The 123,912-nt window shown below is 32.3% G+C and overlaps 2 protein-coding genes across 3 annotated transcripts; one reads left to right on the forward strand and one right to left on the reverse strand.

Annotated features, from left to right (window-relative positions):
- The first annotated feature begins 53,819 nt into the window (after positions 1-53,819).
- Positions 53,820-90,457, forward strand: LOC137921735 (glutamine synthetase 2 cytoplasmic-like). 2 transcript variants are annotated; one of them, XM_068764561.1, is made up of 8 exons: positions 53,820-54,010; positions 71,612-71,667; positions 74,085-74,282; positions 80,172-80,333; positions 81,280-81,493; positions 82,497-82,754; positions 83,543-83,682; positions 88,790-90,457. In XM_068764561.1, exons 2-8 carry the CDS (start codon positions 71,637-71,639, stop codon positions 88,936-88,938), a joined length of 1,152 nt encoding a protein of 383 aa, XP_068620662.1. In that variant the 5' UTR covers positions 53,820-54,010; positions 71,612-71,636; the 3' UTR covers positions 88,939-90,457. The 2 variants fall into 2 exon arrangements, with proteins under 2 accessions (XP_068620662.1, XP_068620654.1); XM_068764553.1 differs by lacking the exon at positions 88,790-90,457 and adding an exon at positions 85,200-86,702 and having other exon boundaries at positions 53,829-54,010.
- Positions 90,458-94,157: 3,700 nt separating this feature from the next.
- On the reverse strand, positions 94,158-115,610 carry LOC137933152 (protein zer-1 homolog). The gene is made up of 9 exons (XM_068776964.1): positions 115,560-115,610; positions 113,965-115,077; positions 113,102-113,304; positions 112,719-112,890; positions 111,962-112,123; positions 101,927-102,088; positions 99,739-99,888; positions 98,972-99,224; positions 94,158-98,365 (listed from the first exon to the last, which is right to left on the reverse strand). Exons 2-9 carry the CDS (start codon positions 114,976-114,978, stop codon positions 98,184-98,186), a joined length of 2,298 nt encoding a protein of 765 aa, XP_068633065.1. The 5' UTR covers positions 114,979-115,077; positions 115,560-115,610; the 3' UTR covers positions 94,158-98,183.
- Positions 115,611-123,912: the final 8,302 nt, after the last annotated feature.

Genomic DNA, 123,912 nt, shown 5'->3' on the forward strand with positions numbered 1-123,912 from the left:
AATATGGCTCATAGAGCTACTGCGAACAAAGTTCGAAATGAAATACCTCGTTTCAGTCTTACGGCACGCCATCAGTGGTAAACGATGGTCGTGGACCTACAATTTGGGACACTGAGTAATATTAGGCGCGAAGTTATTTCCTTGCCGTATTTCAATACGTAAGAACATTTTTTATTTCATTTTGAATAACCTGATCATCGGAAGAATATTTTAAAATTATAAAAAGTCTTTCTAAAAGATGAAAATGCAAATTTATTATTGTTTGTATCGACTGGTGTACTACATTTATGATATTCTTTTTATACTAAATTCTCGATTAGATTACGTTAGTTACAAGATTAAGATAGTACAATAATTTAATTTATTTAAAGTGTGCGATAAGACCGCTCTTTGTTATTATTATTTCAACTTTATTTTTAAGTCCGTAACCGTGTAAAAATTAATTTGTGTAAAAAATTACACAATAGTTAAGTATTTCTTTATGAAACAAATTAACAAGCGCATTTGAAAAATCAAAAATGAATTTAAAAACATTTTTGGTGGCGTAGCCTTGCTTTTTATTATTGGGAAAATAACCAATTGAGTTGTTTCATTTGCTTTTAAAAGATAATACTTCCGTCGACATAGAAGTGTGGTTTGCAGGGTTATACTATTTTAGAAAGAGTTAATCCAGCTTGTTCGGAACGAACACATTGACTAGTAAATGGATAATTGGAGGGGAGAGGGACCAGGTGACCTCGCGTCTGACATTAGTAACTGTTGAGGAACGGTGTCTTCCGCTGATGGGGGACCATAGATTTGTTACAATCATCCATTTTACATTAAATGCCACTCGTGACACATTACGTTTATATATCGTGTCTGTATCTATGTTGCTACACGAATAAACTATTTGAAATATATATGGCTTTACAAAGTAAATAATAATTAATTTTAATATTTAGTAATCCGAATTACGCAAATAAGTTTTCTGACTATGTAATTATAAGGTTCTTTATAATTTTTGAAAGCATTTATATTCGGTTAGCGTATCTTACATTAATTAACAAAACAAGGTATATATTCACTTCTTAAAAGCTTTTATACGTACAAACAATTACCCTGTAAGATAATTCAAAAAATATTGTATATGTTGTTGAGTAGGTGTTTAAAACATATAGTTTGTAGTGATTAGTTATCTTGAAAAGTTGTTTATAATTAGATTTATCGCAGCGATAGTAAATTTATACAAATAACTTTATCTTGTATGTGTAAAATTTACCTACATTTGTTACTATAGGGACAATACATTATATATATTATTATTTTGATAGGGATAAAAAAAATTTATCACAAAAGTTTATAGATTCAACCATACGAAAAATCGTCTCTTTCTTAGTAGTGAATAAAATGTTTCGTGAATAAAGACAATAAAGGTTGACGATAACAATTTTGTATACCATACACACGATACATAGGATATTTTGCGAGGGTGCTCCTTACATTTTCAATAAAAATAGTTGAGAAGTTTTAAATGTCTAATCATCACGTCAACGGGTCTATCCGTCAATTATTACTATTCGAAATAGTAAATTTTATACAATTCAGGATATTTTTTCTATTACTATGATTAGAAACCTCTTACACTCTTTTTCACTTTCACGTTAGTAACGCTTTTGTAAACATCATACTACCATGGTATAATTTTCGAAGATAATATAGCAGTTTTTAATGAACCATGTACTGTTAAATATACTACCTACCTTACCATCAGATTCCGGATTGACGTTAATTTTTATGCCAGCTCCTTATATGAGTAATATAATCATCATGTCAGTTGACGCCCACTGCAAGGTAGGGCCCTTCTCTGAAGAAAGCCACGATGACTTGTCTAGCATTATTCACACCCAGCAACTCTCCGTGATCTTGACTATGTAGTCGGTCCAACTATTGGGAAGTATAGTAACCATATAGTAACTATTGGGAAGTAAGTATATTGGGAATATAAGTCTATTTACGCCGCGTTTTTCGACTCCTGATTTCCACTCCAGAATCTTTCGTCCACAACAGCCGACGTTTGAGCGATGTAACACACCCACTGCTGCTTTAAACGAGAAATTTTTCAAACTACGTCGGTAACCTTAGTTCTTCCGCGAATATCATTATTTGTTCCTATGTCCCCAAGATGGGGCAGAGGGCGTCCACAGTACGTCGCCATCCCGAGCGTTCTAGAGCCTGGCGCTTTACTTCGTTTCACTGCTTTCACTTCTGTAGTGATAGTCCGCCACCAGGTTTGCTTTGGACGGCCAGGTCTTCACTTTCCTTGAGGATTCTATTCTAGGGCTTGCCTCGGTATGTGATCAGGGTCCCTTCGGAGCTCTCGTCAATTTGGTAATGATTTAATTATCTAAAGTAGAAAAAAACTAAGAGGTAATATAATTACGACTTAAGAATCATTTGTTACAATTTCGACATTTAGAAGGAAATTGTTGGTCAAATAATTTCTTTACGTGACTAGTAACAAGTAGAAAGATTTCTATCTACATTAATTAATGGCTAAGTGGCTTGTTTCGTCATTTTTTGAATCAAATAAATAACGTGAATTTTATGTACCGAAATAGTGATTGTTTGATTTTTTAAGTCATCAAGAAATTTTGGCATTTTTTAACGATCATCGTCATCGTCTCACCCATTAGGCGTCCACTGCTGGAGGGAAGTCCCCATACAAATTTCTACGTCTAGTGATTACCGACGACATTGACAAGGTCGTCTGTTCTCCTTGTAGGATGTCGCCTTACGCTGCGTTTGCCGGTCTATATTCTCTCATTCCAGAGCCTAAAGGCCTCAATGACTATCTTTTCTGTTTTCTACCAGTAATTTATTCTGTTATACGTCAAGAGCGCAGTGTTTGTTTACTTATCAAATATTTTGAAATTTTTATAATCATACAACTCACAAAAATATTAGAGAAAAATTAAACAAACATTCTTAATCACTGTCCTTCCCAAGGCTTTTTAGTAATTTATGTGGCGTGCATTGACAACGTTATAAATACAAATGTACCGAGACTGGCGAGCATCAGTAATTTGTATGCAGGTTTGGTACGTTCGTGTATTGCGTGATGAACTGTTTACAATTGTAATTAGGGGAAAATTTATGTATCCCTGGTACATAGGAGTTGTTTGTTGACAATTTGTCCTTCAATTACATAACTTTTAATATTACCGATATGAAATTTATTTTATTTTCATAATATTGCTGATAATTGTTTATTATGAATGATTTAAATGTTTGTTATACTTTTTGTTGTTGTTATACTTTGTTTGTTTTCAGTCTCTTGCGGGTGTTTTTTTCATATAATCTATTCTCGTTAATTTTAGCATGACCAAAAAGTATTCTGACTAAGTTATATTCTTTCCAAATTTAAAGTTTATAAGCTTTATGTTTTCAAATACATTGTGATAAAATAGATATAAACACAGTACGTTCAAACGTATTTATTCTATATAGGTATAGACGATGTATATAATATGTATGTACATGGGTAGTGAATAAATGTTACCCATGCACGCCCAACTCATTATGTGTGACTACTCAAGTCGGGATGCCCTCTCTGAGGCCCTTACTTCACGAGTTAAAGGGAGCAGGGCGAAGAGGGCGATTAGCCTAAAACCTTTCTTAAGGTTGCGTAGTTTGAGGGTGCAATAGGGAATTCGGCTGCCCAGCTCTTAGATTGATAGAGATAATCGAATTATTAGTTCTATTATGGGAGGAATATATATTACACGGTATGGTTTAAAATAATTATCATTTCAGCCATAAGACGTCTATTGGTCTATGTAGGTCTTCTTCTATAGGCTATCAAAAGGACCTGCTCGCGGTAATCAGGTCATCTGTCTAACTTGGCGGTCGTTCTACGTTGTATATGCCGGGAGGAAGTCTCAACTTCAGAACCTTAAAGGCCTAGCGGCTGTTCTGCTATGTCGACGTGTTTACTGCCACTTCAACTTGTCAATCCACTGGGTTCCTATTTAAACGAGTACATTCAATCTGAATAAATAATGTCTCTTGCCGAAGTTCTTGAAAGTAACATTGAGATTTATATCTCTAAAGAGGAGCAGGCTAAATGCCATGGAGGCATTTAGCCTGCTCTGGCACCTCAAATCAAGTTAAGCTATAAATGTTAACGGGTAAACAGTATATCTACATAACAAAAATGAAGTACGCGTTTAAGAATAGACTTTGTGAGCGTTCGTTAAACGCTATAATTAGTTTATTTCAAACGATTCATAGTTTCATGTAAATTTAACACAATAGTCGGCTACAGTAATTATAGTGGATTATGGTTTCGTTACTGCGCATGTTAACTACGCTTTTCATTTACCTTTAATATTAGCTTTCGGCTCTCAAAAAAATTTGCATAAAAAACTTGAGGGACAAGTCATAAGAATAATAATTATCTTTAGCTTTATATACTTGAAGGTAATGTTCGTAGTTAATAATTTTAAGTACAAGCAATTTGTCGCTATGAGGTATGGGTTTTGGTTGTATTTTTATTTTAGCTTCATTAGAGTCATGAGGTTTTTTCGAGAGTTTTCGTTTAGTTTTCAACATTATCAACCATTAAATCTTTTTATATTTAATTCATCTGTGCAATACTTTTAAACATTTTTGATTTTTAAGCTATTTTTAAACACATTTTTATATTTATACTATCGGATTGAATGTATATTAAAAATTAAACTGCCTAGTATGCAGTTATCCCTTTCATAGTAAATTATATTCGAATACAAAAGAATGGACATACACATTTTAAAATAACATTTCTTGGTACAACAATGTAATTATTTTTATAGATACTTTCATGGGATGTAACCTAAAGAAGACAGTTTGATCATATATCGAAAGGTTTTATTTTTTTTTAATTTATTTCCTATGCCAAATAAAGAGCAAAATAAAAATCCTTTCCCTTCGTGGTCTTCCAAGTTTACTCTAATCTCACAAACATAAAATCAAAAAATTATTCACAGATTAGTTAAATTTGGTGACTTACAGACTTCTTATTAAAACCATTTTATTTAAAATTTACAAAGATTTTAAGTACTACACTAAATCGAGGTGCGATACTCCTATAGCCGATTTTTGTGCTCTTTTGGTTTAGAGAGTAATTACCCATTAGTCGATTTTGGGACTGTATTTGTAAGGTGCATTTCACCGTGAGCCGAAACAGAATTCTCCTAGTGAGGAGGTGAATCCCCGCAAATCACGTTAATAATTTAGTATAAGTCACCTTCATCGGACAGTTATAGACTTCGAGGACATCGAATGTTCTATTCATCGGATATAATTCTTAATATTGCTCATTCAATACGCCGACGTCTAAGAAAGGCACTTTATCTGTTATTTAGTTTATGCATTCACTTTTAGCAACCGATCTGTTACATTTATTACTAATGATACAACAAGGAAAAAAATGTTTACTTAATAAACTACCTCTCAAAATTTTCCGATTCTTTCTGTTTCTATCCTTATTTACAGTTTCATTTCTCTAAGAGCGGAATTGTATCTTTGTAGATGCGTTTGAAAACTTCTCTTGCAACGAGAAATGTGCTCGTTCTTGTTGTTAGCGTACGTGAAAAGAAACTGTGAAGTATTTTTATTGAAACGAGCTACAATAGCACGAGTCTTGTTTCAAAGTGAAAATTAATTAAAATAATTTTCAATCCCGACTAAGTATTTATTACATACATCGCCATAAAATAATTTCAATAGCCAATTCCAATACCTTCCTGAAGGAAAGCAAAGGCGTGGCCGCCCAAAGCAAACCTGGCGGCGAACGATCACTGAAGAAGTGAAAGCAGTTGGAATAACGTGGAACGAAGTAAAGCGCGAGGCTCAAGACCCCTCGGATGGCGACGTACTGTGGACGCTCTCTGCCCCATCTTGGGGACATAGGAATAAATGATGAATTTCAATTCTATAAAATCGTTAAAATATGTATTAATCAATACGTTAATTATGAAATTAAGTAAAAGTTATTGGTTTCATTGTCAGTATAAGAAGTCTACTGCTGGGTATAATTCTCTCGCGTACATTTCCAATAAGCCTTGCCAATTTGTGGTCTCCACCTTCTACATTATACAAGGTCTATGCAGCTATCTGTTCTTCGCGCTAGATTAATACTGCACTTTGACTTGCTAGTTCACTGGGCAATATGTCAGTTTTTTTTCGTATCTTTTTCTTTTTAGCCAATATATACGCCCATGCAATGCATAGCCCATCCATAATATCGCAATGATGTCCGCTCTTACGTCGCCCGCATCCAGCGGCGTAAGTATGTCGCTGGCGTACCCAGTGGGGGCATAGCAACGTCCCGTCTTCCGGATGGTGTCGCCATTCCAAAACCTTTCGGCCCCAACTGCCATTGGATGCACAAGCGATGAGTCGTTCACCCACTTCCGACGAACTTCTTCTGCGATCTCATATGTCGGTTAGTTTTTAAATAATATTCATTATTTATTTTGGTATTTATACCAGGACATGAAAAATAAAAATTGTCGTTATAAATTCCTTATCCTGTATGACTTTTGTTTATCCTTAAAATACAATTAATACCATCATTGAATATAATGCTATGATCAAAAAGTAATTTTTTTATATTATGTTATAAAAATTTCACCTTAAATTTTGATCATTAAAGTACATAATTTTTACATAATTTGTGTAAAATGTAAATAGCATTTTCTATTGTCGGAACGAAAGACGTTCGGATATATTTTGTAATGTAATGCATTATCTTTGTCTATCGCTACAACTAAGCTGTCAGTGCAATTAAGACAACATTATAAGACCGAATTCCTTCGATCTTTGCCACTTCACTCTTTGGTGTTATGTGCTTAATCAAATTCTGGGCAGTGGTATTCGAATGGTTTTAGATCAGTCCAATTGGTTTAATCAATTCTCTAATTAATAATATATAGTAATTTTCTGTGTGCGCAAGGAAAGAATACCTGAATAACCACACTGTGACACTAAAATTGTTTTTCCTTACAATAATTTATTATTATACTACGCAGGCTCCAAACAAGTCTGATTATCTCTGATTGTTCGTGTATCATAGGGGTCGCATAACGTCATTCTAGAATGAAGCGTTGCTGGAGTTACTAACGCCATTCGTTTTCCAAGCTTTAATAGTATTATAGCAATCGATAAAATCGAGGTACGGCCCTCTAAGGTTTACCTAGGTTATCAACGAATGCTTTACGTCTTAACCGACGTCAACTCGAGAGGACTTTTGGCTCTAGTTATTCCAACGTCTGCCTAGAAAATCTGGGAGTATTCCGGTCCCACGAACTTCACTGCTTTAACAAAGACAGGACACAGAGGGCGCTTGGCCTCACGAAGTCACCGAATTTTGCCACTTGGGCAGCATTGTAAGCCAAGACAAAAAAATCTGATTTTATTTATTTATCAATACTAACTTGACTTTAACTAGAATCTACCAACGCTCCACAGTACTGTCCCCGTTTTATTTAAATAAGACTCACCTAGTTTTTACATGTACTTTAGCACGGTCTACTTTAATGAAGGTAGCAAACCGGAAAAGCGATGTTACCTTGTTCGATGACATTGTAATAAGGTCGATATCCATTCGTTTATGTTTTTATTGGAATTATTTACATTATCTACTTGTTTAATATTTTTAGGATTAACAATTAGATGAGTTTGACCTGGAAATGCGCAATGAAGGTAAAACCTTAATATTTTTACTTTTACATTTATTGCGCTATCTTACTTTGTTTAGGACAACAAACAATTGTTTAAGAAGATTTAAGTTGTTAACAATAATAGCGGAAATTAACAATTGCACAACCAGTACTATTATCTACTATATAATATTTTAAAAATAAGCGGTACAATGTAAAAATAGAGTGGTTACAAAATTACAAAGAATACGAAGAATTGCTGATACCAATAGAGGGCAGACAAAATTTTATTTAGTTACTCAAATGATAACTTATTTAAAACTGTTGTTATAATTTATTTTAGGGCATAATATATACATATACATAGGTCCATATAAGAGAGGTGATCGTTATATACTTTCATGATATGGCGCATAAGAGCATGTTCTACTCATTACTTCTACAATGGTTTGTTCAACTACAAAGTATATGAAACATTAGTAATCCAGATGTTTTGCTGTTAGTAATTTGGAACGACAAGTCTCTTAGTAAGTGTATATGAGAAACCGTTATGAGCTCAACGGTTTCGGACTCAATGCATCACTCTTTATATAAAACCTTAGTAAACATGTGTAAATGAAATACATAATTAAAATAAGTAATTTAGAAAAACGGAAAACTGATGCTTATAATGCTTCTCAATAATTTGTAATAAAAAAAATTCTAAATTCGATACATATTATCATCTCTGCGCAGTAGTGATATTGTGTGCTTATTGCTATGTACTTTAGAAAATATCTTTATTTATATATATAAATGACGTTAATATCGATTTATCTTTTATAATATATGTTTTTAATTACAGATGTAAAGCAAAATACACTAAGCCTTGAAGTAACTTGGTAGTCTTCAAGTTAAGAGTGAACAGGTTTCTTCTAGGTATGTAGCATCGTAGACCTCGTCATCTCTTAATGTCAAGAGAGACAGATGAGGATGAGCATAGGTGCTTTTTCTGATTTTTGTACCGTATCCAATTTGTGTAATACACTTATAATGGATCTATAATAAAAATTCATTTAGCTGAACTAAAGCTGCAATCTCCTTAAGTAAGACATAGTGTCCTATAAATCTTTAAGAGTAGCGAGGAGTTTGCTTCCCTAACTGGAGTAAAACGCTGTTGTGTAAATTTAATCACATGAATGCTTAATCATGATTATGTCCGCCGATTGACGCCCACTGCAAGCCACGATTAAACGAAACACGGAATGCTCGTATTGACAATATTACTTGACTACATATAAACCCGTGGGTATAATGTTATAAAGGTGTCGACAATCGCGTGGCGTATGAATAGTATGTTTCTGCAACGTTTGTCAACGCTGTATCCCGTTTCAGGCGTGGATATTCGAAGCGCGATCCGTTGTAGCGGCCTTCTTAAAGGGCAGTCGCATGACATACATTGTTGACGGTAGCGTTTTCTTTAAAGCGTGCCGTCAAGAATTGTGCAATGATAAGCTTTAAATATTGTAAATACGCTTGAACTATCATAAACCGTTGAAGTATATAAGATATAATGTTGTATATAATAATTCATATGGATATATGTTTCTAAGCAGAATTGGCCCCACCTTGGTGTTTCGATGGTTTTCTTATATGTTAAAAAATATCACGTCTAGGGTTTGTCCCAAAACTTCTTAGGAATTTGTTCATATACAATATAAGCCTTGAATTAGTCGTTGAGGAATGATGTTTATGAATCATGTCGTGCTAAACCGATCGTGTTAAAATAAGAATAATGGATTGTATGAATTAATTATCTATGCAGTAATAGATACAATAAGGCGAATTAATAAGTAAGTAAGAACTAATAAATATATAAGTTACTATACAATATCTAAAATACGGATGAGGAAGATTAGAAGGTATGCTAATATTTTGAACAAAGTTATGTTCAATTCATCTTAAAGTTTTTTTTTTATAAATGCTACATATTATATTTCCGTTTAGGTTATTATAAAAGTTGCATTATTATTACTCGAATAATTTATGTAGCGAATTGAAATATAATAAAGAAGATAATGGAACACAAGACCAAGGTCGAACCTTTAAAGAAAACCGCAGAGTGTAACGGTAACCTCGTGTGATATGAAATTACAGAAGTATTTATGTTGTGTTTACGTTAATTAATTTTCATAAATGTAATAATTCGTATTCAAGAACAAATCCTAAACTATTGATAATTTCCTTTTTGATTTATCTATTTATTCATAGTACTCCCCAAATGGAATCATTTATTTGTAAAAAGGCTTAATATCACTCAGAGGGCAATGGAGAGTGCTATAGTTGGAGTTTTGCTGGAAGATTGAATTAGAAATAAGGCGATCTGTGGAACAAATAAGGTCACCGGCGTGGCTCGAAGAATTGCTCATCGGAAGTGACAGTAGGCGGGGCACATCGCCTGTACAACCGATTGCCGTTGGGTTAGAAATATTCTCGAGTGGTGACTGCGAGATGGTATGCACAGCGTGGGCAGGCGCTCCACTTGGTAGACCGACGATGTGGGCAGCGCAAGACCGATTATCGTGGCGACCTTTGGGAAAGACTTTCGGCTGAAACGAAAAAGAGGAAAAAAATGGATCATTTGCAGTGACCACTGGTGTACCTCCTGAGAAGAACGCCAAAAAAGCCTATTTTATATATTCAGATTGAGCTCCTCCAAAAAGGCATCCTTTAACTTAAAGCTACGAGGTTTCCAAACGCGCCCTGATCTAAGAAGAGCTCGTATCAGACTTGGACGGGATTTTTGTGGTTACTTTTACAGTATCCTTGATAAAGGAGAAGAGTAATTCTTATTCAAACTTTATTATTTTTAAAAAATTCACTTCACAAAAATAAGTTTTTTTTTATAAACTTTTTATCGTATTACACACCTAAATTTAATTAAACACCTAGTTTTTCATTTTATATAGTATTTTAGTCAACTAACGATTTTTTTTTAAATATATCTATCTATAATTTTCTAGATGGAATGATTATTGTAAAAATAACTATTTCCATAACGAATATGATAACAGGAAGATTTATCTCTGAAAATATATATAACATTGTATTCCTTTGAATTAAATATAAAATTTCGTGTTCACCCTCGTTCACTTCATAAAAGTTTAACAGAGCAAATTTTGTACACTGTTATTTCGAGAGAGGAGTGAATTTTAATTATATCTGAACTCTGAAATTTCAGCCGTGAAGTAAATTATTCCGTTGTATTGATGAATAATATATTTTCTCTCTTCATGTTACTCCGGTAATCCGATGCATTCAGTTGGATGTATAATAAACTTCGAGTCAAGCGACGTATTAAATAGTAAACAAATTAATAACTATTGCTATGGGTCTCATTGGCAGGTCCAGCTTCGCTAAATGAAGATCGAAAGAGAAGATCCGTAGACGAACGAAAGTAACCAACGCAACTTAGTGGATTAGCAAATTTTAAGTGGTAGTTGGCAGGCCACATGGGTTACGGAACTGACGTCCGCTGGAACCATCAAACTTGACCACGGACTGGCAAGCGCAGTGTAAGACGGAAGAAGGCATCGAGAGCCGGCCTTCCGACGTAGACATCCTACGGTTAATAATGATAGTGATGACGAATCTTACTATTGAATTTTTAGCTTGGTAAAGAGGGACTTATTTTTGGTTAACTTAATATTTAGTTCCACTAGCGTCATAGGCCTAGACAAACTTTATACTGTCAAAAGATGTCTGTTTAAATCTAGCAAAAAAAAAGAGTATATCAATATACTTTTTTAAGGTTTTTATTGAGGTCAATTGCTTGACAGGTGTTTTAATTTACTTTAAGATCTTGAAGGAAAAGAAAATTTTGTTTGAAAATAAATGATTTTGCGTTTTTCCTTACAATTTTTTTATTTTTCTCTACAAAAGAACCTTCTTCGTAGATTAAGGAAAATATGGGAAAAAAACTAGCCGATGTCGTCGAGCCGTTCTTGAGATTTGCGCTTAGTAAGACATTTAATGGTTCATTTTTCTTTACATAGATTTTCCTTTCATATTATGTATTATGTACTATGAATGATTACCTATCACGTAAATCTAAATGAAACGTTTATTTGTATCTCTTTCAATTCTTGCTGTTGTATATCATGTGGATCTGTTATAATAAAATGTCTATTCGCTTGAATTAACGTTATTAATGTTAAATAAATAAAGGATTTAATTTTAGCACAAATATAATGAAATTTACCAAAGCTTAATCATGGTCGTGTTGGACAACCACAAATTCATTTACTAAAGGGTTAAATGTAAATCATACAAGTTCATAATTTATTTCACGTCCATTATATAATCTATTCGAAGTCATTATTAAAGAGAGTTAGTTGATAGTTATTTTAATACGTTATTCCTAAGTGGAAAGATATATTGTTGGGCAATAAATTGCTCTTATATATATAGGTAGATCTATTTTCAAAAGGGGTCGTCTTTATGATCCTCATTTTGCTAGTAAATCTTACGATGGGCGTAAAGGATTCCATAAATAATACAAATCTGTTTGTCCTCAAAACTGTATTGCGCAAGATTTTTATATGTACACAGATGGCAACACAGATATATGACGTGATATAAAGAAAACTTTTTATTCATCTAATCAATATACGGTATATAAAAAAGTTACTAGTATAAATGACCAACACTGCTGGCTATTACGAGTAATTCTACATGTAACCTTTTCGTCAATGCACTTACGTTACACACTTATTAAGCTTACAATATAATTGTTTACCCAAAAAATTATTTTTATCATCAACACTGGTTAAAACTTATTTAATACTTTCGTCATTTTACAAAGCTATTGCGTCGATATATATGTATATACAAATTAATATCGATTAATATAGGTAAAAAGAGATATAATGCTAAGAATAAAACCCGATAAAGTCTCCACCAATTCATAATTTTTTTATTATCCTTTAAGTACACGACGAAGGTTCTAATGAAGAGATAACATTAAAAAACCTCAACAACAATAGTAAAAGCAAAAATTTGTTATCTTATACAAAATATAGTAAATTATACCCTAGCAGATGCTATAAAAATATTTGATGTTTGACGACAATCAAAAAAAAGTCGTGTTAAAATTATATTCTGCTTACTTATATTATCGAATCTTGCAGTACTCAAAATAGGAAAATTAATTTTGTAATTAATAGAAGTTTATTAATAAGATATTAAATAAATAAATAATGTGATCCTGAATGATCCTGATCATGAAAAACGTTGTACCTATTTATTTAATTTAGACATAGATAGTGACCCTTTTTGTAAATAGTATAGTATGGTAGAAGGAATAGTAAAAGTAATTATTTTATTAAGAAAACAGTAAGTAGAGGGTAATTTTTTTCTTGACCGTACTTGTGTAACTGGATCGAAAATAAACATGAGATTTGCAGTGATGCAGATGACCTATAGGACGTGTTCATACATATTGCATTGAATTTGGTTTGTGATTTCTTTGGGTTGTATTATTCAGTTCAGTGCCCTTTATCGCTACTGTTACTGTTTATTATTCTCTTATAAGCATTACGTTAAGCCGCTGTTGAATTTTAAAAGTCATTTGTTATGTCCTATTTGGGTATTATTTCAGTGATAAGACGCCCTCTGCTAGACATAGGACTTCCTCATAGATTTCAAATCGGGCCGTTTGGAAGCGGCTTGCATTAAGCGTCTTTGACGGCATTAACAAGGTCTTCTATCAACCTTATGGTTTGACGTTCTACGATGCGCTTGTCAATCAGTTATCTCCATTTCGGAACCTTCTACCATATCGAGAAAATAAAGAACTATAAACAGTTTTAGCCGAATTGGTTAAGCCGTTCTTGAGCATTGTTTTGTAGTTATTGTTTATATTTAAATGTATAAATTATATTACAATTACAGATGTACGGTTACTATTTTATGTTTATAGATTGTTTGTATAAAGTAGTCAAATATTAATTACTTGTATCGTCTAATTTATATTTACACGAATAATTTATCGATGTTCATTTAATGTATTTATTTATAATTCGTGCAATTCATAAGACGAATTTGCACATTCATGAACTTAGTAAGCGTACAATGGAACGTGCATTTATTTTCCGGTGTAATAGGCAAGCTAAGAGCAATTTGATATATATATATATGTTTATTACAGATGTTTATTTTCATAAAAAGGTCATCAAATATGATGTTTTTAGATAAAGCATACAGCCTCCATAATTGAAGTTTTATTATTTATATGTACCTCTTATAATTGTCAGAATCGTAAGGTTTGTATGCAGTATATATTTACCCAATTTTATCGTTATTATTTTGATGTCCACTGTTGGATAAAGGCATTCTTTATAGATTTACAAAAGAACCGGTTGGAAATGACCTGGATACAGCATCTTCCGCCGGCCTAGTTCGGTAAACATTATACGTTGCGTTTACCGGATCACGGTTTCAACTTCAGAACTTTAAGACAACAGCGTTCGTAATGCACAGAAAAAAATTAGAAAAAAATATTCTAATCTAATTTAAGTCTAGACGATTATAATAAGGTTGAGTGCCCGACTTGTGGGTGGACATTCTTTTATGCTGCTCTTGCTGGTCTGTGGTCTTCTCTCCAAAACATTAACGTTCCGGCGGCTATCTGTTCTGCGCGCTAAAACTTGCGATCCTCAATGGTGTTTACTTTCGTTCGTTTGTAGATAATCTCATCCCAATTCGATCCCGTAAAGTAATACCGAGCACGGCTATATCTATGACTCGTCGAGCGACAGTGCTTGCCAACCCAACCGTAATTACTCAATTGTAATTATAGGTAATCATTATCTTACAGTTTTTGATTAACCTTATCGGTTAAAATAAATAATGTCATGGCCCGAGTCGAAGTTACTGACGCTCGATGTGTGTATATTTTTAAATAGCAGCGGGAGAACAACATTTATTTATTAAAAAAAATATATATCGTTGATTATTTACATCATTGTTATATTTACATTGTAAGTAATTAAGAAATAACTTTTTTCCCCATAAATAAATTTCGCATTAGTATTATTGCTTTAATCTGGGTTTCTTACGCTTTTTGATTAACGGAACACTTTTTTATTGTCACTGTTGTTGTTGGACCCCTGGTTTGTGTCAATAAGTAATTCAATATTCATTCTTCAGTTTGTTTTTAATGTAATTAATATTCTGTAAATGTATTATTTATGGTAAATTTACCGTTACAGGACTTTAAAATTTTAATTTACGCTTGCTTTTTACTATCACAAATATACTTAATGTTAGGCTTAGTTGATGAAAGTTAAATTCTAATATCAGATTCGGCATTATGTCAAATTGGCAAGCGAATGATTGCTGTGTCATGATTAATTAAAAATTGAGTCGGGGAATCACTTATACCGGGATTCGCTTTTAAATTCTTAAAATTGCGATGGCTCAATTACAATTCACGTCGTCGGACTGTCGCGTTTACTTCGACCATCCAGATTAATAACTGGAATTTAATTGTGTCATTATTTTTTTTTTATTTTCGTTGTTTCTTTGAACTCCAGGGTTTCGTGGCACACAGCATTAGAAACGCTGACTTAAATAATTTTTGCCAACCGCTCTAACATATTGGGCGGTTAAAATTAAAATATTGTTTCTGCTACATTAATTTTAAAGATATCCAAAATATTGACTGTTGCTTCCCTAAGCGCATGAAAATGTGTTTTATGGTATACAGAATGCGAATTATATAAGTAGGCACATATTTTTTATACTGAACACTCCGGTTCATCGAATTAGTAAATCTCACTATTGACAATGCATACGCTTTTATAATAGGATCACATATAATGTTTAGAACGCTCCTATTGATAGATTAAAAATTGTGAATTTATTTTCGTTTGAAGTCGATGCTGTTACTCCGGAGGCTTTTACAGCTTCATCGGAGTTGAGTTCACGGAGCTGGAGGGTCCGTGAATTTAACAACTTAAAAATAAACGAAGCTGGTGTGACGCAGTTGCATGAAATCGTTCGCAGGTGTAAAGCGCTCTACCCAAATATGTGTATGGAGTTTGGAATGGCAGCGTGGACCACAAGCAAGCCAAGGAGAGATTCGGATCCAGTCTTGATTCGCCCACGCGGTTGCGGGCGAAACGGGCGGCCGCTCCCTAAAAACGGGTAAAACACTACACTGTAAATGACAATATAGACGATAGCAAACGTTAGGTATGATGAGTTTGTCTCCAGGGTACTTAAATTGTAAATCTTCTTCTCAGTCTTGCGCTCTTATCAGTGAGGTCATGGTCATACCCCGATAAATTTTCACGCCCCCGCTACTTTCGTTATTTATCCTTATATAGCTCGGTGTTTAGCGGAGTGAGAGTATTCATTATAAAACTTAGTTTTTACTGGCAGTTTTGATAAGATCTGTCCATTTTGGTGTAGAGAGATTGCTTGCGTTCCACTTTGCACCACCAAACGAACCATTGAGTCCTCATAACGGGGGATATGTCTAAAAAACTTGAGGATTCATATTTTCACAATCGATGATAATATTACTTTTATAGTGCGTTCTTTGAGGAACAAAATGTTGGTTCGGTGCGCCGAGTAAAAATAAATAAAATAAGTGTTATTTAAATATGTAATTAAATATTTATTAAAAAATATTATCCCCTGGAATTTCTTTCTCCTATTCTTCAAAGGTCTTCTGAGGCATTTGTAACGCGAACAGAAGGTAGATTCATCTTGACGTCAATAAGAAATTTGTAATATAATGGTTAAAGAATTGTTTAAGATCTTAAATAAAGTTTTCGTTTCTATACGCAATTGTCACGTTATCGAAAAATATTTATGGATGAGATTAAAAATGTATACGCATAAGTCTCTTTATCTAATTGAACATAGAATAAGTGTTAAGACCGTTTGCGAGCATAAATTATTCAAAACAATTAAAGTGACATTCGTTACTGCGTCTTAGCTTATAGATGGCATTAATTACGCGTTTTGTTTGAAACTTTTATCTAATGTATAGTCTCGAAAATAAATTTATAAAATAATTTATATGAACATAAACATTTGCGCTTTTACTAAGACGAACATATAGATGGAGTGAGGAAGTTCTTGAAATAATTCGACCCACTTTAAAGTGATCCAAGCTTAATGTATTTTTGTTTAATGTTTTTATTATATTCAAATTGGTTTTAACGAAAACAACCTATAATCACGTCATCACACGTCACAATATACAATTTTTTTACGTTTCAAGTCGAGTATTATGGGTACGTAATCCACTGATTAGCACATAGTAAGACAATGGTATTATTAATTGATAGTACCTAATTATTAAATAAATAATCATGGTTGTGTCAATATCGATAGTAGGAAAGTTTCTAAAACAGAAGTTTTCGTTTTAGAAAACTTTCGATGATAACCACTCTATTATATAACTTTAATTTTTTTAAATAAATTATTAAGGTCGTTACTTTTTTCATCACTGTTTCAGCCCATAGACACCCAATGCAAGGCATAGACCTCCCACAAATATATGTATGAGCGATATACTATAATCGCCACGCATGGTTGGCGATCGCAGTGTGGTATTGTGGTACTCAGAGGACGCTGCTGCCCGTCTTCTGGAAAATTATTTGTCAGCAGTGGTAATCCTTTACAATTAATCCACAAAGATTGCATTCTATCAATCGAACTCCCGACCCACGATCGCAAGTCCTCTACTACGGCTACTACTACTAATTACTAAAAATTATACAGAAAACATTTACTTTCTTTTTGTATGTCCTGTATAGTAAAATAGTTCACACATTGTAGCCGTGGTATTAGCCAGTTTCAAATGCGTTGACACAGGCTGCTACCAACCGGTCCTATCGGAAATATGTGGTAGGCCTCATATGTCCAGCAGTGGACTTCTTCCGGCTGAAATAATGATGAAAATATATATATACCCTATTGTTAATATACTATATATAAATATACTCGGTGTCTATGTATATTACTAAAGACATCTATTTAAACCTATATTTATATTTTAAATTTCGCGTGTCAATCCATAGTTGTTTGCGACTTTCAACTATAACAAACGTATTAAATTAACTTTCCTTACATAGCTATCTTATAAGAATAACGCTTGCATAGCATTAATGTCCATGCAACCCGATTCCAAAGACACAAGACGCCGGAATGCAAGGCGCTAACCGCTGATGCAGCATTGCGTGACAAGACCCAACTTTATGAAGAAAGAAAAAATTAAGACACCATTACATATTCGTTCTTCTTATTGGATTATTTAGCTTATAGGTTTTAAATTGTGATAGCAATCATAAATTCAAATCATATATGTTATTGTTAATATCAAACAATGGTACTTTCTTTGATCTTAACAATGCTTCAGGTAAATTAAATATGTAAAAGGGTTCATAAATGAAAGCTTATTCGTTAATTTTTTGCCGCGAAAAAGTTCTAGCGATTAATTATGACATATGAGTGGCGTGTGGTTCACAGACGATATCGCACGAGACTCTGAATCATTTATTGACTCAGCGGGGATTTTTGTCGGAGAAGTAATAAAGAATTTATAGAATTTATGTGAGGTAATATTTCTCTCGCCGATATACAGGGCGATTGGTGTATTATACGCTTTAAGGAGGTGGATTTATAGCCCATTCGGGAGTAGAAACCTTGAAACCTTTTATATAAACTTTCAATCACGCTGGAACTATTGGATGGAACGTGACAGGTTCAAAACTTCTGGCAGTACATAGTCTGGAATGGATAATAAACAATAATTAATTTTAATATGTTTACTTATCTGAATTTTAAACTTCTTTTATTATATTACCATTACATTATTATAATTTCTTAATTTATGGCAAATGAGCGATACAGCAATTTAAAGCTTTTACACCTGTAATCAATCATCCTGTACACACCTGCTCGAGGAAACTTCACTTCCTCAATTGCAATTACTGTCGACTAAACGACTAAACGATAATACGAAGTAACAGTAAAAAATATTCAGTTATTTTTAAAAAAAATCTGTTAATACCGATTGTAATAAAAACCTAGTAAATAGAAGCCACAAAATAGCAAAAAAGGTGGCGATATGGCACCGAAGAAAAATAGATAATTTAAATTAAGAAAATATAATTTACATAATAAAAATAATAATATATATAATGTAAATAAAATAATAACAGAAAAATGGCAAAACTTTTTATCCATTAACATACAAGCTATCTATTTACTAACACATTAATACTCTGCATATTAAGAAGATGTATTTATGGTACTGACACACAAAGCATATTTCAATTCGGACCTTATTTACAAGCAGTCTCTGAACATGCCATCGACAGAGCTAAGCCGGGATTTTTCTATGAGATTGAATTAGGAATAAAGAGGTCCGTAGAGGAACGAAAGTCACCGACATAGCCTTGAGAATTGGCATGTTGAAATGACAGCAGGCTGGATAGACAGTGAATATAACTTAAAGCCGCTGTGACCTTAAGGTTTTTATCCATCTACAAGGTACTACCTTGTTAAGATCATCGGAAGATGCTGAAACAAGCAGCTTCTCACCGGTTCTCTTGGATACTTACAGCTAAAATGCAGATAATCTACTTCTTAATATCATCATTAAGAAGTCGACTAGTTCTTTGTTAAATCAGACTAAAATATCGTACAATTTTAAAAAAAGAAATTAATTTAAACAGTGATACAGTTCAATGAATTAATTGCCGCCAGTTATTAATGTGACTTCAAAGTGAAAACATGTTAATTTAAACCAATATTTTTATTAATAACCATAAACAAAGCTGCTTTTATAAATTTGTCAATACAATGTACAGTGACGATCTTTTTGTTTATCTCAAGATAAATAACGTTAGATAAACAGACCATTAGGCAATTATTTAGTAAAGAATGATTAATGAATATTTTACAATAACAAGAGTGCACTTATGGTCATCCGCAAGTATATACAGATACGACAATTGTTAAACAACTAAAATATTCTTTGAAATATTATATGTATATACATTGTTATAAATCGTCTTTGACCTACTTTAAGATTTTCCTCATTGGACTACTTGACTTATTTTCGCTGTAATTATACAACGTTAAATAAAGTTTCGTTCAATTATCGTTTTCCAAGAAAAAACTTGACGGTAATAATGCAAACAAGTTTGTTGCAACTCGTTGCCTACGCTGCAAGTACATTTGATATGAGTTGAATACAATTGCAATATAAATATACAATTAAAGAACGCACGCGAGCCTTTATCTCTCACATGACACAAGCTAAGGGACAAACTATACGATCATGTAACAAATCATATATCCAGTGTTTAAAATGTGATTGCTTATAAACTATATAAAATAATTAACCATATATAACAATATAGACGTTAATTTCTTAGAAGATATCTTTATGATATTTATAATCATTAATATTGTTTTATAGCCGTCATCATTGTTTCAACCCATACGCGCCCGTTGCAAGGCAAAGGTCGCCCCGAAAGATATCTATGGGATGATATACCATCAACGCTGACCTCCCACAGCTCTATTGTGCAAATCGTATATTAGTTTACACATACCAGCCGATAGATGCCCACTGCGAGGCCTGGTCCTCCTTCAAAGACCGATACAATGACCAGTCTCCAGTTTACACCGGTTTCTTCATTACTGCTCAAGCTCTTTTCTTTACTATCCTCTGCATTTATTACTATTACATTTTCCTATCCTGTGCTTTCCTCAGGGTAGTAGTAAGGAAGAGTCCAGTTGTAGATTTGATTCAAACAAACAAGCAGGTAGATGCTCGCTTATGATGTTTTTTACCATCTTCTTTCTTCATCAGTGCTTTGTCGAAGTTTGAATTTGTCTGCGAGCAGTATAGTCAAAATAACTCAAAACTCGTAGATTATTGTAGAGCCAGGTATTACTCTTAAGCTAGTCGAGGTTGGATTCTTCTTGCAGGTATGATATGCAGGTATATAATTTCTAAAGCATCAATTTTTCGTCCGCTGTATAAGTACTTGTGCCATTAGTGATATTAAAGGGCGTGTTTTCATGAGAAAGTTTGACATAGATTTGAGAGACAAAATATAGTGATTCTGACTTCGCTTATCACCTAAAGATATAACATATAAAGTCTGTACGCCTTTCAGATACATATATATTTAAACCGAATCACAATTAGATTGCGCCGAGTCGAGTTGTATTATCTCCATAAATATATTATTCAATCTGCCGGTGGCTCGTTTGAAAGAAAGATTGACATACTATGTATGAAAACACATGAAAGAAAATCATTATCGTCATCATTACAGCCCGAGAATGTTCGGTACTAGACATGGGCTTCTTCCATAGATTCCCAAAAGGATCCGTTGGACTCAATCGTCTATGAGACCGAGAGATTTGTACCAGAAAAGGTAAAAATCTCTCGGTCTTATTTTAGCTATCTAAAAGTTATGTTGGTAAATTTACCTGTAAATACCTTCTCGTCGAAATGTAAGAAGTCCACATTGTGGGTGTCGTCCTGCGCCATGCTTGTCGGTCTGTGGATTTCTCTTAAAAACTTTAAAGCCGCAGAGGCCATAGTGTGCAGAAAGAAAATGAATAAGACAACTTTAACTAATACTAGGCAATAAATGTTTTTACTGGAATTGTAACAAAAACTAATGGATTACCTTTCTTTTCATGTCCGGGTAATGCTTTACAATTCCAAAAATAGACGATACCTGAAAATCCGCATTGCAGGCTCTAACCGTTGCGGATAATTTACTTTTGGCTCTCTGTTATTATATATAAATGCGTACATATCAACTTTACATATATAATAATAATATAATATAAGAAACGATTCATTTTATACTTATAATCATTCCGTATAAACGTTCAATATTACAAACAAAAACGAGAGAATTATACGTAGTTATTATATATTTAGATAAGTCAAATTATAGTTGTATTAAGTAAATTATTGTCGACACAACCCTGGACCTAATTAAGGCATCGTATGTAATCAAGGTCCCACGATAACCAAACACAAGCGGCCTCGATCGTTTGTCATATAATTGAATGATGTTATCAATATTATTTGTATATGCGTCTAAATAAACAATACTTGAGTGAACTCATTGCGAGAATTGCTATTTCAGTTTTAGGAAATCGATACAAATTTCCCATAAATTAACGTCAAGTTGAAATCTGTATAATATGTCCTATATGCTATTGAATAAATAGTTAAAATATCTTTCTGTATTTGTGTTTACTCTATGAGATAGATTCAGGTGTGATGAAACATAGACTGGAGGATTAACATAGTGGGCAGAGCAGATGCCTGCTGGAGCTATAAGGTTCTGGAGTGGATAGCCCACATGGTGGATAGACGACCTTGTTAAAGTCGTGAAAACGCGCAAAATACAGGTCGCTTCACACCGGTATTAATTGTAACATACAGACCGTATGTCCAGAAGTATTACAGCTGAAATCGTGACACGGAAAAAGGTCAATTAAGGTTGGATGTTCTGTTCGGTTTTAAATACATAGTTTGGCATACGGTTCTATTCCTTTCAAAATAGATAAGAGTGAATAATTGTAGACAGATATATAATAGACAAGATGCATAATTATAATAATAAATAATTTATGTTTTTGCAAATGGCAATAATTTTAAAAATAAGTGATGTTGATTTTTTAAAATTATTATTCCTGTGCTAGTCACTGTCTTTGATGATCGATTTCTATATGAAATTGTTGGCGTTGAGTTTGACGATATTGTAGTTAAAAATATTTTGTAAGTTACACTATAGGATATTTGTTCTATTTATACGTAAAATAGTGGGATAATATATTAAATTATATACAATAGTACATTGCAGTTAAGAGGTCCTCTAAAAGGCACACAAAAAAGTGATTTATTAATTTATGAACTTTTATTGCCATTTCTATATACTAACGCAAACTTATGTCCTATAATTAAGCTATTTTTTAAATAAACCTTCAGAAAATTTTGTATCGTGAAGTGCTTTTTAATATTATTTCCTCGGACTATTAGAATTTATCAGTCGGGCCCTGGATAGCGTTTTGTTCGTTTATTCTTATATTTATGAGTTGGCCAGCTGCCAGTGGAGTATTTTCCCGTATTCTCTTTACATTCCGAGTTCTTTCAACTCTTTAGGCTGTTTGCAACGCCAAATTGAGGTTAGCCTTGCTTTGGCGGGCCCGCTTTGTGTTTTTGTAAATGCTATAGAATATTAATAATGAATATTTAAAAACAAATATGTAATAATCCATAATGTAACCTCGATGTTTGTAAAAAATTCTTGAAAACTTTTAATAGTATGTGGAAAATAATAAATGTTCACTGCTGGATATAGGTCCACTACACAGATTTCTAATAGGACCAGTTTGAAGTAGCCTGCATCCACCGTGCTCCGTGCTAATTCGTGGTCTCCTTTTTGGAATCTTAGAGCCACAGACGCCATCTATTCTGCGCGCTATATGATCCTCCTTCTACCACTTCAACTTGCCGTTCTGCTTGGCTATATCGTAAGTTTCGTTCGTCTACGGATCTTCTCAAGTCTGATTCCATCTCGAAAAGCTATCCTTGATGAACCTTCTTCATGATAATTATAAACTTGTCTACTAGGCCACATTTTTTTCTAAAATAATTTACTAAAAGGAAACTGGTCTGAGATAAATAAACTGTTTCATATTACTTGTTAAAAGTGTATCGTGTATACGTCGGTCAGGTCAAGCGTGTATTTGTTTTACGAGCGTTAAGAAGAAAAAAAATATTAATCATTTTCTTATCTCGGTCGTTTACGGGTCGTATCGAGTAGTGACGCACGAAGCGGTTACCGTAGTGATGACCCTCGGTTGCTTGAATTTTGGTTTGCAATACAAACATCTGTCTCGTGAAATTTCGATGTCAATTACACTTTAGGAAATAATACTGAATAATGAACGTGAAACTTATCACACATTTGTTTATTGACCGTTCGTCTATCGTTATTTTTTTGCCTTGAAATAACGATAATAGTGACGGGGATTTCTTTTAATCATTAAATAATTATTCTTTTACATTTGTTTGTAAATTGTAAACATAGTAGATTATGAAATGTATTAAATTATTTAGAACAAATTACACTTATTTAAACTATAAAAATTAAAGGTTTTAACGAGCGCAAAAATTTATTTTAAAATATTTGCTTACAATAAAAACTAAGAGAAACATGTCGAAGCGGTTATATGTTTCGTTACTTTAATTTAATGAATTTATTTCCAACATCTTAAAAACATCTTTTCTTTAAAAAACTTCTATTTTGCTGCTCTTATTATTGCTATGCACTGAAAACAGATATGTCGCTTTTTTTCATAGTTCTTTCAAAAGTTTGTATTTTTATTACTATTTAAAAATGTATATGTTTTATGTATCTTATTTCTGATCCCAAGAATTCTACATTAAATGTTCCGATGTTGAGATATTTTTCATTCTTCGACTAACCTGCATGTATTATTTTCAATACTTAGAAATATGATTTTTACATAGATATTTTAATAAATAATCATTAAACAATAAAAAAGCAAGCCATGTACGGTATGCATTTACACTTCAATCAGGCTTTCAAAAAGGAAAGGCGCACAATTTTAACAAAGTACAACACTTCGGTTAGTTTAAAAATAGCTTGCCTTTATAAGATTATAATATTTATTTATAGTCCTGTAATCCAAGATAAATGTATTATGGTTATAAAAAGTATTAATCAATTTATTATAGCTTATGATTGTATTATATTTTATTTTTACATATTCGCTACGTTTTTTTAATTCTTCGTAATGACGCTCCTTGTGGTGTCTGTTTTTTTATTACACCTTTGTAATCATTTAAAAGGCAATCACAAAGGATTTATGTATATATATTTTATTTGGATGAATTTAATTTAATAGACTTAGCGTAAATGTATTTCTAAATTATTAACACGACTACCAATGCTTAATTATTTCACCTGAAAATGTTATATATTTTCAGCAACTGTAACGGTTTCAATGAATGATCAAGAGGCATACAATTTGTGCCAGGCAAGTTAATATCACATGGACCGGTATTTGCATGGCGTAACGGTAGGCAAATTCTCTGACCACTGGCTGCCTGGATTTCAATATAGAACCTATAGAACTAAACACAGAGAGATATGTGATATATAATACATACATTGGTTTTGCCATGAGTCGTCGAATATCTATTCTATCTAAAATGATAAATGGTATATTACTGCTAATATTATTACAATGTTGTTAGTATATAAGCAACGGTTTTAAATAACTAAAATTACTGTTAACATTTAATTAAACTATTACAAAAAAGTCATATGAATTAATATATTTGGATGTAAGTTTATATATTGCCGAGTACATGTCAAAGTAGGATTCCTGACAATATACATGAAGTCTTAATGAAAATGTATAAATACATATAACTTTGCATGAATTATTTGTAGCGATGGTGTGAATATTTTGGCAGTGTGTTTATTTAAGTCAACAACTGAAAATTGCAAGATAATGAATACTCGTATGCGGAAAATTCCTCGGGACGTGGCCGGTGCGTGATAGCTGGGGTTGCCAACATTTATAATTATGTGTGGATTTATTTTTATATTTTAGTACTTAAAACCGGTTTTATTATTTTTCGCCTTCTTTGTTGTTTTATACATATATATATATGTTATATATGTTATATATATATATATATATATATATATATATATATATATATATATATATATATAATATTATATTTATCGTTAAGAATAAATCTTTAAATTGTAGTTGCTTTTTCAGTTTTTTTTTACGCAAAACATTAGAAGAAAGTATTGTAACAATGACTGTTAATGAACAATAGGCAGGATTTTATTTAAATATAACATGAATTAGTAGTCACATTATAGTCTTCTTTTAAATTTTAATTTAAATTTTATACTCGTATAAGAGTTTAAAGTAAAAGACATCCTATACATACAATATTCTCGTAGGACATCTATTGCGCGTTTTCCAAAGATTTTCAAAGAGACCCGTTGGTAGCGGCCTGCATTCTGCGACTCCAGACGACCTGAACAAGGTCTGCAGCTGGAGACTCCTTTTGTCATTTTCTTCGTGGTCTCCGCCCTAGAACTTTAAGGCTGTGTTAAGGCGTCCACCTGTGCACGTTATGAGGACTGTTCACGCTCACTTCAACTTACCGATCCGTTGTACTTTGTCAACCGACTAAAAAGGTACCCATTTTCGCATGTCTTCGGATTTCCTGATTTTTGATTCGATTTTGTAGGGAAATTCTGAGCGCTCACCATGGCACGTTGAACCAATGTGAGCTTGGCAACAAGGCCCCGAGTTACAGTTCGGCATTTTAAAATAGAATAAATGTACTATTATTAAATCCAGATATTAAAAAATGAAAAGCAATTTTATTACGGTGTATATTGAATTGTAAAATATAAAAAAAATAATGACCTTTAATAATTTATAATAAATTAATAAATATTAAGATTTACAAAAGATTTCAATGCACTGCGTCCCATTTTATAATACAAAAGTTTGGACAACATACATAATAAAGAGTGGTTGCGTCATGTAGATATCGTTTTGAGATACAGTCGGCAAGATTCTTGTAGGGGTCAATAGCACGCTTGTTCACTTATCGAAGTACTGATCTCCTTATTATCAAACAAAACCCAACGTCGGCAGTAAAGGCGAGTGCATGCATGTATCACGTGTTGAGCTGCCTTAACAATACCTCTTATCATAACGCTTTTTATCTGTTGCGGTAATACAGAGGAATTACTCTATCAAGAACGAATTAAACATAATAAAACATCTCGTTGGTAGGTTAAAACAACAAACTATCTAAACATTATTTTATTTTCCATTGGGCAAACGTGATACTTTTTTTAACGAAAAAAGATAATTTTTAATAACTTCTAACAGCTTCAAGATCTCAATGAGTACAACTCCACCTCCAGGGTTCCAGCAGGACGAGACCACTTGTCACAGATCTACTTCCAGCATGAAGGTCGTGCGAGAAATGTTCACAAGAAAATGAAATCAGATTAGTCGCTTTGTGATTATTTTATCAGTATATGTCAAGAGCTCAATCCTCTGAAACTCCCCGAAAATAATTGCTGAACTGAAGCAAAACATTCGAGAAATAGCAGCGGTTGGAATATCTTAAACTTGCAGGCATGTTTTTGAAAACCTTCAGTGGCCTTTATTCATTTATTTAAATAAAATTTATATATTTAATGTATATCGGCGAACTTAATGGCTTCTTCTCTACCAGTTAACCGTTTTGGCGATGCAGAAAAAATTAATAAAGGTAGGAGAAAAAAGTTAATATCATAAAAGGGACAGCTTGGCGATATCATATTTAATATAACGTGTGGTTTTTATATTGCTCTCAAAAGCTAGTTTGATACTAACCCACCCTTTAATATATATTTGCTTCTCTAGAAAATAACTAAACAGTACTGTTAAAATAAATAATAATAGGTAGTTAATATGCCAGCACATGATAACAGTGTTTATACAGGTTAATATTCAAAAGCCATTAATGATGTAATTAACACGATTCACGACCCGGCTTTGATAGTACGACATTAAGCGGATTATGAACTAAGGTGCCGGAATTGGAACTTTCGCGGTTGATTACAGTTAAAAAGGATCATATTTAATAGTTGGGATATGTTGCTGAATTTTAGTGATATAATTTTTAATAGTAAATTATACGTATACAATTAAAATGTTGCATAGTTTATCTCTTAAATTTATTAACTCCTCTATTAATTTCCAAATATTTTCAAATTCATCGAAGATTGAACTGTTATTGTTTTGGATCTATTTTATTCATAAAACATATGTGCAATAAATTTGGTGAATAAATGTGTGGAACGAATAAATATGATGAAGAGTAAGTCGATTTATTATTTAATGAATTGTTAACTTATCTGAGCACCGGTTACTCAGGGGTAAAGGATTGAGACTTGCGTTCGTAGGTCGTGAATTCGATTCCCGAGATTCAATCTTATACAATTCATGCTTTATATTAATCAAATAGGATTGACAGTGCTCATGAACAAGTTCTAAGAGGATCAGTAGTTGCGTCCTCTGCTTACTACAGGGTGGCCCATAAGTCCTTTGATATGAAAAAAAATTATTAAATTAAAACTAATTACATTATGAATTAAATTTTTATTTACAAAAAAAGCTTAAAAAACGGGAATTATTTTTTGAAAATAACGTCTTCTAAATGTAATCCGTTGCGATCACGGCACTCTTGCAAACGACGTCTAAAATTGTCGATGACTGCGCGGCACATCACTGCTGTAATGCTTGTCATTTCTCTGCGGATGTTTTCTTTTAGGGCCTCAATTGACCGCGGGTTTGTGTCGTATACTTTAGCCTTAAGGTAGCCCCACAAAAAAAATCCATCGGGGACAGATCTGGACTACGTGGAGGCCAGGAAATGTCTCCTCTCTTAGAGATCACTTTGCCAGGAAAAAGTTGACGGATAACGGGCATAGCAGTGTTAGAGGTGTGAGAGGTGGCCCCATCCTGTTGAAACCACGTCCTGGCATTAAAGCTTGAAAAGTTTTGCAATTCTGGTATGAAAAACTCTTTGATCATAGCCACATATCGCTCCGACGTAACAGTAACTGCGCGCCCTCTGCCATCCTCAAAGAAGTAAGGCCCTAGGATACCATGGGCTGACATAGCGGCCCAAACAGTCACTTTCGGACTATGTAAGGGCTTCTGATGCTTAAGTTTTGGATTGATGGGGCTCCAATAGCGGCAATTTTATTTACTAACATGCCCGTTAAGATGGAAATGAGCCTCGTGAGAGAACATTATGTTATTGATGGAAGTAAACCGATTCAACATTTCATTCGCATAATTTTGTCTTTGAATACCCTCAGTTTCCTTTAATTCTTGAACCAACTGAATTTTGTAAGGGTGCATATGTAAATCTTTCTTCAAAATCCGTTGTAACGATGTCCTGAATACGTTTAATGCTCTGGCGCGCTTACGAGTTGACTGTGTCGGATTTTCGCGAATAGACTGTGTCACTGTGTCTATGTTTTGTTCCGTACGTGACGTCCTTGGGCGACCCATCCGCGGTTTATCTAACGTCGAACCGGTCTGCTCGAACTTAGCAACCCAGTTCTTAATCGTTTGAAGAGTTGGAGTGTCATCAAAGTTGTGAAAACCTTTGTGTTCTCGAAATTTACGCCGCGCAACGGTTGCCGAATTGTCGTTTTTATAAAACTCGCGCACACAAAACGCACGGTCCCCTCCGGTAAAACGCTCCATCTCGACTAAATTCCCAGAAACCGAAGTTACTCCCCCCCTTCCCCTGCACCGCTCACGCGCGCCCTGTTCGTTTTATTCAAATTTTACTTTTCAAAGGACTTATGGGCCACCCTGTACAATACCATAATTTGATCGTCAACTTGCCTGTTAAGCGTGGCGATTATGGTATACACTCCCAAAAATATCATCAGGGAGGTCTAAGCTTTGCAGCGAGTGTATAACAGCTGAATGTAATTAAGTAATTTATTTAAAGTCGTTTTCATGGTAACATTCAAATTTCTACTTAATTTAAAAATTCTGTAGTAAGTTTTGAAAAAGATGAAGGAGCTTGGAGGGATGGCAATTTAAAAACTTATGTAACCTACTAAATGCCCTCCCCCCCCCCCGCATTAGGAACTTAATGAGCGCACCCTCAACTACGTTGGGGTTGGAATTTCATAAAATGCGGTCTTACCTAACCTTTAGTTGGCTAAAGGAATATCCTAAATTGACTGAATAGATATCGTGATGAGTCAGCGCATAGATGGAAAAATGAAGAGAATTTATGGAGTCAAGTTCTATCACCAACAGAAGCTACTGTTGTTAGTGGTTACATACAACAACAAAGAAACTATTGCGTACTTTTTATGGAACTGGGTTTGAGTGGAAGATTAAACCTTTTTACTTCCTTCGAAGGTTCCCCTAGAAATATCGGCTTATGCCGTTACATAATTAATTTCCCGGATTAAAAAGTCGGTATCTTTGTTTTCTTAGGCAAATGTAAATGCGGTGAGCGCGCAAGAACCCCTGAAAGTTTCCAATATCGAGAATGCCCAATGGAGCCAGTAATTTTACTTTTATAGTAATACATAATTGTGTTTGCTACCAATAAGTAGTCAAATTTGGAGATTACTAAACTTCCATTTTGTAAATAACTTTATTTAAGATTCATATAAATTAAAAATTTAAACTAAATTGAGATGCGATATCTCGACAGACAATTTTAACGGTATTTTAAGAAGCAATTAAATCGGAACTTTGTTGTTAAGAAGCGATTCCCCGTAGTTTAAATTAATCCCACCTATGTGTAAGTTGTTTCTATAGCCTTCCTGTTATTCTATGACATGAGGTCCGAAAACTCGTCTCGTCGATGGTATAAATTATATAGTGTTGACTTGATGCGTTAATATCTAAGAACTGTGCATTATCTATTGTTTAGTCTACGTCTCATCAAACGGATCCGTTGCATTTATATACAGGATGTTTGGTTCTAGATATAAAAGCCTAAATGTGAATAAGTAGTGTGTTTCCTGTCAATTCATATATGGTATACTATATCCAAAAATAAATGGTTTCAGAATGACAAAAAAGTACACAATATATTAAAAAAAGCGTTTTCAAAATCGAATTATTACGTATTGAAATTACTTTTAAAAAATTATCACTATCTTTCTCTGCAGATTTTGTACAGCCAGAAGATATTTTTTTTTTAGTTTTTTTATGGCCCCCTTATTGGGGACCTCTCGTTTCCCTGCCTTGTGTGGGACAGGGACTTTTAATTTTTTCTTCTAATTAATTTCATTTTCTTCTTTCATATTTCCTATTATCTCTCTTTCTTCTAAATTCTTTCCATAGTTTTCCCAGTCGTTCACTTCCATTCCATTATCTTTACATCCATCCTCAGCTACTACATGCTAATTCTAGTTTACAATGTTATTTTATTTATTATTTTATACAATTTCGCACCATTTTATTTATTACCCATTTTTACTTTACAAAACAATTAATTCTTTCAATATTTTTACTATTTTGGTGCTTTCTTTACAATATAATTTCTTGCAATGACTGAATCGTCTATATCGTTTTATTTTTATTTATAGCATTTTTAATTATCTCTTGTCAGTAACTGAAGAAGCATCCTCTCTCCTCTTCATTTTGCATTATGGCCGCATTGTTATCTTATTGTATCCTTTTGCTTAACCGGCATTCGGAATCTGCGCGCAGTCTTCCGAACGCCGGACAGTGGGCCACTAGATGGACCACGGTTTGGCCCACGCCTGGTTCACAGAAGCACGAGGGGTCCTCTTTGAGCTTGAACCTGTGGAGGTACCCCCAGTCAGAAGATATTAGCCTATCGCAATTTAAATTGAAAAACAATAATATTAAATATTTCAGAGTGATCATAATAAACAGGGTGATTGGAAGTTGGAGTTAAAACTTGAAGGATTTTTCCTTTTAAGCTGTTTCACCTATAACCTAACATCGCGTATTGTTATGTAATCTGTCGCCACAACGGGACATTGTGTAACGGTATATAAAGTTGTATCAGGTTGTATTAAAAGAGCGATCACGGTTCCGTTTTAATTTTACATTTATACCTCTTTATCTTTTATTAGGTAAGTAGAGATTGACCGTCACTTTTTGCGCAAGCACATTAAGATGGTCCAGGATTTTATTTTTATGATTTTTTAGATCTGGTGATTATATCTTTTATTGTATAAAATTGGGAGTCTGAGCAGGTCGCGGGTTCTATTCCCGGGATACAGTCTTATACATTATTCACATTTTATGAATTAATTATATAGAATTACTGCTCACACACAAGTTTCGAAAGGATGGGCAGCGTCCTCTGCGTACCATAATACACACTGCGATCACCAACCTGCTTGCCAAGCGTGGCGTTAGTGGTGTATTATCCCCGCCATAGACATCTTTGGAAGAGACCCATGCATTGCCCTCCAAGCATAGCCCTTTATAATGACCTACATCTCTAAATGACCTTGAACCTTATTATGCCTGTCGTAAGCTGTCTCTGATCCGTATCTCATTACTGGCACTAATGTGTATCGTCAAAAACGTTCGTGTTCAGACATTTCGGATGGACTAAGTTGAACTTACCTAGCTGAACGGTTTGTCCCAAGCATATATAATTGTCTACAACTTAGAACATAGCACCTCCGACAGCTATTGGTCACATGGGCATTAGACATCAACTTCATCTTCTCCATATTTATTTTAAAGCCTGCTTGCCCTGAGGCTCTACTGAGATCATCAAGTATTCTTATTCATTCACTCTTTTTATAACTTGTCTTAATGGGCATTATCTATTAGTCAAACTAAAGAGGCGCAGAGGTAATTAAATAGCAGGTAAATTATGTTAAAGAAAATTAATCAAATATAAAAATATTTACTATATGCAATGTATAACATGATGAACATTATACGTCTTATCTAATTATTAATAAACACATACTTAAATCAAGATGATATAAAATACATATAATTATCATATTTTTTTACGAAACTAGTCAATGTGGAATAATGAAAGAATGTGTTTTTGGTAGTTCCTTATATGTATGAGCTACGTAAGCAACGTGTAAAAGCCGATAGCTCTTTTTGATTAACAATCGTTAACCTTAATAATTCGCATATAATATATCAGAGAGATAATACAAATTTATAAGTAAAGAAAAAAAAATATCTCTTAATGTGATTGACCTATGTTCGACTTTCTACTGCCGATGACGTTTGTTTAAAAAACGAATAAACTGTTATCAATATATGTATATTGTACGACAAATCAAGAATTGCGTGTACTTCGCGATGATGTTGCACGGTGTGATAAGTCTTACATTGTATTATTTAAAAGAAAATTTATCTTTGCTTTATATTATGTGAAATGTACGTCACAAATATTAAGTCAAAACATGGGCTGTCACCTTGACACTTACTAGCTACGTTTTGATAAATTAATGTAATGTTAACGCACTATTATACGGGACAATAAAAGTTATATGAACCCGAATGGTGTAGTAAATAGTAGCTTAAGGAGACGCGGCGTCGGTACGCCACCACTAGATGGACAGTGGTCATCTGTCGGGGCCTCTTTCGGCTTATATGATGATGATAATGATTACAATACAAAGTGACAACTCTTTAGCTGGTCATTAGGCGATTTGGTGTTGGAGTCGACTTTGTAAATGGAGGTATAATGCGTTGTTAAATTATGTCATTTATCATATGTAATCGAATTTTAATTCATTTAAGTACATCGTAGGTCGATCGTTATTTTCTCAATTTATTTAATATGCATCCACACTATTTTTTGTAATGATTTTCTACAGTAATATATAACTTTTATATTTTTAAGTATGTTTAACGGATTTTTGTATTTTATTATGTTTCTGTTGGCATTATTTGTGGTATATCATGTGTTTAAGCAACAGTAAAAACAAAATAATTTACTCTTTGCAACGGTGATTTGCGACGAAAGAAACTTATTCATAGAACTCAATTTTCTCAACTTAATAGATATGGAGAAAATAAATCAGTTAGTCGCGGTAGCTCAATTAAATTAACATTCATCTTTAAATTACTCTTTTCAATAGTTATTTGTCTTCTCTTACACATGAATTTTCTTTATTTTCTTATTCAAATGGAAATGAAAGTTTCATTTCAAAGGAAAATAAAGCAATGTTAACTTTCTTATTAACCCCGATGCTCTAAACAAAAGGAATATAAAGTACTCAAAACTTAGCTTATTCAAAGTTTTAGTTGTATAATCTATGAAGTGATATAAGAGATTTCCAACTATGTGACGCATAGGAGTTTCTCTAGAACCATAAGTTTCCATGGCTTGAAATATATGAGTGGTATGAATATTATATGTATGATATAAATATCCCTTCACCAGGGCTATGAACAGATTTTACGAAATTCCACTCGCAAAGGGTTTGTTAAAAATAACCAAATTTTATGAAATTACTCTCACAAAAGTCATCGCGAGCCACGCGAAGCGGACGGGGAACAGCTAAAATATTTAACACATATTTAGCTAACGTATCGACTCATCAACACAGTACTTCCTACGCAAATGATGTCACATGAAAACAAAGAGTAGGTATTATCTGTGTATTATCCTATTCATTAATTATTTTCAATTTAGACACGCGTGTCGCTTAGATGGAAAACTAACTCTTTGTTTTAAAAATAGAAAAGCGTCAACGTTTTTTTTTAAAAAATATTTTAGTGACAATTATTACAATTGATACGCCTCCACATGTTTATGAGAACAAACGCATAATGTTTTTGCACTTCCATCGGTCATTGCACTGGTTGCTTTATGCACATAATAATTTATTTTTCTCGAGCGGCTTTGTACTCAACTTCCTTGTGCATGTTATATTTAAATAATAATTTCTGGTTGTACTTTTTTGTCAAGATTTTGAAACACTGCATTAGTGGTGTTTTCAAATGCTTTGTAAAATATTTGCGTCATGGTTTATCTCGTATCGATCTTTTCCATGGAAAGGTAATTTTAACCGAATTTAATTCCTTTAAGATTAAAATTCTTATGGATTATTGCTTTATTTAACAATGTACCGTACAAAATTAATACAAAATATAAACCTGTTAGCTTAAAACAATCTACATGTAGAAAATATCTGGCTGAGCTAAAACCTTTAGATTTTAGTATTTTTTTTTTGTTAAAGAATAACAAATATTTTTAGAGATAAAAAATTGAAATATTACGGGGAATTCATAAGAACACGAATTTAATTTAATCTTCCACATCACATGGTAAATTTAAAACATTCGCCAAATTTTTGTTGTCAATCAAACCAAGTAAATAACCGTTTAGATGTAATAAAATACATATGGTATAACCATCTTGTAATGTACGCAATAGAAAAGTTATTTAGTAATCGTAATTTATAATTAAGACCTTAAATAAGTTAGTAAAGTAACTACTCTGTAAAGCATTTTATTTTTTTAATTTTTCTACTGCGATAGGCCAGTATGAAGTCTGCCGAGGCAGGTTCACATGGCTGTGTATTTTCCAGTAAAGCTGGTTCAATATACATTATCATTTTGCGAGCCATCGCTCAGCGTGTTCTCCAATTTTACAGCGTTTTCATGCACTATTTTACTTAGTAGTTAATAAATGTCTTTGTTTCTACTGCATTAAGGTTCTAAATCCCGTGAACGGTGTACCCAAATTAAACGATCATTGTGAATTCGACCTAATTTCTCTTGGATGAGATAATTCATTCGTTACTTGGTTGATGATTGGACGTTTGTATCATTTACCTTTATTGCTTCGTAAAAATGTTTTTTTTTTTTATTTAAACAGATGATATATATTTTTTTTAGTCTGCAGCATACTTTGTATTCAAACCGTACATCGTTTGTACTTTGACATGATGCATGACGGTTAACGCTTAGCTGCGTGATACGTTTGATTATGTTTAGAATTATTTATATGGGCGGCGATTACATTTGTATTTTTATTCTCACATACGTGTACCATATAAAAACATCGAGTCAGCAATGAGGAGATCTATAGACGAAGGAATATAACCAACATGGCCCAACAGTGGAATGGCAAGTTAAATGGCAGTGGGTAGGTTACATTGCGCGCATAACAGATGACCCTTGAGACTATGGATTGACATGCTACGGACGTCAAGCTACAATGTGGGCGGGCTGGATGCAGGCCTCTGCCAACCAATCCTGTTGAAAATCTGAGGTCTAGGCCTAGGTTCACCAGTAGACGTCGTGCGGATAAAATGACTATGATGATATTTATTTACGCCTATATTAATTATAATCATAAATATTTCACTGGAGTATAGCATATAGCATACTTCATAGAGGCAGGATGTTGTAACGAGTAAGGCGTCCGAGGTAATTTCCTAATAATGGATGTACGAGATAGGTGGATGTAATTAAAATTAATCACGTTAATAGCATACAGTCAAACAACTAATATAACATGCTTGTAGTTCATAAAAAAACCGGATTTTAACATAAAATTAATGTTATATCGTATTTCATTTTAATTGAATGAAAAAGCATTATTTTTTATTCGAAAAATTGTACAACGCAATTTAAAATGTCTAAGTTATCCTTTCATCACAATTTAAGCCGTACGACGTCCACAGCTGGACATAGGTCTCTCCCATAGATTTCCAATGGGACCATGTGAAAGTGGTCTGCATCCAGCGTCTTCCGACGACCATAACAAAGTTGTCTGTCCACCTTATGAGTGGTGTTGGTGATTTTCACACCAGATTCTTAAGACTCCAGCGGTCATCAAGTTATCATCATCAAGTTATGTCTACAGAAATCCCGACTATTGCCCTCTCTATGGCTCCTTGATCGATTCTGGCCCTTGCAAATGGGGCCCAAAGCAAACGTGACGTTTCATTGCCAAGTTTGATAATAACTAAAAATAACCTTTTTTATTGCCAATTTTGTACCCATATAATACTATAAAATGAAATTCAGTACTATTATACTCTACAAAGATCACAAGGATATGAGTTCATAATTTTTATCTTTTCTCGAATAAGTATTATGTTAAACAATTTGTTTATTATTATGTAACAATATGGAAATTTATGCTAATTTTGTTATAGAGCATACTATCCGATTAACCTAAAGACGTATTTAGTAAACCGGTCTTTACTCCCTATATTCATGAATATTAATGAAACGAAGTAAATTTAAATAACTTTCTTTCATGTTTTCATAATCTAACGGAATCGAATCTCAACGCTTATAATTTTTAAATATGTTTTTTACTAGTTAAAGGTGCACTTGTCTCTTAAGCAGTACACATGATATGATAGGGGTACCGGAAAATAAGGTCGTTTCTATCGACATATTTTGCAGAAAAAACGATTGTTTTTTACCACTCCGGCATTGAAAATTTGTATACTAGATGGTAAAAGGTTGTTGATAACGAAGGTGAAAATACATTTGTTGATTAGAAATGAAAACTTGTTATAAATGTAGTCGTGTGAATTTAATTTGAGAAAGCGACATTATTTTCGGTCTCCCTAATAGTTAAAAAAGACATTTTATCAATTCGGATTACTGCGTTTTAAAATTAATTATTATTTACTATCTGGTACTACAGACTTTGTACTGCTTGAAGTTATTGGTTTGACGAAATCCAAAAGATAAAATAAATTAATGTACGAGTATATATATATATATATATATATATTTCAGGGAGATCGATTTGACTGACTGCTGACAAATTACATTACATGTATGCATTCACCCTTTTAAAGATTTTACTATGTATTTCCGATCACCCTGTATCAATAAATGTTTGTTAGATTTGAATAGCAATAGACGTCTCACTTCTGTCCTACGTTTTTTTCATCATACTTATTTATGTGCTTTCAATGAGATATTTTTATTCTTATCAGTCAAAAAATAACGTGTATTGGCAAAGAAGACTCATTGTTTTTATTTTAATAATTGTGTTCTATTTTGACATATAAAATTACATTAAGTTTTTGTTTAAATGTTAATTAAAAGTCTGCGAATCTTTTACCCATTGTTAATTTGACATTGACACTTAGCGATTAAAATATTTATTGGTTTATCGACGTTATATTTATATGATGCGTAGTTCATTATATTATTCCAAATGTCTTGAATCTAATCATAGAATCCACATTCAAGGTCACGAAATAAAAAAAAATATGCGGATCGATAGCCATTAGTATCTGCGTTTAATAAAAATTTTACTATACAAAATTCCAACAGTTAAGTAACAAGCATAGAGCGAGGTCGTTTACGTTATATTTAATATAATAAATGCACATTAATGATAAATTTATGTGTACAAAGATATAATGTCGCTGTAAACTTTCTAGAAAGTTTATATTTAAACATTATATTCACACGTGTTACTCCAAATTTTCACATGAACACTAATCTGGTAAGATATGGAATAAAATCTACGCTAATCAGGTATGATATTAGCGTGAAACACGGGTATGGAGCATGATATCTTCGCGCCGTGTTAAATTGTGCTAATAAACGACAGGTAACCTGATAAAAATATTTGTAAGACTGATCCGGTTTCAGAATGTTCCATTGTAACATTCCACTTAGTATGTTTAGAACCTAACTCTATTACACTTAAATCGTGAATTACGTGACGCTATAAACATGTGTAACAAATGATAATTTTTTGTTTTGTTTAATTTGCACTTGAACGCGAAGCACGCACGTGAACATTTTTTTTAGAATCATACAATTAGACAATTGATTCTGATTCATTTATTTGAGAAGAATAGAATTTTTATTTTTTGTTAAATAATAATTCTACATTTAAAATAAAATAGTGTACATATATTTTAAATTTTCCCGCCAATTATTTTTTAACATGCGTTGAAATAAACCGTAATACGATACGTCCCTTTTCCTAAAGGTCGTCTGTAGTGTATATTTGGAGCCAAAAACTATTTTGTTTTAGTTTGAAGGGCGCTGTTGTTACTACTATTACTGGAATAATGAAATTTAGTATCACATTAGATGTATATGTTTTATCACAATTACACGCAGACGCACACACACGTACACTTTTATATTATATTAAGTCCTATAAAATCCAGTGCTTTCGTTAATTTCTATTAAACTTAAGTCTTAGCATATTTAGTACTCTTAGTATTTAAATCAAATTTACATGTTTATTTATTATTTTACGTGTGAATAACCTGACAAGGGTCAGTGTACAAGGCAGATTTTGTAATTTAAATTAAAAAACAATGTTGATTCAGCCGGATATACTTTATAATGTAATGTAAAAAAATGTTGACTTCAAATCTTGTGAAACGAGAGTTATCGTGAAAATATTTCGTAAACTGCGATAGTCATTGTTTATAATTAAAAATAACATGGGCTGTCATATGCACGCGCTACAAGCGTGTTGCCACACCAGGATATGTGATAATTATAATAAATATCTTTCGGCATCATATCTTTTTTCATTAGTTTCAGTGATTATTTTTTTTTAATTTTTTTAAGGCTTAGCTACAATATACGTTAGTAATTAACATAGAGACAAGAAAATTAATGGTGCTTAAAATATTACATAATATTTCATTTTAATTCTAATTAACATTCATTCATAAAATATTTTTAAACAGAAAAAATCTAGCTTACGGAAATGAAAAAGCAACCGCAGCAGAGGATGTCCACCCACAAGATAAACAAACGACTTTGTTTCCGGTTGTATTGAAGATCTACGGGGAGGCTCCTATCTATATCCAGCAATAGATATTCTGCGATCGATAACAAGTCCGATGTCATTAAAAATATTTACTTGCAGCTTCGTAACATCCATTAACGAACAAAGAGAAATTTTTCGTTTCAGTTCTCAGGAAGATATAATCGTGGAAAAAGGAAATGTCTTGCAATGATTTTTACTTATTATTTTGTAATAAAAAATATCAAAATTTTTTCTTATAAGATAATCAAGAATAAATTATAAAAAAGATTCCGCAAATTAAATACTTTTTATTGTTGCTTTAATATTGATCGTTCTAATTGAAATTCGAACGCCGAATTGAATTTGAATATAGATGCTGACAGTTGGATAGTCGCTGACATAGTGTTGGGTCAATCACGACTATAAATAGTCTCTGTAAGATACACTATACAGATCAAAACTGGGTCTCTTTTTCCTCGCTAAAGCTTTCTTACTACCACTACATAGATTTATACATAGAATTTTTACTGGATTAGAGGAAAGATTCGTGAAAGAATTTTGATCAGTTATAAAAAGTTTTTAACGATATTAAAAATACTTTGAGAACCCACCAAAAACTTAAAGATTATTATCCTAAGTTATTTGTTGGCACGTGAACTTTGACATTATCTATGTTAAAGTTAAGCTTCGGTTACGCAACGCTAATCTAGTATTATGAAATATTGTAACAATACGAACGTCATATCACGTCGATTCCGGATCCGTGAACCCTGAGTTCGATGTTGTAGAAACCGAAAAGTAAACCTTTTCGGTTCCTACAACATGAGTTCGCCCTTTTAAAGCTTTTTTATCCACCTATTTTCGATCATTCCGAGAATTTGATGATTATAAGTAAAGCTAAAAATTATCACATACAACAATAACATACCAAAAATGGAACGATGTTAAGAGTGGGAATATCAACACGTGGGACACTTTGCTATGTTCGTAACATAAATTGCCCTCGACTGTATTTGATGAACTCCATACGTTCCTTTTATTTGCGTTATTATTTCTGACGTGTTTCAAACGAGGTCCCTCGTAATTAGGTACGTTTTAATTAATTGCCGCAATTGTGCGATACACGGAACATTGCGCTGTTAATATTAAAATGGACAGGTCACTGAATGCAATTAATGTCGCAACAGAAAGCATTTCGTGAAATTTTATTTCTAAAAATAGTCAATATAATCATGTGATGAACTTAATCGAAATAAAAAAATGAAGAATTTTAATTCACAAAATTTTATTTATTTATTACTCCCACGAACATGTCCTCGCTTTCTCATGGCGAGGCACGTCAATATTTAAATGAAAAGAATCCTTGGAAATGATATCGCTTGAATATTTTGTTTATATTTATATGATATATATTTGATAATATAAATCGATATCATTAATTAAAAAAAAAGATGTGTTGTTGTTGAGTTTCTTCCTGTTACTTCTGCACAAGTATAAGACCTTACGAAGCGGAGAGAGTCAAAAAAATATTTTTAAGAAAGTTGTCGATGATGTAAAGTAAATTATTTTGTTCTTTCTTTGCACGAGACATAGGCCTGGCCCAGCGAAATAAAAGACCAGATAACTCACAATAATTTTGAAATATTGTGTGCTTGTAATTACTTTGTAAATTTGTTTCGTCCGTCTCTGGATGTCATACTCAGTGTAGTTACTCGCGTGCATTTAATTAAGAGGCCGGGAAGTGAGGTATACTTCAGGTTTAGGTTCAATAACAAACAAGTCACTAAACGTTTTATTTGTGGAATCAACAAAGGACAAACTGCATTAACTTATTAATTGGGTCCACCAGGAAGCGAGTAAGTATTTACCGACCCACATTTTTATTTCATTACAAAAAACTTTACCGTAATATTAGGCTCGCCACTGAAATAAAAGTTTGCCATGAAGCTTCTAATAAGTTATGCGAATTAAACGTTAAGATAAGATTAATCATATTATTTAAAATTTTAAAACGATAGCGACTAATAAATTATAAAAGTTACTTCATATTTCAGACATTTAAGTTGGTAATTTTAGTCAGGGTCCATTTAAATTGTTCGAAATTTTTAACGCAAGACCTATATTAATCGGAATATAACAGTATGCTAATCGTATAGGGTTCTAGTCGGAGTGTGATGCGACGGCTACATTTTTTTATATTTAATAAAAAAATTCTAAAGCAGGTTCAGCACAAGATTCTCTGCCCTTCCGTGGAGGACTGGGTTAAGTTGGATTCCGACTAAAACTTTTTAGATGTTTGTTCTCAAATGTTTGGATTGGCACCCGAACCAAAAGTCACCTACTGAAAATAATGTAAACCTTTCCCGGCACTGCGAGGGTGAGGTTTACATTATTGCAGGTTTATTACAAGCACACTATGTACGTTAATATTCACCAAACATGGAAAGTAACCTTTCCTTGTTCTACGAAATTCGTACTTAAAGGTTAGCGAGGCGGCTGACCGCACTGGAATCTGTCCTAGATTATTACTCTAAGAAGACTTTATTAATTGATAAATTGATTATATAGAAATGCAATAATTTTAACAAATAATTTAATGGAATCAGGCGTTATTTTGCGGTAGTCCATCCTAAGCAAGGAAAGGATCAATATTTTTCCACTTCCGCACATGCAACAGTAGTTTGGCACTAATCGGTGTAACATAACTCCTGAAGATGCCCGGTGGAGGGGGGAAACACGTGTTGAGTGATTTGACGATGGTAGTTGTGTAATTCGCATTATTTGCCGCATGTGCATTTATCGGCGGGCTCGCGGGCGGTGCGCTTTGTTGCACGACTACGGCTGCATGTGCGGAAGTCGCTAAATGTTGGTCATTTTCTTACTAATGTAACAAATAAATCCGTTACCTGTACAGTATAATAAAGATATAAAATCACTGCACCTCGTACGGGGATAGTTTTCTCCTGTTAACGATAGAAGTGTTGATCAAATATCTATTACTATTTTAATATTACTACAAATAATCCTCACAAATTTTCTCTAAGCCTTAGGCGTAAATGTCTATTACCTTGGCTTCGCTCTCAGGAGCATTCTATGTGATCTAAGCGGCCTCTGATTTAAATTAATGGAACGGCCCGGAATCTAGATTTCTGCTGTTACTGCAAATATACTCTAGATCCAGACTAATCTAAAGGTATATACATATGTAGACTGTAATGATATAGGATTAATAACCGGTTTCTACATGTTTTAAAATTCTTAAGCTTTCTCGGTTAAAAAATATATCTTAGCTTAGATTTTTTATGCTTAATATGATTTTTACTTAAAATTATTGTTTCAATTATTTTAATTAATATTTTATGTGTACATTCTTAACGATAACAGCGAATTGCACATCGCTGCGATAATAATAGTGTTGTCGAACGATTTCCGATGATATAACATGTGGTTCGTTCGTTGCGTCCATTTCTGAACAAGCACGCTGTCGTTGACATTTCTATTCCAGTAAACTTTTAAAGGACTTATAACCCGGCTACGGTTTCAAGTGGCACAAAACAGACATTTAAAACGGTTGAACAGAAATAACAATAGCGTATTTTGCTACTTGCGACTGCCAGTTCAAAACTAGAACGATTACATTTTGTATCATTTCTTTTTTTATTTTGAATAAAGGTTAACAACGAACTTAGTGTTTATTTTTTAAACTTTATTCTGCCAGTAAATTATAAGAAACAATTAACTCATTTTTTTATAAACAATTTACATCTTTATGTAAGTAAGAAGCGTTTTTTATATAATATATAAAGTACGAACAAGAAGAATCATAGGATTTACAGATATATTTATAAACTATATAGACCGATTTGACAAAACTGTGGACAGATAAAAAAAATGGTACGATGGACCTTTAGGTAAGTGTAACTTGTGCCTATGAGTACTTGATAAAAATTAATGTTGTCAAAGATAAAAGTGCACTTATTAAAAAATTATATATAGAGAAAAGTGCAGATAATCTTCTAAAGATCAGGTGATTCGTATAACTTACAGTTCTAAGAGATTTCTATCGGTTATTCTGAGTTTTCGTTACTAGCAATAAAATAGCAAATATATTTTTTTACGAGTATAATTGGATAAACATTGTAAAAACGTTTCAATTTGTACTAAATTTAACTGAAACTTAATTTTGTGTATCATCAACATCATGTCAGCTGATAGACAATTACTAGCGTTGGTCTCCCCCAAAGACTTGCTACAATGACTTCCTACGACCTTGACTCTGTAGTCCGTCCATCTAATGGGGATCCATGTCGTCTCTACCGCTGATAAAAATTATTGTATTTGTTGTTTGTTATTATTTTTATTTAATTTATTACAGTTGGAATCGTACTAAGCGTTTCGATTCTACATTTCCCGGTATCGGCTTTATTATTTCTCGGGAAATTGAACCTAGGTCTTCTAAATCAGACTGAACAGGTACTTACTGAGTGGGTGCTTCATCTTCGACCACATTCTCCTTTTCCAATAGGTGAGTTGGTGGTCATATGCAGACAAGTAAGTGATAAAGAAAGAAAGAGGAAATATGCATGGGATTATTTCTCTACAATATCGAAGCAGGAATAGGAAGATTCGTAGACAAACGAATGTTACCAACATAGCCTAGCGGATTGGCAAGTTGACAGCGGAAGTGGCAGAGGCATATGATTTTAATCAATGTTATAATTATATTCTTGTTAAATAAACCGAATGTAGTCTAAAGCATAACGAACTCCACTTTGACTTCAAACAAATTATAATGTAACAACAACTTAGACAGGACTTATTAATTAACACATTCATTTTGGCGCTCCTTTCATATGCAGCGGTACATGAATCATTAATACAGCATGCACGGCTTAAAAATGAAATGTGCTTCCGAAATATTTGACATTTTTTGAGATCAAACTGTACTTTCACTATTAAATAATGTGAATATAAAATTTAAATATAACATTAGAGAAAGTCAAAGCACATATTACCACGGTTTTTCCAAATTGGTATTAATTACCGATGCATTAAATTATCAGATATTGCAATTTACCATAGTGTAGGCGAAAGCCACAAACTTATGTATGGTAATATTTAAGTTTAAATCTCTCGCGATTATTTAAGCGGTAACTTAAGTAATCTAATGTACAACTTTAACTGTTAAGTTGTAAATACATACAATTGTTAAGTAACGACCGTTAAGAGGGCACAGGTATTGCAAACAGTACCTTACTTGTTTTTAAATAATCGACGATTCCTTCTTATGTGATGGCTCCGTGGTTCAGATCTTTCAATACCTACTCAGACACTGTTCTCGATTTGAATCCAATGGACGTATGAGCTGGCCGGGCAGATTGTTTTTAACTTCAGGCCATTGAACGTACAAGATTGTATATGACAAAAGGCTGTCGCGTGACTCGTTCACCTCGTTCAGTAAACACAAATAAAAATACATTGTGAGCAAAACAATAAAACCAAGCGATACTAATTAGAAATAATGAAACATCGATTTTTGTAGTCTTAAATTAACGTATTTTGCATCCAATGTCAACTTTATTACTGCAAATATAACCTAGGCTGGTTTCTTGTGCTAATCTCAATATTGAATATAAAGAATCTCTTATTAATTTTGATAAATAAATCACAAAAATCGCTTGTCACCACTTGAGATAGATAACAAGTATGCAATATTTAAAGAAATATCTGCAAAAAGTAAATTGAAATAATAAAAAAAAAAAAAAAACATTCGTGTGCAGTGATGCTTTTGACGTCACAAAGTTAGACAAAATTAATAACAAACTATCTGTTTATCGGCGAATTACAATGGAATGTTGTTCACAATTCGAAAAACAAAATTATTCCTTAATATATAAGTAGTCATTTATTTTATAGCAAAGAATTTATAAATTTAGTAAACAATTCGATGTGTGAAGTCACGCAATTAATATAAAATCTTAATATTAAAAGGGTGCGATGTCGTCGATCAGTTGGCCATTCTATTTATTTTTAAAGGCTTCCATAATACGATTTACTATTTACAGATTGCATAATAATTCAAATAATTGAATTAGTCAAAAGTTTGCCCATTTTTTTAAAATAAACTTAAATCTAATTCTCATAAAGTACTTTTAAAAATTGTTCCATTTTTATATTTACCATTTCAATAATCCACTATCGTGTTGTATTAGTATTTTACATCCATGTACAAAATAATTTTTCCATTTGAAGGCTTCATAATGTGTTGGACACGAAGCAATTACCTTTAATGTGCCACATTGGAAACTGTTTCGAACGGCGTGACAAATGACGCTGTGAAATAAAAGTTTACGATATTTTTTTGTATTGTGTCAAATCTTTTTTTTTACTTACTCATTTACGAAACCTGCAATTAGTTTTTACTTTGAATTATTTTAATTACCAGTAATGCACACTTTTAAAATAATTTATTACGAGTAATAAGCAATGGTAGACCAGCGGTAGAGGACTGACTTAGTGGTTGTAGGTTGCGGGTTCGATTCCTGGGATACAGTCTTTTTCAATTCACACTTTGTGCGTTAATTATATAGGATTGTCACTGCTCATAGATGAGTTTCCAGAAGATGAGCAGCAGCGTCATAATACTATACTGCGATCGCCAACGTGCCTGCCAAGAGTGTCGATTATAGTATATCCCCCCATAGATATGTTTGGAGGAGGCCTATGCTGGGGAGTGAGTATCTATGGGCTTGTAGGAATGTATTTAATTATATTAATCATCATCATCGTACATCATTTCGGTCGCAGGTCTTCACTCGCTGGACATGGGCTTTCCTCACAGATTTACTAAAGAAGCAGTTGTACCTGTAGTTTGTATACCTTATGGACAGACGTCCTGCTCTGTGCTTACCGCTCTGTGATCTTCACTCCAGAACCTTAAGATCACAGCGGCTATCATTTCTGCACGCTATGTACTCTTTCCGCTGCCAATTCAAGTTGTCAATCCACTATGGTACTTAAAGAAATCCCGAGAAACATGGAGAGAGCTATCCTCTACTATGTTTTGTTGAGCGACTGTAGGCTTGCCAATATGCCTACAATTATATACATATCATTATTCCGTTTACACTTTTAATATAATTCTGTTCATGTTATTATATAAATAGTGTATACATTTTTTTAATTTATTAAGACTCAGTCCGTGTTAAGTAACTATATCTGAAAGTGAACTACTTTCAGATCGATTCTTCCTAATATAGTCACTATTCTATCTAGAATATGTACTTTTACAGATTCTATAAATAAATCTTAATATAATTTACAATTTTAATGTCTTATGTGGAAAGAAAGCAAGCTTTTTACGAAATATAAGTTTTATAGAAACCATCATTTTATAAAATTATGACGATCAATTAAATGAATTCTCTTATAATTTTTTTCGTGTTATTTTACATGAAAATAGATCTTTATGTCATTTTTATATCAATTTATAGCTAATGTTGATAAAAATTAATGGAATAGAATTTAGGAGATTACCATATAATATTTTCACAAATAAGATGCAATGAATTAAAATAGGAATACTATGAAAATATACTTTATAGAATAACTTTGAAATCAAAACAAAATCCTGTCGGCTATCATCATTTCAGGCGAAAAATGTCAACTGCAGGACATAATTTAAGAGTTAAGGGTAATAAATAGCTTATACCTCCGAAAGGACGAGTTTGTAACGGCCTGCTTCCAACGACTTCAGACGACTTTAACACGGTTGTCTGTCCAATTTATAGATGAATACAGTGTTTGCCGGTTCATCGTCTCAACGGCAGGATCTAAAGTCCATGGTTTCTTCTGACAGTGTGGGCAGCCCACTGTCACTTCAACTTTCTTTTCTAGGTGACTTACCTTTGTTTTATTTTCCTATTAAATGCGATAAAAAACAATAAAAAAATCTGAAGACAACGACGCACGCTGTGAAGATATCTAGTGAACGTTTCACGGAAATTTTGTGATATGATAGACAAGAAAAATTTCTTATCAATTAATCTCACATGGCAACAACACCATGAAATTTCATGAAATTCACTCTTGTATGATTATATCATTACCAGTATAGCATACGTTCTGCAATATTTTTTTAGATTAAATGATAAATCGACGTAAATAAAATAAACCGCTTAAAGTGTTCGTTATACATGCACTACCTAAGAAAAGTTTTTAAGGAGAGATGAAAAATAGTAAAAAAACACATTTATTTTCCCATACATACCATAAAGTAAATTAAAACAACAGTCAAACATTCCATCATCATTTCAGCCGTAGGAAGTTCATTGGATATAGGCGTTCCCGAAATATTTTTACTAAGACCCGTTAGATGCGACCGGCATTCAGTGTTATCGAAGCCGTACGCTGCCCTTACTGGTTCATGTTAATAATTTAATTATTGAATTTCTAATTGTAATATCAAACATATGACAATAATTAAAGTGCGAGTAAGTATGTAATCAAACAGGAAATGGTATCATTACAATGAATATGTAATTACTTAAAGGAAGCTAAAGCTATGCATTGTAAAAAATAGAAAATTCGTTCTAGATAACTTAAACAATAAATAAATTGGCCACACTGAAGAAAGGTTTTGTTAATTTATATTTTTTATCAGACTTGCGACATGCCGAAAATTATTAACAGTGCGAAGTTTGTAGGTGTTCCGACGGGCTTCGTTCCAGTCTTCATCATAATCATTTTAACTGTACATCAACTGCGGGGCATAGTGCTCCCCCATAGTTTTTCAATAGAAACGGTTACATGTGTATGGTCATCCAATTCTTGCTTAGTTCATGTCTCCACTTCATAACCTTAACAATGACCCCAATGACCATTTATTCTTCGTGCTACGTCGCCTGCCTACAGCCATTCCAACTTGCCATTCTCCTGGATTACCTTAGCTACTTTTGCTCGTCTACGTATCTCCTTATTCCTGAGTTGGAATAGTAATATAATAATTCGGGGCAATAACAACAACTAAAGTAATATTCTGGTCGGTTATAAGTCATTTCTTACGTGCATACGAATAAAAACAGAGGCAGATTATTTAATTTATGGGTTAATGACTATTATTAGGTAAATTTGTTACTATCGTAATTATGAATATTAATTGACTCTGATTAGCGCTCTATAAACATCATTAGTTTAACTGAATTGTATTTGTATACTATAATTTTATATTGTTCGTAACCTCATATTAATAGAAAAATTGGAACAAAAGGCAATCGAAACTTTTAAAATAAATAAACAGATTTCGAAGCTGGAATGACAATCACTTCGTTAAAAATATAATCCACTTAAAGTTTTAGACGGAATAAAAAAAATATATAAAACCTTTTTTTCGATCAATCTTGAAATGATTCGTTTTATTATTAGTTCAATAAGTTTTCCGGCTGCCTTTTAAACCTAACGTGGGTACACGTTTTAACAATGTATTTTACCTCAATAAAACTCACGAATAAAAGAACCAAAGAAATTGTAAGTGTAATGTAATGCATCTCGTATACATACTTATAAAGTATATACTTACCAACGTATTTATTGTAATCTCTAAAAGCGAAACTTACTATTGTAAAATCTTAACCATAAATTTTTCACTATTTTGATATATGATTTATAAAGAAATGTTATGATAATTTAATTCACTATGATTGACTCGTCGCGCTAGCTCCTTGAGGCCTCTACGACACAACAAAAATATTTCTTATAAAGTATATTTAAAATGCGCAGTTGGGTTGGCGATTGAAGTGTGATATTATGATACGCAAAGGACACTGCTGTTCATCCTCTGAACACTTATTTGTTAACAGTGACAATACTATATAATCAACGCACAAAAGGTGAATTATATAAGACTGCATCCTGGTATCGAACCCGCGACATATGATCTTGAGTCTCAGTCTTCTACCGCATGGCAATCACTGCTCCATAATACTGCTGAAGTGTAATTTTTTTAATTTATTTTAAATAGTTCCATAAGTGTAATTATAATGTAGATACAATATTTACTAATTAATACATACCTTAATGTATTAATATGTAAATTATACAAATGTACACATTATAATATTATTTCTAATGATTCATTTATTTCTTTTAATTGTGTATAATTTACTAGTAAATAACAAATAAGTGCTTAGGATATTTATTTAAAAGTAAAAGTAAACTCCATTATAATAAATAGTAAGGTGCCCCCGACGCTTCGTATGGCTTAAAATATAGGGGAAAATCCCTACACGCCAAAATATACTTTAGGCATGTTTTATTTATGTAAGAGTAATTATTTGAAAATATTTTTTTTTAATAAAAGCCTTTCAACCCTCCTTACCGACCCGTACTTCTAATTGGGTTAAAAACAACAAATTTCAAGTTCCTAAGCCTTCTGATTTTGGAGTTTTTATGCAGATTCAGTACAAAAGAGAAAACCTTTTATTTACATGTATAGATTATAAATTTAAATATCAACTATGATTTAAAATAGTTTAATTTACGTGTAAGTTATTTTTTGTGTATTTGCAATAAACACTAATTTTTTTTATTTCGATGTTATTTTTATTTTTTAAATGTGTATTGTGGAGAGTAGCTTTTTTGTTAAGAATTTTACGGTCATACATTGCCGGTTCGATTCCGGTAATGCGCGTTTGTGTAATTAATATAATATAATATAATTTCGCCACTTTTTACAAAGCAGAAAAAAAACATCGTAAAAAACCGGTATTCGGGTATTCTTAAGCCAAAAACCAGGAATATATACCACTTCCATTTACCTGTTTTGTCACTATGATTGATTACTGTTTCCACCTCTTCCACCCTTTCTCTAAGACAACCGTACTGTTAAATGTTATAGGCATCGAATTGGCAAGTTGAGGTGGTAAGCGAGCAGGCCACACAGTACAGAATGGTTATTGTTAGGATCGTCGGTAAACGCTGAGAGACTTTACCTACAGGTTCTGTTGGAAATCAGAACCTTCTACTTGGGCCACTATATCTCACTTTATTACTGTATTGTGATCTTATTGTGAATTCCCATATTCGTAAGACGTTGCAAAGAAATTTTAAATGTCATTTTCAACGCATATTTACATTCACCAGTTGAAGTAAGCACTACAAAGAAAACGGATATGGTACTATAATTTATTACGAAGGCATGGCTAAGTGACAACAATTAGTCACATTTTCTTAACGCTTGTAGTCATTAGATGAACATAGTTGTACATGACGTATGTTTTTTTATGGCACAGTCGTAAATTACAATTGTTTTTTTTTATTTCTTGAGTAATTTTTAAGTTTTTAGACAAAATCATGTAATAATTAACTGCAACCGATTACTTGCCTAGAACTCGATATTTATCAGTGCCCGTTGAATATTAGCTATTTTATATATTTGCGGTCTGAGGTTCGATTGCATCTCGGATATGCTCTGCAATGTGATACGGAGATTGTAAGAAACCCGCTTTAGAATCCTCGCACTTGTTATATTGTAAAGCCACTTTAACCAGCATCCATTTTGACTAATTTAAAGTGCCGGAGTGTAATAAAAATATATTTGAATTCCATAGGTGAATCCAGTAGTGTTTATTTTAGTAAAGGGTGGGTGAGAAAAGCGTGCCAATTTCTAAATAGCATTACTACACTGCAATGTTACATAACTTTTTCTTTCCACAAATGTTTTAATTTGAAATATACAACAGCAGGATCTGGTTCCAACAAGAATCGTATTTATCTTGGATAGACGTATGCTTCCAAGAGTCTTTTGCAGTTGTTAACGAAATGTTAAGTGTAAACAAAAAACTGATATCGCCAGAGTCATATTTACGCCGACAACGTTCGCCCAGTTCAAAAACAACATTCGAGAAGAAATATCCGCTATTCCAGGAGCGATATGAATTGAATCTAGACTCGCATTTAGACCGCGAATATGTGGAAACGAGAGATAAGCGTTCCTTAAGATGACATGATCTCAGTGATAGTATTTAAAAAAAACGTCATGTGTTTACTACATTAGAAATATAAATTTTCTTTCCCAAGTTGTGTAGTAATTTTATATATATATATATATATATATATGTATATATACATATATGTGTGTGTGTGTGTCTGTGTATTATGTGAATGATGTCATGATTATTACTTTACGAATAAAATTACGTTTTCAATAATTTAGACTTGTAAGTCATTGACAAACATTTAAGTATTCAATAACTACTTTTAAAGATGTAAATGTGGTATGTGAACTACACAGACCTCGCTAAGTTATATACTTTATGTTCAATATATTGGGGATACACAGGTTTGAACGCATCGATACCCTCTTTCACGTAAATCAATATCCTTAATAGTAAAATGCTCCGATAAAACTTGTTATAAATAGTGGCTGTCAAGACTACGTCCTTTCACAAGTTGTTCCATTTATGGAAAAAATACTTGAACCATCTTTCAAGTTATTGAACTACGATAATAACAAATCATAATTCTTTCTGTGCTATTATGTAATAGTGGAGCATAACAAATTAATATTATATTACATAATGTAAATTGGAAACTTTCCAGTTATCTGTTTCTTATTTTGTTTTAATTTTATTACAATTATATCATAACAATAATATGATGATTGAGAATCCAGCTCTCTAGAGACCCATATTAATTGACTGCGACACAATTATGTTGGTTGAACAACTTTATCATCTTGAAAGCCTTTAAGGAGTGTATGTACTGAAATATTTATTTATTTATTGAAGCGATATCACACCAAATAGGTATTTGTTGGTTAAAGAATTGTAGGTACAAATGTCTTGTCCTATATGTTTGGCGACCACGGTAATCATAACGTAATTATTATTATTTATTGGCTTAGTGCTACATGAATTATGTACATCATCATCATTATAACTGTTTGACATTCACAGCTGAACATAAGCCTCCATAGATTCCCAATTCAAGCACTTTCCGGCAACCTGAACAAATACCAACGCCGCGTTTGCCGGTTTCCGTGGTCTCCACTTCAGAATCTTAAGGCCATAAAATCTATTGGCCATATTGAGCTATGCCGGCTTTCGATCGTCTATAGATCTCCTCATTCTTAATTCGATCTTAACTGAAATTACCCTATCCCTAGATCGATTCGCAACTGTTAGATTATTATATATACATAAAAGATTATAATATAAAATAAAAACACAAACCTATAATTCAAAATGAATACTAAAATTCAAATTGTTGTGAGCATTAAGTTATTACGTTAAAAAACGAACGCTTGTGTCTATAGCAAAATATTGTTTTTGTAAAAAAAGGATGTATAATTATTTCTTTACGTTTTGAACTCTCGCTGCTTTATCTCGTTTAATTCAGAGCATCTACCCTCTTCAAAAGAATTCTGTTCCTTCGTTATTACTACCTGGTTTTTGTAAAGTACCTGCATAAAATTTTATACTTGCATATTATAACATGATTAGATGATTTTTAAAATAAGAACTTTTATGTTTAACTTGTATATTTGAATATAATTAATTTTAGTTATAAGTCTAAAATTTAACATATTGTATATACATACAAATATATATACAACATTCATTCGAGGTATAGTTCAATTTCTAATATCCTTCATATGCTAATACCTTCGATATACGGTATGTCTCGTAAATCAACTACAAACAAACAGGGTGATAGGTCATTTATGGGATATACTTGCTCAACGACTGTTTAACTAATTCATTCTTGCAATTTTTGAAATGTAACACTTTCACCGTTTGTAAGGCCGAAAAGTTTTTTTTCCAAAAGGGATCTTTCTATTTCGTCGACAGTTGTGTCAATTCCTTACAGCGTGCGATGTGCCTGACCCGCCATTTGAATCTAAGTAACTCAGTAAGAGCTTCGAGAACTTTGACAATGGACATCATATCATGGGATCTGATTCTGATCTGAGTTCTTGCCCAGAGTAAGCTTCTATCCGTTGATCTTTGCGACAAAATTAACTAACTTTTTCGAAGTTTATTGTTTGATAACCTAACAAGATTTTACGATAAAAGCGTATAACCAAAAATTAAATGTTGATGTAATATTTATATTATAAATACGAAATCTGCGTGTATTATACTTATAAAGAAATAGTTGTCTACACCAACTTGAAACTTTATCCGTCTCGTTTTTTGTCGTATTACTTTTTATTAACATAATATCCCTCTAAACTAATATAACTGTCAATAGTAAACGTAAAATTCAGTTGACAAACACGGAAGACCTTGCCCTTCGTAGTACAATAAAAAAACCTTTAAGTTCGTCGAATTATCTGCAAGTTGTGTTTTTTTAATATTTTTTTCATATATCACGAATATCTATATTGAATACGAAAAAATGTTTTCTCTTTAACTTATCGGTAATAATGGCGCAGTTAATAATGTTCATTACTAACAAAATACGGCGCGGTTAACAGTTATGTTTTATATTTACTATTATGGACTACTCTAACGTTGTTTATGAACTTTTGAAAAGTTTCAAACACGTTGCAGGGCAGTATGCACGCATGTTTTAAGTACGAATCACCTGATATCATTACACTGAGCGATGACCTTTAGGAAGAAACTGTTTGTTATTTCGCAAGGGGGACGTGCGCGATCTGTTCAACGAAGGGGACACTAGACAGTTTGGGTTAATAGGGATAATGGGTCGTGGGATGTAGGGTGACTTTGCAGTAAGTGCTGTGAATGAAGAAGAGCGGGTACCCTCTTCCCCCACCTCGTCGCCGCGCACGCGCGTTGTTCTGCGCGCGCATAAATACGTCCGCACGAGAAGTAAGCGTCAGTCAATTTCCGAGCGCCACGTGTGGTGCTTGTTCAGAATAACCCCGCTACTCGCTTTACTACGTACGCGTCGCGCGCGACTTCGAAGGACTACAAACAAGGTACTGTACTTTGGTTTTAAGTTATGCCTCGGTCGATATAAGGGCCCAGGGGTGTGCGCGACCGAACTGTTATGTATTTCGACGGTGGAAACTTTCCGTCGAAGCACGTGCAGTGAGATCGCCTATTACCCCACCAGCATTGCATTGCGAATTGCAACACCAGCCGAAACATGCAGTGCATCGAATACGCTTGCGATATATTGCATTTCTTGCGAAGTTTCATTTCTTTTTATTATTGACCAGGCATGTATTTACAAACAGGGTAGAAACACATTATTATTAAAACATAGTTTATATTGAACAAACTTAGGTTTTCTCAGTTTCAAACTTCGCTCGTAGTTTTGTCGGTTATTTACCACGACTCAAAAGTTTTTCGTTAAATTATATAACGTAAAATGTTAGATGCTTTGTTCATTTTAAATTGACAAATAAATTCATAGATAACTTTTGACGCTCACTTTTTAAGTTTTAAAATGTAACTTTACTGGCCACAGTAAAAACTAAATATATAATATCTCTATCTGTAGACTTATAAAGTATCAAACGTGTATTTTTATTTAAAAATACTCTGTAAATAGTGTAGTCTAACTTTGTAATATTAAAAAGATAGTTAGACAGTACGTTGTTTATAACACGGTGTATAAGTTCATAATAACACAGTACACTAAATCTAAGTTCGTAGACATTATGTTCTTTTTTCGAAAGTTTATAAAGTATTACAACAGTATTTATTTCTACTTTTTATTTTGTTGTTCATGGCCAGTGACTACTTTTATGCAAGTACGTGTATTACAAGTAGGTAAAAGTATCTGGGAATATCTCCTTCCCAGACCGGTTTATTTATAAATAGCCGATTTACATTTATCGAAAAACCGTTTCATTAAAAACTACGACATATCTGTATAGTTTCTATACTTTTTATTTTATTTTTGAAATATATTTAAATACATATCTTTATTTCGTTAAGCCGTTACCGAAATCAATTTTTTCAGTAAGTTAGTTTTTTTTTATGGATTCCGGCTGTATAAAACGCTATATTAAATCTATAAGGGACGCCTATACTAGCACTAAATCGCCCTATGACTGAAATGACGATAACCATGATATTTTGATAGACATTTTAAAAACGAATTCATGAAGTATTTTTGATTTAACTATATTATAGTCGGTTATACACGATTAGGGTAGAGAGAATAGAGTGAAATATCCGCATTATGACATTTCGTTTCTTCAGATTATAAGTAGATCGCAATTGGTCCAATTTGTCTTTAATATCACTGAACGTTTTGAAAAAGATAAGAAATGTAATTATAACTTTACAAAACGTTTCGTCGTACTTAATTGATATAGTAATAAAAGATATTAATTTAAATTTTATCAAAATTTTTGTAATTGTCGCACAAGTACAGATGATTTCTTTGTCTGATAATATCTTTGTCTTACTGGATGTTTATTAAACAAAGAATCATTCATCGAGGCGAATTGATCGCGATTACATTGAATTTTTTTAGGGAATTATGATATTATCAGATAAAATAGATCCTTATTATGTCTTAAAATAGATTAAGGTTTGTGTTGGCTGGAGTTAAGAAGTTTCGCTTCGACAACCCTCTCGTATAACTCGGTATATTTCTCTATCAAATTTCCAATAAAGTTCCCTTAATAGGCATTTATAGAGTATCTAACGTTAGAAGAATCTATAAATCTTAGTTATAAAGTAAAGTATGATAAGTTTGAATTACATCAGATCGGCTTCGTTTTTTTTTCAATTTATAAATTTAAACAAGAAAAAAACGTGTTTCACAAATAGCGGCTTGATCCATAATTTTTGTAATAATAACCTTTAAGCAAAATATGTACGGGTTTATCATCTTAAAGTTAGATCACCATAATCGTCATTTCAGCTGTAGGACGTTCGCTGAACACAGGGGTCCTACTTTGATTTCCATTAGGACCGGTTGAAAGCGGCATGCATCCCGTGTTTACGGATGAACTTAACAAGCTCGTCTACGGAACTCCATACTCCTAGGTTGGAATAGTAACATAATAATTCTCAACTTGCTAATCCGCTGGGCTCTTTCGGTTACTTTCGTTCGTAAGATTAGATAGCGAGTTACATTAGTACATATAAATAGAATAGATACGTCTTGCAGTGAATGCATAATGTTTACATGTTACCGCTTCGCTGTATAATTTTGGTGGTAGCATTATGTAGGACGCAGTATTCTAATCTAATACCGTACGTATTAGATTAAAATAATGCGTAGTTTAGAACACTGACTAATAACACATATTTACGACGTTTAGGTGTAGAACACAAAAAATATTTTGTACAAAAACAACGAAATATCTATGACATTATTCACACCACAGCAGAAAAATAAATATTTTTAAAACGTTGTTTATTGTTTTGCTTTGATAAAAGTGAAACGCCAAAAAGGTTCTCTGGCGCAACACTTGAGAAATATCCGACAAGTAAAGTTTGTTTTTAATAACATTTTTGTTAAGCCATTTTTGGCATTTTGTTAAGAAAGTTTGGAAAGTTGTAATGGAGAAAAATCTGTGAGAAACGTAGCAATAATTCTTTTGCCTCTATACGAACCAAATATTAAATTGAAACACCTGAATCTGGCTGTCGAACATTTGACGCCAATCAAAATTAAACAAATATCAAGATGTAATCAAACAATAATTATTGGATACTATAAAGCCTTACAATAAAAATATTATTAAGTTATTACAAAGGTATTACAGTGTACGACATAAAAAAACTTATTATCATTTGTAATTGTAGAGACTTTTAATTAATTTAAAAGGCGGTCACTCTGATATACGTACAAGTTATTTTTTCCTGTTGATTTACGACAGGATTATTATTTTAATAAAAACCTAAAGGCCAGTGATGAGTTACAAAACAAATTCATAATTTATTTTATCATTTTGAAAATGATAATTATATATAATATATAAAACGATAAGTAGGAATTTCTGGAAGTGATTAAGAAAAAGAAAATGATCTTTCAAAAGGAAGTAAGGCTAAATATACCAAAGGACAAAAAGCTTAAACTAAATATACATTTGGCAGTTGGAAATGGAAATGTTGAAGAATTATTTTGTGGTAGAGTTTTCAGTTCATGATAATTTAATGCGTCACAGTGCGAAAAGTTCAGTTGCATTGTACTTTTACACGTAGCCGACTCGTGGAAAATAAAAACGTTCGTGACTCATCTCCGGTCACGCAGCTACCCTCGCGCGTGGCCGCGACCTGTACTCAATGTATGCTCCCTTCTATTTATAGCACCCTAAACTGAGCGTTAACCTTATTTCAACGCGAATGTTAAAGCTATCGTGTATTCATATAACACATCTTAATTTTCGCTCGCGGATTCGAGATCTGTATGTCCTGATTTTTGTACCCTACCACCAAAAGAAGCAACACACTGTGTGGGTTATTCAGAGTGTTACTTTGAATAAAACGTGGCTGGTGGAAGCTTTCATATCTGTAGATATGAAAGCTTCAAAGGGGTATACATGATTTGTTGTCAATTAATATATGGTACACCCTATCTAATTTCAAATATTTCCTTATGATAATAAAGTAAAGAATTTTTTTTTATATTTCTAATAACTGCATAGTGAAATTAACGATTTATCTCTGCAGAATTCTTACTGAAAAGATATTGGCCTATCGCATTCCAATACGAAAATAATTGTAACATATTTTAAAGATTTTTGCTGACAAATGAGGTGTATTATCCCCTTTATGCAAACAAACACACTAAAGGTTAGATTCACATACGCAATATATATGATACGAACGACATAATAAACTTTTATTACGTTAAAGACGTAGAAAATATTTGTTTTAGTTAAAATGTACAGTTGATTATGTCTTCAGACATAAGCAAAGTTCAAAATTGTATAATATTACCTTATGTTGTAATATTACCTTCCTTATAGTAAAAATCAAGCTGTTAAAGCTACTCCATTTCTAATTTGTTTTTATCTACCCACTTTAAAAAAAAGTTGTGAACAAACATTCTTTTGTGTTAAGTTGTCCCTTTGTTAAAAAAAATTCTGCTGTTTTATACTGTATTATGTTCATAAAACTTGTGAAGAAACTAACGAAAGTTTTTAACATTAAAACTTGAGGTATGACGCTATGTCTTAATGTCTATTGCCATCATTATTATCATTTCAGTAATAGGATGTTCACTATTGGCTATAGGCTTTAGATTTTCAATAGGATCAGTAAGAAGTAGCCCGCATCCAGAGTCTTCTGACGACCTTTACAAGGTCATCTGTCCTTATTGGTGGAATTCCTACGCTGCGCTTGCCATTCTATGGTCTCCACTATAAAACGTTGAGTACACTATATACGATATTTATTGGAGTAACACAACTATATAAAAGTGATTAAAAGTTTCCCAATCACGCAGTTTGCTCTCCCAAACGCCGTATTGGTAGAAGATTACAGATATTAATTAAAATAACAATAATATTAGCTTTAAAAAACTAACTATTGAACTGAATAGTGCGATTTACTTTTATAAGATCGCTTGTATAGATATAATTACGCTTTAAAAACTATTTGGGCATCCATTAGCCGGGCGCAAACGTCGCCAACTATCTTTTGCTTTCAAGGGAGCGATCTTCTAGATACGTTCAAGATACCTTGCATCTGAAGGGAGAATAGAGTTATAACAAATTCTTTCTTATTGAAACAACCTTGTTGGTTACCCTCTGTCGCGGTGTGAGGGAAAATAACTCCATAACAAACTTTTTGATTCTACCCACAGTTCCCCGTGCTTTGCTGTTCTGGATAGCTCGTCCCGGTGTATACGTGTTTCATACTACTCCTTAAAGCCCCGTGGTGATATCACTATGATTCGAGATCATGTCGATCCATCCTCCGTAGCTGAAGCTAATGGGAATTTAGGATCCCGATCAAAAACATCCGCGATCCTAAGGCAAATTTCTGCGAGGTGAATACCATAAGACTAACCTAACATGTCTTTTTATTTCGGGAGGGAGAATCTTATTAATGGTTATCATGTCCGCTCACCCAAAATTAATTGCAGTAGTTATTTATCAAAATTAATTTATTTTAACAATTATTGTATTTGTTATAACAATAAAAAAAACAAACAAAGCGTTCACTTGTATATTATGGACGACTTTTCGCTTGCATCTGGCCACCTACAATAGTAGCTAAATTCGAAAACTTCTTCAAAAGCCTCGACTCTAGCATTCACAGTACATATTTTAAAGATTTAGATGGCCAATAAGCTCTCAAGCCATGAGCAGAGGTGTTGCAATGAAATATGACAATATAAATAATCATTTGCAGTGGAATCCCATATGAAGAGGACTAAGACTTGCGATCCTAGGTCGCGTGTTAGATTTTTGATATGTAATGTCATATAATTCACACTTTGTGCATAATAATATCACGTTGCCGTGATGATACATCTATGAGTTGAAACGACGATGTAATAATAATATGAACAATTGTTAGCACATAGACCACTGTTATATAATTATTACTACTAATCATCTAATTAGGTATCGAAGGAAAACAAATGCGCATTTTAGCTTATCCGCTGTACACAATGACAACAGACCTATAATTACATTCGCTTTTGTAGTCCATCAGGCTAGGATCGTGTCAACAATAATTATTCACACATTGTAACGATATGCCCCTGTGATAATAGACGTGCAGTGCATATGTCAATAAAAAGTGAACAATAAGCATTATAACCTTTTTTTGGGTTTTGTGTTCTTTTTTAATATTTATCGACAACAATAACACCTTTTCTATTTTTATTCAAGTACTGCAATTATGACGACATTACTTAAAATATTGAACCCATCTGTAGACGTATTCAAGTTTTATTATATCTTGCGTATATTTTTACAAAATCATGTATATTTTTTGAACCGCAAATACTTGAAAGGAACAAGTTAGAATCTAATAAATATTTATATATACCACATTTATTTTCATACGTTGGTGTAAATACTCTATAATTTCGATTGTCATGTGTATTAACTGTTATACAGCAATTTAAAATTATTTAAATACGAATAATTACAGTGAGGTTACTATATGTTAATATCTGTACACAAAAAAATAGACGCACGTGTAAATTCGATAGTTCCATATTTGATTTCAAAACATCAGGCACATGTCGAAACATTTGTGTGTATTCCCTGACCTAATAAACTATTTATCAAATCGGATACTGTGCGTTAATAGAATTTTTCACGCCATGGTAATACAATTTCGATTCATATTTTAGGATAAAGTACCATTTATTTTCTTTTAAGTAGAGACATTTGAATTCATTGTGAACTATAATTAAATATCAATCAATATTTTTTAATCTGTGTACACCAATCTATGATCAAGCCACAGCAATCAAGTACTTATGTTCACAGATAAAATAGTCAATGAAAAAAGATATATTTTTAAAATAGAGTACGCGAGTTGTAGAATTGATTAACGAAACAAAACATTTGTGGGTTTTATTTTCGTTGCTCTGTCAGTTGCTACGTGGGGGGAAAGTTTTGTTTGACGTTCGTTATGTAACCACATGTTATGAGATTTTGTCTAGGATAGAACCTTTTTGACTTATAAAACTATAGCGAAAAATTTTTAAGAAGTAATGTTTTATTTACTTTAAATAATAATGTTCTTTTATAATATTTTTGAGAAAATTGTATAAATTAACAATGGAAAGTTATGTCTATTATTTCATATATACGCGGTTACTATTTTCGTTTTGGACGCAATATGATATATAATTATTATAGTTTTCCGGTTGTATTTAATTGGCGAGCTAAATAGTCGTTTCATATAACGCGGATTCTTGCACTTGTCTGTTTTTAGACATCGTTCTAACATCACGTATTCACGTATATCACGTATTGAAATAATAGCATTACATAGCGTTCAGTACTCGTGAGTAGTCTAAAAAATGTAATTACTTCATTTATAGGACAATATAAGTGGTTTATCCTGAAAATATCACGCTCTTATCGATCTTCTTTGGGTCAAGAACGTTTTGTCAGTATGTTGCATAACGGCACAATCGAGTTGGCCGACCTCAACATACTCCTACATATTTACGAATTGCGTTACGCACACAGTTCGCCCAAATTCGATAAATATTTTACAACGAAGGGCATGTACTTACGTTCTTTTTACTTTAATATATAATTCAGGTGTATTTCTTTAAAAATTATCTCAATAAAGTCAAATAAAGTTTCCGTTTTAGCTTATTAACAATAACTTATATTTATTTTAAAAATGGGTTAGGACAATTGTAGTACGTCGTAAAAAAATATTACAGTGAAATACCATTATTTATATAGAAAGTTTTTAAATTTATGTGGAAACACATTATTTCGTTTTTAATATTTTCTATAATTTATTATATATTTTTACTGGCATAATGGAAGGGGTAGAATACGACGTCTAATACGGATGCCAGTAAGAAAATACTACAATAATGTCGTAAATTTTCAGTAGGGTTAACCTATTCGCGTTTGTAAAAGATATTAGGTTATTTCATTTCAAATTTCTAAAATTCATATGCATGAAAGAGTGAAATTATTAATTGTTAAAAACGAGCCTTAAAATTTTTAGTTTTTTAATTTATATTCACAATTATTGTAACATATATCCACAAAATATTAGAGGGACCGGAATGTAAAGTCGTTTTCTTAAGTTAAATTCACACGATTAAATTTTTAACAAGTTTTTATTTCTAATCAACAATATATTAAGCTTCGATATCAACAACTTTTTACCGTTTAGTACACAACGTGTCATGAACAACCAAATGACAATCAAATATGTAATTGAAAAATTTATAAAATGCCGGCATAACTACTGGTTTAACCAAATACTCTATTAAAAATATGTATTCCTTTTTTAAATACCGCATGTTATTAAAATTAAGACTGTTATATAATATGTAATTGAATAATTGACCACACAATGACACCTTTTATTTTTTTAATTATAAACATTGTCTATTGCTCTAAGGCATATTAACGTTATAGCCTCCCCTCATTCGATTAACTACCAATTAACACGACTGGTACTCTGTATTTACTACGCAAATTGAATCATAAATTCCTATTCGCTACAACAAAGACTGTATTAGCACATGAAGTATTAAACACACTATGGAAAACCTTGGCATCGGCTCGTTTAATAGAAGTTCTAATGCACACAATTTATACTAAACGATATTCTCTTTAAACTTAAATACACTTATGTTAATTATACATAATTAAAAATGGAGAAATTATTTTGACCTATGTATAACCATGTTTCTTGATTTTAATTTTAAAGAACATTGCTAACATACAAATGATTTTACACGTTGGTAAGTACAGGTAAATATTAATTATTCCCTTTAACAGTCTCAAACGGATGATAAAGGTTACTAGTCAAGTGTAATCCAGCCAACCGTATAAGCTTATGAATATTTATAATACCCGTCCACGATAGCGTAGACGCAGTAATCAGGAATTTTTAAGCAAATTCATTAAATTAAAAGATTGCTTAAAAGATCAAACATATCTATAGAAGTATTATAAACGTAACGATAACTTATTTATAATAATAAATATTTCAAATCCGAAAGTACGGTGATACATTTTTTAATATCTTATATTGTTTATAGTTATCATACATGTGTTATTCTTTGTATATATTGCTTCATAGTATCGTGAATCAAGTTTACGATTTATTGAAGTAAACAATGACGCAATATTATCGCACAACAATGGTAATTGATACGATGGTTTATTACCATATTACCTTGGACTCCACATTTTTTGATGTTTGTTTTCTTATTGTTTCGATGGTGTTTATTCCGGAGTACAATAAAGGTTTTATTCCAAATCGGTAGATAGAAATTATTTTGTTAAATACCCGATTTTATGTATCCGTATTAAAAATTATAAAAATGATGACGAATACGTAAATAAGAATTAGTTTTCGATTTATATTATATAATATTAATTATAATTATTACCCGGTTCTTTGTCCAGTCAGTTAAACAAATTAACTGGCGTATTCAACACTTACGTTTGAATACCCTTTGTTCAGTGAGCGTATTCGAAAAGGCAGTATGTATGAATGTGAGAATTGTAAATTTTACAATGGTCATAAATGCTAATAGATTCTCCCCCTGTTTCTCCCTTCGTTCTCTCTGTTACAATGAAAAGCGACTAATATATTTATCCGCGTGTGTTAATTTTTCTTTGTGTTCATAATTGTCACATTCATTCGTCAACAATTGTGTAATTACGTTGTTAAACTGAAGGACAGTATGACATAGTAAATTTGATACGTTTTATGATGCAAATGGGATATACATGGTGCTCTCTTTTCGTTGTTTACTTTAAACTAGCTCCTCGACAGATATTCTTGCTAAACATTATTAGTTTGTCATAATCCAGTAGAAAAATAAATAAATAAAACTCTGCAGGGTGGTCACATTATTATTTATTTAATGTCATAATAAAAAATAACGATTTCATACGAAAACACATTTAATATTTCGAACAGTGTTTATATTTTGATAATTATGTAATTACATTTCTACTATAATTAATATTTTATGGTACAGGAAGGTCACGATAATTTACTTGACGATGTTTATATGGAGAAAAAATAGTGTCGTATTTACTATTTTCGTCGCAATTTTTTGTCCACACAAGCATAAAAAACATTTATCTCGCTTTAACAAAATTATGAATAGAAAAAGAGAATTAGATGAATAAAACACACCGTTCTCAAGTTTCACGCTTAAGACGTTTAGTTTTTCGTTTCTATTTATATAAACTTATAAAGCTTTGTATGTATTAATGTTTTTAGTTTTCAAGGAACAATAATTTCTATTTATTTTGATTCAAGAAATTCATTACCTTTATTTAAAAGAAACATTACTCTAATAATTTTATTGTTTATAAAGCCAAACATTCAATACAAAATTCTGCAGATAATGCATTGACCAAAATATTACAGATAAAAAACATGAAAATTGTCGAAATTCAAAGATATACTCTTTCGAGCATGCTGTACAATGTTATTGTTATTTTTACACTGACCCATCAGATGATGTAACATTTACGTACTTAACCTATATAGATAAATCTATATATCAGCAGTTTGTTCGTGATAAACAACTGTTATAATTTATTCAACATATCCCTGATATCTAATACACGTTTTTATTATTATGTATGATAATAATCTAACGGGTTTAAAGATAAAGTATTTATTAGTGGTAAATACTTTTTAACCTTTACATCGACAATTAATTTTGAAAAGTTTTTGTTGCTTTGGAGTTGTGATGCTAGAAATTCTGTAAACTCCAAGTTCTGCACTAACGAGTCCATTCTACACGATCTGAAAATACCCGGCTTTCTTTCATCTGTCTGAAGGACGAACATAACTTCACAAGTCTGATGGTGACTGTAAAAGTCTAGATTTATCAGTTAATTATAAAAAATGAGTACGACACGGCACAGCAGTAGGCAGCGCAGCATAATGAAATTAATCATTTATCTTGAGGATAATGATGCAAGGAAGAGAAAATTATTTTAAAATTTTAAAATTAAGTGTTACAAAAATACATTCTTTAGTTCACAGTCATCCTTTAAGAAAAAGGTGTAAGAAATCCGATGTAGATTTTTCAATCAAAAATTATCACACAACTATTGGTGTTTATATATTTCTAAATAAAAATGACATATTTTATATAGCGGACGCGGTCTCCTGAGGTACATTAGCAGAAGGACGGGTAAGGTGGGGGTAAAGCCTGTTGTTTTGTTCTGTTCTCAAATATTTTTTGTGCGTTTTGTCTACTGCGCTCTCCTTGTCTAAAATTAGCACGATGTCAATTTATATTTATTCTATTCATTTAAACTGCCTCTGGCTAATAAGAGCTTTCCACAATTTCTTGCTTATTCTTTTCCTTGTAATCACTATTCACTCTATTATATTTGTTTTATCTAACAAGAGAAGTTTACTAAAGTCAAGTCGCGACCTAAATTTGTATTATCAGATTGTCACACATCGACGCACACGTCAATGTTAATTGCCGATAAAGTTTATTTTGTTTGAGAGTTTATTATGAAATAATTGATCCTTTTCATAATAAGCACTATATAAATAATAAAAAAACATGTTAACATATTATGTTTGACTAATTTAACAGACATTACGTTAAAAAATAAACTGTTTCGCCAACAGTTGTACAAAGTAAAGCGTCCTTGTTTTATATTTAAAGTTTCGAAGTACCGACCAGACCCAAATCCGTAAACTCATGCCGTAAAATGTCGAACACCAACGAGTTAAAGTTATTTACTTCGGCGACAATACCCAAAGTCACAAAAGACAAATATAATTAAAATCGGGATTTAAGCTTTATCCGATACTTTTTATTTCGCATTTCATGTTTTTTAAACATTTTTAACGGTTGTCATTTACACACTGGCCATTCGTTTGCCGTTTATAAGAATGATATGTAATTTGTTAATATAATCTAAGCTTGATATAACGACTTGTCTTTCTAATGACTATCATTTTCGTATTTATAATTTCAAAAATATTTTGTTGATTGTGCAGTAACGACTTACCAAATTTTTAATCTTTGATACTCTGTTGTTATGTTGTATATATAATCTGTGGTATATAAAGGACTTAGGTAATATTAGTTACTAAAACTGATGTGTACTATTCAAGGACCTCTTAAGTTTAATCAATCGTGTGAACTTATTTTTAATTTATGGTTGTTAAAGTAAAATATTGTGGTAGTGTATTAAAATCGATTAACAAGAACTAAAATTACTTATTAGTTATTTAATTAATATAAGGACTACTACAACGTTAGACAGTTTTATGTAAAACGTTGGAGTGTCAGAAATTAATATAAACGCAAGACGAGGCATTCAATAATGTTGTTAGTAAACCCGATGTCCATGGACCTTGTGAAACATTTGCTATATTGCCACTATAAATAACCTTAAAAAAACTTCAGCTGTCTTAAACCACTACGACACGATAACAATAAAAACAAAATACCATGTAAATAAAACCTGAACTTTTCGTACTATGAACGTAAATATTATTCATTTTGAACCAATCAGTGTTTTATGTTGGAAATGTTTGAAATTCGAAATGATTTCGTAAATGGGTCTGTGCAGTTCAGGGAGTCGAATGAAAAGGGCTCTTGACACAGAGCGTGGTTAGTGAAAGATCGATTGGCACTTCGCCCAAAGTTGTAGCCGAAACTTCGGGCACGCGATCGAGTCAAGGATTCTGTCAGTCTACAAAACCAACCGACGCATATCACGCTATACGGTAAAATTATATTTTTATTTTGTTATTTCAAAAAAAAATATTTTACTATTACTTTTATTTGTTATTAATACATATGTTAATTTTATTTAATATGACATCACAATTGAATCTGCCGGGTTAATTAACTTTCGGGAATATTAGGTGACAGCTACCACAGGTAGAAAATAAACATAATTGAACTGTAATTGGCAAAAATGGCCGAAAACTAAGTTAAGCACGGACGCAAACTTTTTAGGTCAAATACTAAGCATAGAATATAATGAACAACGGAAATTCAAAGCGAAAATGAGTTGGAAACTTTTCAACTTAAAAAACAGTACAATGCAGTTTAATGATTGTCGTTATTTTTTAATTTTTACGACTTTAATGCGTGCCAGTAATATTTAAGTACAACTTGTAATGATACTTATTTAAATAAACATGTTCTCAAAAGTAACATTACTTTGAAATATTAATATTATTTTTATAATTGGTTCGGTGGTTCGGGAAATTGCTTGTGCACGTAACAACCCTATACTTGTAGTGGAAGTTTCTATTTCTCTTCAAATAGTATTGTGAATAGAAAGCTACAGTTGAAATCCGAACCGTTATTTCACATTTTTATACGTTCCATTTCTCTTTTCTCAAAAATTTCGTATTTTCTTTATTCCTGAGACATACTTACTAGAAATGTATTCTTTGTGACTTCAAAGAAGTGATTGTCGTATACAATGTAAAAATAAGTGGAATAAGTGTTTAGATATCATTTTTCTCGTACATCATATCATGACAATTGCTGTCAAGTGTGTAAACGAAAGAAAATTGATAAATTGAAGGCACTTTGAAGTAATCTTAGGCCGTTGGTATATGAAAACGACATTATCTTCAAGTGGGAGACTTGCTCTATTACAAATTTATATCGTTGCAACATAAATAGAATAATGGTAATAAAGAACAATTGAAATTCTGATCCAATCAACAGCGAAGGCCCCGTACGAGGTAGAGACTATCACCTGTCTTCCGGATTATTTAGATAGAACTAACGAAATGTTCCGGTCCTTGATGTGAGTTCCTTTTTATATTTGCGTATATATTGATCTATCTAAACTAATGAAATTTATAAATTATTTTACATATGTAATCAGTGAGCAGTAAGCCTAGCGGTAATGACGGAGACTTGCTATCGTAAATCGCGGGTTCGATTACCGAGATCCTCATCGAGTTTTCACAGGATGAGCAACAGCGTCCTTTCCGAACCATAATATCATACTGCGATCACCAACCGACACAAGCGTGGCGATTATATATTGGGCGGAGGCCCTTGCCTTGTAATGGGTTACTATGGGCTAAAACGATGAAGTATTTAGTAGATACTACAGCTTAGTATACGAAATAAACAGGAATTCGAAGTGCAGTTTGCGAATCAAATCCGAATATCAGTTAATTTGTGAAATGGGCTTCCAAAGGAGCATTGGTAGAAATATTTTAAACTTAGACATAGAGATAAGTCTGATCGCCGAAGTTGAACACCAATGCATTTCAAGGTGGCAATTCCTTAACGGGCTACGCGGGTACAAACCGAAGGACCAAGCACCATGAAATTATATTTCTTTTACACATAATAATAAATAAGAGCGTATAATTTGTACGAACATTAAAAACAAATCAATAGAAATGTTACAATAAAAGGGACAATTTACTTGAAACACAATTAAATATTTATAATCTAAAGATTTCAATACTTTATTGATTATTAAATGATTAAGTCGCGGTTAGATTTTACTATTCGATACCTGATAAGAATACATTTAGGTCAGTAGGCTAATTACACTGGGACATAAAAACAATACAAAGTCATTATTTCATAATATTACATTATGAACAAAATTATAGTTTTTCGTAATTGAACAATCATAGATTACAATTGTGATTGCACAAAAATATTTAATTTAATTAAATATTTAATTTTTATTCTTAAATAACGTTTCACATATAGATTGTGTAATAAAATCATATATAAAATGTCCAACATAATTGGCATAGTATTCGATTGAGAGATTAATAATAAACAGGTGTGACGTCGATTAAATATCGACACGTGAATATTATGTAAACAAACGAATATGGCGTGTACGTAACGTTAGCCGTATTATCACAACACTCGCCGAAATTGACACAATTTCTTTTTACGAATAAATTCATCAATATTTTTGTCATAGGTTTTGTAGAATAGATTGTGTGCCTTAACATGCAATCTATTACGAAATGCTATATTACAATTGATTTAAACTTATTATTTATTGCGTACAATAATTTAGTTCAATTATATGTTATTTTATTCGTTTCTCTGCTAAATTTTATTATACATATTTTTATATTCCATCACCGAAGAAACTGCGCATTTGAAAAAGTACCTACAACGCTTATCTATCATTTCTTGTTTGTTAGTTTACATATACGGTTCCGTTCATTGTCTTCTATTATCAAACTAGAAGGGTTATCTAATGAGGTTTGCATATGTTTCAACGAACTTATACATCTAATAAATTCGTACACACGCATTATTAATCTTCTCTACAAATAATAATAATAACATTATGAGTATAAATCGATTTATAATAAACATAATTAGTTTTATTTTAAGATGAAAGTAATTTGTTTTTGGTAAAATTTCGTAAAGAAAATTAGCAAATCGAACTTTATTAAGGCTTATATAAATTACTCGACGTCGCTACTGCAGAATTTCCCGACCGACACTCTATAACTTTCATCAGGATAGAGTGAATAAGCGTGTTGATGCTACTTACGAACGGCAATGAGGATACGAAAATATAAACGCAATGAAGGGATGCTGAACAAGAATTTATAATTAGTCATCAATCTACTCACATGGCGTAATAACCAGTTTTTTATTTATCTATTCCTACGTTTTATTATTAACCAAATAGTTAGTAGTACAGTTTAAAAAGTATTATTTTTTATTAGATTTTTTTTTCATTAATATTGTAAATATTTCATATATGACGCTTTCACGTGACTGTACGGGCTATCTATGTGGGCGATGTTGCCTAGGAAACCTCTAGAAACTTCATCCTCAAATTAAAACTTTATTTTACTGCGGGCTTCAACAAAAGATCCGATTTAATTCAAAATAGAACACAGCGTAGATCAAAAATGATAAGGATAATGGATTTAACATACATATTACGGTAGGATTTTAATAATATTAATAATTTTATACTTAACCTTACGTATTGTTAATGACATTGTTAATTTAATTTAAACAGATAAAAATAGATTGGGATACACATTTTATTAAACAAGTAAATAGAATATTGTTAATTACAATAAAAAGGCTTTTATATAACACTTTATACAAAGATCTGAATCAATTAAAATGAAAAATTAATGAGTATAATACAAAAATGCTTAATAAACCATAATGTAAGGTGAAATTTGAATATCTCTTTATTTGTTATTTTTTTAATTTGATGCATAAAATCATGTTGTCCTCGGAACACTTATCCGAGTCAGGTTTGTTTGAGGTCATCAGCTTTCGGAAATTTTATGCGGGACATGGTTAACGCGTCGTATTGAACAGTTAAGGAATAAAATTTATGACATATTTATAATTTTGTTACGGCATATATTATAACGTAACGTAACGTCTACGATACGTAATTAACTGAATTTTAACTTGATTATTACAATAACTAAAGTTTTTTTAAAGAAATTATAACATGAGAGTAGTGTAAATTTTGAATTTCACTTGAAGCAAAGAAAATAAAAGAGAGTAACGTCTCTAGCGATGCTGCAAAGAATGGATACACGAGAAAAATTCAAACGAGCATATTTTACGCTATTTCACACACTGCTTGCTATTTTTTTTTTACTGACAACATTGTACCTACGTTGTTTATCATGCTTTGTTGCAGTATCCGAGCGCTCATTTACTAAAATATTTCGTAGCGATATAACACTGCCGGGTGAAAAGAATTTAGATGAAGTGTCTCTCTTTTCACCCGTCGTTTCTCTTCCTACTTTGTTTAAATATAAGACGCACTTTACTCAATGACTTCAATATATAACGTTTTGATATTTATTATGTAAATTAATATGGTCCAAGGAATTTGTCGCCATTCAGGGTCAAATACACGCGATCTTTGAATTCTTTGCTTTTTAATTTACTGTCTTATAGCTATATAAGGCTAAAAATACTTTATATGAATAATAATTTAAATAATAATGTATTTCAAGAGTTATATAATAATTTCGCTTGTATGTCCACTCGATAAGAATAGGACAGAAGCTACATGTTCATCATATAGTCGGTTTATTGCGGTTGCAACACCGTCCATGTTACGCCACGATTAAAACTTAACTCATTTTATAAATTGTTTACAACCATAAAACGTGCATTTTCTTATTATGATTCTAAATAAGAAAACATCAAGTTTTATTTGTTTTTTAACAACATTTTTCTTTACAATTGAAAGTAATTTCCGCGGTAATTTACATTTACTCTTTTGTTTCTGATAAGTGTTAATGTTTACTTTCATTTATTTATGTTATTATCTACATATGATCCTTTACTATGACCACTCGTGTGAGAAAAATGTAAGAACAGCCCAATTTAATACAAACTAAAATCAGAAAGTCGCGAGGGTTCCAAACACACTCTGATCTGAGATAAGCTCGCAAAAAAACTGAGGCGGGTTTTTTATGGTCACTTTTACAATATCTTTAATAAAGTAAAAGAGAAATTCATTTAAAAGATTTATTATCACTTAAAAATCCTCGAACTATAGAATGCTTCTTTAATTTATGACATGATAATTAAAAGACATTACTTGGGTGTGTATTGTACTCTTAAAACCTTTCACAGTTGCCCACAAAATAGTCGACTAATTTTAAAAAACTTTAATTTTAAATAGCGTTTATTTTAAATTCTAGAGCTAACCTAATATATACTATATTATTTTTAAAAACTTATTGATACTCTTATGCTTATAAACTAGACTAATTATATCATTCTTATATCATCTATAATTCTTTAATTTAAGTTTTCTCTAAGATACTCTAGGTCTTATATTATAGAGAGCTCTCTTTTGTAACATAGAAATGGTATCGATATATTATTTTACAATTTTTAGATATAAGAGTGCCTAATATGTTAACATTAACTATAGAACGTATTAAATTAACTAAATTTATTTTTTTGCTTGTTGCAGGATCTCAAGTTTACATTTGTGAAAAATGTCTGACTCCGGTCTTGGAAAAGTTGAGGGTGAGTTTATAAAGTTTAATATTTCCTTTTCTATCTACACAGTTTTTTTACAATTAAGTTAAGGTAACTTTAAAATGCCTCACTATGTTTTGATAATTAATTTTTCTATCTTATAAAGAACACCGAAGATACTTCATTCATGTTTAATTTTTTTTAAATAAAAGAAATTAATATTAATGAACGCCATACATTATTTTTTAATTTACTAAATGTGCGAAATAAAAAAGACATTTTTATTATTATTGCCATTTAATTTATTGTCAAGGATCAAACACAGGCAAGGCTACAATTTAAAAATCAAATGTCACGTCATTGAACTAAAAAAACATAAACAAAACCTAATGTCATTGTGTCAATGACATTGTCAATGCGGTAAATTCAAAATGACAAAATTGCAATGTGGTTCGATTTCAATGCCAATCGAAATCCTCATTTAATGTTAACATGAATCATTGTATGATATGAACGCAATATTTATATTTGTTAATTGCAACATGAAATATTTGCGACGGATTTAGTTGTCGTTTTAAAATATGTACATGAGTAATAAAGCCAATGACGGCACCTATAATTGATCGTAGAAAAGGTTTGCTTTATTGATAAACGTATATTTGTCTTGAATTTATAAAAATCTATCACTATACATATAAACATCATTTCACCCGTAGGATTTTACTTCTGGACATAGGCTTCCCATATAGATTTTTCAATAAGACCAGTTGCAGGCAATTTGCATCCAGCGTCTCCTGACTTTATCACTGCCAATTCTTAGTATCCACTCCTGAACTTAACAATATTTAATATTGAGTAATTTAAACGCATAAAGTTGTAAATTTCTACGTAAATTAAATGATTCTCGTATAATGTAATTAAATGCATTAATATTTTTTGACGTTTATCTTCAATGTATGGGTGATTGGTGAGTCGATACAAAATAATCAATTCACTGCTCGTGTTGCTGTTCATTCTACTCTTCACGTGCGCTAGTCGCGCCAACTCGTGCATTTCTAGCCGCAGCTATTTCTGTCGCTCGACAAATCGCATAATTTATTGCTAAACATCATAGGAAAATACCAATCCACATCTATACTGTAAATAAACATTACCGTTACTGCCGTACCTTGCTTTCACGGTCATGTTAATAGTGCATCGAGGCGTTTTTTTTATGCGGAAAGTGACTAGAGCATAAACCGGAACACAGAAAGCTTACACACTACTGTTTCAGACACACCCTCACATGGACACGCGTGCACTAAACATAATCACGGAATAATTACATTCTAAGATTTTAAAGCTAGAAATATGAAACTTTCAGAATTGTTAGGTTGTGAAATGTTGGTAAATCAACGTCATACCAAAGCCGGCTAGTTAAACATGTGGCTAACCCACATGAAATTAATTAAAAACAGTTTGTAACAATATGTTTTTAATAGCTATAACTACAAACCTTTACTTGTTGTTTGAATTTATTGTTTATTAATTTTATCATGAATAACGCTTCTGTATCTACAGACAAAATTTATACAATAGCCTGATTTTGAGAGTGATATTATCTTAAACCATATACTTAGTCATTACTACACTCAAATGTAAGCGATTGTCTAAAAAATTGTTTACATATTGAAACTTTCATTACCCGATTTCTAGGAAATAGGTTAATATTTAGTTTTACTTATGGAAGAGTCTCTTAATACAGGCGCTAATGCTTGAAAGCCGCAAGTTATTGTAAGCTTAACGACCAGACACTACGTTATTAGATCGATGTTTCATGGTTTTTTGTTGGTAAAGGTAATTTTTGTTACGTCTAGGATTTCGTACTCTTATGATAGTTCGTAACTACAACACGCTTATTCACTCTATCCTGATAAGTTATACATTTTCCGCCGAAAAATTCAGGACGTGGAGTAATTTTTGTAATTTTGTAATTTTAATATGAAATTATTTTCATATGGAAACAAATGCATGATATTATATACTATGGCTAATTTTGTTATATCTATTGTAAAGACCGCAGTGTTTAGATGACTTCTTGCAAGAGAGCCTTAACAAGATTTTCTATTGACATGCGGAAGGTCAATTAAATCTGGCAGATTAATAATTTATTTTAATATGTAGTAATAAATGCTTGTTCTTACTGTATTATCAGGACATTATATATGATTACGTAAAGTTTTCGAGACCATGAATTTTGAACAGGGTGTGCCTGAACATTCATAGATATATATATATACTACACATTCACCCCTTTAAAGTTTTTACACCTATATCCAATCACCTGTATATTATTCATAGTTATATTTCTGAATGTAATCTTATATATAGTTTTTTTTATATAGTAGCGTTATAATTAAGTACTTAGTATAATCACATTTTAGCTTGACATCTATATCAATTGATATTTATTTATTATTTGACAGATAACCCCAAAATCCTTTCGGGGCCCGTGTTGACCAATTCGCCGAATGCAGTGCTCTCAAAAACCCTGCTGGGAAGGTATAATGATCTCCCACTTCCCGGAGACAAGGTCCTCGCGACCTACGTGTGGATTGACGGCACCGGCGAACACATGAGATGCAAAGACCGCACTCTCAGCTTCATTCCTAAACAGCCTAAGGGTAAGCATACCTATTTTTTTTTCAAGTATTTTTTGACACACTTTTCCCACAATTGTACACAAAATACAATTATATTTATGGTAAATATATTGTTAGACATAAAATTATTAGATTATCCGCCCACTTTTTTTTTCTTTCTGGTTAAATTTTATACCTATAGGAGCTATAGTGTGAAAATAAACTTTTATTATGACTCGCCCTTCAATTCCTTATGGGTGGTATTTAGGTGCTATTCTTAGCGGACTTTCACTGGGTACCACTAGACTATTTATATAAATTTCACGTTTTAAGCCATATGGTTTCAGAGATATCAAGATTAGTCTGTGCATAAACGGAAATGTTTCATTTATATACAGATAGATTTTTTTAATTTCACAAAATGTATATATCCATGACACTAAACTATCATTCTCTAATCATTCCTACGATTAAGGATGATTTAAACACGTGTTTACTTCATTGTATTAAAATTGTCGTTAGATTAAAAAAGTTATTACTTTGTTGAATCGTTTTGATCAAGAAACGGTGACCTGCATTGCAATGTTTAATATGAAGTAAAATACAGAGAGGTGTATGGTCACTTCACACTCTAGTTCTTAAGACATCCGAAAGTCGATAAAAATAATAATAAAGTTACAAAAAGAATAATATATTAATTACAATTATAAGTGTCAATAATGGTGACGTCAAATAGGAAAAATGTCAACTAACGTTACAAGAACGACGGGTAACAAGGATATTCATATCCATTTTAATAGACGGGTAACAAAATAGCTGAATCGTCATACAATCTACAACTTATCTTAAAGTCAACAACTGGATATATTTTAGGAACTATTATATTATTAGTCTCAAGCTAAAATAGAGGTTTCCCGACCTGGTAGCTAGTTAGGGAATAAAAATTGTTTTTGATTGCCATTTTGTCGTACAAATGTGGGCCAATATTATTCTCTTTATAGATTTAATTCTTATAGTAACGGAATAGAATTAAAATATTCACTGAATCTCTAAATATAAAATTGTTATAATAATTATAGTTTTAACTTTAGATATTCAAATTTAATAATGCATATTGGGTTCACTATGTTTAAGGAATTACATAAGTTTTATTTTCTTATGATATTAATTGATTCATAAAGATTGGTTTGTATTCCGAACTGTGAATGTTTCTCATTTGAAATAACAAACAGTTAAGTCAACAGATAAAATCACATAAATGAAAAAAAAAACTATTTTAAAGTATTAACGTAATTACACATTTAATTATCACGTATTAATAGTAATTACATATAATGATAGGTATTGCTAACGCTGGTAATAGATAGCGAAACCAAATCACAGTTCTAAGGTAGAAATATTGTTTTTTTTTTTAATATCGCGGGCTATTGTTGTCCAACCAGCAGGTTTACGGAATATGGTAAACACAAAAGGCTTCGTATAAAAACAATCAACTCGTGAGTGAATTGAATTTTATTCATAACGGTTATTATCTAATAAGTGCTTATTAAAATAATAACATGGGATGACCATCGGAACGAAAATAAAAAAAATTTGAAGTATTGTTTGCAATAAAAACTAATTACGGTCCTTTATGTGAAAACAAAAGCTGGAAATAACGTTTAACGAGTACCTATAATAAGGCAATGGGCAAACTGAACCCAAGGTTGGCTGTATGGAACATGACACGCTCATTAAACGTTTTAATATATCCGCATTAACTACTTCAATTAACGTCCACCACGTAAGTTTTGCGGCCTTCGGTTACCTACTTTGCGGTTGGTAAACAAGATACATTTCACGGACACCGTTCCGGGAAGTGAACGAATATGTCTTTTGATATTTTACGAGTTCTTAAAATAAACAAGCTTTCGACTAACATCTAGAATATTAGATGATTTTCACGTAATATGTTTAGGGACTAGGCATTCGGCCAATTCTGATATGTGAATATTTTATAGCAATCGATCAAGTCGGGGTTTGGCCCTCTTGAGCATTCTTGATACATAATCTTTTATATATCAAGTGCCAGATTAAAACTAAGGTTCTTATTAAAAGCTTTTGCGCCTGAACTTGTGAATAGTTTATTTAAACGATGGAAGCATTCGGCGGGCTTCCAATTCCTTAAAAAACGTATGCAAAAGTCTCTGATAAGCAAGCTTGTAAGTTGACGCCCTACACCGTCCGTTAATGCAAATGCTATTACTTCAGATGTCTTAGATAAATCTCGTATACAACACTCCCATAGTGAGCCTCTGTCTTTCGAATAGGGCCAGAAGTGCGTGGTTACGTTTTAGTGCCTCAAGTCATCAGTTCCATACATTAGAACATTTAATCAAAACTATTAGTGTCTAATTCTAAAGGCTAACGCGATGACTGTACAGCATTAATTTGTTTCTAAAACGAAATGGTATACAATAGCATTACTTTTTTTATCTAATTTCCACATTTTATGGAAATACATAATTTACACTGATTCATGTCCCATATCACTGTAGGCGTGAATACAACCTCCATCAATTTTCGAGTCACTGATATCGGACATTTGTCAAAAGGTGTACGGTATTAAAATTATAATGTTTTGATATGAAACTTTCACAAGCGCTCTTAGGGTTTTCAACCGTAAAATGTTTTACTGAAATTTTAAGAATGGTACAAAACAGATAAATATTATTGCTACTATATACCCAATAAGCAACGTTTTTATTAATTTTAATTAATTAAATAGATTTTTTTTTGCTACATACAGGATGATTTATGTAAACATTTTGAACGGTTGTATAGCTCAATTGTAAGTGAAAAGCTAAAAAGCTTTTATACCTATACCTTTACGTAAAGTGGTCACTCATATGTTAAATTAGTTTATTTTTTCTATTGGAATTTTACAGGGCAATAACTCTCAACAAGTCTGTAGGAAAATTAAAAAAATCATATGTTTAATATAACTTTTGAAAATGTTATATCTTACTAATTAAAATAAACAGTACATTCTTCCATTTATAGCTTTTACATTTTTAACCAATAATCCTGTATACTTTATGTGATTATTCCGCCAGCCCTATGTTCTTCTTATCGGAACGGCTTTAAACACGCCTGGTTTTAATTTCTAATAGAGATGGAATTCATGTTGCTGCGGACTTTAAAGATAACGTTTAAGTGGCAAGAGTTGTTTCATAAAGAACTGCTTCCACCGCGATCGTGTAGAATGCTAAACATTCAAACATGATCTCAAAACAAGAGTTTCGATAAATAAACTACGATTCGTCACAGGTTCTAAGAATTTTCGCATTATATCAAGTGTCGCATTATATACGCAGTAAAATAATAAACAAGCAATAAAAATCTATTACGCGTGTTATTTCACTGGGAAACAACTGATATCGCAAACCTGGAATAATTAACAATAACAATACCTGATGTTGATTAAATTTAAAACTTTATAAATGTCATTCCAAAGATTTTTCTTTATTTACTTTATTGGAGATAGTAACAAAAGGCAGTAACAAAGTACAAACTCAGAAGCTTAAAAATATAAGAATAATTACAGTTGTTACCTTAACTATCTCACTGAAAACATATAATGATTTATAGTCAAACAATGAAAAAACAAATAAAAATAAAGACATTACTAAACAGGGATCAAAGACTATGGTTTATACATTTATATCGTTTGGTTATATATTTATGTTATATTTATATTATGGTTTAAATTGCATCATGATCATTAATAAAGATTGCTAACACTACTTTGTCATCTTACAAAGGCTATCGAAGTTTCATGATCGCCTGTTATCAGTAATAAGGTTTTTGTATCGCAATTACTACGCAGTTATGATAGCATAAAATCACATTTCACACTTTGATCTCACCCAGGTTTAACCGGTTTAATCGTTGATAAAACTAATCCCATATTACAATTTGTAATTTTAGGCTCTCTTTTTCGTCGTAGCGCATTTAATACGATTTATAATTATAAATAAGATTATGAAAAATTCATGGTGGATCATCAGTTTTGTATTTTTTACGGTTACAAGATACTTTCACCTTGTTAAGACAATGTATTACAATAATATTGCATAACTTTTAAAATTTTAGTCCAAACGTATCTTATAAATTTCTTTCATAAATTTTATTTTCCGTATTTGGATTATTTATAGCGATCAGTTGTATACGTAATGGGAAGAATGCTTGTACATTCAACTATAATAATATCTTTCAACTTAAAAAAACAACACGAAGATGACTAACGTGTTCTAACCATAGCGGAGCCTATAACAAGTTTCGTTTCTTTTTGCTCTTTCAAATGCCCTTAATACTAGTAGTTAGAGCAATTCATTCCCATAATGTTTTTCCTATGTAATACGTATAATAATTTGAACTCTAAAACGTCGATAGCTGGACATAGGACTCTCCCTTAATTTCCAATAGACCGGTAGGAGGCAACCTGCGTTTAACGTCTTCCGACCACCATAGCAAGCCCGTTTGTCCACCTCATGGGTGAACGTCCTGCACTGCGCTTGTCGGTTTGTGTTCTCAACTCGAGAACCGTGAGGCCCCTGGTATTATATAGTATAGATCGTACGCTATCAGGAAAGTCATGTTAGACTTGCGTATGTCAATCACGGTCTTTGACGACCGTGATTGACGAATTCGAGTTAAAAAAGGTCAATCAGTTTGTATTTATAAGCAATATAATTTGTAGATAAACTAACAAGAATTATCGAAGATATGTACGCACAATACGAATTATCAGCTTTCGAAAAAGTGAAAAGGTCGTACAAAGACGAATACACGCCGCCACACTTTTTCCTGCGGGATGCGCCCAACACTCCCGTGATCTGCGACGAGAGACAGAACAGGGACAGTTTTGATGAGAACTTCAAAGGTTTCGCTAATATTGAATCCAGCAATCGTAGAAGTGTTGCCAGTAGACTAACTGTATTTTTATTCCCGATTTGTGTCCGTCACATAGTCACGTATGTTTATTAGATATGGTCAAATAGAGGTATTTAAAATAACAAGTTTATAATTTAAATATATTACTTTGTACACAGCTGTATCTTAAGTAACAGTAGAGTGCATTTTAATCTTTATACAAACACTAGTTGTCCTTCGCTCGCTTCGCGACCTCAATGTGTGGTCCTTCAATCCTCTTTGAGTCTGAAATCTCGTAAAGTTCGTTCTTAGCTAATTTTTACTTGATGAAATAAATATTCGTTCTAAATTTCATGTATCTACATCTTGTAGTTCCAGAGATATCGTGATGAGTCAATGCAATCAATGGAAATCTCTGATATATCTATAAATAGATTGATATTTAAACAAAGAGTACACACTCAAGTTAATCATAAGTGGTGTACAATGTGTTATAAGGTTTATTATTTATTTTAAAATATTCTATAAGCATGACCGTATATTATAGATTAATTCTTATTATGCAACTTGTACCATCAACGTATGCAAATAAGTATAATAAGTAATACATATGTATATATTCGTGCAATTAAATTGGGTTGCTCACGCATAATTTAGGCGACTGTGCCTAGTAATGATGTTTATTACCAATATACATATGTGTTAGAAACTTTATAACGCAAGTAAAATGTTTTGGTCACTCTTGAAAAGTAAATGAACGTTTTTGGGACGAGATGATAGCGGGAATCAATATAAATATAAATGAAACCACGCACAAAGGAAATTCGTATAGAGAGAATATATTGAAAAATTGGAAGGAAGATAGCGAAAAAATCTCCATATATTTTAAACAAAACTCATAAACACGCGTTAGGATTATCTTTATCTTTTGTAGCAATCACTAACAATCATGTATGATCATGATATAGTCTTGCAAAAGTGTAAAGAAAATTTTATATAATGTTTGATTTTGTGCAGATCTTCCAGTGTGGAACTTCGACGGTAGCTCGACGGGGCAAGCAGACGGACACAACTCCGACACGTACCTCGTTCCCCGCGCCCTCTACAAGGATCCCTTCAGGCGTGGCAATCACCTTCTGGTCATGTGCGACACATATAAATACAACATGGAACCCACAGGTAAGTTGTTACTAATAGCGATTTAAAAAAAAAAGTATTCAGATAAATTAAATAGAGAAAATAAATATATACTCTTTTTACTTGTTTTATAATTATGAAATTATATCATTTTCCTCTTTATAGTAATATTTTTGTATGTCCTGAGAAAAATACTAGAAGAAAACAATTTGTACGAATAAAATTAAATTTGCTTTCTCCTGTGAACTTTAAAATACATTCTAATCCTTTAAATGCCTCCAACAAAGACTGATAAGTTTTGTCGTCACAAAAATCACTTTGAAAAACGTCTTTAGTTTGGTAGTTATAACAACTTTTTTATTCGTTTTTATTATGAATGCCATCATCAACGTTATTTCAGCCGTAGGACTGCCTACTCGATATAGGCCTCCACCATTGATTTACTATGCGGCCAGTTGGAATCTGCTTGCATCCAACGTCTTCGGACGACTTTAACGGGATCGCCTGTTCGTATACAATCTATGAAGGAGTTGCTAATCGATCGTCTTTCTTCAAAGCCTAGATCGGCTAGCAGCATAACTTCAAATACATCACAAGCAACACAAATCGTCTTTGCTTATAGTGCTAATCTTATTACATATATTGCATTTTTTTATAATTATCACCATGCCTCGTTGCCTTGAGCTTATTTATAATGGTGATGTAAAAATAGTTCCCGCGAAAATAAGTAATAGATCATAACTAAAAGACTATCACTACGTTTATAATATATGTAGTATGTATTGCTGTTTAGTCAGTTCTACGGATAAATAATTAAATGAAATGAAATGAAGTTGCACATGTAAAGAGTATTTTTTATATCTGTTCGTATTCACATTCGCTACTGTCAAACTTTCCGGTTTTACTGATATAGGAATTTTGGATTCGTGAAGGAAACAGTTGTTGTGTTAGACTATTATTAAATTATTTAAAAACGTGTATATTCCAGAAAGCAATCACCGTGTGAAATGCCAGGAAGCTTATGAAAAATGCAAAGACGACGAGCCCTGGTTCGGAATTGAACAGGAGTACATTCTGTTAGATTCGGACCTGAGACCGTTCGGCTGGCCCCCAGGCGGTTTCCCACCACCACAGGGACCATATTACTGCGGCGTTGGCGCCAACAAAGTCTTCGCTAGAGATTTAGTGGAGGCTCACTACAAGTAAGTTAATTTTTAAATGTCTACATACATATTAAAACCCAATAGCCGACGACAAAACCTATATTGTCCATTCGTTTAAAGAAATGAATTTTTTTTTTCCTTATTTTCTATTATTTGAAAACGAATGAATATCTCTTTGTGTTGCTCACAAGCCCCGGGACCGGGTGGACCAATTCGATTATTTTTTCTTTCACGTTTTCGATAAGTCAATGAAGTAAGATTGCGAGGGAATAGTAGAAACAACGCTTTTCTTTTGTCATACAAACCTTTTAAATATTTGACGTCAGAATAACAGTATATTTGGCATTCATATTCATTTTGTTTGCAATAACTTTAACAATACGAAATCGGAATCTGTATAACTTGTTCTTAATAAAATCATAACTAATCATTATTTTTGACATAAAATTTAGTATATAGTAGTTATTAAGCTAAAGCAATTAAAGTAGGATCTTTGGACTTCTTTGAGCTATATATTTATTTATGATAGTAACCACAGATAAGGATGATTATTAAAAACTTATCAAACGAACGCCTAATGGATGGACTAAGTTAATAAAAGAACAACGTAGCAATTATTTATTATATTGAACAAAGGAAAATATAGAATTGTATATTTGGAACTTTTAAATAATGAAGTTTGAGCTCCACCGATAGCGGTTATTGAGTTAAATCGATTAACTATTATTGTTTTCTAATAATTCTCGTAGAACAAATATAGAAATAACACGTATTGATCACTTTATTCACGGAGTGATTATATTTTTTATCAATCTGATTGTTATTCGGAATTTAAAAATCGAATATTATCTACATAAACATGTTTTCATGTAATAATGTAACAATATTTTTGTTATGATCTTTTATAACAAACAATATTTTTGTTTGATCAAATCTTCACACGCCTTTTTTAGTTTTGATCGCCGTCAGATTTTCAAAGTATCATTACAATTTTCGCATACATCGCTTGATACATACACGCTAAAATGGACTATTTTTGCAGATGTTGCCTCTACGCCGGTGTTCCAATATCGGGCACCAACGCGGAAGTAATGCCCTCGCAATGGGAGTTCCAAGTTGGACCATCTGTCGGTGTGACTGCTGGCGATGATCTCTGGATGGCTCGTTACATCCTGCATCGGTTGGCCGAAGAGTACGGTGTCATCGTCACTTTCGATCCCAAGCCGGTCCAGGACTGGAATGGATCTGGCGCACACACCAACTTCTCCACCAAGAAAATGAGAGAGGAGAACGGAATTATGTGAGTATTTTTATTTTTACACATACATTACTATAGTTTTTATGTTACTAGCACATGAATAGTGGTTAAGCGTTATAGCATACAATACAGTAGAATCTGATGCTCCCAACACTGCTTCCATCCTTCTTGCTCACTCTCGTTGTGGGCCATCGATTCCACTGTAGCGGCCTCCTTGGCTCACCCATATAACTTAAGCCGGCTATATAGGTTCGTGCTAGCTTAGTCTTAGTTACTATTCCTCCTTTTAAATCCACAAATGTACCGGATTAAGAATTATAACAATTTATGTTTATTCTTATGTTGTTTATTACAGTTACTTATCTTTTTCAAGTTTTTAAAGTTCGATAAAAATCAGGCTTTCGTTGTATTAACAACATATATTGCGTAAGTTGTTCAGTGAGGTCAAATGTTTATTGAGGATAAAGATACCCTGTGTGACGAGTTTTAACCAACATACGTATGCATGCGACGCATTAAATCGACATTTTTAAATGCGTAAAAATTTCGTTTTTTTTTCCTTAGATTATGATTAAATCCTTGGTAAAACATTCTTTATTCATCATTTAAATGGTAGGGTGTCTACTGCTAGATATTGGTATCACTCATAAATTTACAAAAAAAAAACCGGTTGAGTACAGCCTGCATGTAGCATCCTCAGCGAACCTTAAAAAAGTCGTCCGTCTAACTTGTTGATAGACGTCATCCTCTGTATCAGTCATGTTCTGTGTTATGTTTCATGTTACGTAAAATACTATTACTATTTATTATATCAAATAAAATGGTTACAGTGAGATCGAGAAAGCCATAGACAAATTGTCAAAGGTTCACATGAAACACATCAAGGTGTATGACCCGCGCGGGGGCAAAGACAACGAGCGTCGTCTTACCGGCCTTCACGAAACCGCCAGTATTAATGATTTCAGTGCCGGTGAGTTTTTTTTAAATTACTATTACATACTTTTTTTTTAAAAAAAAAGAAGGAATGAAATAACGGAACCGGTTTCATGATAAAAATTTAACTTGAAGCGAATGTCAAGATGATTGATAAAACGAAAGGAAACGAAAATATTGTTCCCTAGTGAATATATTAACCATCAGGTAGGTTTGCTATCAAATATTTTTTAAAGTCATTTTTTTGATATAACAAATTTTATATTTATGTCATAATTATACATTTATATTTGTTATTCTCTTAGTATATTGATTTTTTGTTTTGGTTTTGATTTTACAACCCGTTAGACTAATTTCTTAACAGACCCAAACCTTATTAATAAATTCATGCATGTTTTCAGTCACTGTAACATTTTACTTTTTTTTTCTTTACATCTGTATTTCAATGTTGGGGTAAAATTATACACAAGAAAAGTGGTTAGTTTAGGTTGGAAAAGTGACAAATAAAACAACGTCGCGATATATGAAAAGACTACTTGAGAGATAAAAAGAAAAATATTTCACGTCTTCAATTTGTCGGTGAAAGAGAGCCTTTTAAATTTCTCGAAGCGTGAAACTACAATCTAGTAAGTTTAAAAATATCCACTGAAATCCCCACCGCAGTCTACGGATTTCTAAGCATGTTGAAATGAAATAAATAGAAAATCCATTTAATTTTACTTCCGAGTTCAAACAATAAGGAGAAAATGAAAAGGTGTTTCATGTAAAATTGGATTAGAAAACAATTCATCGGTTTTTCAATATATAAATAGAATTCATCTTTTATAAAAATCTTCAGATACTAGACAATAATCCAATTTAGAAACAAGAGTCTATGCTCGGTCTTTTCCTGTGCTGTTGTGCAATTGATATTTGACGTCTAAATAAATATTATTTTATGGAGAGGATGTTGAAGAGAAAATGAACATTTAATTAATAACGATAACAAATAATTGAAATTCAAAGAACATCATAGCCTTCTTCGCATCGCTACGAAATTACAGATACAAGGATCAAGAAAAAAAAATCAAAATTTGAGAAGTCGATTTTTATTCTATTAATTTTTAGTAACGTGTAAGAAAAGCTCTGGAAAAAATGAACAAAGCCGTAACAACAAAACCGTACAAAACGAACAAAACCGTAGAGTAAAATGAACAAGAATTAAAATATGAAAACGAAGCAAGTATGATACAGACGACAGACATCAGAAATCCAATGATTGGTAACAAAACAGTTATCTTAACCTGGGGCATCCATATCAACATTGTGTTTATAGTCAATGAAGATACAGGTGAAATATATTTACCATTAGGTGAAATATAAAATCTCTCAGTAGACTAATTAATTAAAAATTGTCAAGAGTTTTAAAACTTCGTTAATATTTTGATACAAAAAAATGTCAACTGTTTTATTATTGACAAACTTAAGCCTGACGGGTTGTGATTGTTATAAGCAAATGCGTTTTCTTTACTCTTCAACATCTTTCAATGTAATAAATGTATCGTGAATTCCAAGGTGTCGCAAACCGCGGTAGCAGCATTAGAATACCGCGAGCCGTCGCCGAAGAAAAGAAAGGATACTTGGAGGACAGGCGACCAGCCTCTAACTGCGATCCATACGCCGTTGTGGACGCCCTCATGCGTACCTGCATACTCAGCGAATAACACAACCGTGCTGCGTTCCAGTTTGCCGGCGAATGCATTCAGTTGACATTACGAAGCTAGTGTTACCAGACGCCGAAACATTCCCATAATTCGAATCACTGTCAATTACGCTGGATAAATACGTGATAAATTTATAATATTTTCTAATACTTTTTCGAACAGATATGTTACTATAAATACCATAAATTTGTCGCGGCTGTGGATAAAATAGTTTTTTTTTTAATTAACATCTACATTTATATTAAGAAATAAACGTTGTGTCTGTTTATTGTGCATCAATATTATTCAAATAAGATTTCAATAAATAGAAATTATAACGTTCTCTACAAATGTGATATTTGCGAAACTATACAATATTATTGAATACTAGAGTGGAAACCTTAATTTGTACAAGTCTTTTTTGTCACCAGAATGCAATATTGGAATGTTATTAAACCATAATTATAAAGTTGTACACTTGTCTTCCAAATGGAAAAACAAATTTGAATGGTTCTGGCAAAATAGATATTTTAGCCCAATTATTTCTGACTTCAGCCTCTGAAGTATAATTCCAAATATGTATTTCATTTTTATTAATGATTATTAGGTAAACAAATAGGTATTAAGCGATGATTATGATTTTCGTGTTTATTCATAATTTAAGTTTTATTTTGAGTTATTTTTATCATTTTGCATGAATAGGATTAAGTAAAAATTTATGAATGTTTTTTTCTTAAAATAATTTATGATTTTGTCTTTATATCAAACGAATAATTAAGTGAATAATACAAAAATAAACGAAAACTTAACTCGAGTTGTCATAAAAGCTGGCACGTTTTCGAATTAATGTGTTAAAATGGACCACATAAGATATTAAATAAAATAAAAAAACTGTTTAAATATATTGATACTTTTACGAATATTATGTGATATTTAAAAGTTAATTGTAATATTTGATGTTATCATTCATTTGTAATCGAAATAATCACATATCATTATTTCTAACAAGTATAATCTAGTTCATTACGAGCTGCTAACACATTTGAACGCGTTTAGATTTTATTAAAATTTTAGAACAAATATATATTCCACGATAAGTAGCGTAGATTAATCATATTTCAAGACACTAAAACAATAATAGTATCGTAAATAAAGCAAGTTCATCAGTGTTATAGAACTTGGATTATATTTGTAATGTTAACAAACATAATATCATAAGCACAAATTATATTAGATTTATTTTAAAAATTTGTTTCTAAACTTATAGATTTATTTAGAAAACGTTAGACGGGTGGTGATGAATATTTAAAGATGTATATGAAACATGTTATTATTTAATGATATATTAAATAAATAAACATTACGAATGTTGTAATGATCGTTTCTTTCATATCAATACCTTTTTTCCCAGTGTTTTTTCAAACATTAATTCTGTTGTTACTTAATCCATACAATATGATAGCTTTAAGGGGTTATATATATATGTATGTATGTATTACATCTCCCTATCCAAAATATATGGTTTCCGAAATAAAAAAAATGTAGTCATGGAAATAAACTCCAATAGTTCAGTTGTAATTCTTTTCATGAGATCAAGTAAGAAATAGAAACTGTAATGCACTGTACACAAAGTATGTAATAGAAAGAAATAACATTATTCATTATATATCACGAGCTTGAGCAGTGGTAGGCCAGTAGTAGAGGAATGAGATTACCATACGTAGGTCGCGGGTCCGATTCCCGAGATGTAAAATTACATAATTTACAATTACTGCATTAAATACATACGATTGCCACTGTTTACAAGTTTCCAGAGCATAGGAAACAGCATCCTCCGGGTACCAATCGTGACAATTATGACATAACCTCCATGGATATCTTTGGGAGAGGCCAATGACTTGCAGTGGTCGTCTATCGGCTGAAATGACGAAGAAATATAAACCTCTTTGAGTGGAAAAAATAAAGCCATAATTATTTCGTGATGAAATATAATTGTAGTATCATAGTGAGAGGATTTAATAGATATAATTACAGATAAGCAATATATCAAACAAAAAAAATGTAATAACATGCAACCTTAGCTACAAGACAATAACAAATATCATATGATAATCTTATCGGATATGATAAAAATTTTAAAGAATGACCTACTTATACATACGTGCTATATGATTGATCTTGGACAATAATATTTGGCATCATTATTCGTTTGTTAATTTATTTGTACAGAATTATGTAAATATAAAGAAAAAGAAATGAATTTGCGAACAAAAAATAACATTAAATAATACAGTTAAAATATATTGTAAATTAATTTTTGAAAGGTATTTATTTTTACGTGGATTAAATAATTAATGAACCGAAATTGCATACAATGCTTATAACATAAAAATATGGAATATCAAGTCTGAATGCCTCAGACCATTAAGTCAGGTGTCAATAAAAAGTGAGACGGTAAATATTAAAGGATACATTTGTAAGAAGCTCACAGCCGCTCAACGAACCGGAAAAATAATTTTTCTCGAGCTTTCTCTATGATATTAAATTAAGGATGAGGAGGTCCGTAGAACGAAAGCAACGAACATAAATCAGTGGATTAGCTAGCTAGCACTTACATTGATCCGGCCACAGCGTGCTGAACGAATGGTCGCTGAGACTTTATGGTTCTGGAGAGGAAACTCTTCTTGGAAATCTATGAGGGAAGCCTTCGCCCAACAGTGGACGTCCTGTGACTGAAATAAGGATGATAAATCATGTTAAAAGAAATAATAATTTGGAAATAGAGGCCAATCCATCACAAAGATTTTTTTGCCGCACCAAGACTGATGATATATTTGAAAATGGCAAACAGCATGTCACTTACAAAATGACTTGTCAAATGACACAGGATGTTCTTTTATAGGTCTAAAACCTATATTGTGGTGAATGTATAGCTCATTTGCAAAAAGCCAATTTCCAATCATTCTGTATAAAGTGATACTTTAGTATCTAGTCTTCTGAATTTTGAAATTTTTTATATTCTTTGTGATTTCTGAAATTATTGTTTTTAATAAAGTATACTATATATTGATTTACTTCCAACATTACATTTACTTCCAAACTTTTTACATTTATGAATGAAGGCTTCAAAAGATCACTTTCTGTTGTAAACAATATTAATATATTTTTTCTAAGTTACGGTGGCATTATTCTTTTCTATTTAATTTAAGAATCATTTTTTTTTTGGGTTGTTAACCAAGTTCGTCTATATTTTTTAAACCTACGATCTTTCTGCCTCATGACACATGAAATTATTTACTGTGCAATTTGGCCACTTGCAAGTGGATTTTTTTATGTATTGCTAACTTATCTAGTGGTTGCTGTTAAAAAAAAATATAAAAATGATATTACTTTACTAAACATAAATATTTCTTTACTTATAAGTAATGTTAGTGTTTTAATTGAATACAATTTAATTTGCAGGTGTTGCCAACCGTCGCAGCAGTATCAGAATACCTCGCGCCGTTGCTGAAGAGAAGAAGGGTTATTTGGAAGACAGACGTCCAGCGTCCAATTGCGACCCCTACGCTGTCTTGAATGCACTTTTGCGCACTTGCGTTCTTAACGAATAACACCTACGACGCGTAAATAGCCCGCTCACGTTAACAAAATAGTGACTCATCACATCCAGCTTAAAAATTAAATTGTCACGTACTTTCTGACGGGATCACGTCAACTGGTCAATGTAAACACGACTTTCTAACATATTATGGTCAAGAGGGGAGTGGCTATGCTGTGTGGCTTCGATGCTATATATACTATTTTCTTAACGTGAACGGACTATGGTATCGGCTTAAGACGTAACTAAAACTTACCAGATAAACTGTATATTAAGTCGATAATTCGCGTTAACTATTTTTTATATTTTTTTTTTATTACAAATTGTACCTTTATAAAATAAGTTTCGTTAAGGTGTTAAGTCGCCATGGCTGTGGATTAAATCTAATCATCAATTGTTATACCTGATATGTTCTTTTACTTGAATTGGAAAATAGTCAATTTACAAAGATTACCCATATCAATAAAAAAGTTGATTAATATAGTAAAAGAAAGTAGAGTTTTGAAGAAAAAATTATGTATTGTTACGCTATATTGTGGCCTCTTTTGCTATTATTGTAAGCAAATGGGTTTAACAAGTTTTTGAATTCAAAATAGGTACATTAGTCTTCCATACCAGCGAAAAAATCTATTGCCGTGGTCAATAATCTTTTCATAAGTTAGAATTTTTTTCTTTTATTAATTTTAATTAATAACGATGCGTTGTTAAATGGTGGTGTGTAAAGATAACTACTAAAAAGGGATTTTGATAAGCACATATATATCTTATAAATATAATAAATTTAAGAAAACATTCACACGTTTGCAAAGTTACTTTAAAAAATAAACGTAACCAGTCATAATGGCATGCCTTGAATTGGAGTATTTCAATGGACCATATAAGATATAAAATATAAATAAACTTACGAATATTATGTGATATTATAAAGTAATTGCAAACAACAGTAGTGTTTAAATTTTTTTTTTAGTGAAAACACTAACATATCAACATTTCTGAAATAAACTTTATAAACCAAGTTAAACCATTATTAATACTTGATAATTTTTAGTTTAAATATATTAAATAATATTACATAATTTTTTCATAGAACGTTTGAAGTTATAAATTAATAGTTAAATGTGGTCATATATCACTGTTTAAAATGTTTTTACAGATATTATAGCACGTTATCTCATATATATTTAATGAAAGAAACAGTAACAAAACTTGCCTTAAAAAATACCGGATAAAACCAAAGCCTATTTAAAAAGACAATAACCTTTAAAATCTAACATGGGCCTCTATTATTATCGAATCTTCACATTGCACGTTTTATTAACCCGGTTCATTATCAAATATTTTGCTCTGCCGCAGTAAAACGTATCAAATCATATCATAAGAGAATAAGTTGATTTAGAAACTCGCTTCGAATCTAGATTTATGTATGTTTTAAGAAATTTAGAGTTTATTTTGTACCCGCCGTAAAGGAGACACCCTAAAATGTTTAATTAAACATAAACATGGGTTATCGAATGTTAAAAATAAATGATAATTTTGTTGTAAAATATAGTTTTCTTTTCATAATCTGAATGTATGCGATTTTATGATTATATGTATTGGATTTTATTAACAGGTATAATAGAAAGTTGTGGCAAATTGAAGTGGCAGTGGAGGCAGGCCACAAAGCGAATAGATAGCCGTTGTGGCTATAAAGGTCTTCCAACCACATAGCTGACAAACATCTTTGTCTAATAAGTTGGAAAATGCAGGATGCAGGCCGCTTCCGGTGTCTTCCGGAGGCCTAGGTCCCCAGCATCAAGTCCTATGACTGAGACGGTAATGATAATGATGATTAAAGAAAGAACTATTTAAAAATACACATTAAAACAATTACATTGCACATGACAGGCATTTTTAAAAAAAAAGATTGTTTATCTTTTAGATAAATTTCATCGTTGGCAGCAAAGTAAAAAAGCATAGAGCACATTTAGTAAAAAAATATTTACGTAGAAATTTTTCTACCTATTTACATTTAATATTCTTTAAATCATTAAAAAAAGTCTCTTGTAATGATTGTCTATTTACTTATTGATTGTTTAATTGCTTTTCTAATATATGTTGCATTTAAAAACAAATTATGAACACTCCTTTAGTCTCATCTGGAAATCTGCCAAAATGTTAGAGATAGTATCACTTTGATTTATTTGCTCCTCAAGTCTTTATTACAATCAAATTTAATAATTCTGGGATTCTTTTTTTTGATTGTTTTAATTTTATTGTTCTTGGAATTACTGTAATTCTTAATGATAAAATACGAATGACCTCCAGGTGAGAAGATACATACATGTTGATAATAGTTATAGCTTTAGCAAAACGAATGTCTACAGGTTATATGGTTACAGTAAACATTTAATTCTTATATCCTCAAAAAATCTTAAAATTAGGTCTTTTTCTTTATTTGTAAAATTTTATAACACTGACATCTCTTGGTGGACTAATGTACTAAAAAGAAGTTACATGGTAGATATTGTTTACAATCTGTATGGATAGATGGCAATGCACAAAAGCAAATTTTTGTCGTGAATCTTAAGATAAGCTCTAGATGGCGGTATTATAAATAATTACAGGTGCTTCATTACCTAACAATTGCAAGAACCAAATATAGGAAAAACTGTTCTAATTGACCCCTCTACAATAGTAGATACTAAGAGTAATTATTGTTTTGGGTTATATTTTAAGCATTAACGGTTGTCTTTCAAACAGGAGTAAACTAATGTTTCGTATATTTTCAAACTATCTAAACGGTCTTTCACATTTTATTTGTTTTAAGGAGAACGGGTTCCTCTTCGGAGCCTCACTAAAGCGCCGTACTGTTTAGGAACTGACCAGGTTATGTGGGATGGTCCAGGCACTCGATAGTCGTTTTTATGTTGATAACTTTCTTAATATTATAAAAACGCCGCAATCGCGTGCAGCCGAAACTTTACGTTGACTAAGATTACTTATGATTAAATCGGGAGAAGAAATTCAACTCATCACATTGCCAGCCATGAAATAAAAGACATAAAAGCCGAATATGCAGTCAATTTAAGAGAAGTCTATATTATTGCAAAGTATGAATACTTTGAAATCCCAATTGTAAAAGTTTTTGTTTCATTTGAAACTAGTTCACTCAACTGTGAAGGAATTCAGTTATTCACATTGTAGCACTTATATCTGTGATGAGTGTATTATATACTGTGATTAGCAATCTATTCGTGCATTTAGCCATAAAAACGCTTTGCTTATCACCTTGTGTTAATAGCATAGATGTCTTTAGCGCTGTAATTTGAAACGGTTTCGGCGGAAACGTATTCTGTTCGAGTATCGCAGGGTTCGGCAATACCCGATCATTCTAGATAAAACTATTTTTTTTTTCATTCCTCTAAAGAGACCACAGCAACGCTCCTAACGTTGCACTTTATTTTAGTTTACCTTTATTTTTAAGAGAAACCAAAAGTTTTTGGGAATATCCCTGTTATATTAACCTAATATAAAAGGAGTGTCCCCATATTCAATATTAGGACATAAAGTCATTATCATCAATATAACAGCCATAGAAAATCCACAGCTGAACACCTGCCCAAGCTTGCCCAGTTATCTGTCCAAAGAATTCAGTGGTTTCCCAATCCGGTAAAAATGTATGCAAAGGCTCCACATAAGGTTTTCAAGCTTATTTATTAAGAATTTAAGTTTTGATGTCAGAAGCTAATTATGCGAAAAGCTTTAGAAAAAAATTAACTCAGAATACGTAAGTAAATCTTTAATCTGAATGAATTTGAAATATTTTTCATTATTATTTGGAACATCAACAATATTAATGTAATATAAGAATATTTTACATGAAAACAAATGTTTAAGAAGAGTTTCCTTCATTTCTAAAACATGACTTGAATCTAATATTGTGTAGCTGAAAAATTGTCTGTTCTTTAGTTATTTTTTATACAAAAAATTTCATTAACATCTCATCAGCCGTCATCTACGGACGTCTACGGCTGTAGCCCACTCCCCATAGATTTCCGATAGGATTATTTTTTTCAAAGGTCCCTGCTATTGGGGGTCTCTCACTCTCTTCTATGGTATTTATGGACCAGAGCATTACAATCATATTTATAATATACTTAATTTCATATTTTATCACAATTCAACAATTTTTGCTTATTTACATAACTTATATGTATACAAATAAGCAAAAATTGTAAATAACTGTCCATAGAACTTTTCGACGTCCTCTGCTCGCTCTGCTTTTTAGCTTCGTTTAACCAATATAGCCCAGCGAATTGCCGGTAAGGCTACAATGGGCACCGAATAGACTACCGCCGGTATCTTTAGGTTTCTGAGTGAAAATCACATAATGTTATGCGCAAAACTGCAGATGGTTCCGTCGCCTTCACGGAAGACTTGAAAATCAGTATCGCAACGCCGCTAGGTAACCACAGCCACAGTGTTTTAAGCTAAATGCTTAGATATCATAAACTGCTGCTAGGAGAATAAAAGGTTCCTCCGTTTGAATTCTCTCTGACAGTAAAGCGGTGTTACTAGCCCTTAAAAGTCACATTAAGGAATCTGGGTTCATATATGAGTGTCACAAACGTCTAATGGAGGTAAGTAGTACTTGTAACACAATGGTTAAAATATAGCGGATCCATAGGCAACGATATTGCAGACCTACTGGCCCGGAGAAGCTGCAGCGCAGTAGGTTACGGCCCGGAGCCCCTCATCCCACTATCAACCAGGGATCTTAACCGGTCATGGTCTTTTTAACAAATATTTGTTTGCATTAGGCGTTACAAATAGTGCTCTGTGGAGAGCGTGTGGAAGGGGGACGAGATTGCTGCCCACGTAATACTTGGCGCCTCCCCGAGATCCCCGGCAAGATCAAGGGTCTGCTGGGATTTCTCGAGGAGTTGGGTTGGCTTGGGTAAGGCCAGCTTACGAGTCGAACGACCAACATTTTTAAGGTCGTGAGAACACGTTGGATTCAAGCCGCTTCCGTCCAGTATATTGGAAATCTATATAGAAGGCCTTCGGCAGAAATTATGATAAGCCGTTTACATTTTGATTAATCGCTATTCAATTAATATTTAGGTGAAATACAGAGGACAGGTTTTCCTCATTTGCATAGTCACATTGAATATCACTACTAGGATGACATATCTTATAAATTACGAACATTAACACATCTTTATTATAATAAGGGTAAAGAAACACCAATAATGAATCGAATCTTTATTGACAACGTGTTTAACTCTAAACCACATAAGAAAAGAGGTAAGTTTTTTCTAAGATCACAATATAATCAACATCTCTTTTGTAAATAAGTTGAACTTCATGTAACAAAAACACCTAAATTTAAAAACAAAGCGTTCGTATGTGGCTCACACACATTCAACTGATATGTTATCAGTTAAAAAAAATAAACAAGTGAAAATATAATAAAGTGGTTCAGGGGTATTCAGCGACGGCATTCTGGTATAACTATAAATATATAATGGACAACTATTTTATTATAGAACGATAAAGATTTGTGATGAAATACAGTGATTTTTTAGATTTACACTTAATAAGTATTCTAACCTATAACTAGAATTAAATTCAACTATTTGATTTATAGAATTCACAGAACCCTGTGTTGTGCTCCATGAACTTCTATATCTACACATTGAATCCAAATACATAGATAAATAAACGCGTGGTACAATCGCGTACAATATACTTAGTTTTAAACAGCATGCATATTAGCTAGGAAATAAATTCAGTACTCTAAGACAAGTTCAGTATAATATTAACACCCAAATGTTTTTTTTGTGATGCTTATGTACAGTGATATCAAAAGTTCCATCCACTTCTAATGTTCCTACTCACTTAGGCCGAGGTACCACTGCCTTAAAATACTTTAAATACAAAAATATCTAACATATCCTTCTCGGCCTACACACAAAATCTTTAACATCAAGCTCGTCTAAATTACTAAATTTCAAATTTTTTTTCCAAATTAAACTTAAGAAAATTGATTTACTTTCAAAAATCGCAATACTAATGAGTAATAAGTGTAAGTGTGATTTAGTCAGTATACTTGTGATGTGTATTGTGATTTCATGTGAAACAAAAATATTAACAAATAAAAAAGAACAAAAATAATCTGGCCAGATATCAACAAAAAATAAAAATAAAAATATGATGTAAATGTAATCGTGGTATTGTGTGATTGAGAAACACTATCGAAACTAAGGGTATCCTTTTCAAAATTGACAATTGCACCAAAGTTATCTCTTAGTAATAAAACGTAATGCTTATGTAAACACTACACAAATAGCTCTTTAAAAAAACATTGTTTTTTCAATAATAATTAATAGTTAAATAAATTAACTTCGAAAATCGATGATGACTTAAACAAACTTAACATCTTTGAGCAATTGTACAAACGCGTAAGCTGTCCCAAAGGTCAACCAGAAACGTTAAAACACTTAAATGTGATGTAACCTGAACACCGCCGCTTAGTTAAATTCAAACTATAGTAAATTATAAAAGCTGTAAATAAAAACAAATACTATACAACATACTATGCTTATATTAATCCGTAAAAGAAATTGCTGGGGTTATAAAAGCTACAATGTTGCTTTTATTATGTATTTTTAAACCACTCGTTAAAGTTATATTAATTAAATTAACACAATTATAAAGTTAATTAATTAATATAACAGTGGCGCCGTGTCCTTGCGCCAGTCGACGCCTACGCAGCACGAACCGCTTAAACGAGGCATAAAATGGCCCCGCCGCGTGCGACGGAGCTAGCCAGCGGACCGCCAGGAGGCGCGCGACCGCGGCACACGAAACAGTTCGAATATGTTATTATTTTATAAACTCGAATATGTACCAAGTACATACTTTAATTATAGCAAGTGTTCCTGTTATATTAATTAATCAATACATTCGGTTATTTTCTAATAAACTGTGATACAACATGGTTACTTTGTTTAAAATCTGGCCATTAATACTATTACAATCTGAACATTAATCTATTGTGACTTATGGATAGTTTTAATGACTACAGCGTACTCTACACACCACAAAATTTGATATTCTTGAAACATTAAATATCAGTAAAGAATTTTCCCAAAAAGAGTATGCATGACTATAAGTAACTGGCGCTCAACATTAAAAATTCTGTATGAAGATCATTTTAAATAAGCTTCATACATTTTAAATTTCTTATGTTATTGCATGCATAACTAATATGCACAATAATAAGTTCTATGTACAAACATAACAATATTTATGGCCAGATCAAGTACATTGCAGAGTGGATATTATTCATTTTAAGTCGACTAGTTATGTGATGGTAGTGTAACTTTAAAGTAAAGAACTAGGTGGTAATTATAGCGCTCCTATAATTTCTTATTTCCAAAATTAATTAGTGTATACAGGTTGTACAGGCCGAAATTGGCTGATAGGGCCAGTAATAGCTCAAAAATTACAAAAACAACTGTACTAATCTTTGTGTATAACAAAAACACAGATTATTAAGACAAAATGTAGGTTTTATCTATCAATTTCATTTACGACTATATAATAAAGCTACGTTAAGAATTTTTTTAACCCTTAAATGGATGATTATTGTTTCACGTTTGAAAAAAATATATTTGTTAATAGACATGTATTATAGCGTAGGAAAAATGATTAAAAAAATCTAGACATGAATTTACTATACCTTTTTTGCAATAATGTGAATGTTGTTTATAAACTACATTGCGCATTTATTGAGATTTTGCAAGTATGGGTAAAATAAGAGTGGATATTGTTTTTGAGAAGTATTTATTTATGCTTCATTATGATATTTATAAAAACAATTGCTTTTTTTCGTATCATATAAAGATACACGACATTTTTGTCACATTTTGAATATAAAGCCTGAACATTTTGGGAATTTGCACCTCTGTTGCTTATCCAGCCAATTCCCAATGACATGTCTGATCCAATCTGACGTCTTTCAAAGGAATTGCTTGAGCTGGTCCTCGGAACTTCTTCATTACAAGTTCTCTTTGTATAGTGCTCCCACTAGGTCGACCACGTTTAGCGCCATTTGTAGTAGTAGATTTGTTTCTTTTTTAGAACTTTTTTTTTAGATCTGATGTAAATTAAAAATACAAAATTCTAAATACTTTGTAATTTTGCTTTTTAGTAATCGCGGCATGGTAAAAACCATAAGAAAAATCCTTCACCAAACATGCATTTATTTAGCAGGCAATGCGCATTGTAGTTTTCCTACAACGTACCAGATTTCGCCCTATTCGACTGTAGCATCAAGTGATTTTCAATGTTTTACAACGTGAACATGTAATTGAAGATATAATCAAGCAAATAAAAATATATTATATACTTACATGATATTTTATCAGTCCAAACACAGCTACAAAACTTAGTTTCGCGCCACTAGAAAAGTTTTCTTCAAAGTGACATTTGAAATTAACTTATTTTCAATGCTTATATACATTGGATAGTGCTAACATTAAAAAATGTACAAAATTAGTTCACAAATAAGAATTAGTTGTCAAATTTAACAAAAAATTAAAAGAAGTTCAATTTTATCTGTGGTTTTTAGTATGTTGTTTAAAAACAACAATGTGCATTTAAGGGTTAATTAATAAGAGTAATATGAAAATCAGCGCATACGATTACAAACGGTAAAAGATTTAAAAACGGTATTCAATGTGTAGTGTATGTTCTCAAGTAAATAGGACAAAAATCACCGAAGTAAGTGTGACGTTTAGAATAAGCTCGATACAATAGTTGAAGTAGACACCAGAGTGTAAGAATATATATTCTGGTAAACGCCAAGGGGACAAATAAATTATATCTTGTACTTACATCAAAAGCACTAATTTGTCTATGATATTCACTCACTCACCGAGTCCGAGGAGATATGTCACGGGACACAACTATAGGCGATTTGTTCATCCGACGACATATAAGACCACAGGGTTTCAATCGACAATACTACTGCACTGTATTGCCGATTGAAACAGCTTCGTCAATAGTGACATGCGCTTACAGTAGCGGCATCTCTTGACGTTTCAGATAATCTCGCTTGATTCAACTCTTTTAGTGAGTAAGAGCGTACGAACAGATGAAGGAGAAGGCCGCCAAGATGCATACTACCCAGAGTGCTGCGAATCCGAACAGTAAGACCCTATGCTATTCACGCACTTCAGGGTCTATCTCCTCAAAGAATTCCATTAGTTAATTGTCAAAGTAAACGACCTCTGGAGGGAGGCCGGTGCACCGCGAAGAAAACTCTGCACAGTTATTGATGACAGTGCATGCAAGCTTTTTGATATCTTCGTACGGCGACGAGTGTTTCAAGAGATTTTTCAGGAGTGTGAGACCGCCCTCGGTTTCCACCAAGCCGCAGTACTTGTCCGCTGAAAAATTTAAATAATGCTATCATTGAAATTGTTAACTTATTATAAAAAAAAACTGTTAGTTAAAGCGATAAACCAGGAGCTTATGACTATCAAGAAAAGTATTCACTTTTACTGTATTATGGATGTAATTGACTTCATGTTTGACAGGTGCAGACAAGTGTTTCAATTTACTTTGGTTTGTTTTGGAAAAGAAAAGTGTTTGTTTTCACTATTTTTCTCGATATTTTTCCATTTCGACTCTCCATAAAAATTTTTCTCTTTATCATCATGTCACTAGATAGACAGATCACTGCAAGGCATATTCTTCTCTCTAACATCTCTACTAAAAGCGTTCTTGAACTGCACACATGAAGCGACTTCCCACGACCTCGACTACGTGGTCTGTCCACCTAGTATTATTAGTAGTATATAGTATATCGACTGACTAGTGGTCGCTACTCTAGAATCGTCCGGTCCTAAAGATTATCGTTTTCACCTTTAATTTTAACTAAACATTTCTCTGGCTTATAATAAAATATAAAAATATCCAAGTTCTTTATTTGGCTAGTGACTATTTTAAGGGTTAACGACAAAATAATTAACTGTATGATGACAGATACTCACGGTAGACAGTGGTGAGATTAGCGAGTGCCCAGACAGCCCAGTGTTGGCATTGCGGTGTATGATGGGCATGAAGCAGGTTCAAAATTGGCTCGAACGAGCGGTAATTTATGTTTCTCTCGGCGTGGAGATCCCAGCGCTGGATTGCGGCCGCCACGCGATCGAGAACCGCTGTTCTGTCTGGCTCCTCTACTGTCCAGGCCTCAACACCGTCGGACGCCATGTGGGCTAGCACACCCGCTGCGTTGTAACTAACCTATTACACAAAAGAAAATTAAACATGTACATATATTTTCAATTGATAATTGATACGTCGTTGAATAAATCCAAGTAGCTAGCGAACAGAAAAAGAACAAAGAAATCTATTTTGCCTGTATGAAAAATAAAGAAGAAATCGCTGAACTTTTACATTCCGTTTGAGTTTCCCTTTGAAAATAAAACTAATAAGATGAAATAAAGAATTTCATACATTAGTCGACATATCTGTCGACATAGACCTCCTCGACATCTACCGCATGACATAGGCCTCCACCATAGATTTCTAAAAGCATTAGCCCAACTTATAGGTGCACGTCTTACGCTGGTCTTGCTGGTCCTTGGCCTTCATTCAAGAAACCATGGCACCATGAGCCATCCGTTCTGCGCTTCAACTTGCCAATCTTTTGGACTATATTGATTACTTTGATTCGTCTACGGATCTCCTCAACCCTGATTCGATCTAAAGTAACTAAATAACCTGATTATGCTTCAATTTAGAATATTTAACGTACCTCAATACCGTCGCTTGGAGAGTTTAGAAGTTCATAGAAGACATTCAAAAACAGCGTATTCATCAACTGCGGCCTCAAGTCGGCGACTTCCGCCACGTTGCCGAGCAGACCCATCATATTGCGCAAGAGTTCTTCTTTATCAGGGAAACTCTGTGGTTCATTTTAAGAGTTTTATATCCATTTTTTTTTATTTAAATCAAATAAAAACCTATCAATTTTCGGTTAACTAATAACATAAAAACTATTACGAACTTTTGGCTCGTCGTATATGTATGTAGGATTGTCATTGTTTGTGTTATTCCTAGTCTCTAAGTGATACACGTAGATAACTTTAAATGTAATTTGCAGACTTTTGGACAAGGACTTTTGACATTTAAACTGAATATAAACTATAGTAAATATTACTAACCGTATGCATTTATGCGGTAAGGAATTAATTATATTAAAAAATAGCTCAATGTGAAACGTGTTTACATTACACATTTATATTAAATTATTAATTTATTTTTAAATGCCTTAAACCACTTGCATTATATACATACAGACAATTTTCTTTGTCACTACTACCAGAGCATATATATACGCGGATGCATTCCATAAACTTAAAAATACAAGATCAAACAGACAGCACTGTGACCGAAATGTTACATTACTTAGATGTAATGATGATTTGTTATTTTTCTTCTCTTTGTTAGTTACTGAATTTATTTTGTAACTCAAAAGAAAATTAAAACTATTTACCAGTGTTAAAACTGTTAATTTTCAAATATAACCATACTGCACCCAAATTTAAAATATTACCAAACCATAAGGTTACCAAAAAGTAAGCTGAAATATGATTTCTACTTTTACACAATTATAGAATCATATAAGAGTATATAACTCTCTTTAAAATATTTTCATATGATGCAAATGGTAATATCTTAAAAATTATATACTTATCATAGAGAATTCTCCGTCGAAATAGAGAAATTATCGCTTAAATTCAAAGGTTATGTTGAAAAGCGACAATGTTGTGCTAAAAAGGCTACAGATTACTATCTCGATTTACATAAGAAACGTCATATACAAGAAAAAAGAAAAAACATGAGACAGCTTATAAAAAAAACGCTGAAATTTACAAGCAATGTAAGGTTTTGTTTCTCAATACTTATGTAAAATCTCCGATTACATAACACTACGCATAGCGAAGTTTCATTTTAATTAATACATATTCACGAAAAACCTTTTCTTTATATTTATAGCCTTCGAAAACTAATTTAAAAAAGAAAAATATTTGCTATATGTTCTAATGGACTTTGATACTAATATGTAACTATGTTCAGGTTTGTAGAACGCCGTACCTAAGGAGATAACTAAGATTTTAAACTACAAACATTATATATTAAAAAACCTTAAGTGGCGTTATTATAAAGTAAATTATGGTGGAAAAAATATCTCTTACGTGAATCAAAGAAATTGATAGTATGCGTGCACTATATGCATGTATAAGTAAGCGTAATGAACACAGAGACCGTAAGAGTCAATAGTTGATAATTGAATGTCAACGCGGCAAATCTGTCCCGTATATGCAAGCTCATGCGCGCAGATGTACACGCAAAATTTTTTTTCTATGCCAAGATGGCTTTGCGAAGCAAGTTAAGAGTGTAACTGTAAAATCTGTTTAAGACGCTACCAGATTTTTAAATATGGCACAACATCAAACATCTTACCTTAAAGACGTCGATGTCCTTTTGCATGTCGCTCCAGAATAAAGTGCCGATAGTTCTGTGAATCTCTTTTGTTTGGTATAATAGTAACATCTCAACTAACCATATGCTACAACCAAAGGTTAAGGCGCAGGCTATCTACGGGCCAGTTACTCTGTGTTCTTTGATGTATTTTCCATTCATCTCGAGCTCAATACTACCATTTTGCACAATGTAAGTAAAAGTACGCAATGTAAATTAAACACTAGTAATAATTACGTTATCATGACAGCTGCATAAGCGCAGTGATATAATTATAAATACTCTATAATGAGTCCTAACATTAGGTGTGATCGAGTATATGGGCTCTATATGAACTATATAATATTGATGTAATACATATATATTTAAATAGGCAAATATCTATATTATATGTACGTATATAAAGAAACTTACGTTTCTCGATAACTTTATATCAAAGTTTCGGTGTTACTCCTTACCTCGAGGCAAGCTAAGAAGTGCTCCATACCATGGTTTTCGAGAAAACGTTGGCAGTTTTGAGGCGTTTCGTCCGTCACGTTCCACATCGTAGACCAGGCGACTTCCAATACGTCGTCGCAGATGTTACGTCTGAGTCGTCCCGAGATCAGGTTCAACATTGTCTGGAACAGCAAACCTTTAATAAATGCTTGTTCGGCCATCAAGACTGTACAGGGTAATTAGTAATAGGTGTAAATGCATGAAATGAGTGTATTTATAGCCCATTGATGTATGGTATACCTAATACAAAAATCAATGGTTGCAGAAATAAAAAATAAACTTATTAATAATATAATAGGAATACACATTTTATAAATTAGGTTTACTACATACTGAAATTAATCATTGTTTACATTTTATCAGTGCTAACGTTGTACTGCCAGGAGTGATAGGCTTTTCATATACCAATAAAAAAATCAGAGTGATCACTTTATGCAGGGTGATTGAAAATATGTGTAAAAGCTTTATTAATTAGTTGATAAATGAGTTATACGTTCTCTCCATTAAAGTTTACTCGCCTAAAATCATTGAATAATGTATATTCAGTTATAATGGATTATTTTTTTAATCATTTATTTTAATGTAAACAACAAAAAATAATTTTAACTGATTTAAATATTGCGGTCTTTATTAGACGTGGCTTAAGAATGCTTATCGCTTAAGTGGCTTTTCAATCGACTTCGGTGTTGAGTTTCGTGTTCTCAGCATATTAAAACTAGTAGTAACGCATTTAACTATCTCATATTAAATATTAGAAATCACAAAAATACTCAACAAGCTTTTCTTTCGCATTATTACGCTGTAATTTCACAAGTAATTAGATGTCCTCCATCATTATCACGTGGCTCGCAGTATAAAATCAGTGTTATTTAATAGATCATTATAATGATTATTAAATATGAATATCTTAAACAAGCTCTAAAATATATAGGCCAAGTCTTATACCTATGAGAGTTATAGTGATCAAAGTACAACTAAGCCTTATACATTAACTAGCTATTTCCCGCCCGTTTTTATCCGACGTCTACTACGCGAAATTTCAAGTAAACAAATAAAAACAAAACACCAATTATATTGGTGAACAAAAAACTAGACTATAGTCCAATTCGGAAATTCCTTAACGCACGAGCACCGTTCTTTTAGAGAGGAAAATAAATTTGCGTGGAAAATAGTAAAATTTACACTTTTCATTTAAAATATAAACCACAGAGCAAAAAACATCTCTACCCAGCTGTTTATACGTTTAAAAATTAATTCCGGTGTATAAATATATATTGTTACGTAAAATTATAATATGAGTAATAGGGAATAAAAGTAATATTACTGAGGCAATATCCAAAATAAATAATTATAACAAATTTAATACAGTAATTTATATTTGAAGCAAAATTTCTTCCTGCTTCTCCTCCATAACTATAACACCTTGCGAAGCAAAGTAGTCATAAATAAAATACAGCTAAAAAAAATGACAATCTATCTTCTGTTAAAAGTTCTAATATTGAATAAATTAATTTCATCTTTTATCTAGTCAATTACAGCTGTTTCATACTTTTTATCAATCTATCAGTCTTTCTAGATGAAACCTACAGTGTATATTTCCCTTGTGAAATACGGAGCAAACATATTTCTGCCCGTATTTATAAAAATGTTTACACAATAAAACTTTCGAAAACAAGTCGCAGCTACATGTCTGAAGAAAATTTTTCCATGATTAAATGTTGACGTAAAAGAAAATATTTTGCTTTGCGAAACCTGGGGGATGTTGTTCAAGTTAATAAAATTGAACTAGTGTAAACAAATAATATAAAAATTTCTTGTGTAAAAAGTTCTTTGTTTAAAGAGTTCTTTTCTGTTATTACTTGACAAATTTAAAAGAAATATTAAATACGCCCAAACACATGTTTAATAATATAAATACATTTGCACATTTGACAGTGCAGGCCGTGGTTAGTCCCAGAAAATATCTAAAAAAAAAGTCTAATTCTTTTTCCACGTAGTCACGTAAAGTTGGTTGATAAAGCTAGGTGTACTAATTTTGCGTAAATATTTAAATAATGCATGTTGCACGTACAGGCCATTGGAGTATGAACTTTTCTCTAGCTTTTATGCAAGGGTTGCTTATGGGTAAAATGAAAGTAAAAAAAATTACACTTTTGTAGTCATAATAATAGAGACGATATCACTGGTTGCATATACTGGTTATACCGTAAACAAAAGTAAATGAGCTTTTAGAAATACGTAATCTGACATATCACCCTATTTATTATTATTTAATTAACACTATTTGCATTAATTATATGAGACTTCTACTGCCCAAAAACAAATTTCTAAAGGATGGAAAAGCACCGTCTTCTGTGGACCATATTACCACACTGCGATCGCCAACTCGCCTACCGAGCGCGACGATTATGCCATATTCCCTATAGATATCGGCAGCCATATATATATATATATATATATATATATATATATATATATATATATATATATATATATATATATAGGCTTCTATGGGCTGACTCAATTACGACGAAGAATCTTTCAATAAATTAGACATTTAAGAAAGGATTACTCTCTATGGTTAATCTCCAGTGCTTTGGAAACAAAACAATATACACGAGTAATAAAAAATTGGAACAGTAAAGCTTGAAATTTTATTTGTGTTAAGCAGATCGCGGATGTCTTTCTTCTTTGCCTTGTCTCTAGATAAAAAGTCGTTGAGACAACTATTGAGAGTTGCCCGTTGTTGGGCTACTCTATCATTATATCTCAAAATCAAAAACTCCAATGCTCTGACGTGCAACAAATCAAATCAAATTCAAAGGCAAATCACATTCTATAAGATGGATGAATTTAGAAATTTTTTTCTCTTATATCGCCACGCTTGGCAGGTAGGTTGACGACCGCAGTGTGGCATTATGGTAGATAGAGCACGCTACTGCCTATCCTCTGTAAATTTCGTTTGTCAGTAGAGGCAATAGTTTATGCACAAAGTACGTATTCCATAAGATTGAATCTCGAGAATTGAAACCGCAATCTTAGGACTGCAACTCTCAGTCCTCTACCGCTGAATGCACCAAGTGTACCGCACAGGTAACCTATCTAAATGATAAGTGTTAATAGTGTGATATAATATTATGCCCTTAGTACCGTAACATTATAAAATTTAAAAGAGAGGCAAAAGATATACATAAAAATAACATCACCGCTAAAATACATAACACTCAATCGATCGTGCGACCTAAATCTAAACATATAGATTTTCAATTGGTAGTCGATACGTTGTTAACGAAGCTGAATAAATCCGAGTAGCCAGCTTGTTAGCGAACGGAAAAAGAACAAAGAAACCTCCTTGACCTATATAAATATATAAAATACTTCGCTGTACTTTTATACTCCTGAAAAGGAATCTTTCATTTAGATAATAAAGCTAATAATATACACTTAAATATTAAAGGGAATCATTATCATCAATTTAGCCGTAGTCGTACGTCCACCACTGGACATAGGCCTCCCCCAAACATTTCCAATAAAGGAGCCTTTCGACGTCCTTAACAAGGTCGATTATCTACTAAATTCGCAGAGGTCTTGCGCTGCGGTTGCCTATCCGTGGTCTCCATTCCAGAACCTTATGGCCACGGCGCCTATCTTCACGTATTGCGCGCTATGTGGTCTTGCCACTGATCAACTTGCTAATTAACAAGACTATGCCGCTTGATTTCGTTCGTCTACTAATCTTCTCATTCCAGATCTTTGATTAAGATTAGAAAGATATGTTTTCTCTTAATGGCTCGTTATAAATAGTTAATAGTTGGATTTAATAAGCTTCTTAAGTTTGTGCTTGTTTTCATAAAATTTTAAAATCACATCTTAATTGAGAACACCTTATCTTTACATTACAGTAGTTAATTCGCACCAGAGAAATTATTACTCAAGTTAAATTATTATAACACTAACTCAAATTAGATTCGTGTGACAGATAATAAAAAGAACACGCGCAGCTTTTAGAAAAATGAGGCAATAGTGAATTAAGCATGTTCGTTAAACTTTAATGCGAAACGTAGTTACATGTAATAAGTTCGATTTTGCATGCCAATCTCTCATCTTCATGTATAAAAGTTTAATTTGTTACTAGAGCGTAAGCCGCCTTATGAAAGACTAATATTACAACTATACGAAAAAACTGATGCCTTGATTTATACAAAATATTCATTTTTTGAAGTAATGTAAAATAAGTAATTTTTATTCTATGTATTTATTGTGATTAAAAATTTAATAATAAAAAAAAAACGTCAATCATCATCATGCCAGCCGATAAGACGCCAACAGCAAAGTATAGGTCTCTCCCAAAGATCACCACTATGATCGGTCTACCGTTGCGCGCATCCAGACTAACACACCGCGTCTATCTGCTCGTGGTCGTCGGGCCGTGAAACTTTCGGCACCAACAATCAACAGTTGCACGAGCGATGCGGCGCGACCACTGCCACTTTAGACCAGAATTACTTCGAGCTACATGGGTGACTTTGGTTCTTCTGCGGCTCTCGTCATTCCTGATTCTATCTCTCAGCGAAGTTTCGAGCATAACCTCTCTCTATTGAACTCTGAGCCACCATTAGCCTTATAAGGTGCAACAATCAATTACACCAATGATCTACACCAGCTAATTTAAATAGTTGAAATTAATACATATGGAATTGAAACTACTTTCTAAACTTTCGCAAATAAAAAAAAATATATATATATAACAAAAATACACGACCCAATTCAATACACGAAGAAAACACGCCACGTCCTCAACATATCAAATATGCACCTATTGATCGATTTCGGCCTCAAAAGTATTTTTTTTTCAATAAACGCAATATACATCGGTCACTTTTATATCGTTACTAGAGAAGAATAAGGCTTTGACATACTTTTATACCGATAAATATCATGTAGTCACATTAATTTGATAGATTAGAGATCATTTAACGAAATGTTCGACATTTTGTTATATGGGAAAATGCATTTAATACATTATTCCCACTAAATATTACACAAATACTCATCTCTAGCTCTGAAAACTAACAAAGCTATAAGCCGCTTTCAGTGCATTCGCTTCGTACGTTCGTTGTTAGGTAAAGTAAGGACTTTTAAACTATAATCTTTAAACATATTTAACGAGACCGCAAAAACACAGAGTTGTCATAGAAGTTTATCACGCATTCGCTAAGTAAATCTTGCATGTGCTTTAATATATTTTACAACACAGGCGAAGTTTAAATAATTTATTATCTTTGATGTGTACAATGAAATCTAAGAAAATACACAGAGTATTTCGCGTAGCTTTACTTACAAAGTAAAATCAAAACAGAAAAAATCTTTATTAATGATAGAAAATTATCTTAATTCGACTTATAATAGTGCGATAACAAACAAGACAATACATTCTTAAGTGAGAACTTTTTAACATGTACAGGTGTTGGCCTCATTTCTAGACGACTTCTTCTAAGCTAGTACTCTTTATTTCCACTCTTGCGATAGTCTATTTATTGATTTAGTGCCAAAACCTTTTGTTATATAACGCTTTATAAACGCCTTAAAATTTGCGTATGATTTTTAAAATTTTAAATCGATTGTGTCCGGCATCGCATTCTTTCGTTTTCTTTCCCGTATCCCAAATAAAATCTTGTCAAACCTATATAACTATCTCTATAACTCTACGAGTATTCCTAAAGGCGTATATCCATTGTCATTCTTAACTTTGAAATACACTTAGTACTGTCTTTAGAGATTTCAACCATACAATTACTATAGATGTTTTTTTACACACACAATTTCAGTATAAATTCATGGTTTTTAACATATTCTAATAACAGTGACATGTAAAATTCGCAAAATTATATAAACTTTTATATATTTTGCAATTACTAATGTATTGCTTTACGTAGCTCCAACACCGCAGGATATGATGGAACAAGGATCATCAAAAATATCCCTAAAAGTATATAGTATTACACGAATATTCAATAATATCAGGAAGTTTTACATACTTAATAGTTACTTCGCAATGGCGTTTAAAATTAAAAGAAAAAACTTTAAATTGACCACATGCAACGATGAACAAGTGTCTCATCAATATCATCATGGCAAAGCATAGGCATCTCCTAAACACCGCCAAGAAGACAGTGACTTTCGGCGACCTTGACTATGATGTCTTTAAGAGAAAAAATTACAATACTATTAAATTTACTATTTAAGACACTGGGTTCAAATAATTTATCTGTATAACAGTATGTTAGCATTACATCGGATCTTATATATTAGGAAAACATAGCTATAAAGGTGCCAAAGTGACTGCCCCTGTTTTGACTTAATATTTGTGTCGAACATTTCACATAATATAAATCAAAGATAAATTGTCTTTTAATTAATATAATGTCAGCCTTATGTATGCTAGTGGTCCAAAACACTGTCGGTTGCAAACTTACTAATAATTTGGAGCTACTTGTGATACTAATGATTGTGTTCTCTTTCTGTTCCCGTTTTAAAGATAGCCTATTTAGAGGCTGTAAAGCTGACCATGCACACTATTCTGCTATAATTTTTTTGTTACCACCTCGAAATATTTGTTATAAAAGATTTAATGACTAAGAGAAAATATTCTTAGCCCTATGTTGAAACATAGACGGTTGATGACGATCGATGATGATGTACAGAAAAACTTAATCTTAGTTTAAAAGCCCGTACTTAAAACTTGACAAATGTTTATAATTAGCTTAAATTAGATTTGAATATCGATCGAGACAAGCCGCGACACTTCGCAATAGCAAAATTAATTTCAATTCGGAGTAAGCCCGTGAGCAATAAATTATAACTGCGCAAGAGTTTACTTAAAAAAAGTTTCGCAAGCACATGGTCTGTTAACAAAAAATAATTTCATGGATTTAATATTGTAACACATTGAATTCTTATAAAAAAGTTTCATTTCATTATTTTCTAAGACGCCCACTAAGGGCATAGGCCTTCCAAAAGATATCTATGGGGGTATATATCATAGTCTATCATTGTGATATTATGGTACGGAAAGAACTGTTTGCAAGCACTGGCATTCCTATATGATTAATGCAGAAAGTTTAAATTATATAAATTGTATCCCGGGAACCGAACCCGCGACCTGCATTCGCAAATCTCACTCTACTATTGGGCTGTATAAATAAAAAGGCGCTAGGGCTACCTATATACAAATAATCATATTAATTATCTTTAGTTCTTTTAAAAGCAGTATAGGGCAAAGGGACATTAGAGTGATGTTTGCAAGGATTAAGACATTTCGTATGCAAGTCAAAAGAAGTATAAAGATATTCGCCGATAGCATCAAGGTTTCTCATGTTGTTACATATTCGCTACAAGCCGAATTATATGAGTTCACCTTTTACATTAAAATATTGTCATATTAAAAACACCACTGATCTACATGCGCGGCGGAACAAACAAGTTTTGTTTCATATTATAATGCTTCTTACATTAAGAGAGATGCTTTTAAAAACAAATATGTCATAAATGATAAACATAACTTTGATGACAAAAGAAATTGCAGTTTCCATTCTGTACACAATTATTACACAATACCGCATATGCGCTTAGCATTTTAAAATATTAGATGGTACATCTCTTATTAATCAATTAATTTTCGACTAACAGTTATAAATATTATATAACTGTTTCTTACCGGCTTCAGTATCGCGCAGCCTTTTATTCAAAAATTAATTCTTGGTAATTTAAAACATACCCAAACAATATTCTGGTAGTTTTAAACAAAAGAAATGTTATTTTTATAAACCCTCCCTGAATCACCTTTGTGTGTTTTAGAATTTCGTAAGGTCCGTTCTTAGCTGAATCTTACTAGTGCAAAGGAATATTCGTACAAAATTTCAGCTCTCTAAGCCTTTTGATTCCAGAGACATCGTGTTGAGTCAGTACATATACATCGATATCTGTCACTAAACTATTTTTTTGGCGGCAGATAAACACAAATAATAACATGAGTACATACATATGAGTTCTAAAGAGAAAACAATATTTCAACGAATTCGGATATGCTTATCCAGCAGTGACTTGTCGCAGGTGAACATAGATTTCAAAAGCGAGATATTTACATTATTTTATATCATATTAAAAAGGGAACGTTATGTAATTCATAAAACTTGGACGTTACATTTTACGCTGCTTTAGTCTGTCCATAAGTCTTGTACTTGAGCTTCAATTTATGTAAAAGAGAAAGTAAGTTATTTTCCATGTACACACGTAAAATTTACGATAGTTGCTACCCCACAACGACACCATAAATCTAGTAACATTTTATTGCAGTGCACCGTACACTCGAGCGCCGCGTACATAAACAGGGAGCTTTAAATAGTTTTTATATGTCGTTGCCAATCCCAACTGCCAAAAACGATTTAATTTCTGTACGTTATGAAATCGGAAAACAAATTTCCTTTCGTACACCACATTCAATAACTGAATTATTTATTTAATAAAGCACACAATTGGTTACAGTAGTGTATTCAATAATGTCTAAAAGTATTGCGTAACCGGTTTCCCCCTTATCTCTGCATACGGATTCTCAAATAGCGTAATAGGTTCTTTGTATATCGAACTTCTTTCTTCCAATACCGTATTATTTTATGTAACATTAAAAAGATTATTCGAATCAAAATCAGTTGTTTGTAAAATGTCCTATACTTTGTATTGAATTGGTCAGTATTAAGTGCGAAATTCGAAAACGGTTCAAACAATTCGACTGATTTTAATAAAAATATTTTTATAAAGCAGTAAAGGGTTTTTAATTTTAAGTCTAATAAAAAAATATAAACTACACATGTCTTCCTCTACAAACCACAGAATAAATTACCTGTCCTTTTCAAAAATTTCACATCAATCAAAACTTTATAGAATCAATTTAAGATATAGTTAAATAAAAATATCGTGTACAATAAATTATTACAATTATTATGTTATTATAATAATTTACTAAAACTTATTTCATAAGTGATCATTGCTTATAACATAAAACACAAAGTGATCAATCTGTGATACGGTTTATCTATTTATTTTTAATATTGGACTGTGATAGACTGAACACAATTCACATTGTACAAAATCTGACAGGATAGTGCTAGTTCAAAATAAATGTTACACTTATTGGACGCTGTATTTTACATATATAAATAATTCAAGAATGTAAAATGCATGTGTCGACCTGATGTATGTCGCCTCTTCCGCCTATTTGAGTATGGAGCTATTAATATTACCCATTGATCTGTATAATTCATAAACATTCATACATTATGCATGGACATTCAAGCTTAATTCCTAATGCAATTTTTTTCCCTAGTTTTGGCATAGACTGTAGATCTGTTTTTTTCATAGAAACTTATGTACTTTGTAATGTATTTATTATCCAGCAAGTAAAATATTCAATTATTATCTATATCTAAATCTCTTTTAAAATCACAGGGTATGCTAATCTAACACTATCTTACTGTAACATGTTACATGTTTTGAGCCCTCATAACTTGGAAAATATTGAGCTAGGCCTTTAAATTATATATATATTTTTTATATATATATTTTATATTTTATGCATGTATATAATGTCAATAAGTTCACTTCATCATCATTTTAGCCTTAGGAAATCCACTGCTGGATACAAGACTTCCCAATAGATTCCCAGAAGGACAGATTGGAAGTGGCATCCTGTATCTTTCTATAAACTTAGCAATGTGCAGTTTGAATCAATAAAATCACCAAGATCAATTGTTTCCCACATGTGAAATGATCTTTTCTTTTATATCATTCCCTATTGGAATATGATGACTTATATAAGTTTAATAGAAAGTGTTAGAAGTAAATTTATATGTAATGTCCATTTACGTAAGTTTCTGTGATGAACACCCCATTGTTTTGATGACTTACAGTAAAAACAATTGTTAGAATTAAATACGTACCAGAATGGCGCCATTGTTGCCCAATAGAAGCTTCTGGCTGCCATCAACCTGACAAGCCAGTGAATTAAGCAAATAAATGGCGATGCGCTGAACAAAGCCCTCTTGGTTGACATCAGCAACACCATTCAACAGTATCTGAACCACGCGCTCATATTCAAACAGCTAGAAAACAAAATAATATTAATACTAGTAATACAAGCATACACTAATTTAAATAACCTAGATTGTGTGGTGTAATTTCCATAATTTACTTTGGAATCCTTGAAGTAAAATATTTAGTTAATATCTTTTCCATTTTTCGCCTTAAACTACATAATCATTGATACATTGAGGCTCTTTTACCTAAATACAAAGTTGTTGTTTTTTGTCGTTTTTTTTTAATAGTATACTAGATGCAATAGTATTCATTAAAAAAGTAACAGTAACACCTTTAAATACTTTAAAGTAAAGTATTACAGTTAAAATTATGATTAGTCATTTTTATTACCTGTATTGTATAAATATATTATTTTTAGCTTCATCAGACATTTTTTAAGTAGTCTAGCATTAACTTATATTGCTATAATGGAAGGACTTGACTTATGTTTAATACAAATTTAATGAAACTACAATAAGTGCTTCTATCGCAAAAGTCATAACTCAACTGCTGGATACCTAAATAAATTCAACAACTTAAATGTACATTCATATTAGTAAATAATGCATAAAAGTAAATGACAACATATACCATGTAAAGCCAAATAATAAGATTACATACCACATCAACTGGTATTTTGAACTGGCATAGGGTGAGACATCCATTTCTCATCATGGTATCATCACCAAAGTGTGCTTCCATGCCATCTAGCAATGCTGTTATTATACGACGCTTAAGTTTAATGCCAATGCGTTCTTTCTCTTTACCTTTTACAATATAAAAAAGTGTGGCGCTAAAACGAAAACATATTTTATAGAGCTTTATTAATATTGATGTGGGTGACATTTTTATATATATAATTTATTGCTCTACATTTCTTAATAGAAGTTACAATAATTACATCACCTTTTCTTTTGAAAAGTCAAATGATTGTCAGAACTATATATGTACATTTTTATATAAAAATTTGCAATGATTGATATTCCAAAATTTAGCGCAACTACCTTCCAGAAATTTGAATATGTTTCTCAGTTATATGTTGATCCATGGCATCCAGGACAACAGAGAGTGCGCGGCCAATGTTAGCATTATTTTCATAGCGAAACAGATAATAAAGGTCGTTAAGCACACGCGTAAGCATAGCAGGTCTCTCCATATAAGCCACTGCAGCTGTCAAAATCTGTTCCTCATTTGCATCACCCGATATCTGTTAACAAACAATTCTTTTTTATATCAAAGGCAACTAGCTAAAGCATTTACTGTTTTCTATAAACAGGATGTTCCATATCAACAGCAAGCCAAAACAGCTAGCATAGTAAAAAGTGGCTATACTCAGAATATTAATAAAAATTATGGTTTTCTCCACAAAGTCGCTAAGAGTTGATGTAGTTATAATTCAGAGTGCATAGTTTGGTAAAACACATTTAAAACATATATTTTTTTAATAATCTTCTGGGATTAGAAGCTACTTTTCCCACTTGATTTTAGGTTTACTAGTTTTGAAATATGTACATTTGTAATGATTATGTATGATGCAACAAGTGTTTTATATATTCAATCAAGTTATCACACACTACAATAATACTTAAAGCTGTATTTCTTGGTATTTATTTAAGAAAAGCTGGTAAATTCTTAGAATTAAATGAAATAATGTCAATATAGTTTCAATTAAGATAATATTTTGCTGTTACAAATTTAAGTGAAAATGTAAGACCATTTTTTTTATTGATGTATATACTATTTATAAGATTTCCTGCATGATGTGCCTCTAAAATAACTTAAAAAAATAAAACAAGTTTATATTTATCAAGAAAATAAAATAATTAAATAAATAAATTTTAAAATTCTAGCTTTCATAATGACTAACCACTTTAGCTGGAATATCATGTCTTCTGCAAGCCCCATAATGTGTTCCATAAAGGCCAAGGAAATCAAGAGGTTTCTTCACACGCAGGACTAGGCCAGGTATGTCACATGGCACATGTGCTGGAACAGCATTATTGGATGGCACCTGTTTTACAGAATATACTGCTTGTGATCCTGAACCGGCAAGATTAGTTCCTGATATATCCAATGATACAAGATTTGGCAAACTTTCCACAATATTGTTCAGTACTTCATTTGGGTTATAGTAAGTTCCGTGCCGTTCATTTGAATGTGATAGATCAAGACGTCTCAACAACTTGAGTTTTACAATACGATCTATAACCTCCTTTGACCACAGAACATTGTAGAGAATAAGTGACCGCAGGTTTACCAATTCTTGAAATGCACTCACTGACACAGAGGGTATGAAATCTGAGAGGTCCAAGTGTGTCAAATTATTCATTGGTCTTATAAGAAGTATCGGAAAGACAATAAGACCTCTGCAGTGCATAGTAAGATGTCTTAATTTAGGTGCATCAATTAATGGTGTCTGACAATATTCACCGTTTTCATGCATAGGGACATAGTTTGGTCTTCTAAATCTTAGTGTAACCAACCTTTCACTGTTGGCACTAATTATTTCTAAGGATCTCTGTGTTAAGTATTCGCAATGAATTAATTCCAGATTGATTGGTTTATGAATCATGAAGCAGTGGAAACCCTCATCCGAGATGCGCGCGTTACGAAGTACCAGGTTATCGAGTCTTGCCCGGCGACGATCGTGAAACATATTCGCAAAATCATCATTGATCCTGCTCTTCTTTTGGTACTCTTGCAGTATCTTCTCCCATAACTCAGCAGGCAATAAGACGTCATTTTTAAGTTTAAGGCAAAAGTTTTGGGGATGTTGCGTAGAAATTATGTTTAGATCGTTGGCAATGTACTGAACGCAAATATCCAAAAGAGAATCGGGTGAGCTGTCGTATAGCATTAATACATCTCGTTCGGACGTCATTTTGTCTGGGCTAATGATTTCTTTTTTTAATACATCGAATAAATATGCTGTTAAGGTGACACCATTCTATTTATTGTAATTCTCGAATTTCATCAAAATCTGCAAAATGCGTCATGTAAATTTAAATACACCACAAACACCATAATATACATGAAACGGAAGCAAAATTTCGCACAATGCAACTATAACGACAGACATTTATAGCATAAATATGGCAACAACAATATAAACCACATTCTTTTTTAACGCCAATGGTTACAAACTTTTGGCCTTGTCTGTAGTAGCTACTATTTTGACTAAATAAATAAATAAAAATTATCAATAAATTAACATAAAAATTAGCACTTGACTTTTAGCATTTAAAAGCTATAAGTACATAATCAAATTTAATTGATTTTACTTCTTATATATTTAATAATCACAATAATCTGACGGTATAGTTTTCATTGCAATAAAAATAAGCGATAAATTTATTATAAAGTTTAATTTAACTTGTTATAAAATTAAAATTATTATAACCATTTAAACTTTATATTTTACTTAAACGAAACATTTTCTTTTCATTCACAATTTAAACTCACTTATATGAGAACTTTATTGAGGTTAGTGTCACGGGAGAACCGCAAGTCCTGCGCGCCCAACGAGAACTGCCGGTTTTCCCCGGCCTCCGTGCCGTTTATATTGCTGACTGCTAAATTTATACTAGTAACACATATATAGTTTCCATACTACTAACCGATGTAAGCTAAAATCGATATTCGAATTCAGGTGGAGCTCGATATAATTTTTTTCGATATTTGCAAAAGGTTAATAAATTATTATGATATTTAGAATCATAATCCAACGATTGAAATAAGTATTTTTTGTATAAAATAGCGGGCCAAAGAAAAACGTTTTATATTTATGGCATGTTTGAACACCTTTACAAGTTATTACACTAAAAAACAATATAAATCTTGAGTTTTTGTCTGCGTTATTTCACAATATTAATTTTATTTAATACAACTTAAATACTATTACTACATTCAATTATCCTTGTTTTAAAATCGAAGGTTTTCACCTAGTTACTTTAAATCTTTTTTATTGTTTTTTATAGTTAGTCAAATTCTATCAATCGGAAATTTCTTTTTTTTAAGCAAAATAAACACTTTATGTGTTATTGTGTGAGCTATTCCTCTTTAGTAGATTTTAAGATTCTGTGAGTTTAAACTAGAATTTTGGTGAGTAGCGATTCCATCGGAGCCTGAGTTAAAATTAACTCGATCATCATTCGATCTCCATTACGTTGTAGAGTTAGTTTTCTCGGATAGGTTATCGGATGTTTTACCACACCATCTTCCAGACAGCCTATCCGACAAAGAAAAATCTAAAAAATAAATGATATCCCTGGCATAGCTTGCGCATTAAGCTGCAATGTGCTGTCTGCTGTATTTATAGCTGTACCCTCCTTAAGTTAGAAATTATCCGATGACTTTTGAATTCGTAAATTTAGAATTACAACATTTTTTAATTACGTATAAACTTATAATAAAAATGAGTATAACAGATAAAATAAGAGCTCAGATTTCAATATACACTGTGTAACTTAATTAGATTGTTCGCTTTCACCATTTCTTTTATTATTTGTCAAAAATCTAATTGAATGCTGTAGATTACTAAGTTCTATCTCGTTCATGTTGCGGTTTTTCTTTTATGGAAGGTCTCATTCTCCTTAAGTCTTAGGTAAATTGATGATTTGCAGAGGTGGTATGGAAAATGTAATGTTTCTTGTCTTTTCTTTAATTTAAAGCCATTTTATATTCAAATGTTAATACATATGTGCCTTTGAAACGGTGGTACGTTATTTCTTCTTAAAATATTTGAGTAAAAATTTGGTGTCATTTTGTATATATTATCTATATTACGATTTAGTTGTATTTTCTTGATTTTTGGTTCCTTCTATGTTTACTATAATTTAGTGATATTGTGTCGTTTTAACAATTATGAAACAATTTATGAAAGTTTTATAGTTCGTAACACTCGTATCTTCAGTCACAAATTATGTAGGATCTTCTTCGCAGAGAAATAAACATTTGTAAGGGCTAAAAAAATAAGATCTACGTTTTTTTGTTCTAATCCAATGCTTTAGATCGTTAAAAATGATAGAGGGATTTCTTCTGAATAGAATATATCTCTTTATTCGCAACATAATGATTCCATACCTATTAGCAGTTAGCATTTTATCTATTTCAATATTTTGGTAGTCGAAATTATTAAGCAATATTATGTATAAATTTTCATGCTATGGTAAGTTACCATAAAGGGTTTACTAATAACTAAGGTGGTTTCCTTATATGAAGTGTTTAGAATTATTGTAGTTGAGAAACTCGTTTTGTATTGAAAAGTTTTATATTCTTACATTCGGCAAAATATTTATTACCTTTCGATGGACTAATCATCATAAATTTTGTATTAAATTCAGGGAGTTCTATACATGGTAAATTTAATTTAGAATTACAGTTTACATGGACCACCTCGGGTTTCGGTTGGAGGCTTCCTCTACCAAATTTTCAATTTCAGAATTTAATTGCTCACTATTGTAACTTTCGAGATCCTCTTAATTATACTCGGTAATATCGTTTTCTAGCTTGTCTGTATCGTCGTAATACTCTTTACGTACGCTACTATATGTATCTAAGGAGTTTAAGTTATTTGTTCTAAAGGGTTTTAAAGCAGGTGCTATAAGCATAGTTACGTCAGTATTCTCATAGGTAAGCCAAGCCTTTGATTAGGAATGCCAAATACAAATTTTGGTGGCTGTGTTCTGAACACTGTTGTGTTATTAAAATTAGTAACTTTGGTTTTAGTGTACGTTATTATTTGGTCTAGAAATCCCAATTTTAAAATTTTGTGAAGGAATATTTAAATTAGGTTTAAATCGAATATAACAAATTTTTTTTTTTCGCTTTTATTAAACGCAGACAGTTGGGAGTGGGGTGCCGTTATTTGATACGAATCTTTCTTTTCCCAGCAGCGAGGCACGACAACGTTTTATAATTATTTACAATTTTTCTAAAACAATTTTCTCTTTTATGGGTAAATACAGTCAAAATTTATATATATTAACAATAAAATTTGGAAGTTTTACTCAATTATGTATTAGTTGGTAGATTATTTTATATTAAGTCGCTGCCCAAGCGCTACAGACCGTTAAATGCCTTCAGGTTTAAGACAATGTGCCGGACCAACTTATCAAAAGATTCTATTGTAGATTTTTTCTTGAGAAGGTCCGGTAAGTTGGAAGGAGGTATATAAAGATTTTGACATAAGGTCACGTGGTTACGTCTTTTGGATTCAAATCGGAAGCAGTGTCTGAGTAAGTGATAAAAAGTCTGTACTGTGGAGTCGTTGCATGGGCAAGTCTCGTTATCGATTATTTTAAAACGGTGCAGGTACTGCTTGCTGTACCCGTATCCGCTTAGTAGTTTTGTGAGATGTAAAAGATATCTTGTTGAGTTTTCGCAGTTTGTTTATATTGGGGAGTTTCGAAAGGAGTCCTATGGTATGTCGACCCTGAGCCGAGTTCTCGTATCTAGCCTGCCAAATGCGGTTGTGTTCAGCGCGGATTGCGCTCTTCACGAAACTCATTGGAAAGTAAACATAAGCCGGTGTAGAGTGCATTGCAGCAGCGCTCTTTGTTGCCAAGTCGGCCTCGTTACCGACGACGCCTGTGTGGCTTTTGACTCAGGTAAAGTGTTATGTAGCAGGCGTGCATGCGTGTATCAAAGTGTGAATTTGTGTGACGATGGGGTGGGTGTTGCTTCTATTCTGTAGTCTTCGGGTATGTTGAACTGGTCCACGAGCAGGCTTTTAAAATGGCGAGGAGCTCGGCTTGAAAGTCCGAGCAACAAGAGTGAAGTCTGTCTGATTTTTTGGAAGCGATATGGCAGCCTTCCAGGAAAGCAACAAATGCCGCTCCCACGGAGGAGTCCTCCGACTTGCTTCCATCAATGCGGATATTCAAAGCATGGAGATAGGGTGGAGTGTCATTGCGATCTCTAGAGGAGGAAAGGACAGAAATGGATACTCTGGTAGCGCGGTGCAATAGTTTGTGTGGTAGTGTTGGGTTTTCTAGAGCTGTATCACAAGATGACATGTGTAAGCAGTATATTTCATGATTGGTTTAATAATACTGATGTAGATTGTCCAGATATTCTCGGGATGTGCCCCCTATTGTTGGTCTACAGAAAAGACAAAGTCTGTTGAATATGCTAGGCTATAAGGCTTTTTTGATAGTGTGCTGAACATGTTTATTAAAGAGTAATTTCTCGTCAATGATAACTCCCAAAAGTTTGATAAACGGAAGACAGTATTGGCCCATTCTTATTGAGCATTTTTTGGCTGTGGGTGTGAATGCAATTACTTGCGTTTTTTCGGGGCCAAAGGTCAGTTTAACACTTTCACCTCACTCAACAATTTTACTAAGCGCAAAGTTGGTTAAATCTTGGAGGTCATCAGCGCGAGTGTGATGTGTCATGAGTAAAACTTCGTTAGCATATTTAATGGAATCAGGCGTTATTTTGCGGAAGTCCATCCTAAGTAAGAAAAAGACCAATATTTAGCCACTTCCGCACATGCAGTGGTAGTGCAACAAAGTGCATCGCCCACCAACCCGCTGATAAATGCACTAGTGTACGACGTCGGTTTTAAATCACGATTTTGGCGAATTTGAGCAACTCCCGAACGAGAAATTCGTACCGGCCTCACCAGTCAAGTTTCCTTAGTCGGAGACTTCTATTTCAAAACCTTTTAAAGAACCGATTTTGGGACTCTATTTCTAATGGAGAGCGATTCCTCATTAGTTGATATTGTGAGTCTAAGTTAGAACTCTAGTGAGCAACGATTCACCGGAACCTAAGTTAAAACTAACTCTATCATCATCAAATTTCCCTAGTTTTGTAGAATTGTTTTGTCGGACAGGAGGTCGGATATCTCACCACACTATTTTCCAAACAGGTTACTCAACAAAGACAAGTCTCATAAATACGTATCCCTTGTTTAGCTTAGTTTAGTTTAAATTTTCAATAAGTTGTCTGCTGCATTTATAACTAGTTAATATATTTGTAGTTATTTGCGTAAAATTTAGATTTTGATAAATGTTTTAAATGAAATTATTTTAACTAGATTCAATTGTTTCTTCCATTAAAACAATTATTGAAGGACAACAGTACGTTTGTAAATTGCATGATACTTAATCAAATTGTCAAAATAAACATTAAATTAATATAGAATATTGATCAGAGTTAACTCTTATATAAATTTAAATAAACCTTTTGTTTGCGGGGAGGTTTGTGCCCCATATGAGCGACAGCAAACTGCACCATTTCACTTTACATGTATTTCATATATACTTCAAATTTTGGTATACATTCTTATTGTTATAAATTTATTTTATTATTTCAAAAATTGCAATTGCCTACAGACTTGTAAGATGTGTATTTCGATGCCTTGTTTTGAATGAAATATTATACCATAACGACTGACCTTTAACATGATAGTGGGTCAGTTGGTACTTTTTAATAATTAATTTTCAGATATCCAATGGATATATAATACCTGTCTTTCCGACCAGTTTTAATTGGCAGAAAGAACTGTACCGTTGTGCAAAATATTCGTCAAAGAATGAATGAAACGCTTATTCATCGCATTTTAGCAAGCAATGCAAGAGACAGAAAAATGTGGACGTCTCGTGTTCGTCGTCGCGTATTTTTATTTAATTTTACTTGATTGACATTTTATCATCGACATAGTTAAGGACGGGTTAAGTCGCTGAAAGTGGGCAGTGGAAGTTTATGCCTTGCAGTGGGCGTGTATCGGCTGACATCATGATAAACAAGACTTGTTGCATAATTTTTTACCAAGCACTCCTTTATCTAGGCCTAAAGAAATTCAAAAGGGTTACGTGTAGTAAATTATTTTAAACTTTGTCTAAGGTATTCCATTTTTGAAAAGGAATTGTGAACAATATTTCTAAAGATTTTTTCATGAAACTCTTGGTAGTATTTCTGTCACTTCAATTCAGTTTCAGTCCGTAGGCAGTACACAAAAAACATTTCTCCTTTCGAATAATCTTCTACTTAAATGTCCCCCCCATAGTACTAACTTTACTCACTTCTCCTTCAAAATACAATCTCACTCTACAATCAATTCTTCTCTGGAACGTGCACCCCTTCAAAATTAAGATGAGCAATTATCGTTGCGCGTTCACAGCAAAGTTTTGAGTGCTGTTGCCTTACAGGCTGGTGGAGTTACCACGGTAATTTAATTTAATTATTTGTTATATTTATATAAATATACATATACTATTTACGTAAATTTAACGGACTACTAGTTCAGAGGCCACCAGAGAGTCTCGATAAGCATAAACAGGAAAAGAAGATGGCAAGAATAAAAGAGGGAGATCACCAACTTATTTCACCATCTTCTATAATTTATCTCTGCGCCGCCCAAACGGTTAACTGGTAAAAAATGCTTTCGGCATTAAATTCACCATTATATTTATATTGATTAAAAAGATTTACATAAACAAATAAGTATAGTCATACGTGTTCTTTTCTTTTTAGGCTCTCTTTGAAACAACACCAACTTGTGTTTTTTCAATGATATTGAATTAAGAATGAAGTGAATTGTAAAGAAACAAAAGCAATGGATAATACTCCGCAAATTAAAAAGTTGAAGTGGCAATGTTTATATAGTACGTCGAATGGATTACCACTGTATCCATTTGACCATGAATCGGCAAGCGCAGCGAAGATACATCGATTGAAGCTGCTTCAAATCGATCCTAATGGAATTATACGCCAGAAGCCTGTGTCCAACAGAGAAGGCTCTAAAGTTGAAAGGATGATACAAAAAGAATAAATTTGTTGAAATATGTTAAAGCAATGATCTTCTGAAACTATTGCAGTGCTGTCTGTAAAGTATTTCATGATCGATAGTGTAATTACCGATCAGATTATGCTTTGAGAGTCTACTAATATTTTATCTATTCTGAATGCTTTCATTACCTGGATAATTTTTTTTATCAGTGTGACACACGCATACGATGTACAAATGCTAGTGTGCTTATCAAATACGTAAATAGATTCATCACTATCACATCATTATCACGTTACTCAAAGATCGTCCTGATGACCATTTTTATGTTGCCTACATCCAGCAACTTCCAGTAACCTTGACTATGTCGTAGTAGGTTATTGTCTATAATTCTTTCTATCACTGCTTCCTAAGGAATTAAATTATCCAAACCCACTTATCTGATGTAATGCGAAGTGAATTGCAATATTAATACAATAGTAAAAGTGGATTGCAATATCTATATAATGTTGAATTTAATAAGTTAATGGAATCTGCAATAGAATCAGACGAGATTATCCTAGTGTAGAAAAGATTAGAGAAAATATCTTGGGAAGGACAGACATAGCGGTATCTCAGAAAAATGCTTCATTAATTGTCTTTCATAGGTATAACTTATTTTTAAGCTTTTTTTTCTATTTTCAATAGTTATAAAATTTTTATCTTTCTATTTCGATTTTAATAATACAATAATGCCATTTTTATTATAATTAATACAAACATTTTTAATTGATGTAAAAATTATAGGTATTAATCATAATTTCAGCCGTAAAATGTCCACAGCTGGACATAAGCCTTTCTCAGATATCAGCAATGATTGGAAGACCGACAGACTTAAGAACATCGTTTGTCGACCTTATTGATGTCATACGCAACGCTTGCCAGTCTATGGTCTACACTAGGACTTTAAGGCCACTCTGTTCTGCGCGCTATGAGGTCTGCCTCTTCAATTTGCTAAACCACTAACTTGGTAACTTTTGTAATTCAGCAGTTTCTCTTTAAGGGTCGTTGAGCGATTATGAACTTGCCAAAGAGGCCCGAAATGAAAGACTACGTTTCACTTCTCTTTTAGATATTGCCATTTTTTTGTACAATATTAAAAAGTACACAATGATTACTATGAATACAGTTGTTATAATTACAAATTTAGTTAACGTGATTAAGTATAACATTTAAAATTTATTAGGAATACAGATATTATTTGCATATTAAGAACAAATAATAGAATATCTCATTAAAACTTTAAAATTATTGTCTTATTTTTCTTGTGCGAGAATCGACAGTTCTATTATTTATTTGCGGTCACTCAACTTGAGCTATAATAACTCTACATATACAGGGTAATTGGTTATACGTGTAAAATCTTTAAAGGGGTGAATGTACAGCTCATTTAATGTCAATTAATGTTTGTTACACTCTATTAAACTAAAAATCAAAGGTTTAAGTAATATTAAATAATGTTGCCACCGATGGCAAATGGATCCGAGACGTGGTTGCTTACGACTTGCCTAGTAAAAAGGGTCAAGGTCACCCACAGAGCGATAGAGAGGGCGTATCTCAAAGAACTGCTCGTCTGAAGTGGCAATGGGCGGGGCTCATCGCTCTTGTAAACGATGGCCGTGGAGGCGAGAAGTTCTTAATTGGCGAACACGAGCCGGATGACACTGTGTGAATAGCCTCTAGATCATGGTTGCAAAGACTAGGGGCCACTCGAGCAAATCATGAACTGATGGCGGGCCGGCCGCCAGAAGTATAGGTAATTAAATAATTTTGGTTTTATTTTGGAATAGAATTCAATATTTTTCCAATATACGAGAGTATTGTATTTGCTGTCGGCGGGCCACCAGTAATCGACCGGCAGGCCGCATGCGGCCTGTGGGCCGCGGTCTATGCATCCATGCTCTAGATGGACCGACGACATAGTTAAAATCGCAAGGAGTCGCTGGATGCAGACAGTGCAAGATCGGTCAACGTGTCGATCTTTGGGAGATGCCTATACCTTGCAGTGATCGTCTCTTGGCTGAAAAAAAAATAATTTAA

The sequence above is a fragment of the Battus philenor genome, unplaced genomic scaffold (genome assembly GCF_028537555.1).
Source record: "Battus philenor isolate CCGP_79_NKW_IND1 unplaced genomic scaffold, ilBatPhil1.0.hap1 SCAF_1, whole genome shotgun sequence".
NCBI lineage: Eukaryota > Metazoa > Arthropoda > Insecta > Lepidoptera > Papilionidae > Battus > Battus philenor.

What these genes read in the sequence shown, in the direction of transcription:
- LOC137921735 (XM_068764561.1), top strand. Translation starts at nt 71,637, where the DNA reads ATGTCTGACTCCGGTCTTGGAAAAGTTGAGG. An exon ending in CATTCCTAAACAGCCTAAGG is followed by an intron (nt 74,283 to 80,171) that starts GTAAGCATACCT and finishes GATTTTGTGCAG; the next exon opens with ATCTTCCAGTGTGGAACTTC. An exon ending in TTAGTGGAGGCTCACTACAA is followed by an intron (nt 81,494 to 82,496) that starts GTAAGTTAATTT and finishes CTATTTTTGCAG; the next exon opens with ATGTTGCCTCTACGCCGGTG.
- LOC137933152 (XM_068776964.1), bottom strand. Translation starts at nt 114,978, where the DNA reads ATGACGTCCGAACGAGATGTATTAATGCTATACGACAGCTCACCCGAT. An exon ending in TCAAAATACCAGTTGATGTG is followed by an intron (nt 112,124 to 112,718) that starts GTATGTAATCTT and finishes TTTGTTTTCTAG; the next exon opens with CTGTTTGAATATGAGCGCGT. An exon ending in TAATCTCACCACTGTCTACC is followed by an intron (nt 98,366 to 98,971) that starts GTGAGTATCTGT and finishes TAAATTTTTCAG; the next exon opens with CGGACAAGTACTGCGGCTTG.